Source organism: Anarhichas minor, unplaced genomic scaffold (assembly GCF_050575085.1).
Source record: "Anarhichas minor isolate MPS153535 unplaced genomic scaffold, ASM5057508v1 ptg000022l, whole genome shotgun sequence".
Lineage (NCBI taxonomy): Eukaryota > Metazoa > Chordata > Actinopteri > Perciformes > Anarhichadidae > Anarhichas > Anarhichas minor.
The window spans coordinates 319,944-464,122 of NW_027466468.1; the positions used below are offsets into that span (position 1 = coordinate 319,944).

Consider the following 144,179-nt stretch of genomic DNA (forward strand, 5'->3'; position numbering starts at 1 on the left):
ATCGACATGCGACTAGCAGAGCCGGGGATCAAACCACCGATCCTGCTCTCTACTAAGCCACAGTCGCCACATGTGACCTCCTGCTCCACTGGTCTTGGTCCCTCTATGATGAAGGACAGAGGACAGAGCAGGAGACTGCGTTCATCTTGAAGAAAAAAACAAAAAACTCAAGCATCCCCCCCCCCCCCTCAAGATGAATACCGCATTAAAGAGATGTTTGTTGTTTTGATTTGGTGAATGAAGTTGATATTCACTAAATGTAGGGTAAACCTTACCTTACCTTCACCTATATAACACCAACCCTATTTCTACGCCTGCAGATGTTGGAGATGGCTTTGCCCACAGACGAGAAGAACTTGCAAATGGTACTGCGCTTTTTGGGTGTTGTCATCAGGTGATCTTTGACAGAGGAGGCAATGCAATTCCCAAATTCTGGTTCCTCTAAATTCATGGTCAACAGCACCATTTCTACACTGCCCCACTTCTCACACAGGTCCTGGAAAATGGCTTTGTCAAGTTCTTTAAACGTTTTTGAGGTCGGATCAAAATCGACACCCTGGACTTCGATCCACGTTCTTTCAAACAGACGCATAATGATGGGCTCGAAGGCTGCAGTGGTCCAGTTCATTTTGGCTTTCCTGGCTATCCGCGAGACCAGCATCTCTATGAATATCTGAACTGACATTTTCTTTATTTTTTCCTGTTCTGTTGCACCTGGCGCAGGTTTGGCAGGTGCTTCCTCACATACTGAGCCAGGAATTGCTGAAAGTACGTCTTCCTCGATGCTGTCGACCGGCAACTGAGTTGATGAAAGAGACTCAGGGTCCATTCTCTCACATACTGAGCCAGGAATTGCTGAAAGAACGTCTTCCTCGATGCTGTCCACCGGCAACTGAGTTGATGAAAGAGACTCAGGGTCCATTCTCTCACATACTGAGCCAGGAATTGCTGAAAGTACGTCTTCCTCGATTCTGTCGACCGGCAACTGAGTTGATGAAAGAGACTCAGGGTCCATTCTCTCACATACTGAGCCAGGAATTGCTGAAAGTACGTCTTCCTCGATGCTGTCGACCGGCAACTGAGTTGATGAAAGAGACTCAGGGTCCATTCTCTCACATACTGAGCCAGGAATTGCTGAAAGAACGTCTTCCTCGATGCTGTCCACCGGCAACTGAGTTGATGAAAGAGACTCAGGGTCCATTCTCTCACATACTGAGCCAGGAATTGCTGAAAGTACGTCTTCCTCGATTCTGTCGACCGGCAACTGAGTTGATGAAAGAGACTCAGGGTCCATTCTCTCACATACTGAGCCAGGAATTGCTGAAAGTACGTCTTCCTCGATGCTGTCGACCGGCAACTGAGTTGATGAAAGAGACTCAGGGTCCATTCTCTCACATACTGACCCAGGAATTGCTGAAAGAACGTCTTCCTCGATGCTGTCGACCGGCAACTGAGTTGATGAAAGAGACTCAGGGTCCATTCTCTCACATACTGAGCCAGGAATTGCTGAAAGAACGTCTTCCTCGATGCTGTCGACCGGCAACTGAGTTGATGAAAGAGACTCAGGGTCCATTCTCTCACATACTGAGCCAGGAATTGCTGAAAGAACGTCTTCCTCGATGCTGTCGACTGGCAACTGAGTTGATGAAAGAGACTCAGGGTCCATTCGCTCACATACTGAGCCAGGAATTGCTGAAAGTACGTCTTCCTCGATTCTGTCGACCGGCAACTGAGTTGATGAAAGAGACTCAGGGTCCATTCTCTCACATACTGAGCCAGGAATTGCTGAAAGTACGTCTTCCTCGATGCTGTCGACCGGCAACTGAGTTGATGAAAGAGACTCAGGGTCCATTCTCTCACATACTGAGCCAGGAATTGCTGAAAGAACGTCTTCCTCGATGCTGTCGACCGGCAACTGAGTTGATGAAAGAGACTCTGCAGTGGTCCAGTTCATTTTGGCTTTCCTGGCTATCCGCGAGACCAGCATCTCTATGAATATCTGAACTGACATTTTCTTTATTTTTTCCTGTTCTGTTGCACCTGGCGCAGGTTTGGCAGGTGCTTCCTCACATACTGAGCCAGGAATTGCTGAAAGTACGTCTTCCTCGATGCTGTCGACCGGCAACTGAGTTGATGAAAGAGACTCAGGGTCCATTCTCTCACATACTGAGCCAGGAATTGCTGAAAGAACGTCTTCCTCGATGCTGTCCACCGGCAACTGAGTTGATGAAAGAGACTCAGGGTCCATTCTCTCACATACTGAGCCAGGAATTGCTGAAAGTACGTCTTCCTCGATTCTGTCGACCGGCAACTGAGTTGATGAAAGAGACTCAGGGTCCATTCTCTCACATACTGAGCCAGGAATTGCTGAAAGTACGTCTTCCTCGATGCTGTCGACCGGCAACTGAGTTGATGAAAGAGACTCAGGGTCCATTCTCTCACATACTGAGCCAGGAATTGCTGAAAGAACGTCTTCCTCGATGCTGTCCACCGGCAACTGAGTTGATGAAAGAGACTCAGGGTCCATTCTCTCACATACTGAGCCAGGAATTGCTGAAAGTACGTCTTCCTCGATTCTGTCGACCGGCAACTGAGTTGATGAAAGAGACTCAGGGTCCATTCTCTCACATACTGAGCCAGGAATTGCTGAAAGTACGTCTTCCTCGATGCTGTCGACCGGCAACTGAGTTGATGAAAGAGACTCAGGGTCCATTCTCTCACATACTGACCCAGGAATTGCTGAAAGAACGTCTTCCTCGATGCTGTCGACCGGCAACTGAGTTGATGAAAGAGACTCAGGGTCCATTCTCTCACATACTGAGCCAGGAATTGCTGAAAGAACGTCTTCCTCGATGCTGTCGACCGGCAACTGAGTTGATGAAAGAGACTCAGGGTCCATTCTCTCACATACTGAGCCAGGAATTGCTGAAAGAACGTCTTCCTCGATGCTGTCGACTGGCAACTGAGTTGATGAAAGAGACTCAGGGTCCATTCGCTCACATACTGAGCCAGGAATTGCTGAAAGTACGTCTTCCTCGATTCTGTCGACCGGCAACTGAGTTGATGAAAGAGACTCAGGGTCCATTCTCTCACATACTGAGCCAGGAATTGCTGAAAGTACGTCTTCCTCGATGCTGTCGACCGGCAACTGAGTTGATGAAAGAGACTCAGGGTCCATTCTCTCACATACTGAGCCAGGAATTGCTGAAAGAACGTCTTCCTCGATGCTGTCGACCGGCAACTGAGTTGATGAAAGAGACTCTGCAGTGGTCCAGTTCATTTTGGCTTTCCTGGCTATCCGCGAGACCAGCATCTCTATGAATATCTGAACTGACATTTTCTTTATTTTTTCCTGTTCTGTTGCACCTGGCGCAGGTTTGGCAGGTGCTTCCTCACATACTGAGCCAGGAATTGCTGAAAGTACGTCTTCCTCGATGCTGTCGACCGGCAACTGAGTTGATGAAAGAGACTCAGGGTCCATTCTCTCACATACTGAGCCAGGAATTGCTGAAAGAACGTCTTCCTCGATGCTGTCCACCGGCAACTGAGTTGATGAAAGAGACTCAGGGTCCATTCTCTCACATACTGAGCCAGGAATTGCTGAAAGTACGTCTTCCTCGATTCTGTCGACCGGCAACTGAGTTGATGAAAGAGACTCAGGGTCCATTCTCTCACATACTGAGCCAGGAATTGCTGAAAGTACGTCTTCCTCGATGCTGTCGACCGGCAACTGAGTTGATGAAAGAGACTCAGGGTCCATTCTCTCACATACTGAGCCAGGAATTGCTGAAAGAACGTCTTCCTCGATGCTGTCCACCGGCAACTGAGTTGATGAAAGAGACTCAGGGTCCATTCTCTCACATACTGAGCCAGGAATTGCTGAAAGTACGTCTTCCTCGATTCTGTCGACCGGCAACTGAGTTGATGAAAGAGACTCAGGGTCCATTCTCTCACATACTGAGCCAGGAATTGCTGAAAGTACGTCTTCCTCGATGCTGTCGACCGGCAACTGAGTTGATGAAAGAGACTCAGGGTCCATTCTCTCACATACTGACCCAGGAATTGCTGAAAGAACGTCTTCCTCGATGCTGTCGACCGGCAACTGAGTTGATGAAAGAGACTCAGGGTCCATTCTCTCACATACTGAGCCAGGAATTGCTGAAAGAACGTCTTCCTCGATGCTGTCGACCGGCAACTGAGTTGATGAAAGAGACTCAGGGTCCATTCTCTCACATACTGAGCCAGGAATTGCTGAAAGAACGTCTTCCTCGATGCTGTCGACTGGCAACTGAGTTGATGAAAGAGACTCAGGGTCCATTCGCTCACATACTGAGCCAGGAATTGCTGAAAGTACGTCTTCCTCGATTCTGTCGACCGGCAACTGAGTTGATGAAAGAGACTCAGGGTCCATTCTCTCACATACTGAGCCAGGAATTGCTGAAAGTACGTCTTCCTCGATGCTGTCGACCGGCAACTGAGTTGATGAAAGAGACTCAGGGTCCATTCTCTCACATACTGAGCCAGGAATTGCTGAAAGAACGTCTTCCTCGATGCTGTCGACCGGCAACTGAGTTGATGAAAGAGACTCTGCAGTGGTCCAGTTCATTTTGGCTTTCCTGGCTATCCGCGAGACCAGCATCTCTATGAATATCTGAACTGACATTTTCTTTATTTTTTCCTGTTCTGTTGCACCTGGCGCAGGTTTGGCAGGTGCTTCCTCACATACTGAGCCAGGAATTGCTGAAAGTACGTCTTCCTCGATGGCGGGCTTCTTTTTAATCAGAGCACGCAGTACGTTAGCTCCAATGACGGTGTTTTTTTCTGGACCTGTCACAACCAGCATCGGCACCTTGAGTTCATGTGTCTCCAACGTGTCGATACTAAGTTTCGCTAGGATCCACCCACTGACATGCTTAAGCGGGACACCAGCTATAAATCGAATCAACCCTCGGCCGCTGTTTAGCTCGGCCAAAGGACGTACCTCATTCGGCATGTGCTGTTCTACCCATTCAGTGTGTACATATGACACTGACGATTCAGAATGGAGCACCGCCTCCGTGTATATTCCATTTAGTTCGCAGGAAACGGAATAATTGCAAGACTCGATGGTGTAACCGTGTGTAGCTATTTTGGTGAACGAGTGAGCGAGGTAACGTATCGCAGTCTGGCCAATTATAGGAATTTTCGTTTTGCTTCCCTCCACGATAAGGAAAGGTATTGCAGGATGCATGTGGGGAAATGCGCCTCCATCAAATCTGAACCACAGCGTGGTCTCCCCAATAACCGTCCTATTTATCACCGTGGGAGTTTCGTCTGTGGATAGTTTGACCTGTGATGTGTTTACATGTTTCTGCCACCATGCTTTGCTGATCACACATTCTTTATAGCCACAGTTCCACTCTGCTACTGCCTCAACACCATTCAAAACACATTTAAGCCGATAGGGGTCTGTTTCTATTGCGATGACGTCTGTAACATCTGTCACTGACGGTTCAGGACAAATGAACAGATCTTTAATGTTCCACATTAAAGTTATAAAGTTGTCTGTATTTATGTCCTCACTGGTCTTCTGTTTAGCTACAGTCATTGCTGTTGCGTTATTCTGGTCGGCCATCTTTGATGCTGGTTTTAAAAATCCTGAGGTGAAGATTTAAGATGTAATATATATGTTATTTAACCTGCAGTGTTACAGTTAATTTAATATTATCACAGACGTAAAACCGTGCAGTATGATCTAAACTCTGTAGTCACGTTGTATATGATTGCGCTTGCCTTCTCCTTGTTCAGACTGAACAGCACGTTAATTATCTCTGGGTTATATAGATGTTGTGTCCTGTGATCACAGGATCACAGGATCAGAGGCATGCACGTGACGTCATAAAGGTAGATAAAAGAACGCGGGGTCACGACCTTTGCTTGTGCCGCCGTTGCCAAGCAACGTTCTGTTTGGAGCCTTTGTGAAGTCACGTGACCGTCTTTTATGTTTTTTGAAAAACTAGTTGTTCGTTCTAGCCCACATTCGTTCCGTCCTACAGTCACAGAGCAGTACGTGAAATATTTTCCTCAGCAATTTTAAAATCAGCATCGAAGATGACCGACCAGAATAACACATCACCAATGTCCATGTATAGACCAGAAACATCACAGAGTTCAAGTGATAATTGCACACCGTCACCATCAGATCTAACGTTAGTAGAAAGTAAACTACCAGACTTTAAATATGCGCTGCGACAGTATGGATCGCCTGATCGCTATTATTTGTTCGTAAATGAACAGGAAAAGCGAGAGCAACTGAAGCTCATATCCCAATGGCATAATCTCGAAGAGCTTCAAATGTATGCTGATTTAAGGGGCAAATGTTCGACATTTGTGGATACGATATCAGACCGGCTGATAAAGTTGCATATGCCAGACGTTTGGCTCGATTACAACGGGGCATTGACATTTACGCTGGACATCTTTTCAGTAAAGATTTAGCCTCACCACCCATGGTATGGGAGATTGAAAAAATTAACGCTGTTCTTAAAGAAGTCAAGTTTTTTATAGTTTCTTACATTTTGCAATGGTCAGGCCATAAGCGTAAAGTGATAAACAAGGAATTATATCAGGAGGTTGCAGCTCTTGCAAAAACCGTTCTTTGGCTAGTTCTTAAAGACCAGAAGAGCTATGAGAAGGCATATCCAACAGGAAATGAATTCAAAGTTGGCGATTACGTTAGAATCATGTCATACATGGATACAAATTTTCAAGTGCAAAAGTATTGCATAAACCTTATCAGATGTACAATCACAGAGGAAGTTAAGGATTACCTCTCCTGTCACTTCACAAATGGGATGGGGCCTGAGATTACCCCAGAAATAATACGTCGCAAACAGCCTACATGTCAGTCATGCGGTAACAAGTACTCTCAGCTACTGAACCAAATATGGACTTACCTGAAAGAGGTGAACATTAAGATCGACACACACGAAATGGACCCTGAGTTATATATACCACCTCCGCCGTCGACCTTCATGTGCAATCGTAGAGTACTAGACCATTTAATCACCCACGATGGGAAAGTCAGCATCGAGGAGGACGCATCTTCAACAAGTCCTTGGTCAGTATATGAGTCTCTTTCACCAACTCGGTCGCCGGTCGACAGCATCGAGAAAGACGTACTTTCGCAAAATTAGCAAAGCTCACCTTCAGCTTCAGCTCACCAACAGTATAAATATGCGTCTGTTTCTCTATGGAACAGAACAGACAGTTTAACAACCTTTGGCTGATTACAAATAGAGTGCAACTGCACTTTTCCTTTCACGGAAGCCAAGATTTCACCTTTACTTATTGCCAAAAATTGTATAAATGCCTTCCTGGAAAAACATATGGACAGAACATTACAGAAACAGTAAGTGAAAAGTGTTAAAGGGCCACATGGTCAATTTCAAATTAAAAACTATCAAATTATAAACTGGCATAGAAACTCTCACGGTGTGTTACACTCTGCACTTCTCCCCACCACTGATGATGGCTTCAACTAAAACCTGAAGTCCTTCCCAATACCAACGAAATGCTTCCCCTTTTCCTTTCTCACCAATTTCTTTACCCAGAAACTGATTTTAGTGCAGATTAAGCGATTTCAGAGCCACCCAGGAGTCCTTGTGTAAAGAAGCACTAGAGGGCCTTTCTTTTCAGAAGACATTTTGACATGTCACAGTAGGAAAAGACGGGTCAGGGTCCTGCTGTTGTGCATGCTGGCTCACTTTCACACTGTCGTGGCTTACTGGGACACTTGATTAGAACAGAGCCATTGTGAATGTTATTAAGTCAAATGTCTGCTGTGGAAAAGGCCAGTTAAAAGTATTTTGTAATGATACACAGATTAATGCCACATGTATTTTTGATTTAAGTTCCCACATTTGTTGCAGTTTGTATCTCAAATTCAGTATATAATGTTTTTCAACAGTCAAGTGTATTTTAACAGTACAAGCAATGTGGGCACATGTAATGTAATCATACTGACTGTATCTTGCTCCTGTGCATAGTTCTGTAATACTATGATATATCATTCATGGTGAGCCACAGTTTTGTGCTGATTGAGGAGCTGGATAGTGTTATGGTGCATGCACTCATAACAATAAAATGGTAAAGATAACTATATTTTACTGCCCAGTATTGTGTGCATTTGAATGTTTTGCTTCTGTAAACATGTGTTGCACTATAAAACTGACATGATCCACATTGATGGTGTTGAAAAGGTTAACTTCAATGGAATATATGAAATATTTACTCACTTTATGGAATTAACGATGGGAAATACGCTGTTACCAACCCCGCATCCGACCTGTAGAAAAATATTTGATTGTATTTGTTATTATTATTTAAGTGCTGTTATCTCACATTTTAGTATAGCATTTTACAGCCTGTTATTGCCACAATTGTGTAATAGTCCACATGCAACAATCTATATTAAAACAATCAGAATTCAAATCAATACATGTGAACAGTTTTGAAAACCTCCAAGATCCTGAAGGATGCATGCTGGCCAGGGAAAGTAGCAGCTTGTATGGCAGCTTCATTCCTATCCGGTGCTGCTCCCTGACCGGACTCTGTCTGATGATTGGGGGCGTCTGCATTTCTGTGATGGTGTGTGAGTCCGTTGTGTTGCCGGTGTCGAGTCTCTGTGTCTGTACTGGATCCAGTCGGTTGCGGGAGTGACGCCTGCTGATCACCCAGACGCCCGTTTGTGGTTTGACTTTTTGCACCTGAAGGAAGCAGTTCTGGGAACTCTAAAAACAGCCACTTGCGATCTTTAAAGAACTTTTCCTGGTGCATCTTGTAAAACTTGTCCCAGTATTGGCAAGCCTCTGTGTCAAATTTACCTGTGTGGAGAAGATATTTTCCTAAAAGTTAACCCCATTCAAATGTAACCTGGAAACCTATTTTTGCAGGGAAACATTCTTGCCTTGTTCCTCTAAAGGAATGTTTATGCAGGAATTTTCTTTTGCCTTCTGTCGTGCGTTTTCTTTATCCTCTTCCATCCATTGCACGTGATCCCTAACAAATAAAGCAGTACAAATGCTGTTGTTGATACATCTGCTCAACTAGAGTAACTTATGAACAGCATCAAATAACAGAAAATATAAAACTGTAACATATAAATCCACTGTTGCGTTTTGCAGGTTGATCAGAAAGCTGTTAACTGTAACCCTAAATCTCAGTCCCGTGCTGTTCAAAGTAGGCACACCTATTCTGTAATCCTACTATCTCCATAAAAGGCATATACAGATAACTGCTGCAGTACATCACTGACCACATGTTGTGCTTAAAGATGTCATCAGTATTGGTCAGAATCCATGACCCAAGTGGAGCTGAAGGTCTTCCATCTGTCCTATGTAGTCTTGACGACAATCTGCTGAAAACTTCAGCCAATTTGGCGACAGAGAAACTCCGCAGTTTATGCATTTATTCTGTAAAAACACAAGAAGAGTAACATATTTTACAATGCTTTGACACTGCACCGACAGCTAATGAACACTCACTGGAGCTGCTGTTTAACGCAAACTAAATTATTGTTTTACTCTTCAGGAAAATATTTTGCTGCAAGTGAGGATCCCAAACTTTACACATGCAACAAATGGCAGGCAAAGTTTTAATAAAATGTTTGAATAATGAGGCACTATACATCTGGAATATTTCATGAAACAGTGCTGCCAAAGGAGTCTTTGGTTTGAATGTTTAATTCAATGAAAACATCAGAGATATTTAAGAGATGGTTGGAACAAGCCAATACAGCAAAATATATTTACAGTCAAAAAGTATGAAATAATATACTTTTCCGAGCTACTTAAGGGGAAACAAAACTAAATGTTGATGGGTGGTAATCATAGTCTATGGTGGTTATACATCGATGCTCAACGTAACAACGGTGGAGAGGAGGGCGCTAATGTTCCAAGATGGATGCCGTGTGCCTTAATTCCTTCACTAGAAGAAGACGCTTGAGGAAGACTACAACTATGGAGCGAGTGGAGAGATAGCACACGTTACCATTTACCTCATTGTGGGGCAGGACTTGAGCTCTGCCCCACAGAGGTCAACAGTGTGACAGCTAGAAGGCTTGAGCCTTTGTGAGTCTGAGGGACTTCTACTGTGATGGTAGTTAAGGGTTTTCTCCGGTTCCCCCAGTTTAGAGATGTATTAATTTTTTTTCTTCAAGATGAACGCAGTCTCCTGCTCTGTCCTCTGTCCTTCATCATAGAGGGACCAAGACCAGTGGAGCAGGAGGTCACATGCGGCGACTGTGGCTTAGTAGAGAGCAGGATCGGTGGTTTGATCCCCGGCTCCGCTAGTCGCATGTCGATGTGTCCTTGGGCAAGACACTTAACCCCAAAATTGCTCCCGTAGCTGTGCGTACGGTGTGTGAATGTTAGTTAGTCCTGATGGTGGGCATGGCCTCTACCATCAGCGTATGAATGGGTGTGAATGGGTGAATGATGACAAGTGTGAAAGCGCTTTGAGTGGTCGTGAAGACTAGAAAAGCGCTTTACAAGTACAGTCCATTTACCATTTACCTCGATGTGGGGCAGGACTTGAGCTCTGCCCCATAGAGGTCAACAGTGTGACAGCTAGAAGGCTTGAGCCTTTGTGAGTCTGAGGGACTTCTACTGTGATGGTAGTTAAGGGTTTTCTCCGGTTCCCCCAGTTTAGAAGTAGAAAGCACGATAGTACTCCCTGAAATGTAGTCAGTAATGGAAAGTAACAAAGTAGTTTTACTGTAGTACTGTATTTCTGCACTCTCAAAACAGATGGGTTTAAAAATATCACATCATGTGTTCATTTTTAACACACCTGCCTGTCTAGTTAAGGACAACACATTTTGTGTTGCTTTCAACACAGTCAGTGTGTTAGCACATTCAACACATGCTGTGTGTTACATATTTCAACATAAAGACGTGTTAAAAGAACACAAAGACGATATCAACAGGTTGTGGAAGCCCAAGTCAACATTATGATGTACGTGATCAGCTCAGCCAATCAAATATGGGTATTCTGATAAGTTTCCTGATTCGAGTGACATTTACACACACCGCGACACAAGAGGGAGAGACGAGGAAAGACATGGCAGAGCAGGACAATAGTCATGTAAGCTGTAAATGATAAAACATAGGATAATCTCCAAATGAGAAAGATTGCCAGAGAAATCAGTCTCTCACTCACTCACTCACTCTCTCTCTCTCTCTCTCTCTCTCTCTCTCTGTCTGTGTCTCTCTCTCATACAGTCATTCAGGTCTTAGAGATTTTAAGAGGACTCCCCCCCACACACACACACCCCATTTTAAAGTAAAGGCCCCACAAAATTAATTCTAACTTAAATGCTTGTGATGAAGCCTGTCATTTAATAACCTGTTTATGTTTATCTAACATTATGATTATGTCTCCTCCCCCCCCCCCCCGCCCACACCCCATTTCAAAATAAAAGCCCCAAAGAGTGAATTCTAACTGAAATGCTTATGATGAAGCCTGTCATTTAATAACCTGTTTGTGTTCATCTAACATTATGAGTCCATCTCCTCTCCCCTTCTCCCCCCCCCCCCACACCCCATTTCAAAATAAAAGCCCCACAGAGTGAATTCTAACTGAAATGCTTGTGATGAAGCCTGTCATTTAATAACCTGTTTGTGTTAATCTAACAATATGAGTCCATCTCCTCTCCCCCCCACACCCCATTTCAAAATAAAAGCCCCAAAGAGTGAAATATAACTGAAATGCTTGTGATGAAGCCTGTCATTTAATAACCTCTGTTTATGTGTCAAACATTATGATTATGTCTCCTCTCCCCCTCTCTCCCCCACCCAGCCCCACCCTTTCAAAATAAAAGCCTCATGGATTAACTCTATTTAAATATTAAGCTGAAAATCAGGCTTTTTTGTTGAAGTAATGAATGCTCTTACTAATACTGCGACAACTACTACTATTGCTGCTAATATTTCTAGTATTACTACTACTACTGCTGCTGCTACTACTACTACTACTTCTACTACAACTTTTGCTGTTGCTACGATTACTACTGCTATTACTGCTACCATCAATAGTATTACTACCACTACTGCTATTACTACCACTACTACTATTACTTATACTACAACTGCTATTCATGCGACTACCAGTACTAATACTACTACAGCTATTAGTACGACTGCTACTAGTACTACTACTACTGCTATTACTGCTACTTCAAATACTGTCATTACTATTACTACTACTACTACTTATACTACTACTGTTATATTAAATACTACGACCACTACTACAGCTATTACTACTACTACCGATACTACTACTTCTTCTAAATGCTAATACTTCAACTACTAATGATACTTCTACTACAACTACAACTTCTAGTACTACTAATACTACAAATATCACTACTGCTGACATTTTTTAAGCCACAGAAACCATTTGAATATCAAAATGTTCAGCTCTTTCAGGAGAGGGGTGATATGAATTTTCATATTTGTAATCTTTAAATTCTTTGAAATATTAAGCTATTTGCAATTTTCTTTTGAATGGGATCTCTATGGAGAAAATCTTCAAATCCTGTTAAACTTCTTCAACTTTCAAAGCCTTCTTCTTCCTCATACTTTCAGCTACAGACACCATAGTTAGACATTTCAACTAGAAGGGTTTTCAGCAGTGCAGTTTAAATGCTTTCGGCCTTCAACATTTTTCAGATGGGTAGTCTCCCATTTCTTAATTTTCAGCAATGTTTTTGAGATTCATTTCAGCTTTCAGCATTCCAACGCATTTTCAGCAGGAAATGCATTTTCTAGTTTCTATAGTGTTTGTGTTGGATGCAGTGCTTTATGCTCTATCCTATAGTTCATGGTTAATCTTACTTTTTTTTACTTTGGGTGATTACGTTTTGAGCTTTGTTCTGTCTGGCTCACCACTCTCTCAGATGTTTTACGGCTGTGAGAGACAGGGTTGTATCAGGTCGCTGCCAAAACTCCAAAGTCCTTCAATTACTGTCCTGCTTTACTCTCAACTAATTTGTTAATTGATTTATTTCATTGTTTTAGTTCACTTGCTTTCATTTATTGTTGGAGTGCAACCTCCTTTCTCTCTTTAAGTGCTTGGACAAAACATTGGGCAAAAAGTCATGCTCCTCTGTCAAACTTCAGAAGTGTTAAGAGACATTACACATTGAGATATTTCCAATTAGTCATAAAGGGCAATCAATGAGACCCTAAGCAAGAGCCTGCAACCGCATGGCTCCGTACTACGATGATGCAGCAACGACCAGAGATGTCAAATCGCCTGTGATAATGTATCCGGGAGGGCCGGGGTCCAATCCATCCTGACTCAAAAGCTCTCGATTGCATTTGTGACTGCAGTGCAGAGGCTTTGTGGGAGTTGAGCAGTGGGCGGGAGGGGGTAGCGGTGTGTATGTGTGTGTAGGGGGGGGGGGCTGGTTGTTGGCAGAATCGAGGGATGTCAGCCCAAGGCAGAGAAAATAACTCAACGTCGTCAGTCATATAATAATAACCCATTAGCTTTGAGCCTGACTGATTTCAACAGAGATACAGTAACTCGTCATGGAAATCGCCAGGCCTCAGTCGAGGTAATGGGCCTAAAACAGCATGGATTATCCATCACAGTAACTCAGGGCAAGGGGGACTTGTTTGTTGTCTATGTATCTGTGGAGAGGGAAACGTGTGGTTATTGCTTGGGAAAAATGTACGCGGTCATATCATCTTTACTACAAAAACTACAAAATATTGATATTGATTGAAAATACTGCTCCGCAATAATCACAGGGTTTCCATTACAGACAAGGACAGATGGGGAATCAAAGGGCCACAAACAGACACATCCTCTTGATTTCATGTTTTTATGTATCACTGGATGTAAGTCCAGGTGTCTTGCTCTCATCTGTGTGTCCTGAATGCAATTAGCCGGATTGAAAGTCCTCATGCATACAGCAGCACGATGGATTGCCTCTCGTCCTTCACTAAAAGGTTAATTTAGATGAGGTTTGAAGATCTTTTAACTATATAAAGCCTATACACTGTGCCGTCTCCTGCTGTTTTCTGGTTTGTTTATATGACCGGAACCACAAATGGGTCTGTAGATGTCAGGAAGTAAAGGCCTTACTGGGTGATGGTAATCGGCAACAGCAGATCCAACTTGTGTTAACTCTCTTGACCAAAGACAGACATCTAATATTCAAGAACTTGCAACTTAAATTTAGCAATTTATATATAATTAGCATCTAGATGAGTAAGCAACTCTTACTCTTCATTAAGCAAAAATTGCTTCAAATGTCTTGATTAACTTAACCCCATCACCTTCATGAATAAGTCAGTGTTATCTAACAGTTACTGTTAACACCATAGCTGGGTCAGAATAATCTGGGTAAGATTGTACAAAACATGGCCTATGACGAATTGAGGCACAAGGAAAAAAGGTTTTATTACAAGCAATAATCAGGTCCTACATAAATTCTTAGTAACGACCATAGTTTAAAACTAGTTATTTACTTATTGGGCTTGCTCCATTAAAACTTAAAAAATGTCAGGTTGCATCTGTAGCACTGTCCAACCAAAAGCAACCACTGCAACATTGCAACCAGTTATAAAACTTCTAAAGATCATCGCCAATCTCTTAATACACGTCTTTTGTAATATTTATATATGCATACATGGAAATGTATGCATATGAATGTATGTGCACCTTATCTCTACACATTTGTCTAATGACCTCCAAGGAACCTGTTGGATATTAAGCGTCGCCTGGTTTCACCTTTTTAGGTTTCATCAGGTAGAGGGGGAAAAAGCTGAGATAACATCTCACACACACAGAGCAAAGCCTCCACTGCTGCCAGCCATAACAATAACAACAAATCATTCACACAAAGACTCTCATCTCACACAAGATTTCACTGGTGAGGCCGATAGCTATACGGCTGTATGGTTTGGATATAACGGATGCGTGGTGCTGACGCCCAGAATAGCATCAAATCACACCCTAAGATATAACCATTTAGCTCGTCTGGGGAAAACTAAATAGAAGGATTTAGTTTACAATCCTGTCGAAAGGCCGATACAAAAACAATCCAAGGCTACCATCACACTCACACTCATTAATGCAAGATTAGCCTGAAGTTGTGCTCTGAACGCTTTCTCTGTTGTCTCCAGCGATCATGCTGACACATGGAAGTAATACGACTTTATTACTCTGAGTTTTCTAGGCCACAACTCTCACAAGCCTCAATAATTGACGACAGCCTTTTTATTTTTGACTTTATTTAATTAACAAAGCAGTACACTAATGCTTCAAATTTACCTGCTTTTTCAGTGTGCCATAATGTGCAATAAAGCATGATCGAATCAGTCGTGCGATACAATCATTTAATAATGAATATAATATAATAATTTTCAATGTGCAGCAAAACAAGCAGCACACAACTAAATTTACAGCACAAGTCTGTGTGGAACTGACAGTATGGGCATCTCCCCCCAATGTCCTCATCCCCAGATGTTGAAGCTGTATTGCCGTTTGAAACCACAGAGTGAGTGATTTTGATCTTTAACATTGGCTGGTGTTTTCATTGTTTCTACTGATGACCCACCAAACACACAGAGCGGGCATTAGTGCAACAGCAAACATTCATTCAGACGGGCCTGAACACTTAAATACACATTAAGCTAACAAAAGATTCCCATCACAGCTAGGTCATAAAAAAACAAGTCTGGAATGCATGTTGACATAAAATAGCCCCATCTAGTGGAAGAAATGTCCTTAAAATAAAATAAAATGCTGGCAGCTGGTGGGTGTTAATATGCTCTTGGTTTGTTTTGTCTAATTTTTAAACTCTTAATAATTAAACACAGCTGTGGTTATGATTTGGTTGTATACAATATTTGAAATATGGTACCATTTTATAGGGGCATGAGGAGTCCTATACTAAACAGTTGTATGTCTTTTGTGGCTCTGGAGGGAGCTTTCTAAAGTCTTAGAAAACAGAAAGCCTAAAATGCAAACTGGGGCATGGGGTTTGAAGGACATGGGTATTTACCAGAAAGCTGGGATTGAGTTGCATTGTGGGAAATGTAGGATTGTTGGTGCTTGACGCATACTTTTAAAACATCAAACTATCCCTTTAAAGAGGTTGTCCAGTGATTTTATTTTGGACTTCCACAAAGTTGTGAGGAAGAGACTCAGAAACTTGCTGTTTAACTCTACCTCCAGTCTTTCTGTAAAGCTAAGCCAACCGACTGCTGCCTAAAACGTTCTAATTTACATACTATGAAAGTAAAATCAATATTCTCCTCTAACTCTCTGCAGTAAGTGTTCCCTTAAAGTGAAAGTTAATTGGGGTTGTATACCCACAAATAGCAATGAATCACATCACAGAGAGAAGGAAATAAATAATAGAAGAAGATAGAAGTAGAGACTCAACAAATCCTATTTTTTTACTGTAGAACCAAAGTATTTGTTTCCATCAGAAGCATAGCAATTACAAAGACAATAAAAGTCAATGTTCTGTCCTATTACTGTAGAATAACCTTTTATCTATTTGTTTTGCATTGGTTGTTATCGTGCGTCTGACCTTTGAATAACAATTATACTGATCATTTAGAGGTTACATTCAATCTAATCATGTCCAAATGGATGGATGACTGTTGCGATGTGTGTGCTCTCCACTCTGACTTTCCTCTTGTCAGTACTGCGAGCATCAAGCTGCGCCGGTGGGATCTGAAAGTCTGGCTATGAGCACGAAACTGCAAAATTATTCCGTCGTGACCCGTCCTCACTTCCACATTTCTGCTCCTTTTGCGATCGCCGCTGGCAGAGCCCGGGGAACCTGCACCCGCTTTGTTTCTTCTAACACAGCTGAGAGTCTAATGGGACACGAACCAATACAAAGGATGTCAGTAGAGGAATAGGAAGGCAACGGATGGACAGTGAAAACGAGCATGGCTTCTGACCTGGAAGCAATCAATGTCCACAGAGAAATGCAACCAGCACTGCTGCAAGAAAAATCAGCCCGTACTATGTTACAAGAGGGCAGTAAAGAAAAAACGAATGAAGAGTGTCTGACATACAACGGTATAGCAGTTTGTTTTAGAGTATGACGAAATAATTTGCAATACATTGCCCTGCAAAGGAACTATCTGTGACATTGAAAACCAAATAATTTTGCATTTTTATGTTATTGATTAGTTCGACACAACAGTAAAGCCAATTAAAAAAAAAAAGATTTTGGATTTTCTATTCTAAACCCTTTCTCTCCAGCAGGCCTTTCCTGGGCAAAGTCCTCTAGCACACATGGAGTGTTGTGTTTTATATTGCTGTGCATTTACATCTACATTTCAGGAAGAAAAAGAGTGGGAGGTTGAAGTAGAACAAGCGGTGAAAGCCACTGAACTGACAAAGAAAAAACAGCACCTACAGAAAAACAACCTGCACTGATAAAAACGTACATTATTAAAACCATAATGTATCCAACGACGATGTGAAAACAGTGTGAGAGGGGTCTCTCGTAGTGATGAACCTACACAGAATTACCACCTGAATCTTCAGCTGGTGGTTTAGCCGCCCACAATTTTACTGTTTTGATTTCCTGTCACCGCTCTCATGACCTTTTGTTGCACGGACTTTGGGCAGTCAGCTTTCTCTGTGAAAGCAACAACTCGTGTGGGATGTACTTCTCTGTGTAACTGTGTGTCGTCACGCTGTCTAATTTGTTCAGTGCTGTTCTACCACTGCAAGGATGTTTTAATTGGGACCTGCAAAGGGACTGAGGATTACAATTAGCTTTAGGTTTGACATCATCCATGGTCCCTATACATAAAAAATGAATAAATAAGAATGATTAGCATTGTTTCAAGCTGCAGCAGGTGGCGCTAAAAAAAACAGTGTTTACTGCTCAGTACCAAAAGGTTAAAGGTGAGAATATCAATATTGTATTCACAACTTCTTTGTGCAAACCGATCAGTTATTGCAGGTTGAAGAATAAAGGTGTCACAATAACATCCTGTTTTAAATCATTACTTGCCAATCAAACACCACAGCAATGGGCCCCAAGATGGAGCCAGAGTTAAAACAATTTAAATCTGATACGGTGCTCGTTCAATGTCTTTGAGCTTTTTAGCAGGTCATGGTTTTTTAATGGAAGGGCCAAGTCACACAATGTTGCTGTTTATTAGGCATGTTCAGCATTAATAATAATAATAATAATTCATATTTTAAATTAGCTCCCCCTTTACCAGCTGTAACATTAAAATAATGCACACATTAATGTATAATTTATAATCCAGTTATATAATATATACATTATTCTGAAATGGTCTATTTTGCATCATGAGTATACTTGACTTTTGGCACTTTTTGTACATTTTGTACTTTTTTGAGTAAGATTTTGAATGCAGGACTTTTACCTTAAACAAAGTATTTTTAATATTGTTTTACCTAAGTAAACATTTTGAGTACTTCTTCCACCACTGACAGCAGGGCACATCAATTTATATACTTTGCATTTTGATAATCGATGAATCATTTCAAATATTTTTCAAGCAAAATGTCAGAAAGGATCTGCTCACAGCTTCTCAGCTGTGAGGATTTGCTTTGTTTAAAGTGTATCTTTGGATTTTGGGCTGTAGGTTGGACAGAATACTTCATCAAGCCGTCAACTTGAAATCTGAAAAACTGTGATGGTCATTTTTCACTTTCTTCTAACAGTTTCAGGTTGACCACGGGTGGCTGTGTGGATTATTGTGGCAGGTAATTGGTATATAGGGCACAGGTGCAACAGACAGCTAATGATGCATGGGTGACGGGGAGATCACACGTTTTTCACCGCAAGCAAGACACACCAGAGGGAGACCAGGAAGATAAGTTCTATCATATCATATATCATTATCTGTTATCTCTAATTAAATGGGAACCTAACCCAAAAGTGAAAGAGTGTGGAATCTCTTTGTTGAAGCGAGTAAATAGGATCTTCTCCCGCATCCAACCGAGTGGCTAGTTGCTGGAATCAGTCACTATAGGTTTAATTAAAAAAGAGGAATGGCAGGTTACTCAATAGTAAAACATGTATTTAACACCAGCACTTCTGATTGATCCCATCAGATAACTGCACATGGCCAGCATGAATTGCTCTTTGTGATTCTGGAGATACATATTATTGCTACAGTAGTTTAAATGTGTTATCAGTGGACCATGGAATAGAGGGTTTTCCATCACAGTTTACAATAAACCGATCGTTTGCACAACAGAAATGTCATCAAAAACTGGAACATATTTCAAAAAAATTGGACCTCGAAATGACACTTTGGTTGTCTGGGGATTCTGCTTACCCTGAGGGAGTTCAACATGGCTTTTGGTCAAAAAGATGACACATTCTGTTCATTTCAGAATCCCCAAAGATCTTATTTCATATTTGGTGTCTAACTTGACCATCTAGCAGTTGGGGAAAGCACATCACAATCTGCTTAAATACAATACACTTTTTACTAAACGCACACACGTAATCATAGTCATTTAATTGTATTATTTTTTAGAAAGCATATTTCTCCTTCATGATAAAATATAATGAACCTCAAATAAGGCAATCATACTGTCAAACGGGATAGTTGTGTGCTACATAGCAATTTTGGCAATCCAGTCGAATAATCACAGTAACATTGTCAACCGAGGGATAATGTGTCAGAACTAACCCAGTCTGATTTAGAAAATGGCATTGGCCTTTGCCCTCCAAATTGTACATCAGTGGTTTCAGAAACGAAAAGATTCCTTTTTTTCCCCATCAGCATTTCTCGGGAGGTGGTAGGCTATGCTGGGTGCTGACGCAAATGACACAGTCCAGCCACTTCTATAATTTGGGGGGGAGAAAAAGTCCTCCAGCAAAGAAATATGCTCCAGAGTGGATAAGCGCGGTCGGTGCGCAGAAGGCATCAGGTGCACACCAGGACGAGCTCCAAGACGCGCAGCGGCAACACCGATGCATGGCGTACAGAGAAGAAGAGAGGATCGTTTACATATATTACGAATGTGAGGTGAAAGAATAATTTGGGGGATTTAGCGAAACCTTGAGATAAAAGAAACAAGAAAGCTCATGGAGACGCACCGGACCACAAACCCTTGCTCTTAAAACTGGCATGAAGCAGCAGCAGCAGCGGGGCGAAGACCTCTCATAGGTAATTTTTTTGCAGCGTTTTAAGTTCATCTAAAGAGGGGGAAAAAATAAATCATGAACTTGTCGGAGTCTGTGTGGCTCTTGGAGGAGCCGTGGAACCTCAGCAGAGCGCACGAGGAGGACCAGCAACTTTTATTCGGGATCGGCACGGATAATTTCATCACGCTGCTGGTTTTCGGGCTCATCTTTTCGCTCGGGGTGCTGGGCAACTCCATGGTGATCACTGTGCTGGCCCGGAGCAAACCGGGGAAACCACGGAGCACCACCAACATATTCATCCTCAACCTGAGCATAGCAGACCTGTCTTACCTGCTCTTCTGCATCCCTTTCCAGTCCACCGTCTACATGTTGCCGACGTGGGTCTTGGGCGCCTTCATTTGCAAATTCATCCACTACTTCTTCACCGTGTCCATGCTGGTGAGCATCTTCACCCTGTCGGCCATGTCCGTGGACCGATACATCGCCATTGTGCACTCCAGAAAATCCTCCTCTATAAGGGTGGCGAGGCATGCCCTGATCGGGGTGGTGGTGATTTGGATACTCTCCCTGGCCATGGCTGCGCCAGTCATGTATTACCAGAACATTTTTCACAGCGGACAGAATCACACGTTCTGCTGGGAAGTGTGGCCCCCAACCCAGAAGAAAGTCTATGTGGTTTGCACGTTTGTGTTTGGTTATGTGCTGCCTCTGCTGCTGATTTCCTTCTGTTACGCAAAGGTAAGGAGAGCTTTTCGCACGGGCCATGGAATGACTGTGAACATTTTTGAGCAATCCAACACTTACCTCTATTTCCTTGCTTACAGGTTTTAAATCACTTGCACAAAAAACTGAGAAATATGTCCAAAAAGTCAGAGGCATCAAAGAAAAAGGTACGTATTGAGCTGTCCTTTGGAGGGGTGAGAGTTTGGCCATATGTTGGCAAACTTGTCCGACTGTAATCAGGAAAAAAAAACACACTAAATACACACTGGATAAGATAGATAAAAAAAATGGGATGATTTGTTACCTGTTGACTTACTACGAATATGTTGGATTTAAAATAATAAACAAAATACAATAAAATAAAATATGACTCTGAAATGTCAAAATTTTAAGTTCATCTGGAAAACAATTCAAGTCAAAAAAACATTTTTACAAATAAGTCACCACCTGAACACTTGAATTCAGAATTAAACAATGAGCTGCCATGATGATAACGTTTCCAATGAGGATGAATGATGAAAAGCACACATATGGCACACTCGAGCAAAGTGGGTCTAAAGGGCGATGTGCAATCAAACCACCCTCTAGCCTTCATTATACCCGCTGGATTCACGGCCATCTAGCTTCAGAGCCAGTTATCTGCTCTTGCCCGCTTGATTGTCTGTCTGTCTGTCTGTCTGTCTGTCTGTCTGTCTGTTGTCTTTCACAGCCGGTCAGTTCAGCAGCACCGTCCAATAATGGCCTTGTGCTATGAAACCAAGGAGTGCAGACTGCTGGCCTGCCGCTGGGAGGGGAGGAATTGATGAGAATGTGAATGTACTTTGATTAGCATCATCCCAAGATACATGCTTTATTGACTGAGGCTTAAAACAGGTATTTCACATACTCATCCCACTGTACAGAATACTGATGGAGAATACGCAGGGGAAATGTTACACTGACAGCTTTGTGACAAACAGTCAGCAAACATTAAAGAATACATCATTTAACCTGGTAGGATAGCAAGTGTAAAACTACAACTAATGTCAGAACGGACTGTTTACACACACACACACACACACACACACACACACACACACACACACACACACACACACACACACATATATATTAAATCTGAGTAAGGTATCAACAACTTCAATCTAAAGGGTTTCTGCCAGAAAAGCTGTTAGGCTCTGCGGCAAAGTGTGTATTTGTGTGTGTGGGTGGGTGGGGTGGGGGGGGGGGGGGGGGGGGGGCTAAGGACTGAGCGGCTTGTCACTAAAATGAGAAGAGCTGGATAACCATAATAAAGTTGGCTAACTTCGGAGCAAATCTATGGACAATGAATAATATGTGTGCATTAGGAGTCAAGTGGATCAGATCATTTTTTGTTCTTTTTTGTGTTCTATTAACCCATTTAATCACAATTTTCTTTCCCAGATATGAAAATATGTAAATCGTTCATCAATTGCAACCTTTTGAAATAATCAATTAATTATCTTTTTACATTTGCATAGAAATGTAGATGAAAAAAGTGTGTTTCATGGTCAGTCACAATTAGTGGTGGATATTGTGAGGACGTGTATAGACTGAATTTACATATTCCTCCTTAAGTCATCAGAATTCTTATATACCTCAGACCAGTGTCTTGAGCAAGACACTGAACCCCAGTTGCTCCAGATGGTCAGGCCACTTTGCATGGTGGCTTGTTGCCATCGGTGTTTGTCTGCCTGAATGTGATAAAGGGTTTTAAAGGGCTGTGCACAAAAGTGCTACATAAATGTAGTCCATTGAGTTTGTCTAACAAATTCTAAACAGACTCTCGCCTCTTAAACTCATAATATTGGATGATACATCTTGTTTGTTTAATCCATGAAAAGAAACTAGATGCCCTGTTACTGACGACCTGTCCAGTAGGGGCGTAATGATAATCGATTCAATGATCCAATACAAACGATGTAAAGTAAAAACATCAATACATATTGCCATCTTAAAGATACGCCTTTTATTAATAATTCCCAAATATTCATTCCTTAACATTCAAACAGCGCAAACATGAGACATGTTGCACTTTATAGTGAACAGCAGGATATCTATTTTTTATTATTTTTATCAAAAAGAATAGATCGTTTCTCTTATCAATTTTCTTATTTAATAGTAATAAAACTGGACATATGACATTTTCTCATATCGATCTGAAATGAATCAAATCAAAACCGTATCTTGGCAGACTTCGTGATACCAGCAAATATTGTATTGTCCAAATAATCAATAACATATCTTATTGTGATGAAACTTGTGATTTACGCCCCCAACTGTCCAGGGTGTGCCCCGCCTCTTCCCCAGTGTCCACTGGGATTGTCTCCAGCACACTTTGGATAAGTAGTTAGAGATAATGGATGGATAATAACCGAAAACATGAAACATAAAAAACAACACGTTGCGGTCTTACGGACGGTTATGTGAAGAACTATTTCTTGGCTGGGAGCAGTGATTTCCTGAAGTCTAATGAGGTTAGCATTATTAGTACGTTTTGCTAACTAATGTCACAAACGTCGTTCATTGTCCCAGACAATGAACATTGCTGGTGAAGAATTCGGGGAACCTCTAAAGTCATCTCTGAAACTAAACTAGGTCGTCTCAAAGGAAAATCGTGACTGTTCTGAATCAGAGTATAGTGTTAACAAATAGTTATGAGGTTACAGAGACCAAACTGCTCGTCTTTGACCGAGATGCTCATCGAGTGTTATCCTGTACTGTTACTGTGCTAATTGGATAAACTGTCACTCAACAACACACAATACATTCTCAGTGGCTTCAATGGTATTTTAAAGGAACATTAAAGGAACATTTAGAAAGTTGCAATTTATTTAGCAATATTGTTAGTTTGATAGTAGTCGTTTATGTCCCAAAAATGCAACTCAAACCCACATGAGAGTCCGACTAAACACCTCACGTATGGGGAGCCAATAGGAATGATCCCCAAAAGTGAAGTGCATCATTTAGTTTGGTGGCTTTTTTGAAATGTTCAGAGTTCTGAGTTAGTCCACTCAGGATGCGACAGGAATTCACGTCAACACAATGTTGTTTGTTAGGGAACAAAAACTAGCTCTTGTGTTATCTGTAAAAGAAAGACTTTGCTAAATTACCCAAACTGCAACCTTACTGATGTTAGGTAACAGTTGTTATAGCTAGAATTAAACTGTAAGCATAAACCTCTGTGGTGCCTTTCACCTTTTGTGGAATTTTGCTTATCCTTGCCCTGTTGTTATTTGTCTTTTCTTTAAATTGTATAACTGACTACAGTACATTTAGATTGTATGGACCCAGCAGTAGAGGGGACATGCTTCCCCCTATTTCTTAGAAGCAGGTGGCGAGACATTACACATTGCACCTTTAAGGACAAAAGCCTGTCTTGTGTCCTGATGTCCTGCTTTTACTTTCACCACTTGAATACATTACTGAACTGTGACACACAATACGATTGATCATTGTTAACTTAATATATCAATGTCAAAAATACATCTTGACAGCTTTTAATCAATGAATTGTTGCGCTGCAGGGACCGGCTATCTTTCAACAGAACAGGATCACAAGTGGAGACAGAGTGGGTGGAGAGGAGAGGCTAAAAGGCATGAATTTTATTGGTTCTGTCGTCCCGTGTTGATGCTGCTGTTTGTTTTAGACTAACTGATGGCTCTCAGGGGGTTGAGGTGAAGATATGAATGTGTTATGGAGGCAATATAAACAAAGCATGGTTATTAAGTTGCTGCTCTGTGGGAACCTCTCCCTGGATACTGTGTCTTTGCCTGTGTGTGTGTGTGTGTGTGTGTGTGTGTGTGTGTGTGTGTGTGTGTGCACATACGTGTGCTTGCATAACATGGTGGGGCTGATATCTCTGCACAATTTTGACCCTATCGCCTGTGAGAATTTGAATGATGATCATGAAGCATTTCATCAGCCTGCACACACCTTTGCACATGTGCGTTGTCGTTACTGTCGTACAGCTTATCAACGCAGAGCTTCGAGCTACAACTGCACCCACAGTTAATTGTCTTTATTGATTAAATGCTTTTGGCTACTTGGGGCTGCGCAACAAGCTGTAAACACAACATTGATATAGCACCGTTTAATGAAGTTATTAATGAGAACCTGTTAGCAAACAGTTGCCCATTTACACATCCAGCACACAGAGACACATTAGCATCCTGTTTATGGCCATGTGGTGAAATAAAGTCTAACATCCACTCTCTGTTTTACCCTCAATCAACTCATGGAGGAAATATCTGGCTCTACAGATCCTCTCCACTATGTTCACCGTCTAGCTAGTCCCTAATTTGACTTTGTCTGTCTGCTATGTGGTGATAGGCAGGCAGTGCACAGTGGGATTTATTAGCGTTTTCACTGAAAACAGCTGCCAAAGACTTAACAAAATTAACATAAGCCTGTATTTCCAAACATGAAGTGTTCCCACATTCACCAACTAAAGCAGAACACATTTTTGTGTAACATTCAGAGGGTCTACTTTTCTATTCTACACTTTTAACATTGTTTTGTGCTTTTTGGTGCAAAAAACCCTCTTCAACCCTTCAATACAAAGAAGTTCTGCTGAAAAGTAACTTTCTGAATGCAGTATGTGATTCTGATGTGTAAAATGACACACAAAGACATTTTACACTTCTATGTGACGTAGTAGTGCGGACATAAAAGATCACTTCTCGGAATATTTCACTTACTAGATATGTAATGTATTCAGTGAATTGTTGGAACAATCAGAGATAGAATTTGGTAACACTTTATTTGAAGGGGTGATAAGACTGGCATGACACCATCATGGACAATAAGGAGTCTTTATGAACGTGGTGTTGTCATTAAGCGTCATTCGGCCAATTATGTCAATTTTGATTGCAATGTTGCCATTGTTTGAGGCGTCTTTATTGTGTCGACTTGACATTAACCAAGACAACATAATCCGTCCCAAACATGCCATAGCAGGCCTAATTATCAGACTTAAAATAACTTATTTGGCTTTATGTGTTAGCATAACATTAAACTCTCAGTTCATGAGACCAATTGTGTCATGAACAACAGAGGAACCATCAAGACTAAAGATGCCTTTCACTGTTATAGGGTCAGTTTGACAACAGGGAGTATAGTAGTAAAGTGATGTATGGAGTGATGGATAGATTTACTTGCTGCTAAAGTAACCGCTAATTGCTGCTAATCGCAGTTGCCGTAAGCCATCAAAATGATCTCTGTCGGCCGTGTTCACTGGTAGCAACAAGTAAACTATCTGTCCATCACTCCATAAATCACACCCTCTGGATATTCTGGTATGAAAATATTGGTGGGGCCACACAATAATCGTAAAAGAAAATGTATTGATGCAATCCAAACATACCATAGTTATATCAACATTGAAACAACCAATAAACTGTGCGCAAGTGAGAGGGGGGGAGACACCAATATATCACCAACAGCAGTGATGACACAATTCCATCAGAATAATGCCATTTAAAATCACACAGTGAAGATTTGACAACATATTTTATCATACCAACATATAGGACCACCAAAGGACAATGTTAAAGATCTCTTATCATCAAATGGCCTACCCATGACCGAAACAACACCAACATGAGGACAACAGAAACGCAAAGCAAAACGCATGCAGTGAACGGCGCACTGCGACTACATTTCAGCCAATACAGCAGTCGATACATTAAACAAGACTTTTGACTCGCCGATGAAGTTCACTTCTTGAAGAGGAATGAGGTGCGGCGGTCCTTCATGTGTGCAAACGTCTCTGTGACCTTGCTATTAAAATCCAACAGTCCATGGATGAGTTAATTTTCAATAAATAGCATAGCCAGGGCATTCAACCATTGCGCTCCCATTTTATTCCGTGTAAATGTCTTTATTCCTTTCAGAGTGGAGACGTTTCTCTCTGATTCAGCGCTGGTCGTTGGTGTTGTGATGATGATTTGAAGAAGCGTCACAGCAGGTTTCAGACAAGGACTCCTGGAAGTTGTTTTCATGGAATGGACTTCAATGGAGAAAGTGCGGCGTCGCCTTTGCTCGGTTCACTTTGCTGGTGGAGGGTTTTCAGTTGTGCCTTATTTGTTACTGGCCGTAGTTTAACAGCGCATTCAAGTTCAACCTCTGGAAATCATTTTACAAACTTTGGGAAAAGTTTGCAATCAATTGGGTTTTGCTGCAATCAAATGGTCATTTTTAGTGAGCCTCTCCTCCACTTGACTTGACACGGTGTCGCAGGCCTTTTTTCATGATTGCACACGTGTTGGTTTTCCTCTTATTCCCTTCTGCTCCGCTTTCTCGCACAATCACATTGGCTCGTTCCCTGAGACACCCTACATTCTTCTTGAAGGTGCCCATCCCCTGGTTGATGCCAGCCTCATCAATTTCCTGTTTTTGCAGTATACATTGTATAGAATATCCACTTCTGCCATGAGCTCAGAAAAAAACTGCAATAGCTGTAGGAACAGTTGAATGGACAGACCATAGGCCTCGTTGTGACTTGCAGGACACATCCGTGGTCTCATCTGCCTGCACAGCAATGAAAAGTGCATCTGCCAGCAGTTAAGCAACCTCATCCATTGTACATGCAATCCAAGTGCCCTTTAAATAGGGTTGAGCATCGTAATGCTTTCTTAGCCTGGAGTCTCCCTCGCTCATAGTCTTAAATTTGCATCTAGAAATGCCAGGGTTTAATGAGCCCTCGTCACGTCCATGCAAGGCAATTTCGCACTTTCCACAAAGTTTTGTAAAGGTTATAATTCTGCCAAGAACATGCCTGTTTTCTTCAGTCTGACGGTTGTGTTGTTTAATGTCACGTCTGTACGCACCGTCAAGCTGAGAGGAAACGTTCGCTGTTCCCAGTAAGCCCAACTTAATGGCATTATCCACATGCGATGCACAACTCTTGTGTTTTACCAGCCTTCCTAAAAGAGGTTTCAAGTCTTTAAATCCACTTGCTGTCCAGACAGTTTCCTCTCCCAAAAGAAGACATAGAAAGTAGAACAGAGCTTTTTTTGATATGCTAGCAGTTAGCCAAGTTTTCCTTTTGAACCTTTTTTTTTAAATCTTGTCCTTCTTGAGATACGATCAAGTCATCGGGTCGATGTGGTCCGAAACGTTTTATTTCCAATTTTTGCTCTAGGGGTAATGTGCTAAATCGTACTGTAGTTAGATATTCCACATTAGTCATCACTACTGTTGTAACGTTAACGCACGCACAATATCAGTTCCTCTTTAGCTAGCAATACGTGTACACCCATTAAAATCAACCAATGGGATGCTTATAGGGTCCCTGGCCATCAACACGTGCACATTTAAACATTTACACATTTACACACTACAAATCAATATTTTTCTAGAGTAGAGATTTCATTCCGACTATGATGAAAAATTGAAGAAATCTATGAAGTAGAAAGTTTGCCATTATTGTGTCTGAAATGTAGAAAGGCCTATAACTTCTTCTGTACAACAGCGCCCTCTAGTGGGGCCGTACCCCAGGGGCCCCTAATGCAAAAGCGCCAATGAGTGTTACCCAGAATTCATATGGCATATGGAGCATCGGGCACTGTGTGAATGAATGTTGTTCTGTGCTACTCAAAGGGAAATGCAGTGGAACAATTGAAAAAAGTTAGATTCCGTTGGTCATGGTAGAGTCTGGCAGCTTCAAATACGGCAGCAACAATTCAGCATCTAAAGACTGTCAGTCAAATGTCAGTATGTATGAATGCATTTATTCATGTTCATGATTCTTTATGACTCTGTAGATTTCCCTGCTCAGTGTGTCACTTCACACTTAAATCAAACCAAAACCATGGGATTTCTGATAGTTACAACATGCTCAAATGGCTAGATTGGACACATTGTATCATGTTTTATTTGTCATTTCTAACTTTCCTTGAACAAAACTACAGAGGAAGCAGCATTTCTAGTTAGTTTGTGGCTCCTCTGAATTTATTTATTCAATTTTTTTTCCTTCTAAATGCAGTGGAGGGGCATGACAGCATGTAATTAGTGTTTTTATAATGACACTTCCCAGCTGTAGGCTTTAGCTTTACCAATAGTCTTGCCTGGAAAAAACAAACATCCACCACTTTTCTCTTAGACATTCCATAAAAGTGATTTGCCATCATTGTCACATGAAGTTTCCAAGTTTTATATATCTGGTTATCATCGTCAGTACACCCCGTTTAATTGTATCTAATTGTTGTGTCTTGTATAAGGATCGGTTCTATTGTCGGTGGTAACTGCAAGAGAGAACATGTCCTGCTGTTTAGAGCAGCGGAGCAGAATGATCTCAGTCTGTGCAGATCTCTCTGTCGTATTCTGCCAGTATACAGTCACTATTCACTTTAAACATTGTTTTCTCCTCATGGAGTTTTCTTTTAATTATTCAGTAAGAATATAATACATTTTATTACTTACAAGTTAGCGTTAAACCTATAAAGAGCCTATAAGCCGAACACGCCTTATGGATGAAAAGCTCCTTTAATATGTAGCTCTGGAGACGTACAAGACTGGAATGAGATGTTCTATAGTGTATGTATAGTATTTACTGTGCAAGTGATATGATATGAGGGTGATGTAAACATCTACAGGATTGCTGAGTGAAATGTCAACAGGATAATGTGATTTATGTGGCGCTAGTCAGTTTAATTCTGTCACGGGGTGTGGAGGTGGACCCGAACGCAGCACAGACCAGGGAGTATGGGTGTAAAGGTTTATTAACCAGGAAACCAAGGGGGAGAAACAACCAGAGCACAGCGGGAAAATCCAGGGAGGGCGAGGGTGGAATCCAGGCAGGAGGAGATAGGGCAGGGCAGGCAGACTGGGGAACCAGGAGGATGAACAAAACTGCGGGAACAGGGAGACAGGGTCAATGCAATGAAAAACACTTGGGGGGGAAAAAACTCTGACGCAGCCAAGAACGACTAACCACCACGTGAGCTGTAACAACGACCTAGCGAAGAGTGGATGAAGAACCGGGGTAGATCTACTGTTGAGTGATGAGTTGATGGAATGCAGCTGGTTTGACTGGGCAGGTGAGGTGAATTGTAATCAGGAAGCCGGGAGGAGACCAGGTCGGAGCCCTGCCCATACCACACACACACACCCACACACACACACACACACACACACAGGACAAGCAGGAGGCACGGCCTGGCCGTGACAAATACAGTTTCATAAGCTTTTTATAAGGCTCTGAATGAGAATTGGTTTAAGAAGGAAATACATCTAATATTCATCAATTAAAAGCTGCACTTATCGTTGATTACACAGGTTATATGTTTTCATATTAACAATGGATGAAATGACAATGTGCAGTGTGAAAGGGGTCGCTCATAATAACAAACCAATAGATTATTATCACCAAGTCAATCAGCTAAATTATGGATCTGTGCATCTTTTTACACATTGTTTTGGTTTTTCAATCCGCAATTTATTATCAACTTTGTTTCAAGCGCCAGCAGGCAGCTGTTTTCGGTGAAAAGCGTGGAATCCAATAGTTACCTCGCACCACATGGCAGATGAACAAGCTTAGTCACTAGCTGGTGAACATAGTGGATTATTTAGGAGCTTAATAAGAGACAGATATGTTTCTCAGGAGTTGGTAAACAGAGGAGAGAGAATGAAACACAACTCCACATAAACGCTAGTGTTGCTCTGTGCCTGCAGGATGTTTGAAATAGGCAACTTCTGCTTAATTAAACTTTTGCCATGATAACACAGATAATATGCCAAAACAAAACATTAATGTAGCTTTAAGGAAATATTTTGCGACTGGCATGTTGCCCAACCTTTTTAATGATAAAATTGACTTAGCACCATGCTAATACATTTGCATGCACTAGGCTTCATAATGAAACATACTCTACATACCAGTAACTCAGAGTAGTTGATGTGCTGAACGCAGGTGAACTTCAGTATTTATTTTTTTGTATTCATCTGCTGTTGAAAGTTAGTTTGAACCTCATAGTCTCACTTTGGCCAGGAAGTTCACTGTGTATTAAAAGATAGTAATCACGGAGTCATTCAGTGAAAGTAATAGAAAAATGATATCACCAACTACGCGTGAAATTTGTAGTCTGAAGATGATATACGGCAACATTTTGGTGTATAGCAGCACACGGTGGAATGAGAATAAAGACTCAAGCAGCCACAGAAGAAAAGCTAACTTTATTCCCTTATCCTGAATGTGATTTAACCCTGAGTACAGCATTGATATTCTCACTGATGTCCCTGCAGGCACTGACTAAATCCCTCTCCCACTCCTCTCTCTGTTCCCAATGTGTGGCTCCCAGACTGCTCAAACTGTCTTGGTGGTGGTGGTGGTGTTCTGCCTCTCTTGGCTCCCTCATCACGTCGTACACCTGTGGGTGGAGTTCGGGACCTTCCCGCTGAACCAGGCCTCCTTCGTGTTACGGGTGGCCGCCCACTGCCTGGCGTACAGCAACTCGTCTGTCAACCCGGTCATCTACGCCTTCCTGTCAGAGAACTTCAGGAAGGCTTACAAGCAGGTGTTCAAATGCCAGATCGGCGGCAGGGACTCCGCGCTCAACGACGTCAAGGAGATCCGCAGCAAGGCGGACACGCCGCCGTCGACTAACTGCACCAACGTCTGACTGACGAAGGTGTGGACTGTGACATGAAAATGAAGTGTGGCGACTGTCCCGCTGAAACGCAGTGTAAAGTCATGGGGACAGAGCCCTCAGACGTGAGTGGGGGTGTGTGTGTGTGTGTGTTTGTGGTTGTTTTCTTGTAGGTAAGTATGGTTGCTTGGATACTGCTGCAGCCATGCTGTTCCACATGAGCGCTGTTCATTACACCTGGACCCGAGGGGAGGAGACAAAGCCACTGAGGCTTCAGGGCGTGATTATTCACTCTGTGATCGGTCTCTGTTTCCTTCTTTCATGATAAAAAACCTGTTGAGTGTGAACCTCAGGAAAATGATCCTCTCTCTTAAACTCATTTTGATTGGAGACATATGTCACATCACCATATATTTACAAGCCGATACATAAAAAAAAAAGACGAGGTCATTGTACTTTCAGACTCGGAAAGTATTAAAAATCTCAGTTGGTAGACTTTTTTTCAAGACTATTATTGCGTCATATTGAGTGACAAGTGTTGTTTGAATGCATCTTCTCTGTCTGAAGAGCAGTGTTGGAAACTGTTTAGTAACATTTTACAGAATTGTGATTACTTTCTTTTTTAGGAACAAGCGAGGGATTCAAATTGTTAAATTCAGCAACGATGACACCAACTAGTCCCAGTAACGCTCTGTTACTTTGACGCTTCAAGGGTCCAACCTGTTTGCTTTCTGATGAGGAACTAGATGGTTGGATGTGCGTTCAGTGGAGAAACTGGTCTGGGACATGTTAGCTTGGATAGCTTGATGCGGGGGGGGGGGGGGGGGGATAGCTATAGCCTCTTTAGAAAGAGCAGAAATGCGGCTCCTGGTGACTCCAAAATTGTCGCAAATGTACATGTTGTAAATTCAGACAATTTAATGTTGTAAATTAAATTAAATTACACCGTTCAGAGTTGGAGGGCGTGTGAACGGAACTACAACGATGCACTCAGATCAGTCAGACCTCAGGTGGCTGTCTAAATGTATTCATTGCACAAAGCTCTCTCGTTGTTGACTATTTTAAAGATGACTGATTTGTCATAGATTTTGGGCAAATTAAGACCAAAAACAGAGCGTGAAACAGCGTGAAACTGCTCATCTCCCCTCACTTCAGCAGTTTGCCCTTTTGGAGAAATTCAACAGTTACAAGGACATTTTACTTGGGCATAGATGGGTGGCAAGGCAAGGGCTCGGTGCTTCTGCTAACTCATCGGTCAGGCTCTTCATAGTTTCCTTGGGCAAACAAAAAAGGGCCGACGATGTCCTCAGTGTTGTATATTATAGCCGGTTACCGTGGTCGCTATAGGATCTCTGTCCCCTTCTCAGAGACCACAACACATGAGCCATGTTTTCCATGTGAGTGGGTGGCACTGGTCAGCAGGTGTCGCTGATTGTTACCATAGAAACCTATTCTCCACCACGGGAAAAAGGCCCTGAAGGAGTTTTGACATCGTGGAAAAACAGCTTTTGCAAGTGCCTCCTCAATTATAGTACATTTTCAAATTTGCAGAATTCAGCCCAGATTACAAACACACACACACACACACACACACACACACACACGCATATGTATATATATGACAAAAGGTTGCCACTGTAGATAACAAAACAAAAAAAAACTACCATTGCCATTGAACCCAGGATGATTAAAGCCTGCATTTTAACTTTGCTTGTTAATATTATGAACACTCGAGCTGATATTCACGTATGCCTCACAGGGATACAGTTTTCATGTTGTGTTGTGCTGTGTGGGCTGTTGGTCATATACAACTTGATGCTTGTTTTGCACCCTTTCTGGTAGCCATCTTTCTAATCATAAAGTCAAGGACTGTTTCCGCCGAAGAAATGGAGTTGATGGCTTTGCTGACTATAGCGCTGACTGTGCAGATGGTGATGCTCATCCATGCCCACACATGGACTGAGGACATTATTTTAAGGGGGACATGTGCATGGAAATGAAGTCCAAGTGGTGCCAGGGACATGTCTGTTTTTTCGGCGAGATTAGGGTGGACACAGGTAATGTGAATTAATGGCATTTCTGTGGCAGACAATACACATGTGGAACACAAATAGAGTGTTGTTTCGTTCACGATACCCATGTAAAGAGCACAGGAACAAAAGCACATCTTTTCAGCAAAACACTTCAGATTCCATCCATCCATCCATCCATTATCCAAACCGCTTATCCTGTTGAGGGTCGCGGGGCGCTGGAGCCGATCCCAGCTAACATTGGGCGAAGGCAGGGTACACCCTGGACAGGTCGCCAGTTCATCGCAGGGCACTTCAGATTCATGCCAACATATTACAGTGTAATTATGTACTATATAAAAGGTATCAGTAGAATACGTCTTATGGATGGATTACCTAAAGAGCTGCCCTGGCCTTTATCGACAAAATATCACTCAAAGAGACACATCCTAACAAGAAGAGACTCAAAATGAGCACAGACTACTACAAAGAGACACAAACAACCACTAAGAGACACAGTATGACTACTATATATTAAAGTGTTACCTTTAAGTTTGCAAATACAACTTTCTAGACATCCTTTCAGGTTGTAGTGGTACTACTGTAGTGGTACTAATAAAGGTACTCTTTCTTTGTGGAGGTTTCTTAAGGGATTCACTTTTTTATTTTTCATTTATTCATTGACTTAGATGATACTGTTTGTACAGCTTTTCAGTGCTGTGTGTGTTTTACTGGGGTGGTCCTGGTGTGTCTTTTCAATCGTGTTAACTGTATAGATTCAGCTGTGCCGTTTAAACTAAATGATTTACCAGAGGAGGAAAAAAAAGAAGATTTGCTCGTCTGTTTTAATCTTTCTGTGCTTGAAAATGCAACATGTAAGAAACAGTTAAGCCTCTCTGAAATACTCTGTATCTGGATGGTATTTTGAATTATAGCCAGGCTTTTGATTGTGTCTTTATGCAGTGCTACTTATACCATACAACTCTATTAAACGTTGTGCATTTCCTTGAAGAATTCTTGCTCTTCCGATATTTGCTTTTTTTTCCAAATGAAAATCAAAAAAAAAAGGTGTTCTCACATCTCATTGTGGCCTTCACTAAAGGAAGCTTTTCTTCAGCCTCACTGACACAACACAACAACCGTCACCTCCCTCACTGCCACAACGGGAAAATAACTGATTCCCACCAGTTGGGTTCCCCTAAGAGTTGACAAGCTGATTACACACTTGTGGAGTACATTTCCTGGCATCAAATCAACCCAATGATCCCTAAGAGGGCTGAGAAAACAGCCTGTCTTCCCACGATGCCTTGTACTAATAAGGGGTCTTTAATAAGGGAGCTTTCAGGACAAAGAATATTACCAAAGAATGGATTTTGTACATGGGAAATAATCTCAGCCAAATCATATCAGAAACAGCTGATGGAGCAGTCTTATCTACTGAAATATAATTACACGAGGGACATTCACCACCACTAACGTTTTTTTTTTATACTATAGTGAGCATGTGACCCATCCCTGTATCAGGGAACAGTGGGCTGGCCATGACAGGCGCCCAGGGAGCCATTAGGGGGTCAGTGGACTCAAGGACACTTCGACACAGAACACAGAACACACGTCCCGGCCAAAGAACCTTCCGGTTACCAGACAACCCTCTTAGCCCAGTGAGCTAGTCGCCCCCTTTTAACATTTGACAAGAAATGCAGAGAATGAAACCACATGGAATTCAATTTTTTTACAACACCCTGTGTTAGTATGATCAATGTTATTCCCTATAATGATCAGTGTTATTCCCTATAAGTTTATGTAAGAGACTTTTGTAAACCTTTCATTCATTATAAGGGTATTTGTAAAGCAAGCTGCAAAATGAAGGATATTCCCATCAGCGTCGGCTGTACTTTGTGTTATGGCTAATTAGCTAATGTTAGCGCCACCTTAAGTGCTTTTGTTTTAATAATCTCAACAGCTGCCACCACATTTGGTACAGATATTTATACCCCCTCAGGGATAAATTGCCACAAATTTGTCCAATACTTTTTCAAAACAAATGACTTTCCATGACTCTCAGTGGTACTTTGTGTTTACTGCTAATTAGCAAATACATACATAGCTGCAAGCTACTGGTGACACACACCCGAATGTTTGACTGAGCTGTCTGCGATCGAGCTGCATTGTGGGTAATGTGGTCACCTGGACAGCCAGGTTTTGACAAGGAGCATCGATTTTGATACTTTTCTTTTTTAAACTGCATTGTGCAAGCTAAATCGGTGGAGTACAATTTTAGGTAGAGCCTCACAAAGCTACACACACACACAAACAAACAAACACACTTGCTTCCTCCAATAAAATAAGGTTCAGCTGTGAGCACTTTGAAAATTAATCTATCGAAATTGTTTCATGTAAACCTTTGATAGCGTTGCTCAGTTTTCTCAAATGTTCGCCAAGAAAACTTTGCCTGCATACATTAAACACTGAGGCAGCAAACACACTGTGGACGGTGCAGCTTTGAGAACAATGCTTTGTTCTGTTGGCACTGGGCAAATTCAATGTGATTTATGCAAAGCACAGCTCTGCTGGCCAATTCTAGGTGGTACTGTAGATGAGCACATTGTTTTTGTCTGTCCAATTCATTATTATTCAACATGGTTGTTTGGATAGCCAGGCTGGCTGACAGTCACTTGGATTTGGATTCTGACGAACAGAATGTGCAATGGAACAAAACAAAAAACCTCCTCACTTATCCAATTTAAGTTCCAGAATTTTGATTTGTGTCACAGTTCTTATCCATGTTCGTTTTTTAAGACTTTTTGGGAAGTTACTAAACAACCAAACTAATCATCCTTCAAGAAGAGAATATATATATATATACATATATATATATATATATATATATTATATAGATGGTGACACAAAATTCCATTCTCAAATTTAAATAAATAAAGAAAGTAAAGTTTCTTTAAAATTTCTTTAAATATTTATCATTTTCAAAATCCACATTGAACCGCTCTTCACATGGACATAATGAGATCCACTGCCAAATTATTCAGAGCAAACATGGCCAAATTGCCAAGTTACCATATAACAGGTTGGTGACAAACAGTGAAGCATTTAAATAGCTAATCTTTCAAACAGAGTCCGGCGCAGCGCTCACACCACATGAAACTCAGCGGGGCTACATTACATCACTTTCGGCAAAACTTCACGCATGACCCACCACTGATCTGAAGAAGAACTATGGATATTGTAGGTTAATGTGGCCTTGATGATTCAGATTTCACACTAGAACTGCATAGAGAGATAATGATTCATAACTGTCCTTTCATTAAAAACTAATGAACGGATTCTTCTTCCATTCAAGAATCGTGAAGAATACTCGTCCCACCTCATTTTGTCGGCCTTCTTTTTACATAATGCTTCATATTTCTTTCTCAAGAAGAAATTGCTCATCCTACAATTACATTTCGAGATGAGCACAAAAGCTAAGTGCCTGTTACATCACAACAGGATGAGAGACAAAAAGCACACTCTTTGCACGCTGAAGAAAAAAAACACTCACGTAGACGTAAAAATACCACTCACTCACTCACTCATTCATTCACTTGCTCACAAACACGGTGCTCACTCGACCCACCTATACGACTGTGCAGCCTCATTTCCTCAAAATGTGCTGTTATCTAATTGACATTGATGGAGCGAGAATGGGTTCGAGTTCAGCTTCACGGAGCAGCGGGGACGACTGAAGATAAAATATCCAAACAGAGATATTATATTATTTGAAAATATTCATTATAATTCATATAAACCGCAAATTCCCTAATACGTACATCACTAGTTTACTTCATTTTTAACTTTAACACTATTAGCTTCTACAGTGTGCATTGTTGTGCTTAAGCTGTTTGTGAAAAAATGCCAAGCAAGCACAAGCGTCATGCAAAATAGATTTATTCGCTTCCAAACTTTTTAGAAAATGATGTGCTTTGAGTTGTTTCTTCCCTTCCTGCGCCTCAGGTCCACATAATTCTGTGCCAATAGTAACAGTAAAATATGGTGCGTTCAGTTTGGGAAAAAAAGAAGCAGAAAACCGGTTTTACTGCCTCTGCAGAGAAGGTGAACGACGTGCTGTGAATGTTTGTGTTCTTGTAATTATGACTTTGTTTTTCTTAATTTAGTGAATTTCACTTAAAAACAAAAACATCAAGAAACTACAATCAAGAAGCAGAAGCATTAGTGTTGGCAGCTCTAGAAAAACTGTCAACCAATATATCATTTAAAAAAAACAACATATATTTGTGCTCTAGATAATGGGACAATATTACACTTACAGGATGATTAGCTTTCTCCCTTTGTTGCATTGCTTAAAAGGTACAGAGCAAGAAACCCAGAGTAGAAATAACAATTACCAAAGCTACATGTCTATTCCCAGAAAAGCATTAGGGAAACAGCATGGGCTTCACCGATGGGTGAGAATGGGCTTACTCACTAACACTCAAAACCAAAAATATGGGCACACGCGTCTTTGACAGCCTCAGAACTGCAGAAGACTCTTAAAGCTCAGAGTGTGTGCGCAGCGAGCGCCTAGTAATAATAAAGAAATGGTCCTGAAAGGATCTGAAAAGGCCCCCCCGATGATGAAGTTAATTCCCTCTCCTTCACTCCACTTCCGAGGCAACAGCTCCTCCCAGTTACCCTGAATGGAATAAGGCAGGACTGTTAAAATGCCCTGATAATACCTGAAACATAGTGACCACAGACCTCTCCACGACACCATCCATTAGAGTTATTTTATTTTCACACACAGTGATTGAGGATATTGACGGGTTAACTTTAAGGTGTGCTCACACCTAAATGCTGCAGATTTTATAGGCAGCATGATTGCTAAAATTACAGATTCGCTCTGGAGGATGCAAATGAAGGCCTCACACACCTCAATAACTAGTGGATGGCTTGCCTTGTAATTTGGAACATGTATTCATGGTCCTGAGAGGATGACTGCTCATGAGTTTGGTAACCATCACATCTGCGTAGTGAGAGCGCTCTGGCACTGCACTGTGTTTAAGTCACCGGCATGTTGGAGCTCAGCGCTCAATACAAAATCACTGTATCGACTGCGTGCATACGTAGACTTGAATCCTTTAAATGGCGAGCTGTAACGATTCAAATAGAAACTACCTGTTCCGCCAGCTGAGACGCTTCCTGTTTACACAGACTGTTGACACTTTCTGACACATACATTTCTAACTTTGACGCCTCCCAGTATCAGAAAACAAGAATGTGTGCCTGTGGACAGAGTCAACAATATAGGCTTCGCCAATTTTCTCTATCACCGTCTCACTTTTCTAAACACACAAACTTGTGCCACAAGAATAACTAGGAAGATGCCATGACCGCATAAACATTGTATACACAGCAGCTTCAACACTGTGAATCATCGCGCATCCGGGGTGATGATGTGTACTAAAGTTTTCTCTCCACCTCCACAATTGAGCCTGAGTGTTTACTGTGTGGGTTGTTTACTTGTGAAAGTATGCAGGTGTCAGCTGCTGACTTGCCATCACACAAAAGAATGAACCCCCCCCCTCTCTCTGTCACACCGTATGATTACCATCAGGTAAAAGCTTTTCATATGGCAGCAAGGAACGAGAGAAGATGGAAAATGTTGTATAAAAGCAATATTTTGGGCCCTGCTGTACTATTCTGCTGCTGTGTTGGTGAATTCATGACGATCAGTAATCCTGCTACATGTACTGTCAAACCATTCGAACTCTTATTCTTGATTCAGGATAAAGTACTACATGTATTAATACCATGATGGGATGATAATCTCATATAAAACTACCCACAACCCCAGAGACAGAGAACAAAACCGTTATGTTGGCCAGTTAAAGGTTTATAGGAAAATAAGCCTCAACATGAATTCACTTTTATCCTGTTGTTTTTTTCCAGCGCAGAGCAGCGATTCAAGTGTAACAGTTATTCCAGCATTATTACATTTGTTCAAGAGCATTCATAAAAAAACATATTTAGCATTATCGCTTATTATAAAAAAAATTAAGTCTCAGATTAAGTGAAAAACAACCTGATTGACATGACGGAACAGCAGGTTACAGAACATGACAAAATACGTTGAAAACAGTAAAAGATGAGTATTTGACACTGAAATATGTGTCAGTCAAGACAAGTTCTTATATACAGAATAATAACAGGTAAACACATGAAATGAGTTGTTATGCGAGTGCACATACAGCAGGACCCGTCAAGTAAGGTGGAAGGAGGTTAAGAGTCAGGACGTTTCATAGCAAGTGAAATGTTTGCTTTCGCCTCTTTTTTCCGTTCTGAGAGTCAGATTCAGCAGATTAATATTTCAAATGTATTAGTGCACATTTTACAGCAGATATGATCTACAATATTCAACCACGTCTTGAAGATTTTCCCTCATCAGCTGGAGCTCAACTAGAGCCTCTCAGTTATGGAACACGTTGCAAACACTTGATATGTTCATTGACATTATGCAACTGTTTCAGTGAATAAAGATTAACATATTTAGTTGCCTAGATACAACATAACAGTGACCATTTGATCAAAAAGTAATTACAAAAATCTCATGAAATTACATCATCTGTTTGAAGACTAATTCATACCAACAAATGCATCAGAATATTTTTGTTATAGTGCAAAACTAAATACCAATGGAAATGTTTTCAGAGTATGACGCACTTGGTTATTAACTTTTCACAACCTATAATGTTAACACCTAACGACCTATCATTGCATTTGAACCAACAGTGTCAGTCACTGGCGGCCCTCACTAGATCTAACAGACAGTCTCTTGGTAGAAGAATGTACCAACACACAATGTGTGAACAACTATTAGAGTTCATTTAAAGAAACATCAGCGCCTCTCATAGTGTCAGTGTACCGTCAAGTATTATAGCAACCCAGTAAAATGTATTTGTTCAAAGGGTCAGTTCAGCCATCCACATGTATTTTGCACTGGGTGTCAGTGGGAATGACCTATTATAATATGAATTATTATTATTGTTAGTGTTATTATTGTGTGCATTTGTGTGAACTGGCCTTTAAAAGTTATTTGCTTGGTTTAACAGTGCTGTTTTGTGATCAGGGCACCATACCGGCCACACTGTTCGTTGTCTCATGACGCTGACGTTGACTTGTGAGTGCAGCCTGAAGTATAGATGTGTCAGCGGTGGCGGATCACGCCCTAAAGCTCCAGCTCCTCTGGAAGGGCTGCTTGAGGTTGAAGAACATGAGGTGAGGTTTGAGTCGTGGGGCTTTCTCAGGCACTACGGCCGCTTTGCTTTCCTCAGTGGGAAACCGGTTGTGGTAGACTTCTGGGTACGACCTCTGGAACTGATAAGGGGAGGATATTACTGTACAGTACGTGCACACCAAAGACATACTCACCTAAACATACTAAAATACAAGTCTTAAACACAAACGGCTGAAAAGTAAATTTGACAGGATATTGCTCAAGAGCAGTCTGATTTTGACCATCAGGACTTGAAAGAGGCCCCTCCTCCAGGAGCTACACTTAACGACATTTGCAGTTTAAGCATTTAAAAATAGTAAAGCCACACCTGCTTAAGCCTTTTCCTCTTGTCCTTGGGCGGGAGTTCTTTGTCTGCGATCAGGCCTTCCAGCAGCGCCTGCAGAGGGGTCTGGGTTCCTATCACCTTGTGCTCCTCAGCCTCCACCCGGCGGATCTGTTTACAAAAAGCTGGAGAGGCGCTGAAGTCTGTATCTGAACCTGCGTATTTGATCTGATGGAAGACACAAAGGAATGTACAGAATTAGTAATACACTGGTGTGACACAAACTAGGATATTGTGAATATTTGCTCCCCTGCTTTTAAACTACATATGGAATGTATTTATTGACTGCATAATCATCAATAATTAATGTCAATGTGCCCACATTACAACTCAAAATGCAAAATATTTAGAAAAACTGGAGCCAATAACCCGACCTACTCACTAGCTAGTAAATAGAGCATATCTGTGACATCGACTGCAACTATTGCACATTTGTTAAGGATTCATGTTGATTGTTGATGATCTAGCCTCTCAGTCACTGTACTGTTATACAACACAGTGGGTAGCTATGTATGCCTACATGACACCCAGAACTGTCTGACGTAGATAATTAATATGACAAATGCAGGACACATAAGATATTAAGTGTGCAGGGGGGGGGTTAACATTTTAAAATCTCTTTTACAGCATTCAGCTAGAATGAAATGTTTTCAGTCTTCAGTGTGGGATGTGTAAGCTTATGCATCCACTGTTTGCTAAAAGATGAAATCAATCACCTGAAGGCCAAATAATGTAGAACACAGAATACAGTCTGTGTTCTACATTTTCTGATGTACCTGCCAAAAGAAAAACACATGCACATCAATATGAACCAACTGTGCACAGAGGACTAACATAAGAGGAGAAGGGCCCTCTCCTCTCACTACATGACAGCGATCAAGACGGCAGGAAAACCAAACAACAGGTTGACCTTGAAGCAGTGGGGACTACAAGTGAAACCCTTATAGACTACTAAGGCATCAGTTCTGATATTGTGTGGTGTTTCCCATAGCAACAGATATATGAGCACCAGGTTTCAGTGCAGCAGTGATAGCGTAGTGACTGGATGAGCAATACTGCTGCCATTTATTATATCGATGTTTAAACTAGATTTATGTAATTGGCTCCATGACTTCAGACTCAAATATTGTCACACACAGAGGTAAATGCTGCTGACCGGCTGACCCCACCTCAGTTTACTACAAAAGCAAACCGGTTATTTAGCCTGTCGGGACACTAAACTAACAACTAGTTGGTTTTAGCAGTAGCAGTAGTAGTTGATGGTAATTGCCTCAAGCTAGTGCAACAAGTGTTTTCCACTCGCATTAACATAGAGATGGATGTAATGTCCTGATCTTATGTGGCTTTTATAATTATCAAAACTAGTGTGGTATCAGTGACTGTACCACACTGCTTGGCAAGAGGATGGAATCAATCTGGCACATTGTCTTCATAAATGATTAGAGATGCACCGATTGGTCGGTTGTCAGCTGATGGTTTTACGTAGTGCATACAGCGGCACAGACAGTAACGTCACAGCCACACACACATGTTCTTCAGCGTGAGTGAAGAAGACATACAGCTCATGTTCGATGAAGTTGGACATACTGAGAATCTTTTTCAGTTGGATTTGATTTCTCCAGTAACGTGGAGCAATTTTATTGTGATATTTGCTTGTGTGACAATAGGTCCTGTAACTTGCTAGAGTTTTTGAAAAAATGTAAGCTATTTAATAGTCAATGTCTTATTATGGACATACAATTACATTTAAAATGTTCATTTAAAAAAAAAGGTTTGAGTAAGATGTTAATTATAGTTCTTAGAAAGAAAGGAAATTGGAATCGGCAGGTCAGACGGTGCATCTCTACAAATGATCCAAAGATATGTCTTTGTCGTTTCATGAATGAGCTGTAAGTAGAGAAAGGCTACTGACTTGAACTCTTTTGAGGTGGGACAGGTGCTCCTCGACCTGGCAACGCAGCTTGGAAGGAACTTGGAAGATGGTGTTGTGGTGCTCCATCATAAAGATCACCAGTTTGGTGGCAAGCAGCTCGTCCAAGTCCATCTCATCCACTGAGCCCAGGACGCAGTGTGAGAACATCTGCACCATCTGGACAGAGACGGATTACAAATCAACTCCCAGCGACACTCTGCTCCACATGGGCAGATTCAGACCGGGAGCAAGGATTCCGGACAGATCATATTCATATTATATTGTTTGTAGTCTTCCTTACATACAAAGACATGTAGGAAAAATCTGTTATGGTATTTGTACCAGCGTGCGGGTAGCAATGGCGTCATTGAGTGGAGGCAGGTGGGGATTCTGGCAGACACGGGCCATGAGGCGCATCAAAAGCTGGAGGCGTCTTCGGTTGGGCGGCGGCAGCAGGAGACAGCAGACTTGAAGAGCCTCAGTGGCTACTTGTTGCTCGTGCAGCAGACCTGCAGAGATACGAGGAGAGAAGAGTCCTGATACTGAGAGCAAACATACAGGCTGGGTACGAAATGAACACCGGCGACTGTTTATCTGTAGCAGCGTAGCAATATCGGTCTTTGATGCACACGGCGAAGCACTCACTGAGAATGTTGACAAAGACTTCATACAGATGGAAAGTCAGAAGTGGTTCTCTGAGTCTCTGAAAGTAATCTGCTACTGTTCTCAGAACATCCCTCTCAAAACCCGGGTACACTGGCTGTTTGCTTTCATTGCCATTAGGCCCTGAGAGAGAAGACAAGAAACATACTGTTATCCCCTGTTTATGCTGAAAACAGGCACATAAACACACAAAAATGGTGCTTTAGATTTGATGGTGTATGTGCGCACACTCACACACACATGCATTTACATAATGTATGAACAGTTCAACATGAAGTGAACCATCAAAAAGGACCATTAACGGACTGGAGGCTTCATCAGTCGTTGAAGAGATTTTACTTTTGTCCTTCAGGTACTTGGACCCGCTGCAGTCCCGGCTCCAAAGCAGATGGTGATTGTTTTTTTATATTTTTACAAGTTATTTTTAAAGTGAGCTTATAATGTATACTTACAATTGGCGAGGCATTTCATTGCTGATACCACCCAATATGGCATGTCCTCTGGAGATGAGAGAGAGATGGGTGAGTCATAATATAGAAGCTGCAGTTTGTCTAATTGTGACTCAAATGCATCTTACCGGCTTTGTTCTCCAGTACGACGATGCCCGCCTTATTCACGCTGAACACATTGTGAACAATGTGCTTGCCGTTGACATGCGTGGGGTTCAAAACTCCGTCCATTGACTGCAGACCCAGCACTCCCTGTAAACTAAAACAGAGTGGGCATCAAGTATCTGGAGCAGTGGTTCCCGAACTGGGTGCTGCGTCACCCTGGGGTGCCTCGAGTCTTTCAATAACGTGTCGTAGCACAACTACGTTTTATGTTACGGTTCCTGCCGTAGCTAACGATGTGACAACTCACGGCTGACAGTTAAGGAGTTTTTCCACATCTGTGTACATACTTTATATGCATGTTGTGCCATGATAGAACATGTTCTTTAAAGGGGTGCCGAAGCCTTAAATAAAACAACTTGGAACGACTACCAATAGACACAAACAACATGAACAGTGAAAGTGTTTAATCAGTTATGTAAAAGGGTTACATACTGTGCAACGGTCATTGATTTCCAGATGTGGTCCACTTGCTTTGGAGTGATCTCCTTCCTTCGTATGAGCTTGCACTCGTGCACATCCCCAATAGCTACACTGTGCCGCTTGTTCCACAGGTCTGAGGTCTGATCAAAAAAAGGAACAGAGACATGAATGAACATGTTCAATCCAATACAGACATACAGTACAATATACAATACATGTTTATGTAAGAAATCCTACCAGGGTTGAACTTCGTAAAATAAATGTTTCAATTGTTGTCATTGTGTCCGTGATGCATTGATCTTAACTCAATGGTGATGGTACGGTTCAGAATGTACTTTTTACGGTAATGTATTACACTATAATATGTGGTCTTTCTGCGGTCTTTGTTCATCCATACATGTAAATGTGGTGGACAAAATATTAGAAACACCCTCCGATATAATGCTGTCCAACACAACACAGTGCAACAAAGAAGCCACTACAGCAGCAGTCTGAACAAAAAGTAAAAGTGAAGGAGTGTGTTCTGCTGGGCTCTTGTCCTGTATTACATTAAACTGACCTTTGATTTGAACTTTTCAGTAACCGTAAGTGCAGAATGATGTAAATGACCCAGTAGTAAAATATCTTACCATTTGCTCTCTATTAAGTTGGCATCTGCTGACACACTTAAAGCACAGCATGAGTCTATGCGAGCAGCGGAGGAGCCAAAACACTTTTTTCTCTTTCTCACCATGACCGAAGACTTCAGGGGCGCGATGTTCTCCCGCTGAGGCAAGTCTTCGTAGTCGTCCCAGCGAATGAGTCGAGGAAGGTCACTGCTGTCCCTCAACAGAGGCCTCGTTGGAAAAGACTTCAGGGGGGACGAGGTCGGGAACCTGGAGAGAAAGTCAACGGCACTGGGCTCAGCCGAAGGAACAAGCTGTGAAGATGCAGCAACAATGCCAACGGTGTATCAACCAACATGAGTTACAGCACAGGATGACTAAGTAGTACCTGTACAGATGACCATTGTCCTCAAAGTCCTCTGTCCCGTGGCGTCCTTTGACGTCTTCAATGACGTGGGCCTTGAGGAACTTCCTGAGCAGCTGCAGAGTCTGGTAGCGCCTCACCTCAGGCCCAAAGTTGTAGTTGCGCCTCAGCAGCTCGTGCAGGTAATCGACAGCCTCGGACCCCGTGAAACTGCAATCAAAGCAGCGGAAGTGTGCCCAGTGCCTTCTCAGCGGCATGCCTCCGCGGAACAGTTTAATGGTTTCATTCCACTGCACAATAAGGAAACAGAAGTGACAAAGGGAGACAATCATGAGTGACAAATACTGCAGGACGTTTGTCACGGACAGCAAATCAAGTGAGTGTTCCTCGGCAATCTAATGTAATATATTTTAAGATATGGCACACAAATGTTTCACTGAAGCTACAACTCTGATTGAGCCCAGATAACAGCAGTTTATGCATTCAACAAGTTCCTATTTTCAGAGCTGTGGAAGCTGTTTGGAACATTTTTCTGATTACTGTAAAATAACGATGCATAAAGCAACCGTAGACAAAAGTATACATCCATATGGAATATAAAATACTGTGCATGTTCTTCATTTTATAGACTACATTTATATTACACCATCAAATCTGTGCACAAATACTCATAGAAAAATAACATTATGTCCTCCTTATAGTGCTTTGGATGGTGCAGGGGTTAGAGATTATCAGCTCTCCCAGATGGGAAAGAAAACAAAAGATAGAAGTAGAAAGTAATAGAGATAGAGAGAGGGAAGTTGTCTACACAAGGCCATTACAACCCAGGAGAGTAACAAACTGAAGCAAATGATGCCCACTGTGGCTATTCTGAATTTTAAATAGAGCTAAATGTGTGGTTGGGAAAATGTAAAAACGTAAGACAAGCAGCCAATAAGTCAGCCTCGAGCGTAATGGGAGAAGGTACAGGACTGCTCTTTCATTACAACAAGATGCAGAAAAGGTTCTGTCCTCGTAGACAGCTCTGCATGACGCTCCACCTCATAGGTCTTTTTTGGGGCAGCAGGTTATCGGTTTTTCAGTTTCTTCTCTGAGAAAAAAAAATGGCTTGTGTATTTACAATGTACTTGTAACCTTTCTTTGTATAGAAGACGCCTTAATAAACTGCATTTTTACACCAGATGGCCCAAACGCGACATACAACAGCTGAAAATGGATAGACAGAAGCCTAAAGAGACGCATACTGTAGCAAAATAAACCAGATCACGGAAAAGAGGAAAATTGTTTTTCAGGTGCACTGGCAAACTCTGTATCTCATCGTCCCTGCTTTATTTTATTAGACCTTCTTTTTCTTTTAACATTTTGACATGTCACGGTAAGAAAGGAACAGGTTCAAATAATAAAAATGAATGAAGGCTGAAATCCATTTGGCTGCTTTGGTTTCAGGGTCCTGCTATTGTGACAGTGGAACACTTTTCAGCATGAAGCCGCAGGTGTTAACGTTATTAGGACAGCACCTGTGCCTTTCTTCATGTGACAAAGTCAAAAAAAGCTGCTTTGAAAAAAGGCTTACAGGAAAGCTTTGAATAACATGGCTGGGTGAATTAACACAGTAGTCTTGTACAAATTGGCCTTTAAATGCAGTATATGATTTCGCTCATAGCCAGTGTGCTGGATAGAAACACCTGACATAACAGCACGGTGTGTGCGAGGCTGTTACATGAAGTGAAGAAAAGAAGCTCCTCACGCCAAGGACACGATGCAGTATGAACACTAACTATAGCATTCACGTTACTTTGAACAGTTAGGTAACGTTACATGTGCAGTTACTCAGAATGTAAACACCTTGTTGTATATCCATGTGAATGAGGTTATAATAGACGCGTAACGACACTGCTGCATGGTTTCGGTAAGAGTCACAACTACATTAACGTTACAACATGTCGGTGAAGGTTGAAGGTGTTTGTGTTGCTATGGTTTACCCACCTCGGGGCAGAGCACCATTTCTCCTCACAAGTTGCTTTTGTTGACTCGTCTCTTCTAACACACTTTTAGTGCCGTTTTGCAAGCCTTCCTTTTTTTTTTTTCGTGAGGACAAAATGCGTGAATTTAGTAAATCAACTGTTAAACTAGCTTAACTAACGTTAATTAACTAACCTAACTAACGTTAAATGTAGGACCGAGGAAGCTCTAACGTATGTTATCCTTGTTTGCGTGCTTACTGTTTGAATGCAATTTAAATTATCACGGCAATGAACGTACTCTAACATCAAACAAACTTGACACATTTCATTTAGCTAACGTTACATTGTAGCGTTAAAATGTAACGTTAAGCTTCTCGACGTCACATTTGTGTGTACGCCTCGCTAACGTTACCGACAGACTCACCAGCTTGGTCGCCCGGTACGGACCCGGTCCAATGACTTTACCGTCCATTCCGATAACGAAAACCCCACTTCACTCGTGTGAAAACATGAAGATATGTATATAGAACTTGTATAAGCTTCCCACAAGCTTCAGCTGCGGCTGAACAAGTTGTGCTACGAGAGTATCTCAACAGGGACGTTGCGGCCAACTTTGAATCTCGTGCGTCAGTGCGTCACATCATTTGAACGACGTGATTAGGCAGCGGGCTGGTCACGTGACCACGAGGAATGCAGCGTTTCTGAATGGAGATGAAGAGAGACAATACACCGCAATACACACATCAACGTTCAACTGCCTCTGCTACCTCTACTGCTACTAGTGATACTACTGTCAGGCTACAATAATAACACTTATAATAATAATAATAGAAAACTTTTAATTTTGAGAATAGGTTTAAAAAAAACGTTTACACAAGGATCATATAAACACACGCACACATATTTGAAAGTCACGTTTACAATAAAAATCAAAACAATGTAAACTTTTAGTTTTTATTTGAATGCACCATTTACCTGCCGAATTAAGAAACATTCTTTAATCAATACCTCAGGTAGCCTACTATTATACTATAAACATTTTGCTCAATTTGCTCTTTGTCAGTGAGCCAGATTTTTCACAGTCAACCCTTCTTCATTTTGAATTGAGAGTTGTAGGTTAGAATAATTGAAATGTAGCCATTTATAAAGTGCAACATGTTAGGATTTGAGTCACAATACGTCTCAATGTATGTTGACCTTGATAGAAAAGTCTAATTCGTTATAGGTGCCATTTACTGTGAGGGATCTAAGGTTGAGGCAGCCTTACTGCAGTGCTTGAAATGCAATTAAATCTAAAAATAAGTGACAAATAGTAAGTGCCAGGATCTTTTTTTCACAATTATACAGTTTTCTGGATAGACGGCAGGTATGAGAGGAAGGTCTTACGAGAATAGAAGACCAGGCAAGCGGAAATTGCAGATATGACCTTCTCCAAATCAGTGTAGGAATGGTGTGGTTTATAATTAAAACTTTTTTTTAAAGCTGCACAGAGGACGATTGCGCAACCCCTTTACCTTTGCTTTAATATGCCTTCCAAAATTCTTATTGGAATAAAACAAGAAATACCAAACAAACACAAGTTTAACAGGTTTTCAGATAACTCAGTGAACCTATTTAAATATGACCCTGCATGTACAAAGAAACTCAGGGAGGGGGGGCTATTCTGCATGGATATGGTTGAAGGAGAGCATGCATCGACGGGTGGAGATCAGTGCAATCAGTGCACAATAAACTGGATGACCATTGCCCATGCCCTTTTCGAAGGCCATCCAAACCACACTATTTCTGCAATTTGATTTTTTACGAGGCTATGACTCTACAGTGATGGAAAAAAAAAAAAAAAAAACGAATCCATCACAGCTGCAGATTTGCCATAAGGTGTTTGTCATCTTAAAACATTTGCTTTGACACCCAGAACACCTCAAGTGTTTCCATTAAGTGTGTCGATGCCTACAGGGACGAAAGAGTCACACTGCTTTCATGTTTAACAAGCAAAAAACAGGTGTTCCTTTTTTCTTCCATTCTTCTGCAACAATAGGGCAGAGACAGACAGACACCTGATCATAGGGTCAAGACAGTTGCTTTAACACTCGCTCCTCAGATTGACTGACAGAGAGCTGCATGCCACCTTGAAATGGCCTCAAAAAAGCCACAGCACTCGTTAAAATTCATGAGAAACACTCCAACGGCGATGTCTGACTCCTTAATAATTTGAACTACCGTAGTATAACTAAAATAGCTTGGAGAAAGATTCCGCAACGTGTCAATAATTCAACCCATGTAATTTAAATGGCATTACCTTTTTTTTTTATTGTAATATAAACTATCCTATTTATTCCCGTTAGATATTAAAGGCAAGCGTAGGCGTTGCTTGATTGCAGCCCAGTCAAGTTAAGGCTGAAATCTACATGAGTAAAGCACAATCAGAAGTCTGGGTACACTTGACAGCTAAAGGTCAACAAACAGTGTCAAGAGATATTTAAAACTGTGTCGGTAGCTGCCCTCTCCGGTTTAGTCATCAGGAGTAAATTTGGAGCTACATATGCCTGAGACCCAGGGTCCTGGTATAGCGACATCAGCATGCGTTATTTGGATGCCCGTCATCACTGATGAGCTTTCTGGAGGTGTCACAAGCCTGAATAAATGAACCTATAGGAGATTCCCCCGTTGACCTGAATGAACCACAACATATACACGTGCCAACAATGTTTGTTTGTTCTCTATAGTCTACAGTCTCCCACCCTAGAGTCCACTACCAGACGCACCAGAAGACCTGGTTACCTTAAATACTCTGCATTTGTCATTGAGACCAACATGTTGGGACAAAGGCATGTAACTAGGTGGAGGAGCTCAAACAACTTTCAAATTTTTTTCTGGTAGTTTCGTAATTCTAAACATTTTGGCAAAAGGAGCAACTGTTTGTATTGGGAAGCTGTAAGAATACAGCTGCAGGGTCCTCAAGCTGCTAGGTTGAAGGTTTGAGACTGAAATGTAATCAAACCAAGTTATTGGTTGTGACTTATGCATATGGGAAAAGTTGTAAAGCCTTTTGTGGCTGCCTTTGTGGCTGCCGGGGAAGCTGTGCCAAAGTCTGAAATCATTTACAAGACTGCTGAATGTCAGTGCTGTCTGAGATAGAGTTGCATTAAGTTATCTAGACTGCAGGTTTTGATGAATCTGGAATTAAAAAAAAAAAAATAAAATTATATATATATATATATATATATATATATATATATATGTAATTTGTATACCCCTTGTCAGTAGGACAACTGAAGTAAGCGGTTTGGAGCTCCACACGCTCCAGTAGAGAGACGCTGTAGCCACACCGAGCTGCTTACTGCTTAGTGACAGCGTACACACCTGACCCATCTGGAAGATGAATTTTGAGTTGTCTGCTCAAACCTGCTTAAGTGTTCCTAAATGTCAAGCTAAAAAGTCGAGTTGTTCCTCATGTCCCTGGTGAGTCAAGTGCATTGTCCAAATATTCATTAGGCTTACACGTACGGAGGAAGTAAGTAATATTCAGATGGTGAAAAGTACCAGTAGCATTCCACTCCACTAAGGGACGTTTCCTGCATTGAAAATGCTTCCGTGAAGTTATTAGTTTGTTGTTGCAGACCCTTAAGGCAACGCCATGTTTAACTACTCCAGAGTAATCATTTCTGCAGGGCTTTTGGTTACTTTAGCGATGTGATAATTTGGTTAAGTAGTGCTTTATTTCCCCTATGACAGAGTGGTAAAGCATAACATTTTGTTTCTTAAAAATGTGTGCAGTAACAGGTCTACCTCACTAGCCAGCTTTAATCTTTCACCCAAATCTAATACTCCTTGCAGCTTGTTAATTTACATATTGCTGTTTGACAACTTCCTGCGTCTAAATGCATGTTTTTAGAAGTTGGACAAGTATTTAACAGACAAATAATTTAAGAAAACAGCTTTATTAAATTAAAAAATTTCCATTTAAAAATTACACTTCCTTCAAATTAGGGCAGGATTTACTTTGCTTGGATCCTTGTGCTCCTGTGAAGAGAGGGCAAGACATTCAACATTTTTAACAAAGTGACAGCTCAGTAATAGAGGTTTTAAATGATAAAAAGCTCTCACTTTAACACACTGGCAAGTTTGTGAAGACTAGGAACTTTTATGTAGCGAGGAGAGGGGTGGTCAGCATGCACGCGTGAGACAGCTGGACTAGCAGGTGTGGTTTGAAGTGCTGCAGTGGGCTCGATGGAGAGACTCTGCATATCTACAGCACAGAAAGATGAGAAATGAGCCAAATCCAAAATGAGTGATTACTGTCATTTCCCGACAAGTGAACAAACTACTGTACCTGACATGGGCCGTGCAGTGTGGATGATGCTGCCGATACCAGCTGTGTCAGCCTCAAACCTAAACGTTGTGAAGAGGCGATGAAGACTAGCCAGAGGATATGTGCACTGTACCATCACCCTGTAAGAGAGAAAACAATTAAATACCCCTCTTCTTGTGCTGTACAGCATTTCTTTACAATTGAACACTGTATTGCGACACATACCTCTCAACAGCATCAGAGTGTACCCGACTGCTCCCGCTATAGAAAATCTCATTTTGATAAGTCACATTTCCCATGCTGAGCTAAAAAGAAAAAAGGCAAACGATACAAATTTAGATTTGTCATCCATTTGGTCCAATAGCAACATTGGTTTTAAATCTGTAGCAGCAGTACCTCGATGGTGGTTCCACAGGTGTTGATTGGAAAAGAGAACAGAGCCCTGGTGCCGTTCTTCTCTCTGGCGCCACAGAGTTTGTCGATCAGGTTGAATCTTGCAGGAAGTCCTCCGCTTGGGATGGCCAGAGACATGTCGGCCACCACAGTCAACCTCCCTAGAGTCGAACACACTAGAGAAAGAGGTGTTTGAGAATTTTATCAGCTATACAGAGACCCCCACCTGCTCTCAAAGTAAGTAACAGGATGTACTTACAAATGAGTTCATTAGTAGAGAACGGACAACTCTTGATAGTTGAGCTCTCGACCTCTGATGTCTCATGATCCCGCATGAGGATCTTGAAGGTGCCATAGAAGCCCTTCAAACTAACGCTCTATTTAAAAAAAAAAAAAAAAAAAAAAAAAAAAAAAAGCAGCTTAGTCATTCAGCGTCATGTTCAAGTCAACTAAAGGACACAAGAAGATGAGTTTAAGGAGTCTCAACTCACGTTGTACTTGTAGCCGTGAGAGAATAGCGGCACCATTAGCCGCAGACTCTGGCTATCGTTGCTCATGATGTAGCCGTGTTTGGCTGCCAGCTCTGGTGTCAGCAGGTCTGAGCCGATACTGATCTCCCAGAGGGAGTCATAAGGCCGGTGGTCCCGACTGAAGCTGATGCCAGACTTAGAACAGACGGTATCAAAGGCTGGAGGAGCTGTCAAAACACAAAACAAGGATTAATTTTCTTCATTCACAAGTAGGACTGGCAAAGTCTAAAAATAAAGGTTAGAGACTTACAGGCATCAATGAATGCCATGACTGATGTCAGGTGGTAAAAAGGCTCGTTTTCAGGCAGGATTGTCAGTGTGTAGTTGATGTTCAGCTCATAGTGAAGAACTGCATCGTCAGAGAACTAGGAAAAAAAAAAAAAAATGAAGTGATGTCTTGTGCTCACATGACAGTTGCAAGACTTTAAAGTCAGTCTTCTTTCAAAAGAACCTTTACCTGCAGCAGGACAACAGGGTCATCAAAAGGCACCTTCAGAATGTAACCAAGAGTGTTGTTGGGGTGAACAACTTTAGTGATATTGTAGCTTCTCTTGTTCATAAATGGCACTGTAAATTCATCTCCATTCAAATAAACGGCAACCAACTCCATGTCTTCAGGGACGTCTCCGAGGTAGACCGTGAATGAGAGTTCGTCAGCAACCGTTTGGTTTTCAGTGAAAACAGGGTGTGGCAGCAGGGGAGTGGACAGAGTCCTTTGGAATCGTACTCTGGTTTCTACGCGATCCTCATCCGCCAGGATTTGCTCCAAGTAGAGATGAAACACATAAATCTCAAAGAGATCGCCAAGCACGAAGCTCTGAAACAGACGCAGGGAGAATACTTAGAGAACAGGTAAAACATGACCAAAAATTCCAATGGTCCTGGTTTTAAGTTAGTTATATAGAGTTTAATGTTCTAGATTATATCTTTGTCCACTATGACGACATCTGACCATTACAACATCTACTCCTAAGTGTGTTCTGACCTTCCTGTATCCTCCTTCAGCAGTTAAGGGGACTCTTATCTGAACTGTGGAGTTAATGTTCCCCACAACAAAGTGTCTGTCCTCTGCAACTGGCTGCGCAACAAGTTCACCATTGAGACCAATGTTGAGTTGTGTTCCGTGAAGACTCTGGTACGGCACCTCAGGAGTTCGCCACACCATGTAGCCGCTGTTATCATAAGATCCTTCATCTGTGGACGTTACACTTTTATTATAGCTGTAATTATAGCTGTACTCTTCTATCAAGGGGAGAATAAGCCACAGCAGAAAATATTGTAATACTGACACATGGAGCAAGCAGTCACCAGGTCGACCATGAGGACAACCCAGCTTTGTCTGGAGAACAGAGTTGCATGGACCTCCTCTACTGGAACGCCAGCCACCTGGAGAGAGAGACTCATTAAAAACCAGCTTGAACTCAAAGTCACAAGACAGATTTATGCATCAGTGGTTTACCTCAGTGCTGAATGATTCAGGTTGCCCGTACGGAGTACGAAACACCAGCCTGCCATCGGTCAAGCCAAACGCGTAGCCCTTCTTGCGAGCATCAGAGAGGGCCATGGGCGGCAACTGCTCCTCATTTCTCTGAAACGTCACCTGCCAGTCTGAGGTGGTGGAGCTATGTGCCTGGGAAGGGATTTAAAGTCTTAAAAACAAACAAGGTGACACTTTACTGCACAGAATGAGACATTTAGTCTGCATTTTTAAACATACAGGTTTAAGAGCACTCCAGTCATCCTTTACTGTCCGAGCAGGACAGGCGACTTCACTCCTCACAGACACCTGGGAAGAAGTCATAATTAGTAAACATCCAAAACTATTAAATGAGGAAAATGTAGAGGAAAAAAGAAAACCAGTTTACCTCCATGTAGTTTTCCTCACAGGTAATTTCTCTGGGAGACCAGGGGAGAGAGGGAGAACAGGTCTTGTTCAGGGCATAGCTGTCCTCCCGTCCTTCACGCGTCACAATCAGGTTGAAGTTAAACAAGAAGACCTCATCATCCTGAAAGAGCAGAGTGGAAAACACCTCGTCTGTACAGTAATAGTAAGTTTATAAAAAAAAATAAAGAGAAGTTTCATATGCAAGTTGTACGCACCTTGTTGTCAGTGTGACAGCTGAAGTAAGAGGCTCGGAGCTCCACGTGGCCCAGTAGAGGGAGAAGTCTGACGCTGTAGCCACACTGAGCTGCATACCACCTAGTGATGTCGTACACACCCGTCCCATCTGGAAGACAAATATTACACGAGCAAGGCAGCTTAATATGTCCAAACCTGTTCTTATTAAGGTATAGAAAGGATGGATTTCTAACTAGAGACTATAAACTGATTTCATAGATGCATGTGGAGTAAGTTCAGATGCAACTCCTAAAATGCTTAATTCCCTCACAGCACATGTCAGACAGTGATGGCCCAGCATGATGAAGCTGTGCAGGACTTACCAACGGCCTCAAAGAGAGGTTCGTCCCCAGTGAAGGAGAGATCAACGGCTATCATGAAGTAACGATCACGACACTCCATATGAAGAGCTCCTGTGTGCACAAACAAAGTCACAGTCAACATATGGAGGTGCCATTAGTTATTGTGGATCAACGAGCCAAATATTTCAGTTACCTTCGGGGATGCCAGAACATTTTGCAGTGGACCACACAGACAGGAGCAAGGAAACACTGCAAGACAAAAGCACGTGTCTCCTGCATGCACAAATAAAGCTTAATAGACTATAGGTTGCCACAAAAAAATTCTTACCCAAGGCAGAACCCAAAAGCCATCGCAATGGATGTGTTGGCAGAGTTTAAAGCTAGCTGCTAGAAAACTACACCTGCCAACCAACACACGCTAAGGTGAACCAGTTGCTTTGTGTATATCCTGGCTGGGGTGACACTATGTCTCTGCTGTCTGCTGCAACAGCTTTTATAAGTGTCCTCACCCATTAAGGCTGAAAGGCAACTCCAACCTCATCACCTGCAACTGATTTAAAGTGAGCTTGATTGCTAACGAGATACACATGCGGCTGTAAAGACTGAAGGCCTTTGATTGGTTGGTGAATAAACCGACTTATAAAAGCTGGTGCAGGAGACAGCAGCCGCTTGATGCCAGTTTGGCCAGAATATACACCGAGCAAGTGGTTCACTAAAGCTTGTGTTGGTCTTTTTCAGGTCTTCTCATTTAACTTCAACCTTATTGCAACACATGAAGGAAAGGATAGCAATGCTCTGAATAAGACGTGTTCTCCCTCTCTCCCCTGGTCTCCCAGAGAAGTTACCTTTGAGGAAAACTACATGGAGGTAAGCTGGTTTACTTTTTTTTCTTCCTCTTTACATTTATTTTCATTTTACTCCTGGAATAGTTTCATTCATTTCATGTTTTTTTTCAGCAAGAAGTTGCATGCCCTGAAGAATCCAGCAGGGTCCGGCAATAATATTGACAGGTATATCTTCAATCCCAACTCTTTTGGCTATTTATTTCTCCCTCACCTACTTATGAATGCAGATGTATCCATCTTGTCTTGCAGGGTCACAATACTGTGTACATAACCTCTGGTTGGACTGTTTCTCCTCTTTTCAGTGTTTGTTTGAGTTTGACACAGATGGTGTTTGCAGTATTGTGCATTCTGCAAACTCCACTGAAGGTATATACCCTGATAAAAGGTACCCACTTTGATAAACCCAGGGACATCCCCCGTCTCTGCACATTCAAACCTGGTTGCTTTCTATACAATGACATGTCTCCTTCCTTTGCCTCACATCTCATCCTTGACATGTCAGTGAAAAGGCACGGCGATAACAAGGAAGAGGACAAGAGCACAGATACTGAAGGGTTCGCGAACAAGATGGGGGATCAAGGCAAAGGTGGATAGAGGACAAGAAGAAATTGTGTGCCTGAGCAAGAACAGGACGCTGACAATATTCATGACCAAGAACACACACATCATCACATCATCATTTATGCGAGACAGGATTACAACACATGATGCTAATCTGATTTCTGCACATCACCGGCTGTCAGATTATACTATTGGCACCATTGAATTTTGATGAATGTATGGATTGTTTTTCATCCGTCATATTTACGTCAAAGTCTTTATGTAGAATGGCTTCATACCCCTTGGAAAAAAATGTCAAAATAAAAACACATCTCTACAAAGTGACATGAATTAATTACAACTGTCAGCCTGAGTAGATACAGCTTTGCCGGTCTGTATTGATAGATTTGCACATGTGGACACTGCCGTTTTACTTCAGTTGGCAATGGTACAGTGCGGGCTATTTGTCATCTTACTTGTAAATAACTCAATCAGAAACATGTCAGAGAATGATCATACACTTAATTGAGCAGAAAAGGCTCTGTTCTTTTTGTTGCTCCCTATTTAATCCAGGGAAGGATGACAGATTAAGCAAGGAGGGCTTTAGATCCCACAAGAACTACACTGTTCCGCCAGGCACTAACTGAAGTGGCATGAATAATGCACAAGCGAAGAGATGGCCACACCAGGCATGAAAATAGGAGCTAGAACAAAAGCAGCTTGGTTTGGTGGAAGCAAAAATCTAATCAAGACAATTTCAGGTCAACACACACACACACACAAAACAATGTGTAGGTGCACTATAAGCACTCAATGTTAATGTCAGCCCCACCAAACTCATACCACTCAACCCTGTTTCTACCAGGATTCTCGCGTATTTTACCCCTTTCTACCGCTGTCCTGTTTGAATATTTTCCTGTATAATCTCCCGCATATTTTACCTTTCTAAAAAACAAACAAAAGGATGTTGGTAGGCATAACTGGCAGGCCTATTTCCTGTGTTTGCTACATTACCCTCTGGTAAAGCAGATGGCAGGATGTAGAACATTAGCTGTAACATAGGGAAGAGAGGTTTATAAAAAAGGAAGAGAAGACGAGGAACGGCAGCGTGAGGATTAAAGGATGGATGAGCGCGAGAGGGATGGAGGTTTGTGCAAGTGTCTCACCAAATGAGTGGAGGCTTACCCGAACTTAATGAGGAGCAAATCTGTTAAATTAATATTTTTCACATGGATTTTTTTTCATCAGGAGGAAAAAGCGATGTGAGCCAGCACGAGAAATGTGCAATGCATAAGCACTCCCAAGATGGTTGACAGTGGTATGGGGTAGTGGGACGGTCCGCCCCCCCGAAATTTGACTTATTTCATATTCCAATCACACACAGCAGCTGTTGTCAGTGAAAAAATCACCAATGTACCCCTAACTGCTAATCACTAAACAGCAGACAGACACATTTAGTGACTAGCCGCTGAACATAAAAGAGTATTTAGCAGCCAGAGAGCCAGTTATTTCCCTCGAGAGTTGGTCGAGCTAAAGGACTCATTCATCAAACATTCATCAGGTTGCCAAGGATATAAAGACAAGTAACTGCTCGTCTCTTCGGCTAGCTGTGTTGTCAGATTGCCTGCTAGTTCCTGAACTCGGTCTGCGACGGTGTTTCTTCAGAAACTGACATTTTTAAAAGTCTGTATCTGGTGCTCACATACCTTTAGCATGCACTGCTTCAAAAATGCACCCATTTACCCACAGATTTCATCTGTTGTAAAGCCACGTTTAAAGAAATCTTCAATGTACTCACAATCCATTTCTATGTCAAATGTAGGGTAACCTGCCAAAGAGCTGCTTCTATGACTGTTGTGTTTAAGTATCTTATCATTTTGACTTTCTATCTCATAATTTTGATCATGGGTATGTTTGTATTATCAAGTCTAACTTTTCATAATTTATTTATTTTTTGCTGGAGGATTCACGGGCCACATAAAATGACGTGGTGGGCCAATTCGGCCCACGGGCCTTGAGTTTGACACCTATGCCATACAGCATACCAGTGTTGTGTTCACAACTTGCTTCTGCTGCCCCCAAGTTGCCAAAAACATCAGCTATTGCAGGTTTAATACAGATTGTATGAATATTTAGCAGTGGGAAAGAAAAGACAACTATGTATCAGTGTGAAATACACGGCTGGCTCAGCGTTACCATTTACATGTCATTGTCTCTCTTCTAAAGCCTCCACTTTTCTGTGGGAGGACTCCTTGACTTGCCACCTTTTCCAGTGTGTGAGGCGCACTATTTTAGTTTTGACCTGAACGCGTACTTCTGCCATTTGTTATTTGGTGGGTTCTAAGAAAAGCCAGGCACTCTGGGAGAGTGATCATACCGAGCTTTCAGTTCATTTGTTTTCAAGTGCCTCTGGTTTCTTTGAGTACAGGGAGTGAAATAGAGCAAGTTCATGAGTCAATTTAACATTGCTCGTAAATAACTTTGCTGAAATCCTCACATTTACGGCTTAGCCAACATCTGCTTAAAGATTGATGTGATTACGATCTTTCTCATAATTCATCAACTGTGGTACCATGCCCAACACATCTCCCCCTTGTATATTATGCCATAGTGAAAACAAACGATCTCATTGACCTATTTAGCAAAGAGTAAATTACTGCAACTACAGGATGAGCTCTTATTTTTCCAACCATAGTGCTCATCGCCTCCAGCACTGTGCGGCGTGAGGTCATAGCAAAAACAGCAAAAATGCATCTGCACACGCTCAAAGGTCATGCTCCACAGATACATTCATTTTAACCACAGCATGATTAAAATGAATGCATCATTTATTGATGATTACTCTTTAACTAATCAGCAAGGGTGTACCCAACAAGGGAAAAAGGCTGATTACTGCTGTTATCAAAATATAATTTCTTACCGCCCACCTCTGCTTGAGAGCAGCACTCAAATACTGTCTCACTTTATTTCGCTCGTCAGGCATGAGACTTATGTACCTGTAATGTTTTCCTGTCAAAAGAGCAGGCTTTGCAAGATTGTATTTCAGATCCAAATTTACCATTTCAACTCAACACAGAAAGATTTGATTAACAAAACATTAACTATAAAGTGGGATTATGAGAAAAGAAAAATACTGTATCCCTCCCTCCATGGATTAAAATAGTTGATACCACTATACTATTATTGGCTGCTATGCTTATTAATACTGTGTCGTCAACTAGTGCACGACAGCTCTCATTATGACGCTAAATGTAATGGCAAACTAATTAAGCCAAAGTGTATTTTAGGCATGAGCCAATGTCTCAGTAAGTCAACAGTGTGTGCTTTTCACATTATGTATTTACATACAGTGCGAATCAGGGAAAAAAATGTATTTCATCTCCGTCGTAAGGCAACTATAAGTTTTTCTCTTTTGGTGGACCCCAGTGGCAACATCCGACAGCCAACAGACAGCAATGTATATGCTGATACTGCTGAAGATTGAGTCCAGTTTCCTCACAATAGTCGGGTCCGTAACTCCAAATATATCGAACCACAAGGGTGCATTGCACGCTAATATTTGGTGTATCAAGCGAAACAATTTATGCTTTTTATGCTCCCCAAATATTAAGCTGTAGTCTACATAACTGGCAATATATCAAATGAAGAAGTCTTTTACTTGGCTTATTGTGGCAATTGTGCCTATTGGTTTTACAGTAAATGCTAATAAAAAAATCAAGCAACTCATATGTGACAGTAGCAGAAATAAGTAATGACCTGGAGACTAAAAGTGATCTAACTAACAATCAAACTTCAGCAGGGAGTCTCGACAAACTGTGAAGGCAGCAGAAATAATATCCACAGACTAACAGGCACCGAGTCTGCAGCTACAGTGAGCCATAAGGAGAAACAGACGTATCAATCAGTCACCACCGATAAATTGAGAAATTTGTCAAGATGAAGCAGCAAAAATAACCATGATCCCAAACTCTTCAATATGTTGGAAAAGACTTACAAAAAAACAGTCCCATGAACTCACACACGTACCGTACTGGCAGCAATTTTCACAGCAATTTAAAAATGCCAATGGGCTATCAGCTGGAGATGTGGTTTAAAGTGTGTTGAAAGCCACAGTTCAGTTCCTCTCAGGACACTCCAACAGTATAAAAATGGAACAAAATGGGCTTTGATAGCATGAGTGGAGAGAGAGTGGGGAAGGAATCCCTCCTGCTCTGCCTCTGATTTAAGTGACAGCCCGGACTTTCACCACTTTAACATTAGCTCAATACTCATGCCTGGAAAAAGGGCTTACATTTTTGTGGAAAGGGCAGGGATGCTAATGATGTCAAACAAAATGTTATCAATAAAATTGTCAGTAGAATAGGGAAAGGATGTTGACTTCAGATGGTGACGTACCATATGTTGCAATAACTGCCTTTATCTCGACATTCTCATTACTTGAGGTATTTGAACACCACAGTGTGGGAGGAAAAATAATGTCTATGGCTGCAGGTGCGTTCCAGTCTATTGCAAAGTTAGTGGAATAAAAATTGTTCGCACACAGCGGCCATGTCAGTCTGCTCTGCAGTGATGTGAAAGACTAAATCTCCTCATCCAGTTATCGTTTCCAAACTCTGGCTGTTCGAACAGAACCGTTCACCTGCTGTGGTTACCGCTCAGCTAGCATTAGCATTAGCATTAAGACTACCTGTGCTCTGCAATAAACTTCAGTCATAAATGTTCATCGCCTGGGTTTAGTTTTGAGGTAGCAAACAGGAAGATTTAGATGCTTGACTGCAAAAATAAATCCTGGAGCTTACTTAGTCCCTGACACGAAAGATGGCTGGCTAAAAGTAACTTCAACATTTTGTAAATGTAGTGCTGCCTGTATGTTTGTATATTCTATCGTAGATGTTTTGTTTGTTCTCATTGGATTATAGATGAATTTAGTCCATTGTCACAAAAGCACACCCATGCACACACAGTACCGAGGCACCAGGCAAGCTGGTTGCAACATCCATAAATGTGTTTCTTCTGAGACTAATGACAGAGCGAGAATGTTGCCAAATGCCAGATGCCTCTGAATAATGGTGGTTAAAGAGGTCAACCGGCTAAATAAACTTATTAACAAGAGACAATTTGGAGGAAACTGTTTTGCTGATCAGCGGGGGTGGAAGTAACAAATGAAATGTACCCTCTTTTCTGTGAGTCCTTTTTGTGTCTTGTACTTCCATTATCATTTTTAAATATTAGTAATGTTACTTTAATTTGAGTACCGTATTTTCCGCACTATAAGGCGCACTTAAAAGCCTTTCATGTTCTCAAAAAACGACAGTGCGCCTTGTAATCCGGAGCGCCTTATATATGGATCAATTGGTTAATTGGTTGATCCATACTGGTTGTACACGGCGCTCTGTCAAAATGTTTCAGTACGACTGGTAAACTACAAAGCCGCACCGCGGTAAACACCGGTACTGTGCTTACTCCTAGTCCAACACCACTTGTGTGTATAAAGACCCCAAAATGGCACCTTTCAAGAGACACGCTTACGACGCTGTTCTATTCTATGCGCCTTATAATCCGGTGCGCCCTATATATAAAAACAGTTCTAAAATAGGCCATTCATTGAAGGTGCGCCTTATAATCCGGTGCGCTTTATAGTGCGGAAAATACGGTACTTTCTGTCTTAAGTATTGCACTTTGCTACAGTAGAAGTCCAGGGGTGCTGTCGTACCTGGGCTGGGGCTAGCAGGCTGTGCACAGTGCAAAAGAAATGCAATATAATACATAACTACATCATTATGGATTAAGGCTAGCCTTAGTGTATACTTCAGCATAGGTAAAGAAAAGGTTGTATCATCTAGCTTAATCACCAGTTTAATGCTCCACCCGGCCAACACGCTAAGGGGCCCAAAACAAACACACCCAACAGGTGCCTGCTGGGTCTGGCTAACATGCTAAATGCTAAAATGCTAAATCATCAGCGGCGACTTTCACTGAGGAACTTTAACCTTTGGTTTGGTGCGTTAGGCCTTTCTATTGTTTTTGACCGTTGATTCCTTTCACAGTTACTGCAGAGCTCAAAATGTTCATTTGAAAAAAAGGAGGGTCAAATGATCAATCATAGTGATGGCGATGCTACTTAACCAGGATTTTGTAATGAGCTACTGTATTACAGAGTGGGGAAATATCCAATTTGAGCATGAGGGGAATTTCATCAGCTTTATTTCTTCCTGTCCACATGGAACATCATGGAGACTAATTCCCCTTCGCCCTCAGGACTGGCTGATGGAAAGCTCATATCTGGAACTGTAGTAATGATGACTGAGGGGTCGGGCATACACCATTTGTGAATAAGCGTCAACAAGCATTATGTTTGACAAACATCAGATACACTGCGCTGGATGGCAGTGCTTTCTATCTTCCACAAAACACATTGCCATGAACAAGAAACAGGTCCCGCTAATTACATCCCGCTGTCCTGTTGGTGACAGAATCCGGGCAAGGCGTTGGATCACCTGTGCTGATTACGATTCCTCCTTTACTGAGCTACAACTAATCTCCATTAATGTCTAGTAATACCGTTCATAATCCATGGTTTTGGTTTTCTTCAGTCTTTGCAGATTCGTCCTGCCATAGCGGTTGGTGAGGTTGTTCCTCTGTTGGCCTCACCATGATGAAGAGATTTAGGAGAGTTCATAATCATTATCATGCAACAGCAGAGCCAGCTGTGGTTGTCCATCTTCAGAAAACACATAAAAAACATTTCTACAGAGCAGCTCAACATTTCTAATTCGGAAATAACTTTCACTTTTTTCTGGGGACACCAAAACCCTAAAGGTCCTTGGATAAGACAACTGTATCATATGAAGTTGCAGCACATGCATACACACACACACTATACGGTAATGATACAATGATGTGGACTTGCGATGCTGCAATAACAGGTTTATTAATATAGAAGAGTGAGTCACAGGCTACAGCATCTGTATGTGTCACTATCCAAAATGTAAATACAAATCAACATTCAATAATCTCTAATTAAATCACACTTTTGGGTATTAAAGCTTCACAGTGAAGCGTGTCCCCATTTTATCTTTAATAACTCAATGCGTTGTTGATTTGTGCATCAAAGTCATCCTGCGTTTCAATGCTGAAGTAGTGTCAGCTACTGAGTTATGAAGAGAAAGATGAAAATGTTATTTCATAAGAAAGTTTGAGCTATTCTGAATAAATGAGGACACGCAACACTGGGAGGAGAGAGGCAGCTGTGTAAGCCTCCTGCAAAACAGGATTTTAGTCATCTGCCATCTGACTTTTGGATGTACCAGCAGAATTAAAAAATGAATAGTCCACCTATTTACCACTGCTGTGAGAGGTACATTTTCACTTTTGAGTGTTCAGCCACACTTCATCCAAAACTATTCGATGGATTGCCATTACATTTTTTAAATACATTCATGGTCCCTTGAGTATGAACTGTAGTAACGGGTGGTCTTCTGGCACCATCGTCAGTGTGTTTAGTGCTAAAAACAAACAGCATGCCAACATGCTAAGCTAAGACGGTGAACATTATAAACATACTAAAATCTGTTTAGTTTAGTCTAGTTTTTCCATTAGTATTGTCATCGTCAACATGTTAGCATGCTGCTGTTAGCATTTAGCTCAACGCCCTGCATGTATGTGTTTTTTTTTTAGATTAAACTCTCTTGCTGGCTACTGTAGGCTACTTAAATGTTGGGCTCTTTACTCAATCCAGTTCAAATTCGAATACCTCTATGATGGCTCATTGAAATACTGTCTTCTTCAACTAAATTATAATCAGATGCAACAACCGCAGCTGAATATAATGAAGCATAAGGAAGGTTATTTAATCAATCGCAATACCCTGTGGACTTTTCTTGTGACGTTATGTATTAATGTGATCGTCACAGACATGCAGTCTCATTCACACAGACATCCAGTCTCTCTCACCAAATCCATTTTGTGTATCCTTAAAGCCCAATCAACTGCAGTTTCTCCTGATTTGCAAAGCTGATGTTTGGGGAAGTTAGATTCTTGACCTTTTACTTCCCTGCTGTTTGCTAGCAATTATTAATATGCATTTTGCCCTGTTCTATGCGTACATGTACACCCCCGTGTGTCCTTGTACACTTGTCTTATTGTCTTCTTCTATAGGGAACGAGAGACACAAACAAAATGCGGAGTCGCTCATCAAAACATTGCTTGCTCATGGTCAAAAACTCCACAGATGAACCCTGCTGGCCCCGATCAATCTGTCCATTATATCACAATCAGTAATATCAAACTATCTGCATGTTAAGTCAACAGAAAAGTCCAACCGTTATGTGACTATTTATGAGGCTGCGCCCATGTTGCATCTCCCCACACGTCTGCTCTATTAAAACCATTAAGTAGAATTAGGCCAATCTTAATTGAAATCCTGTCTTCTTTCTTGTGGATGCTTGTTGTCATGGAGGCAGAGCAGCCTGATAAGGGTTCAGAGTTGATTAGGTCTAATCAGGTTGACTGTCTCAGACTGTCGGTCTGCAGTGCTTTTCTCTGCCTCTCTACAGCATAAAAGTAACAGCTTTTATTCATCACTCCTCATTCCACAGAGTCAGACACAACACGGAGCTTAATAGGTACCGCAGATCAGCTCTATAGGGGCTTTTATCGGTCTATTGGAGTTAGATTTGGTTTTGAAGGTGCTAAATACGAGATTGAGAGCATTTCTTTCTTTCCGTCATTTTTATTTTCAGTTTATATTGGTTACGCGCTGTTACCCTCAACAAGAACAGTACGTAACATAACATACCTGCTAACTATACACACAAAGAAAAACAAGAAACACACAATAAATCAAAACAAACATAGATCATCATCTTCCATATTGACCCTGCAGTAACAATGAAATATGAATGAATATTGTGCACTTAGCTCTTCGGTGGTCCCTTGGAACATAAAGTTGCAAAACCTCTTTCTTTCATCCATTTTATTTTCAACCTATGCATGTTACACATGCCACACGAATATGCGTATGCATGCATATTCACCGTAGTCTGCTGGGGGAGCAGCATTGGAGCCGGAGACACCAACAGACTTAACAAACTGGTTAAGAAGGCCAGCTCCATCATTGGCTGCAAACTGGACACTCTGGAAGAGGTGGTGGAGAGGAGCACACTGAAGAAACTATTATCCATATTGGATAACCTGGACCACCCTCTCCACCACCTGCTGCAGGGACAGCGGAGCACTTTCTCCAACAGACTCATCCCCGCTGTCACAAGGACAGATACAGGAGAACAGTCCACTGCAATAAGACTTTATAATAAATCACCTCTGGCCAAATCATCCACAATACTATAACTCCGTTACACTGTTGTTTGTTTGTTGTTGGTTAAAAAATCTTTGCACTACTGTTTAGTTAGTTAATTTAATAATATTCTATTTCATTGTATATATTGTGCATTTTTTACATTTAATATTTTTTACTCTGTTATTTTTATTGTATATATTGTGCATTTTTATACTCAATATATATCTCTTTACTGTGTTACTTTGATTGCTTACCTGTACCATGAATGCTGCTGTAGCGAACAAATTTCCACTCACTTTAATAAAGTATCTATCTATCTGTCTGTCTATCTATACTACAAATGTTGCCCTCAAAAAGAAGTATACATAGCATAACTATATAGACAGTCAGACTCAAACATAGACAGAAAAAAAGGTAAATTTAAAGAAACATCATGGAAAAGATCATCGTAGATCATCATTCTCATATTGTCATAACAATGAAATATTGTGGACTTTTCCTTTCACTTGGATCCCACGGTTGCAAAACCTCTTAGTATGATTTTCGATAAAATCCATAACAGGGTTCCAAGCAGAGAAAAGCCCCTTCATGTCTCCATGGAGAACATGTGTGAGCCTTTCCAATGGGAGTAGTTGTAGAACATTAGAAAGCCAACTTGAAACAGATGGTTTTGAGCCGTCTAGCCAATGCTGTAAGATTGATAACTGTGCACAGTACCATAGAAGACTAAGGGTTCTCTTGTATCTGTTTAATACAGGTGAGGCAGCTTCTAGGCCTAGGATGCATTGTAGAGGACTGAGCTCAATAGGACACTGTAATATGGAGGGTATTTCCAATTTCAACCCAAAATATATGAATTTCCAGACAGAGCCACATTAAATGCACATATGTGCTTACATGCTGCTTACACCTCACATACGCCGGAGCAGTCGTCATATTTTCTCCTGCTATAGTTTGTAATTTATGTATTATCTTAAACTGACTTTCCTGGGATTTGTAATAACTACATATTCTTTTGCTATTTAACATGATTGCTCTGCATTGGTGATCAGTGATTGCAGTTCCAAGGTCCCGTTCCCATGTTTGCCTGCTGCTGTAAGTACTTATATATTACTGAAAGAGAAAAGTTTATGGTAAATGCAGCCTATTTTGTTCCCTCTTCAGCTGACAGACCTGGTGAATGATTGCCTTTATCTGCTCTGGTCCATGACCTTCCTTATATTGGGCTACAGAGTTTAAGAAACTACCAATTTGTAAAAATCGTAAAAAGTGCTTCTTGGGTAGCCCGTACTCTTTCTGAAGTTGGTTGAACGATTTCATGGTACCACCTTTTATAGAGATCATTTATCACCTTAATTCCATATGTGTTCCGGTCTTTAAAACCAGGGTCAACACAAGAAGGAGTAAAACAATCGGTGCATAAAAAGATCTGTTGATGGAAAATACCTTCTTTACCCTAATCCATGTGCTTAGAATGTTACTTACAGTAAAGTTGTCCCGAGTGCCTGGTGCTTGTTTAACATATTTAAGAAGGTACTTGATAATGAGAACGAGTTACATCCTTGCGATTCAAAGCCTAACCATATTGATTTAGGGTATTGTGCATTTCTATTGCCTATCAATGGCCAGACAGCTCACAGTCTAACAGCACTAACAGTCTAACCAACGGAGAAGCTTGGGTTACGACACATGTAGAGGGACAGCCATTTCATTCTCTGCTCAGGCTGCCTTTACTCCACTATATCTTTACATAGCTAATATTTGTTTGCTGCTATATTAATGCTCTGAATATCAATTTTAGCACCTTTAAGTCGATTGCAAATCATTAAATACTGCAAGATCTCGTCTTGAGCAATGGAGGATCAATACTACAGCTAGAGAAAGTTGTGATGTCGTTGAACATTTGATGAAATAAAGGTAGCCGAAATGTCTTTTTACTGTCTCATAATTAGTTGGACAAACCGCCATCGACTGCGAAGTGCTTCCTCTTGAGATCACTGGTAATTTAGGTAGTATCTCATTATATAGAGCAGTAACCATGTTTTCGATTCCATCATGAGTATGCGTTGGCCCTCTCACTGTGGGAAGCTGGAAGGACGATGCTCTGGAGATTTTATACACAGTGTTATGGTGACCTCTGCAGGTTAAACTCATATCTTTTTTTTTCTGTGGGTAAACGATGTCATGCCATGTGGGATGTTCTTGTTGAGCAAGATGTGACACGCATAATAACTGGCAAAATACACCACTGTTGGGTAAATCAGGAAGTGCACGTTTCCGTTGCAGTGAGCCCCTTGAAGCCCACACTTCAAGACTTGCATGTGACTCTCGAATTTGCAGGGAAGACAAGGAGGAGAGATATTCACATCTGATGTAACCTTTGTTTTATCTGCCAACAAGGAGCCGTGTAAAAGGGACTCATTTAACATAAAAATAAGTTTCATGCTGTGAACGTTTTTTTTTTTTTTTTTTAACTCTTTATGCTTAGAGTTCACTGCATGTGTGACACACAGGGACTCTTTGAACAGAGCCACGAGCATACCTGAATACTCGTTAATAGGCAATATATAATTAACCTCATACTAAAAAAAGAAGAAAGAGTATTACATAAAAAGCAGGTTTGTCTAATAATACACAAAATACAGCAAATGAGCTTTCAGACCTGGTCATCACTTCAGGGAGCAACAGTAATACTCACAGCTCCCCACTTGATGTCAGCATTGTGACTTGATGGAACATTGTATGCTCACAGGAGAGCATAAACTACAACACCAATGCCATCAGGACCACACTGAGGAATTTCATTCTTGATCCACTATTCTGTGTTGTTTGTGTGATGGTGAAAAGACACTATGTTAAAAACACAGTCGTTTATTCATGCCATTCATGCAGTAATTAATTGTTTTAACGTTTATTTATTTTATTTCATGTTTGATCATCTCCTTCCTGAATATTTTTTTGTACATGAGCTTGTTTGTTGGAAAAAAAACCCGTCTTAATGAATTGTGTAATTTCTATTCACTTTTACCTTGGGAGAGCAGGGGGGGGGGGGGGAGCACAAATAATTACTGTTTATTTTATCCCCAGTAAAAAGACTGCCAAAACTTTGTCAATCAGAGAATAATGCTAAACCGATAAATAAAGTTCCCGGACTGCTTTTAATCCTGGAGGAGTGCTCGTTTAGTTATTTCCTTTTGACTTGTTTTTGAAGAGTGGTTTTTGTCTCGCTGAGATTAAAATTCAATGAGGAAAAAACCCAATGGAGTGTAATAAGAAAAACAAAAATAGCCCTGCATTGCCAGCCAGGAGGTATAGAACGCCATTTGTGTTTCATTATTTATGGTGAACCCATACACTTTTGTTCTCCATGTTGCTTAGGAATTATGCACTGCCTGTAGTGGAGTTGCCACGCTTCACTGCTTACTAAATCGACAACTCCCCCGTAGCCGAGCACCGTTCTCAAGCCCATCGTGCCAGGGCCCGTTTTGATGACATCTTCACTGCTGTCACTCTCAGTGTGGACGGACCCCTCTGGGTAAAAGGGTGTCACGGACTGCTGCACACCCATATCTGCTCGTCCGTTGCCCAACGCGGAAGTATCCCCTATCAGAAGTCCCTGCAGTGTTGCTTTGCAGCAGCAGATTACACTTGATGACTTCATCTTAATCACATTCACTTTCATTTTCTTTTATCTGCTCAGCGCCATGCCACACTGGCTGCGAAACATTCCACAAGTGGCTGCACACGACCCTCTTGGAGCATATGCATTTACACACAGACAGACACACACACCTACACACACACACACACACACACACACAGGTCGACAAGCGCACATAAGTCTGCTATTGTTCAATTTGAAGGAAAACTTGCTGCCCTAATGCCACATGGTTAACACTACTTTTAAATGGGAAAGACTTCTTATCCAACTAATAACTAAAGCAATCACTCTCACCATAAAAACTAACAGAAAACATGTTGACACCTCAAGTGAATAATGCATCAATGCATCTATAAGAGATTATAGATGTCTTGTAAATGTTTATTCGTATGCATAATACATTGAAACTGGGTTCAGTATGTACTATAAGTTGGTGCTGAATCAGTTGCAGTGTCATAGAATTGCTTACAAATTTGTGAAATGTAAAATGTTTGCAATTCCCTTTTACTCTACTTTAAACTGATAGACGTGGTTCACTCACCTTTACAAAAACTCACCTTTTTCAATACACCCTCTGAGGTCAACAAATTTGAAGTTTTCCTTAAATTCAGGAGTAACTAGTATTCTGCTCTTTTTACCACGTGACTATAATGCATATATTATTGGACTAATACTACTGATTCACCAACATGTAAGCCATATTTTACTGTTGGATTAGGTGGAGCTAATTTGAATAATTTCCTATATAATATCCATCAGCAAACTGGAAATTCTCAGTTGCACCAACAGTGCAAAAATACATACTTGTTTGCGCTTTACCTGAAATGGTAATGAATGAGTAATCCGATGAGAAATGTACACTGTACAGGAGTTCAACAGTCCACAGTGGGAAACTAAGCGCTGAATGTACAGCAGCCTGAGCTGGGTCTCCTCACTCGTCTTTTGAGCACTTTTGACCTTGCTCTGTGACTCCAGACACACACTCAGAGAAACATGGTTTTCTCAGACGTGGCAGCGAGCCAAAATAAATAACCAGAGTGTCGGCAGAACCGCAAGAAATCCAAAACCCAGGGACCCGGCGCAGCGGCACTCACTCACAGGGCTATCAGCGAATGACTTGCTGAAATTTTAATTGTCCGAATGCATCATGTGGTTTGGAAACAAAATCAAATCAGGACGGATCATCCTTCCTCTTTGACACCCGTCCAAAGGAGAGTAGCGTTTTTGATCAGGGTTTCATTTATTTATTTTAGGTGGCTCTGATTTCAAGGTCGGGTTACACCAACTTGGGGGACAAACAGATGACATTGTATGGATAGGTAATTCAAGAGTCTGCATGCTTCGATCCTCGCAGATAAGCGGGAGATAAGAGACAGGTGTCTTGTGGAATAGAGGACATCCATCTAGAAATTCAATCGCCAAAGCTCAGTCAAAAATGGTTTCCATGAAATAAAGGGATTGATATCAATACCTTCCTACAATTAAGGAGATCAGAATTTCAAACACACGTGCTGACACATCTTCAATAAAGGATTGATATCTTTTATTCGACACTTTTTTATTCAACTTGACACCAACTTTGTTTAACATTTTATAGATACGAAGGTAATACGATTTGTTGGAACTGAGTGTGTGTGTGTGTGTGTGTGAGCGAGTGTTTTACTGTCCGCACTACGCGGCTGCAGATGCTTCCCCTCCTGTCCGGTCTCACCGTCGTATCACTTGTCTGATGTCGACACACCAGTCAGGTATTACAGCAGTAAATGTGATTAAAGAAATGCTAGAAGTAGACAGTAGACAGGACAGCTCTTGTAAGCTGTAACTCTGTGTGTGTCTATGTTACCGTGAGTGATCTGGCAGTGACAAGATTAGACGATGCACCTTGCAAAATGTTTAATTCACCAAACTTTGCTGAATACTGCAGGTTAATGTGAATAAAAGAAGAAGAAAAAAACTAAACCAGCATGTGGTTTTGACAATTCAAATTCTAACTTTTGCAAATGCACACCAGTCTCCTTCCCCCCCCCCCCCATCTTTCTCAAAAGTAAAAGCTTGCAGTCATCGAGGCTGTCCTCGAGTTGCTGAAGGTGCATTTTCAAAACACACTGGAAGTCTGTGTGAATGATGGGACGGCACGATGGTGAGCAAATATTGGAAAAAGGGTGATGAACATCTCTGACATTCAAGGTAAGGACATATGGTCAGGAAAAAAAAAAAAAATCAATGATATTCTACTCAGCAACCGTTGAGGGACAAATGGAGTGAGACCTTCTGCAGAGTCACTTGATCTTTTTTTTTTTTTAGAGCAGAAGCAGACCAAACTGATTTCTCTCCAGTAGTTTGACCGATAACAGCAAGACAATGTTCCATGACTTAAAGGAAGGTCAGAGAATAAAGAATAAGCTCAATGATTAAAATGCTACTCAACATTATGATAATTAAATGTATCTATCAATTTATAATACAACCTTTGTCCTGAGAATGACTCGTGTGACGGAATTTAATGTGCCAGCCTTTCAGGTTGTTATTAATCGTCCCGGCCATTAATAATTGGACAGTAAATATTCATTACAAGCCTCCATATCATGACATAAAGGCTATGTCTGGCCAATTAAAAATGCATAAGGAGTAATGGGGCTTTATGAATAACTTAGCAGACGTCTCTCAAATGCTGGGGCCTGGGAAAAGCAACAAAGACTTAAACAATATGACAGTTTTCTATACAACAAACTACGTATGATAGTGTAGACGCAATTCTATATCCGGATTCTTCAATAGAGCACAAGCAATGCGACATTAATTCGTCAAGGTCTTTACAGACAGAACAGCTTATCAAACAATATAATTAATACTTTACAGTCCTAATATATGCAGCGTGGAATGAGATACAACACACTGCATATACATTTTTTTTTATAAATGATGTAACTTTAATTGTATTTGCTATACAGCATTTATTTTATTGTTTAACTTATTTTTCATGCTTTCCGGTTGTTAATCCAGGTGTACTGTGGTTGCCCAGTAGATGTCAGGTTTGTATAAGAGAAGGTGTTAGAGACACCTACATGTACCTTACTGACACTTCCACACTCACTCTCATCCTTTTGTCACTTCATGCATACAGCACACTGTCCAAAATGTCGCCCAGTTGACATGGATTTTCACTCCACATATAAAAAACTAAGCTGTTGGTTCATAAAAGCACGACACAAAGATATAATAATGTGATACTTAGCCTTTCTTTTATGTCTATCTGCAAGTGAAGGTAGTGCTACACTCTCTTAATGGATACTACTGTAGGAAGATAGCCTCCTGAAAAACGAGTAATGGTTGTGAAGTGAACTAATGAATCAATATGTGCATATTACTAGATGTATTCTCAACTATGTTTACCTGAAATATCTGCCTGAGCGACAGTGAGCAACGTTTTGACATGAATTTCTCGTGAGCAACAGTAAATATAGAATGTAACTGGGTTATGTGTAAAAAGAAAACATCGTTGAATAGCGATGGCAAACGGCAAGAATACTTTTTCTTTTAAGACCTCTCAGCATCATCGGAGCGCTGCAGTCGAGGCAAGCTCAGCTTTGTAGCTTCCATTGGAAATGATATGTCGCCTGTTGCTTTGTCGTTCACAGTGTGAACGTAGCATTAGAGGTGCATGTGTGGCTCCAAAGTGGCTACGCTACTCTGCTACAGACCCATGTGAACGGATGGTCCTCCTTCTATTGGAAAGCTCCTTCTGTTCAACCTTTCTTTGTTACTTTTTCATACTCTTTAATGGACTTAAAAAGATATTTTTGGTGTTAAAAGATTCGTTAAGCTTCTCTTGAATAGCTTCTCTTGTATGTGAAAACCTACCTGGCAATAAAACAGATTCTGATTCTAAAGAGGTGATGAAGCCAAGCTTGTATATTCAGGTTTTAATTGGGATGAATTACTATTTATCCCTGGAATATGTGGCGCTTATCAAAGCCTTCTGACAAACATGTGTTTTTGACAGGGATCTGTTTATTTTCAGAACACTCAGCTGTCGTGCACACATGTCCCTTCACATTTATTTTGAAAAGGCATTGCTGTGGCACCTTGACTTGAGTGCTGAGCCTGATGACTGCCACTGGATCACAAGATAAAAACCACTCTGTGTTTTTCTGTCTTTTTTTTCTAATTTATAACGAGTTCACTCAGACCTGTCGACGCGCTCAGAGCAGACAGGTGTCCTCGATCCAAAGAGCTTACAATGACGATGCAATATTTATTGCTCTGTGGGAGAAAACATTTCAGTTAAGTTGTCAGGTGGTAGTAAGTAAGTATGTACAGGGTAGTGTTTAGTATTCCCTGTCACTTTAATCTCTGGTTTATTTTTGTAGAAATCACATCGCCTGCGCAAATAGAACGCTGTCATTTGTACCCAGGTTACTAGTATTTATTGTGTTTAAGGGGATATGAATAACCCGATTTCTCTGTGCTAATGTAAACATCATATCCAGAATATGATCACAACTAGGATAATCCTCATTAATGGGTTATTCATGTAAACACAATAAATCCTTATATGAGAAGTAGGGAATGATGATTATGATGTAGAATAATCTGACAGGGAAGTAAATCTCTTAAAAGGTGCTAAATTTGAGGGGCAAAATTTGTTTTTAGAATCCAGTCCCTCTCCCTCTGTGTGTGTGTGTGTTGTAATCCAAGTTTTTTCTGTACTTTGTTTACGTAGCCGGTCCGGCCGAGGGTGTATGTTAGCCCATGTGAGTCCCAGTGTGTGTGCCCCACTAGCTAATCTCAGCTGTTCTGCACTGCGCTCATTTGGCGGTCACCGCTGATAACGCCCAACCTACGTAGTCATCGCGCAAGCATAACGGCGAGCACGGCAACGCTGCTAACTCAGTTGTCTCCATGTTGAGAGCCATGTGGAGACAATTCCTCAATAATAGACACGCTCTGAATTTCTGAATTACGCACCTTTGAAGAGTTGCTATTTCCTAAGCTACCACAGTATAAATCACTTGGGGAGTAAAGCTATACTGTAGGAATAAAGTCCAAAATCTTACTATACTGATTTGTTGAGGCCTTTCTTAGGATGCACTGGCAATGAATAATACCCTAGCGGCGTCTGTGCGCAGCTCACCCTCGGTTTGAATGAAAGCCAAAGGCGGTCAGAACTAAATGTAAAGTATGGCCGTATGGAGTTCCCTAGCCTTCTGCCTATAGTGCAGACTAGGATATGCTCAAGCAGCCCAGACATAGATTAAGCATTATGACTTGGAGTTGACCCAGTTTGCACAAGGTTTTGTGAGGACGAGCAGAAAGCAGTGCTGAGAGCAGTCATGTGACAAGCGCTGGATGAGACTCTTCTCCAAACCGTGGAGTGTTCCTTTGGAACAGGTGGTGCATCTACTGAGCTGAACAGCGTGTTTTACGTGGCCGCTGAAAATAAACATTGACTGATCCAGAAACTTATTACCAGTGTCCGTCCGTTCGAAGACTGTTTTGTTGCAACGATGTCCAATTGAACATAACTTGTGTGTAATTGCTTTTTTTCCAGACCCCACCATTCTCTTCTGGTTCTGAGTTTTTTTTTCTATTGCCAGGTGCTACCAGGGCTCAGCAGAGATGTTATAGCTGCGCTGCACACCACGGACAGTCCTGGAACCCCGGAGCAAACCAGCGGACATATATATCACTTGACTGTGTGTCAGGACGATTACTGGATAAAGATCACAATATGACACTTTTCCTTTTCTGTGCTGGCTCAGTGAACAGAAGGAAAGCTCCTGCAGCTCAGCATGCCCCTGTCCAGGATATTGATCACAGATCTCAGACCTAAGACCTCTCAAGCCTGTTAAGGGGAAAAAAAAATCATTCTACGTTTTTCATTGTCAGAACATCACGCTAATTCTCCTTTTGGGAAGCACAGATTTCACAAATGATAATCTATTTCTACTGATTTCAGAAGAACGGCCCTTCATCTGTTTAGTGCCTCTCTTCTTCCAGTATGTTTTAACGATGCATCACCAGTTTAACAGCAGTTTCAATCAGGGATTTTGTCATTTTTATCAGTGCAAGTATAATGGCGGACTTTGTGTGCTGATCGCATGCCAAATCTTTGTGAGGAACTACAGCACATTTTCTTGAGGCCTTTTCAGGCCTTTTCTTCCTTCACTCAATGGACTAATTTTACATCTTGCTGTTTGATTCATAGATTTTATAGAAACATACACTCACTGTCACTCAAATGACACATATTTACGGCTGTTTCGCAGTAATTATGCACAGGAATGTATACAACTGATTTTGTGGGTTCTGATGAATGCTTGCTGTGGAACATTTGTGTTGAGAAGAATATTGTCGGACGGACCTCAATTTGAGCGGTTCTCCACCTGCGAAAATACATGTCTGACCAATGAAATCCTTTGTTCCAGCTGATGTGATAAATAATATTGCTGCATAATAATTAGCCATGTGCTTCTGTCTGTTGCATGGAGAATGTGTATTTTCGGAGCAATGAGCCTTGTTTTCGAGTAACAGACTGTCGGACTTATGGGCTGTTTTTCGGTCCCAGTGGACATTTTTCATACTATTGGTGTTCCGGAACAAATAAAGTACAATATATGGCCTGAGATCGCCCAGCAGTTTGGATACGATGAAGATGGTAATAAAGCGGATCTGACATTATGCAGAACGGTGTTAGACGCAACAGTTAACGTTCAAATTAAAATCAAATTAAATTTGGCGTCTGATTAGTTTACGTGTTGTGTGGTTAATGTTAGCCCCTTAGACATTCTCTGTCTGGAAAGGTTTTTGTTGTGTAGAGTGGACACGGGCGACGGGAACCGATCTGCATAGGTGTCATGCCGAAAATGTACATGCTGATATTCCATATTCCCACTTTGCACTGGTGAGAAACTGCTTTAAATTGTCAACAAATACGATGAAAAGACCAAAACTGTCTTTCAATACTTTCTGACTTTGCTACTCTCTCTCTCTCTCTCTCTCTCTCTCTCTCTCTCTCTCTCTCTCTCTCTCTCTCTCTCTCTCTCTGTGGCACTCAGTCCCAAACCCATTTGTTCCAACTCTGGATGTCAATATTTAAAAAAAGGTCACAAGTATATACTTCCATAATAATAAAAAGTTCCTTTAACAGATGGAAACTGTGGTTTTTAGCAAACATTACTCAAACAAGAGTAAATAGCGCATTTGTTTGGGACTTATTTTAGCAGCGGATTAATACATGTTTGGTGCCATAGTGAGTATTGACAAGGACTCAAAATAAGTGGGTTCACGTTGAGTGTTGTAGTTTTTGGACAACAATGGAGCTCTGTGGCACAGAGGACTAAGCTAATAGAATAACATTTGGTGGTTCCATAGGATTTGTGGACATTTAAAAAAAAAAGAAGAAGTAAATCCCTCGACATATTCATTCAGATGTGTTTTATCTTCTCTGCAAAGTTGTACACTGTTCTTTGCTTTTGGTGAAAATATGACCACTGTGTAGTGAGTATTCCCATGCACAGATTTACATGGAAGCTATACTTATGAGTTCACACCCTAACTAAATCAATCACATATATTATGATTCTGTTTTGGTGCTGTGGGAAACTCATATTGCACACCCGTCAGAGGTGTTTTATCTGTCTTTTTTCTCAATGTCCTTTTCCTTGGCTGTGCTAAAGGGAGAGCGGGCACTATGACCCTTAATCTTTTAGATTTTATTTTTCTCGAAAGGCCTGAAACAAATCAATAGTGCAAACAAAAGCATTTTTATATATGCAGTTATTAGGTCATAAGCTACAGTATGTCACACTTCATTTCAGCAACAGCTGAGACCTCCAGTGGGGCCGGCTCTCCCCCAGCTCTGTCCCCGCGGGGACATTATGGGAATCATAAATAATACGTGCTAATGAGATATGAATTGATTACGTGGGGAAAAGCTTGACGCTCTCAATCCATCACCCTAAATGATGTTTAACAATAGATTACCAGCCAATAATTCCTCCGATATGAGATTAAATAAAATAGCAGGGCAGTTTTCAGCAGACTGCCGCCGCCTCCCTCTCCTCCCATTTTCCAGCGGGTGGAAATAAATCTGCTCAATTACTGTACCATCAATCCGTTTTTCACCGCTAAGGACATTATTATTTCATTTAGAGCTTGTTCATGCATCATAGATTATTTCATTTTACTCAGTCAATACGGAGAAGTGCAGTATTTTATGTTATCCACTGGGGCTTATGGTGAAGTGGGGTTTTAATGGAGCATGGCTCAGGAAGAAGGGGCTTGCTGTATATGGGAGCAACGAGGTTTTCACCTGGGTGCAGATGTATATATATATATATTCATGTTCACGTATTCAGTTTTCTGGAAGATATACACATTTGCTCCATGCTATCCTCAGGCACCTGACAGACAATGAGAAAATGGTTCTCCCTCAAACCTGTGATCAATTGAAACTACATTAGCTGTGCCTGTAAGATGATTTGGAACATCACTTCCATCCCAAAGAACAATGAAAATTGGATAACACACATGCTCACTGGGCTCTAACTTAGCTGCAAATCATGTTAAGGTTTTCAGTGAAGCCAAAGTTGTGATTGGTTATTTCTCCTTTAACTGCATCAAGTTGTACCTCTGAGGGTTTACTTGTGATGATCTGTGTTAATGTGCGTTCTTATCGCTTTTCTATGGCTCAAAGACACACGGGCCTGGAAACAAACAAACAAACAAACAAACAAACGCAGAGAGCGAGACTAGTTGGAACGGAATTCCAAATAAAACATTTGGATCATTGGTTGTTGTCTTGACATGGGCTCCAAAATGCAGCATTTTCACTTAGTAGGTTGGCAGTTTGACTTATTTCTGACAGAGAAACCACATTTAGAATGCAGAGAGAGAGAGAGAGAGATATTTCAAAGACAGGCTTTAGGGAGAAGGGCATTAGCTAAACTTTATCTCAGGAGTGCAATGCTACAGACCGAGAGTGGTTCGCTGATCTGGTGACTTTTCTTCTCCTTGGTGACCTGTCTCTGTCACTGCTCCTGTCCCATCATGCAACAGACGATTGAACTGCTGTGTAACTCTGAAATTGGCTTTTAGAAGTTCTACATTATAAAGTGTATCCTAATGAGTTAAATCAAAAAACTTTGGTTCTTAACACAGATCTTAATCAATTCAGATGGCAATGACGCTATATTGGCTGGTCCGCCACTGAGGTCAGGTAAATGTTCTAATTTGCCTTCAAAACGTAGGACATTCCTATCAGCCTCAGCTGTCCTAGTTGTAGGAGGCCCTGGGTCCGCGTGCTGCCCACTATTCGATAACTGTGGAGGTTTGCGTGTGCATAATCCATGTAACGGGCCTACGTTTTGTTCAAATTAGAGATGCACCAATACCAATATCGGATATTGGCCCGATACTGTCTCAAATAGCTGGATCGGTTATCCGTGACAATTGGCAGATCTGGCGTCGGATGGCATTATTTTTATAAATAACAATTGAGTACATTTATATCTATGTATTTATTTGTTACATCTTGCTTTACAAAGTTAGGAAAGCAATGTTAAAGTCAAGCCTGATGTTGCCTTTTACCTAAAAGAATGATCACAGTCACTTCCACATTGGATTGGTACTCGGTATCGGGCGATCTCTAAAGCCAAAGGTGTTGGGACTGAAAAAGTCGGATCAGTTCATGCCTGGTTAAAATATGGTTCAGAATCAAGATATGGTGCACGCTTCAGTGGATACGTGTCTGACACATCAGTCTATAATCCATCCGTAATGATCCTTCAAAAATAATCCCCTTTCCTCACAGGTATCACAGTACAGTTTATCTCAAGCGTCAACTCTTACATCTTTTATCTGGAAGTCTTACCGATCATGCCTGAGTCCCTTTATACCATGGCTTTGTAGCATCCCTCCTCATCCCTTTCTATCCTGTCTTCCCAATGCCCATTCAATCCACTTCTCCCTCTGTCTCTTTGCTCCGTGCGTGGCCTCCTGTGGGTGAGGAGTTGAGTGGGCTTGTCTAGGGGCTGAAGTCGGGGCTGGATTGGGAAGAAGTGGCTGTCACAGTGTCTGATTAATGACCCATCGGTGGCGTGTCCAGCCACATTAGGTCTCCATGTATCTACCAGCGTCCACACGGGGCGAGGGGCTTTGTTCTGGGAGGAAATGGTGTCAGCTGCCCACAGCCGTTTGCTTATAAAAAGAAAAAGATTTCCTGTCATCAAAGGGCAGATTAAAGCCCACAATGGCGACATTGATTTTTTTTTTTTCTAAACCAAAAAAATTCACATTTTGGGAAAAGCCATTCCAGCACTAGAGAGAGATATGATCAGCTTATTTGGAAAGGATAATATGGGATCTTCTCCCAGAATGAACTTTGAAAGAAGTAAATTGTAAATATTGATTTCTGAAATGAAGTGTCAATCTCGGTTGGGCCAAGATTATTCCTATCATCTCGCCGAACCCCCAGCAAACGATGAATTCAAAACTGCTGACAAAGTGGAGTGTATAGGATTTCTGTTAGGAGCAGTCGGCAGCGCTTTACCGCTTGGCCGGCCTGAGCCCCTGCCGGTAATGGCTGTTCAATTTTATCAGATAACGGAGGAGATCTCATCAGAGGCGAAAAATGAAATGAACTGTGACTCCGAATCAGGATCCCTGCTCTTATCCCAGCAAAAATCATCCGCGCGGGGCCCAGGGCTTTCCATTATTTCAGGTCACTTCATTACGGCCCTGCACACAGGACCCAATTGCTACAAACAAAGCAGGCCCTTCCTGTCTCACCCAGGGGTCGAATGTGAGGGGCAGTTTGATAGGCTCTTGACGTGTCCAGGGTTATCCCATTACCACTTAAGAGGGTTGCTGAAAGGCAGCAAATCTCGCCCACTTGTTTGTTATCCTTTTTCACCCTTTTGTATCATGAAGGGTTTTATTGCTCACCTTATTTCTCATGGTGGAAAATAATTCATGTTTTCCAGTTGTGGTTCAAAATGGATTTTTTTTGTGTGGGGGTCATATGGATGATGAAGATAAGGATATTGAGGAGCGCAAATGTACCAATGCATCATGACATGTACAGCTTAAGTTATACTTATTTTGCTGATTATTGTTATGTTGAATATGAACAGAAAGGTACTTTTCTTCCCCTAACCCCTACAAACCCAACTTAATGACTTGAGGATAAGAAAATAAGCTCTGCGTGATTATCACTTGCTAAAATGTGTGTATGCATATACGTGTGTATTTCTCTTACTTGCAATAATGAATTAAATAAGCTGTTATCGCCAAGGAATTTGTAGCTTTGTGAGTAATTACAGTTTTTGTTCCAGCCTCCATGGGCCCGGCATTGATCTCCAGGAGGAGGGTGGTCGATACACATGGGGGGGCAGGGGCATTTGATAGCTACATGGGAGAAAAATGACGTCGGTCCAAAGCGGGGAGGTTTGTAATAGAGCGATAAGACGAGCTAAAGGTAGGGAAACAAAGACTGAGGGTTCTCTGCGTTCCTTGACTTCCTCGATAACAGTCTTCATTCTGAAAAGTGACTGTGTCTTCAACTATTTTGGGCTGCTGTTTTGGATTACGTTTGGCTTAAAATGGGCCCAGTAACAGAAATCAATGTCAAAAAATGGAGTCACCTATAATTGTAAATGAATAATTCAGTGATGTAATGACACATTCAAACATTTGCTTTGTAATGCAGTCATGCTTTCAGACAGTTGCTTAGGGTCTTCCTGTTTTCATCTTTTCAAAACAGCTTAGAGCAAGCGTTCAACTGATTGAAACTTATCTGATCTGCTTTGAGCTCTAGACCACTGGATCTATACATTGACCCATTCAGGCTTGAGTTACAACGTCCCACTGTTGGCTGCTTTTTTTTTTTTTTTACCTCACTGATACATAACATCTTGTCTCAGGGTCACTCTCCAGTCACAAAGGCTTCAAATGCAGTGCGTACAATACATGTAAATCTGTTGGAGCTCATCATGAGGGAGAAGCTGTGACCCTGTTTATGTTAAATCAATCATTAAAGGTTTGTTAAATAAAAGCCTGAATATATAAGAGGCAGTGGGCCAAGCTGAATGCTTAGTCCTTCAGGGAATTTGGAGGAAACAAAAGCGTTTGGAGCAGAGTGATTAACACAATTTGAGAAAATGAACAATGCAAATTTTCACTTGCCACTTCGGATTAAGCATTACGTGACCTGGTTCCATGCAGAGAGAGTTTGTGTGACACGTGTCACATTCAAACCTTTCTTAGGCAATATGATGGATCAGGGTTCATTCTTACTCAGTTTATTTTATTTTATTAAGTATTATTATTATTTATCTTTTGAGATATGAAGATTAATTGTTTTGTTAATCTGAATCTACTGGTTAATATGTTATGTTACTTTGTTCAATTCAAAAAGCAAATATGATTTTATGTCATTGTTGTACTGTGACATGGGGGACATTTGCATAGTTCTATTGATATACAAGTAATACTGTAATATCGATTTATTTGCTAAACTGTTTTAATAAAATATTGTATTTTTTCTCTTAGCTTTCTCGGTTATATTGGATAATTAGTTTTGTTCTGTTCACTGTTTGGTGCCAATTACTTGTACTTTCCATTTCATGCGATACTTTATGTTTCTACTCCAATATTCAGAGGGGATTCATGCATTTATTTTCACATCTTTAGTCGCTATACCCCGCAGATTAAAATGTTAAACTTATAAAGATATGATACATTGTTATAGACAGGGATGTGCCACTATTGGGCTGATACTGAAATAGCTGGATCGAGTATCAGTACCGAATTCTATGCTTATATACTACAGACATTATTCACTGACTTTATTAATTCCCGTTTAGGTTTTGACCAATTTATTTCTTTAGAGTTTAGGGTTTAGAGTTTAGTTGTAAAGATTTTTAACCATCTGCGATCTTAAAATGAGCTCCACCTCGACCAACCACAACTGAAAAAATATACTTACACAATATACAGCTGCCATTTTGCTGAATTGTAAGTCTTTTCAGTTTTAATAGTTTTAGTGCAGTTTGTCAAAACCTATTTTGCATAAATTACATTTTCAATGCAGGAATTTGACCTGTTGTAGAGTATGTTCATATTGCAGCATTGCTCCTGAATACTTCCTCCACTACTGAAAACATACTCATAGATGGGATCAATTAATTCGATTGGAATAGATTAATAGATAGATTCATTAAAATGTTGAGGTTACATAGAGTCCCCTGATGTTCTGAGGAAAATACTTAAGCTAGTTAACATAATCATCACTGATGTTTTACAATCATATCAAAAGTGATATGACAGAGAGATGTGACAGTAAAAAACTGTTCTACTTGTACTATTTGTATTTTGGTTATTGTTGTCTGCATCGCCCTTGCTAAGTTTTCAACTAATAGCTGCACATTTAAACACCCCAAACCCAAGAAAAGCAGAAGTTGTGATTTTTAACAAACTATCTCTATTACACTATGACATTATTTCAACTTATCTAGGTGTTAAAGTCATTGAGTCAGATCAGGTGGCGGTCTGCTCAAGTGAGGGTTCTAAAATTAGATAGGTCCATGTGGTCCACGGTTGTCCCACCTAAAGAACAATGTCCGGAGAGATTCCTCTGTTTGAGAGACATGTGCCATGGCAAAGTCCCTGAAGAGGTCAGCTTTCACTTCCTAAAATTGGCCTGCGTTGAAAATCCCCAGCTCTGCTATCTCCTTGGACGCTCCGGCGCGACCGTGCAGAGGACATTTACATCAAAAAGAAAATGGCCTTATTCCCTCTCTTATCTCATCCTCTCAGACTAACACAAAGTTGACATTAATAGAAAACAAAAAAAGTCTTGAAACAAAGTTGAAGCCTTTGGTTACGTTTCAGAGCACAGGGCAATTTAAGAGCCTGAAATGTGGAATTAGAGAGGATTTGATGCGTTTCAAATTGAACGGAGGGGGACACCGTCAGTGGCGTTTGCACCTTCAGGCGTTATTTAAGTAATGCCTTGTGGCACGTTTGAGGCAATCGGAGGCAAGGGCAAATAAATGAGGGATTTTTGTAGACGCCGCTGCGGTTTTATCTCTCTTCTTCAGTCTGAGTGCACGCTCCGCTGAGGAACAAAAACAAGCAGACTTACAAGTAGATTCAGATCATACAGAGTGTGTGTTTGAGCTATCTGGATATTCACTTTAAACATCTAAATCAAGCTGTTCTCTTGCGAACCCCATCCACTCCTTATCGAAACACAGGCAGTGGCAGATAACTTGATTTGCTTAAGGAATGGGGGAGATATTAACAGCACTTGACTACGGCAGTGGCCCCTTCTGTTGTTCGTATTAAACCCATCCAGCACTTCATTATACCTTCACTCTCTGGAGAGTCTCTGCGTACAGTCTGTCTTTATCTCCTCTTTTCTCCCGTGTTTCGCTCCCTCCTTCCCTCCCCCCCTCTCTCTTTCTCTACCTCATGATACAAGCATCCTGGTAGCAGACAAGAGCATCATCAACATGCGCGGTGTGCCGGTGTCATGCAGATAGCCTCTGTGTTGGTAATGGAGGGAACAGCGATCGATAGTGAGCTGGAGATGGCTGCAGCTGAGGAGGCTCTGTTTGGCTAGCCCTAATCCTGATGAGTAATGTTGCTGTCATAACAGCGGGGATAATTTAATGCTGACACTTAACTCCGTGATGAATGGCCTGTCGCTGACATGGGGGCCGAGTCAAGTGGCCCCCGTCACGAGTTTTGAAATATTAATTTAATTCCGGGTTCAGGGACTATGTGGCGGAACGGACATTAGGGGAAGTCTGGAATGATCAGCCAAACCCATCAAGGATGGAGAAGGACGCGGTACTTGTTTTCTTTGGATCCTGGACATTTCAGTAAATGTGATGAGAGCATCAAAAGCGCTCTAGTCAGGTTAGACTAGTTAGACTATTTTGTGGACGTTTTTGAGGTGCTCACAGGAAGGGAGAACGCAATTTAGTCAGATATATTACTTATTAAAAAAATCATTATTTTTTTCAAAAAGCTGCATAAAGGTCCATCCTGAGTTTGTGTTAAGTATCAAGATAACATCTATTCACCTGCCAACCTGGGGAGAGAAGTCACAAGTTGGCGAGTGCACATTTAGCCTGTCATCCAAGATTGCCGGTGTTCCTTATTCTAATCAGGTTAAGTGTAGGTTTACTCTCGGTCATCAGCCCAGGCAGTGGTACAACAAGTGACACGGGTCTAATCTGTGTACTACAGCTGATCTCTCTGCATGTTGTAGCAACAGCCTTCAAAGCTGGCTGCATGGGTATCACACACATGCACAATTTCTACATAAAATATCCACATCAAATTATAAAATACAGGAGCTTTAAGTGACATCAGGACCCTGTTTCCACTGTTACTGTTTAAAAGCTTTTTATATGGTTTTGATAAAGCAAAGTGTTTTTCCTCCAATAATCTTAATTACTGTATCACATAAATGAATTCAAATGATGAAGAAAAGTTTCCGATGAACAGCATTTACACCATTTAAGAGACACTTTGGGAAGCCTTATGACTTCCTTTAGGGAAAATAGTAAAAAAAGAAAATGAGTCAGGCAGCTGGAGATAATGATCGCTGGAGAGTTTTTTCTTTTCTCGTATAAATGCCTTTTTATGCTTTGGGAATGAATATCTCGGGGGAAGCTAAATGCCATATACTGACAAAGTACACTATTTGGTTGCAATAATAATGATTGAGTAAAGGATACCAGATTCAGTTTTCCCTCTGTCCCAATGTCATTACACATAAATGAGAGTTCTTGCAATGCTCCAAACATATTTTTTATTGTTTGCATATTTAGCACTTTTGTGCTGTATCTTTACAGTTGAGTGCTCTCATAATTTCGACAAAAGGAAATGTGATAATAAAAACATGAAATCATTTTGGTCCTGAATTCCTTATGTACTTTGCGTCATTTCCAAAAACCCAACAAAATGCCATGCCGCGAGATGATTTCAGATATCTGTGAGGATACCACATTCCATTTAATTTTTATTTTGTCTTCAGGGACATTTGGATCCTGTATGAGTTCTGTCAGTCATACTACAGCAGGATGACATCCCCTCATCCCTCCCCCGCACTAAACCATTTACAGTTGCTTCACGTTGAGATGGTTTCGATACTCGAACTGTTTGTGGGCCACACTGGGACCTTGTGTACAGAAACTTAAATTGATTTGATTCCTAACTCCCTTATCTATAAATGTTTAGGAACAGAGTAGTTTTTTTTATGATTTATTACTTCACAGCCATAAAGTCTCTTGTTGACACAAAAGCAAAGGACTCACTTACTTCTTATCCAGCGCAGCCTATCTCTGAGGCCACCGCGGCTCGGCCCAGAGCTGCACTTCCTTGCGTGTCTCAAAAAGGCATTTTGATTTTGTTGACAGAGGTTGTGGGAGGAAATAATGAAAAAGATAAAAACTCCAATTATGATTATTTCTTCTTTTTTTTTCATGGCAAAGCATTGCTTCTGTATGACAGATTGTATGATAAATGACACATTTGGAAGTCAGTTGTTGTTGTTGAAGATGTGATGATTTCCGGAGCAGCAAATAAGCTAACGTGACCTTTTTTTTTTCTCAGATGCAATTGTTTGGTCCCCTGTGTCTGTTTTCGATGCAGGAAATGATATGAAGTGATGGTGCAAAGAAGTACATCTCTAGATATTTTCTTTATCTTAATATTCTAAATGTTACATTATCTCACGTTCATCGTGCAGTCTGGTCTTTGAAGAGTTGACATTTTCCCATTGCAAGTTGATGCAAAAACGGTCTCCTGCTCTGCTCTGCTTCGGATTTGTGTACATTGTTTCTGCTGAGACCTTAAGACCAATGCAGCTAAACTGGAATGGACTAACGCAGCCATTTGACCTTGGGTGGCTTATTTGCTCCAGTGAGACAGCCTAAATATTTACCTGTCATTGTTGATGATACTCCAGGCTTCAATGCCCTTAATGGTTTTGATGGAGAAGCAGGGCTTTGCCGCACCGGGGTGATGGAATTGCAAAATTAAGAGCAGCGAATTGGGCAATATCTTTAGGACACTGTGGGCTTAATTCTGTCTTATAATACAACTGCCTTAATCTGTAAAAGACTGGAGCAAGATGGAAGAGTAGCGGGGAATTGCAATGGAAAACAATGTGTCAACTGCAGGAGTTTAACCTTGACAAGGTCTGTGCAGTGGGAGTGTAGTATGGGAAACTGCAAAAAGTGCAGGTACCAAGCACAACCCATGGTTACAATAAATACATTATAAAAAGCATACCAATGCAAACACATCTGCAGATGTTTAAAGAACTGACAGGATGGAGGGGTCCTGATCCAACCCTATCACTAGAAAGGAACGTCAATATTGGACGATTCTGCAGATTCTGCATGTTCTTTTACGTCCAGTGCCAAAATATTTAAAAATGTCCCTTTCTCCAATATCTGTATATAGTAACTGTGGTATGGTAAATATTAGATTAGGTTGTAGTTATAGCAAATAAACTATGATTAAGGCATGGTCAGGGTTAGGTCACTAAAACACTTGGTTGAAAGGTATACTCCTTTAGATTGTCATTCAGTTAAAGGTCGTCTCAGCAGAACTCAGAGCGTTTCTATTTCCTCCCCTCGGCTCTCAACATGGGTCGCAGCTAACTGTGCTAACAGCATCAACAGTGCAAACATCCGCAAACAGTGTGTGCCTGAGGGGGGAACAAGAAGGTGGGGCAGTAGGCTTAGTAGAGACAGGGTTATCAGCTGTAACTGTCATACTGTTACTTTCGTATGAGCACGGTGCAGAGCAGAGGCCATGAGCTAGCCAGTGGGCTAAAAGGCATGCACAGCTGGCCTGGTTGTGTTAACAAAGCAGAGAGAAGCTCGGATTATAACACACACAGAGGGAGAGCGACTTCATTCTCTGCTCAAGGTACATTACCCCGCTTTACCTTTACATAGCAAATAGCTGTTTGTTGCTATATTCCGCTGCTCCGAATATCGACTTTCAAAGTATTTCTCTTTCAGGTTCATACTGGATATCTACACGCAAGGTTCCCTGCTAATTAAAATAGGACTGGAATTTTATGATTTATAGGAAAGATCATGGTTACAGTGAATAACAAGGTAAAGGTTCACCCCAATTGCAGGTATTTGACAGGATATGACCTCTGGTCCCCAGCAAGAAAGTCACTGTCCACGCCCAAACACCACCCAGACCTCCACGCCCTTATTTCTAGCCTTGCTACATGAAGGGCACACTACTTCCTGCATTGGATGTAGATTGTGAAGTGGAAAATCTGAACTCCTTGGGTTACCGCCTTGCCTAATCTGTAGTGGAATGCCAGCAGGTGCCCAACAGCAGGCAGCCAACAGGGAAAAGCAATGGTCCTCAGGTCCTGCCTCCTCCTCCTCCTCCTCCTCTTCCTCATCCTCCACACTCAGCAGGCTCTGAAGTCTCCTGCTTTCAGTCTCATAGCCACGCACCAGAGGGATTGCTGATCCCCATTTCAGATTATGGCCCTCAATCTCTTATCGTTTACAGCTGTCCACCAGTAAACAACAAAACAAAACAAAACAAAAAATGATAGAAATAGATGAAAGAGGGGAGGAAAATAAAAGGGACAAAGTCCTTTACTCCCTTCAAGGTTTCACTCCCTCGATACCATTGTTGGCCTCCTTATGACGATAGCCATCAAAATCATAACTGTTTACACTGCTGTCACTTCCTTATCCTCACACCAGAAGTTTTCAATTTCCAGATTGATTTGTTTCAGGGGCGTTTATCTTTCCAACAAAGAAGAGGGGGGAGAAAGCTCTGGCTTTTTTCATTAAACTTTTGATTGCTCCTCAAGCTAAAGCTGCTTCCCTTCAGGAAGTCAGTGAGACAGAAAGGTGAGGACTAAACTGCCCTGCCACAGCTATTACTACATCATGTTATGTAGAATTGGCCACCACGGTCCTCATCCAGATGCACAGCACAACATGGACCATTCAGTGTACCATCTGGCTAATATAATAAGGTAAAGTAATGCATTTTTAACCCTCCCTAATTGGCTAAGTCATTTCATTATTATAAATATTAGGTATCTGTAATGGGGAACACTAATTCCTTTGACTAGACTAAAGATTCCCGCCTTCAAATAAGCATGCTAATCTAATTAGAAAGCAAGCAGAGCCGAACGACTACATTTTCTCATACTTAGCGTTGGAGGGCCGGGGCTTTGTGGAGCAGATGTGCTGTGAAATTAATTTCCTCTGGTGTAACCGGAGACGCTCTTCTCACCGTCTCTGTTATGAAATTTCCATTTCACAGATGATAACCTATTATCACTTTATTCAAGGGAAACATGTTAATGGCCAGGAGGAGGGTTGAATTATTCATACTTGCTCATTTCTATTCTGCGGCGCGGCCCTGCTCTTTTCATGCACTGAGAGAGGGCTAATGTAAACATGACCAGAATCCTTGTAAATTGGCTTGTAGAGGAGGCTGTTAGCATAGTGCCTGGGGACTGATGCTAGACGGGGATAACAGCTGATATCTGTAAAGTACAGGCTCTGCGTGCGCGTGTGTGTGTGTGTGTGTGTGCGCTTAAGTGCATGTGTGTGGGTAAGAACAAGAGTGTGTGTGAGTGTGTGTCTGCGTGACAGAGAGTGAGTGAATGAATGAGTGAGGGTGTAGAAATGTGTGTCAACAGTGTAACAGGGATGCTACCAGCTGGTAATGGAAGCTAATTGGACCAGGAAGCAGTTAGCCACACTGCTAAGTGCGTCACGTCTGCCGCGCGCGCACGCTGATCTGGATATTAACTTCCAACTTCAAACACTCATTTAGTGTTTAGTTACATTTTCCGTCATTACAGCTTCTGTTGATAAAAAAAAGAGAGGTTTAAAAAACACATTCCAGCTCAAAAAGGTCACCTCGGCGTAGGCCTACTTAAGATTTGTCGTACACAGTTTCATTGAGGGAGAAATGTATCCGACAGAAGGATCACAGGAAGGTATCTTATTTATTTTCCTTAGTTGGTGTTGGTAGGCTCAAAGTGCTTCAGGATGGCGGGACAGGAAGAAGCTCATTCACAAATAATGAGCCGTCCTGTCCCACTGACGTAGCCGCTGTTCATTCACTCAGTAGCTCTGACCCCCGTAGGACACGAGTGTTTCGTATGTTCGTGAAGCACACAGATAAGCCTCATGTGTATTCATTTTTTGCCTTGAATTCAAAAGGAAAAGCATGTGTGGTTACATTGTCTTGATGAATAGTTTGTCATTCAAAGTAATGTGTGAACTGAGAAGTTCTTTTTTCTTTCTTTTTTTTGGAGGAGCAGTGGTAATTTTCTAATGCAGACGTTACTGTACTAAAAAAATGTGTCTTTTCCGACATACAATTAGTGGTGCTCTAAATCGAGAGAAGACAATATTGCAGCACCGGGTTACTTTGCTTCTATATCTGGTAAGAAAATAATCTTGAATGGGGCGAAATATAAATACAAATACAGTATTTTCTCCTGTCATCTACACCTACATCCCACTTTAGCTATATTAAGATACAGAGCATATCGTTTGATGAAAGACAGAGAAAAGAACTCCTGTAAATAAGAAGTTTACAACTCAGTCACTCTGCTGTTTGTCAAAGACGGACTGATGGTGTCTGTCTGAGCCAAACAATTGGCAAAGCATTTAGTCTGCTTTTCAGCCCAGACGATTTTATGAGAGAAATTAAGGGTAGAAAGAGACATGAGCTGCATGTCTCCCGCAACGTGAATTCGAGGTCTGTTCTTACTTTTACTGCCAATAATGAGATTATTTTTGAGCTGAAATGCGGCCATCCTCTTTAGCCATGATAGGAATCGTTATGGATGTCTCCCATTCAAATACATCTTTCCCGTGGGAGTCTGCTTTGAGGACATTTACATTGCCCCCTCATTTACATAATGCCTGTGGCTTCATAAGTATCGATTATTAAATCTATGATGAACGGCGTGGCCACGCATGCAAACAAATGTACACCAGCTATTCTCACATGTCTGGTTACTGTATTTTGTAACTGGAGTTCTTAATTAGTTATGATGATCTTTTTAACGTGAGCAGTGTAACAATTAGAAAAAAGTTAATTTTAATGTAATTGCATAACAGGTGCATGTTAAATTAAATGTAGAAATCAGATATGATGAAGAAGTTAGAGATATTTGGGTTCACATTGCAGAATAATATGCACAAGACACAAAATAATATTCCCATATTCAATGATCACTAGGTGGCAGTATAGTATACTATAATTGCATATATGCATATTCCTCCGTGCAGGTCCACTCCAACACTTGTCCTTCAGTCACAGAGAGGTCTTTGCTGGGATGTGAGCCTGACAGGTTGACGATCATTGACTAAAATAATATTTTTCCCACTGTAATAACACAGATAAATATAGATGCAGCATTACCAAATAAGGGAATGCTTTTTGTCCCATGTTATTGCTCTAACCTGATTTAGAAATATATTCTAACTAATTTGAAAGTTTATTTTTTTGCACTGCAATGTATCTGCATATTTGTCACCATCCAGTTAAAGCCATGTACCTCCAAAGTTTTTGTTGAGCTTCTTTTTTATTAAGACTGAAGAATTAAGCTTTTCTCCATAAAATGAATTAACCCATTTAAAACCATGAGAACAAAGTTGTTTGGAGATACATGGTTTTCACAGGGCGGATACTGTGTACAGTATTACTGTTTCATACGACTGTAAGTGGCAATGACTTTGACAGCAACGTGCATGTGCTGTTTGTCGCGATTCATTTTAAACTTTAAAAAAAAGAGGAAGAAAATGAATAAATCCTTATTATGCATTCAATTAGAATAAATGAAATTCAAAGTAAGGGAGTCAAAAACTTGTCTAATAAAGTGACTCTGACCGCAATCCTCTTTGAGGACCTCTCTATTATACTGCTGCTTAACACAATCCATAGCAATCCAAATCCTTATCAATATCAATTTACTCATATCAATAAAGATCAGGCTCCCTTTGGATCAGTCCTCACTGGCATCTGCCTGACATTGCAGGCCGTCATCACGCCAAGACAACTCCCCCTCCTCATCACACACACACACACACACACACACACACACACACACACACACACACACACACACACACACACACACACACACACACACACATACGAACACAGCAGCCCTTGACTTTGGCGTCAATAAGGCTGACCGTCTTTGTGAGAGTATCGACAGTTATCAAAAAATGCCCTTGATGTAATTTCATGCCTGTCGACACTCACTGGCCATATGCTAAGGATTATGGGATGCCTGCGTGCCGCAGAAGTGTAAGGCGCCGCAGAGCTCGGGGGGGCCCCGGCCACGGTCACTTTATGGGAGCCTTTAATGGCCCTCACTGCCAATGTTAGAGCCACAATGGCCAAGTACAGCAGAGCGTCCACTGGGGGCTACCATCAACCTCAGCTACGGAGCAGCCAGGGAGTCCCGCCCCTCCCGCGCGTGACACTAACTTATCACATTAAAGCATCCGCAGTGTCACAGCATATGTCGTGTCTCTTTACTTGAGGCTTTAATGTCATGAGACGCTCATTTACATTTTCAGAGGTATTCACAAAAGCACAGTGAAACAGAGGGCAGCGAGCAGGCAGTGAGTGCTCTGTTGAGGACATTTTATGTTCGTTTAGTTTCTTTCTTTCAAAGTCTCGTGGAGGGATGGAGATGCATGTCTGATTATACAACAATTAGTGGAGTTTTCTGCTGCCACACACAGTTTGTAAAGGCCAGTAATTCAAGCAACGTGTAATATGTTTATGATACTAGTTAATTATGCTTTTTATGGAAATCTTGGCTTTCCCAATTCATCATCGCTGTAGTTCTGAAGGATGATTGACAAGTGATGGAGCCCAGATATTAAAAAAGAAATATTAACAAAAGTACAAGTGAAAAATGTGTGTTTCATCCAGTATAAAATTAATGATAAACATGATATAATTAAATCTTATATAATGTTATCGAAATAAAACCTTTTATTGTTAGGCTGCATTTTGTCACAGTTTATTTTTCTTCTCAGATAAATGATTCTCTCCTCTTATACCCTGTCATCTCTCTACTGTATGTCTGATGAAACCCACTGCGTTATTGGAACACTGCATTGTTACTAAGCTGAACACAGGGCCGTTTTTCCTAGTTTTTCCAAAAGTTGACATTTCGGAGATACGTGGTTTTCACAGATAAGCGATGTTGAACAACTCATATGACTCATGCTCCCCGATTAGTCAGTTTTGTTTCTAATTTTAAATGACTATGTTCAGTTTCAAGGTCTGCACAAGTATGCATTCAATTTCCTATTTGGCCCATGGGAGGTTTTATTTTCTCTTTAAATAACAGACACAATGTGACGCATGCTGCACCGAGGACTTTGAAAGTAACCACTCCAAAAGACACGATGCCTTTGGCAGCGTTACATGTATTTTACAACACAAACTAAACACTTTTGCAGTGATTTTTGTATGTTTGCATCCTTTTGTTACCTTGGATTTAATCAACTCCCCCCCCCCCCCCCCTTCTCTCTTTCTGCACTGCTTTGATTTTCTACTGCCACTGGTAGCTGAAGCGCCTTAGCTGTTTTGTAAGCATGTGCACATCCTGATCTCTCATAATATTAGTTAAAATCAATGTGCTGCTTTTTTAATTATTGCTCATGGTACAAAGCTGGGAAGGCTCATTTAAGGGGGGATCGATATGGGAGAGCGATTGGTAGACGGTGGAGCTGTACATCAGGCGGCTTGATGTGAAAATCATTGGGGCCTGTGCAGGCTGTGGCTTGCGCTGATCATCCTGGTTAGCCCCCCAGCTGGCTGCAGGGCCTGGGTAATGGGTGAACCCTCCGTGAACCAGCATCCTTAGCCTCCGCGACACCCCTCAGAGAAGCACACAGTCTCACACCGCCCCAGCTGCTACGCAGGCCAGGAATAACACATCATAAACTCTATTACAAATAGAAATCCAAAAAGTAAGGCAAGAAAATTCAAGTGCATTTCTTATTCCCCTCTCTCTTCATCTCCCCATTGATTATCTGTGCTTGGGATTATTCTCTTTTTATTTGGTCCTGTTTCCTCACTTGTGCTACTCTTTCCCCCCATCCCTAGATACACCAGGGCATTGTTCCTCCATGTGTACTTCTATTATCTCTGCTATCTGTCCCCTGACCGCGACCAGGCCTGACTGGAGGCTCACGCTACTCTGGTCTGTGGGCTTTAAGGAGGTTAATAACTTGGGCCTGCGGACATTATTTAAGGTTGGCCAGTGGAAATGTAACGCTCCCCTGTTTCTGTTGCTTTAGATCCACCTTTGACCCTGGAATCGTCCCTCCCTCCCCAGCCCCACATGACAAACACATCCTTATATCCACTACACACTTTCTCTCATGCTTTATTCACACTTACTCTCCTCCTTCCTCAGTTTTAGCGAAGGCCAGTTCAGATCTCCTTCATCATGCAGTTTGGCCCCTCTGGCGCTAAACTGATACAAATGACGTTAATCTCGGAAAGTGTGAACGGCAGCGTTTCACAGCCTCTGACTGTTATTTGTCACCATTTCTGTCTCCAAAATGGCTCCATTTTGCACAGAGATAAAAAAGAAAAAAGTTAAAAGCCCAAATAATTGTTTTCATCAGCAGGTCACTTCTCATTTATCATGCAGTTTGTATATCAGCGTCCAGCGGATGATTTATACTGGCTCTTCTGCAACCAATGGGATACCACTATGAGGGTATCAATCCCTATAAGCACTGATCCAATGTACAATCAGCATCTGGGAAAGCTGGATTGCACATTCAATGTTCCCAAACGGACAAAAAGGGGGAGAAAATAATCTCTCTTTTCCTCGTTTCCTCCCTCTATAGCCACAAGAAATAAGGTTACTGAAGAGCAGTGTAAAGTACAACTATTCAAAACCTTCATGTTTTAATAGAAATGGAAGATGAATGACACATATTCTTTGTCTAATGTGAAATTTCTCTTCCTGTAGTAAAAACAAAAATGGAATTCAGCCATTGTGAAAGAAACACATTAGAACGGCTTAAAATGCACTTTGACAGCAGCGAAAGGCACTTCTGCAACCACTTAAATCAAATGCCTGTATTTTGACAAGCTACCAGTACATAATATGTCCAATTAAAATGTAATACTGGTTAGACACAGTGACCCTTCCCTCTAGATCACATTCTGAAACACTAATGTAATGGCTGTTTCTCATTTGGCCTTTTTCAGATGATCGTTATACATCATCTGCAGCATGCACATGCTTACATACACACAGTGCCCGCACACTCATTCACTCACAGTGAAGGGAAATGGTTATTCGGGGCATCAATCAATCGCCCATGAGGGCAGTTCATTTGCTAATTAAAATCTTAAAAAAAAGGACAACGAAATTGACTAAGCCGTAAATTCTTAATCACAAGTTTTGACCAGCAGCTGACAATACAATCTACGGCGAGATATCAATCAGGCTCATGCAAACAGCTTTTATGAACCAGCCTTTTTTTTTTTGTTTTTTTGTCCGATCACCAAGGTTATTTATTTTGCCTTTAATTCCCTTCTTAGCACAATGTATTCAATCATTCAGATTGCCTTGTGACTCTCTGCGTGTCTTCCTCCCGTGATGACGAAGCACATCAGATGAATAAAAAAAAGTTCCGATCTGAGTGGATATCAATAAATTACATGCATGCTTAATTTTCCTTGCTTGTCAACGTTGATGCCTGACAGTTTCAAAGGGCCCGTGCGCTTTATTCTAATGAAAGAGGCGGAGGGCAACAACACTCTTTCATTTGGCTGAAAATGCTCTGTTCAGCCAGATTTAAGATGAAATGATGCCTTTGGTTATGGACTGTGATTAATGTCAAGGACATCAGAGTTCATCTAAATATAGATGATCTGCATCTGCCTACAGCGATGCTGAGTCTGCACCATGCCGAGATCACACACAGATAAATATCATCCGAGCGCCAACGATAACATGGAGGAAGTAACACAGACTTAAGAGTATCTGGCTTGATAGGGACTGAGAGGAGCCACTAGATTAACACTGCCTTACAACGGCAGAGAGCAGTAACTACAGAAACAGTGAAGATGAGAAAAATGGGCCTGGAGTTTGGCTCTTAGCCAAACTGTATATATAGTGACATATATAAGTTGTAGAACCTTGATATTACGTCTTTTTAGGCAGATTTAGAATTATCGTTGGACACTCAGGACATTTCTTCAATGCACACTATGTTTGGACACTCTAAAGGGAAGGAGAAACTTGTTTCCTCGTCAGCTTTCTCCTGCAGTTGTACTTTCGCGCTTGTTTAATAAATGAATCTTCAAACGAATCCATTTTAATATGAGACTTAATGGTCGCGTAACAAAGGCTGCAGAGACAACAGTTACTGCTACTCCGCTAAGCTGGGCTGTTAACATTGTATCTGAAGTTTTGTCTCCTTGATGATTACATTTATCAGATACCTAATGTTTGTGGTAAAACAAACACAATTTTTAAGATGTTGGAGCATCAACATTTACTTTTTCAGTCACAGGCAACAGTATAGGCTTTAGCTAATGCTATTTCGCCATCGAGCCAGCTAGCCGTGTGCAGCTACTGCAACCTAAAAAAAAATACACATTTCTATGGCGTGATAGTTTTAACATGGTAAAACAAGTCAAAAAGTCAGATTCTTAACTAAATTTGGGCCAAATATGTGCATTTCTCTGTCAGCAGGTTCACAGGATGAATGTATACAGACATGGCTGAAGACGTATTCAGATCGTTAACCTTAGAAAAAGAGGCACATTATGAAAATACTCCATTACAAGTACTTGGTATCAGTATCAAAAGTAATCGTATAGCTAATCAATACACAGAACGGCCCGTGTCATTGTGATATATATTATTGGATCACTTGGTACTTTAATATGGTGTTTGGTAATGTAGTTTTAGAGTTTTTCTATAACAATCCATGATATTTTATACACTGATCATATGTTTTATGTGTAACAACAATCTGAAAGTAACTCTGTGTAGTTGCTGAAATGGAGTGGGGTAGAAGTTTGAAGGAGAGAATGCAAAAGGTCAACTTAAACACAGTTATTTAGTAAATGTACTTTCCACCACTGCACAAAGATGTAAAAAATATATGTTTTAAACCTTGAACTACTTCAATATTTGACAAGTAAGAAACGACATGTCCGCCTGTCCCCGCCAGCTGAATTCTAACGTAATAATGTGATTTATAACATACACACGAGAATAAATGTCTTGACATGTGGCGCAAGCTTTAAAGAAGCGTAGGTCCCTTAGCAGTTATATTTTCAATGATGTATCCAAACAAACATTGCATGTTGCCACTCCATCATCCTGTAACTGCCCCCCCAGCAGATAACATGGTGAAAACCCCCAGATCCACAGCTGCTTTCATCGAGATTGAGTCAAGTTTCTCTTTGATGGGAGAATGTAAATGTGTCATTTATACCTGTCTTGTCTTTTATCATGATAAAGCAGTTCATACTCTGGGAAAAGGGGGAAAGAGAAACGCGAGCAGTAGCTTCATTCATCGCCTGTCCTGTTTCATTCACACGCTTGTGATTCTCTATCATGCTCCTCTCAGCAGCCGTCAAGAGGCCGGCTCGCATTGAAACAAATCTCTCATATTCTGCTTTTTGATTTTCATTCTTTCTCCCTGTCGTCTCTCCTATTAGCTTATTCATTCTTCACATGTGACTGCCAGCCTGTTAAGGTCATATTAAACCAAAGCAATCCACTTTAAATGGTTATCTACGACGCGCATTAAAAAGCTCTTTGCTGCCCTTTAAATATTGTGATTGGGTTATAGGGGGGTCGCTGTTTCGGAGCGCTGATCGCTCTCCCAGGAGCCCGCTTCAGAATATAAATTGAGTAATATTATAAAGGCGGGCACTCCAGAAGGACTGGGTAATGAATAGGATTCATGATCTGAGGAGGAACAGGAGGTCATGCAATGAAGTGAAATACTCTAATAACTCCAATCCAAACCCACTCAGATGATGATACATTAACTGAGAAACCCTTGTATTCCTGTTTTTTTTTCTTCTCTCTAGCGTCGGACTATATGAGCATTACATCTATTCCAAAGCACTTGCTTGAAAAAAAAAAAAAAAAAGAAGCTGATCCGGGTGGTAATGGTTATTTAAAGTTCTCCATTTGACTTTATGTCAAGGCCACCTACAACGGTGCTAGAGGGTCCGATCAAATCTCTGCAAATCTTGTAATCTTCTGGGAATAAATAAATAAAAAATAAATTAAAAAAAGCAGATTTGTATTGTATTAATCGCGCAATTGCATGATCTATTGCAAACGTCTCAAGAAATGTACCAAGCAGATCAGACAGCAGATTACTCCCACAGAAGTCCTAAATACAAGATATTAAGATTTTAATCCCCCTGTGATTATGATTTTTTTTTCCTTTTTTCTGCAAGGACTTACATTCGTCATCTTACATAGCAAGCTGCGTTTGTAATGATAGGTGGCCCATGGATAGTTTTGCATGTGATCCCTTCAGATCAAGACAAATCTGGTAGATGCTATCACTGGCCTTACGCCTCTCTGAATCTGACCTATCTCGCTGGTACCTGAGGATGACTGATTACATGTTATTTAACTGTTCCCAACTGGGATTACTATTACAGCTGTGCTCTGAAGGCACAACTTATCAAAAGGAACGATTGCGGCGACACTCAGTGGGCTCTGTGAGTGGCTTAAAATGTCATTTTTCTTACATATAACATCAATATTTTGATCCTCGACGATGGCCATAGTAAGCAGCGATATTCTGTTTTTTTTGTCATTTCGATCGAAGAGCCGCAGAGCCCACCCTCACAGATTGGCAAACATTTACTGTTATATCATGCTTTTAATAGAAGCCGGTGGGCTTTCTCTCTGTCAGTGGATCTTGATGGAGTGTATAGGAGTGCTGGAATGAGTCGGGCTTCTTGCAATCAGGGACAGGGAAAATGGTTAATTCCACTTGTGATGACACCGGCTCGGCAAGCACAACAGTTTTCAAGTGCTGACACTGACCAGTAATGACTGAACGAATGGAGAGAGAATAGAGAAGGTGTATGTGTGTGTGTGTGTGTGTGTGTGTGTGTGTATGTGAAGGGGGGAAGGACACAGGAAGGCTAAGAAAGCATAGAGGAGTCAGTAAAAGAGACACTAGTAAAGTATGAGAGAGAGAGAAAAAGAAGGAGTAAGAGAGACACAGCTGCTTCTGCACAATCGCTTTTCGGCATCTACAGTCCCGGGCCAAAATGCCATTAATACAAGTGTCAGAGGAGTGAGTGGAATCAAGGCACAGCGCGACGGCTTTGAGTGGCTTGAGAAGAAAACGCCCAGGATCCTTTGGGGACGGGCCTGTCCGAGGCGGCCGTCCATTCTTCTGGCCCCTTTTGTGGCGCGGCCTCTCTGTCCATCCTCTTCCTTTTAGTTTTGTGCGAAGATTAAATTGCACATGATCTCTAATGTCTCCGGCACTCCGCTCGTCGTAGGTCGACGACCTCCACGCGGCTCGGATAATAGATACATCCTCTGTTTCTCTTGCGGTGAAACGCTCGTCCGCCACAGTCCAGTAACCCGCCATTGTCACACAGTCTGAAGCAATTAAGTAAAATGGTGGATAAAGCCTCAGCGCGGCCTTTCAATATTTATTACATCCTCTTTGTGAAAAGAGCTATTTAGTCGCTGTATCTAAAATGATCACTAATGCAATTACAAGTGCATTTAGAATACACATTAAGGGTAATCGTCACCCCTTAGAGAGGACCCCAATGCTCCAACGAGAGGAGATAACAGTTGAAAGTCACAAAGGATGTTACATTTCTGTGAATAACAAAGAATACATCAACTATATCTGCCATTTAAAGGCAAAATGCATGTTAAGACCGGGTCAGATCACCATTTCCTCTTATCTTTAAAAGTGGCAAACTGTACAATGGACAATACATCTTTTCCTTTTCACATTTGAGCTAAAGCTCATTATTTCCGCTCATCACTTGTCCATCAAAACAGCAGGAGCAGTATCGGGACTGAATCGTTTTCATTAGACCTTGTGTTGGCGATCTTTGAATTTCTGTACGTGGCGTTTTCTTTTTCTTTGTCAGCTCAGACGTGCTGGCTGAGACTCTCCTGCTCTTTTTTTTTCTGCGTTTCAAACAAATCTCAAAAACACAAAACATAGTCTTGAAATATGTTGCGGGTTGGCAGGCAGGAAGTCAGGCTTGTGTGATGAGATAGTAAAGAGTTTGAAATGTTTAGAACCTAAGCCTCATGAAAGTGCAGCTCGAAATAGGAGCGGTGATTCAAACAGGAAAGTGCTTTGGTCACAACAGATGTAGTGAACTATACGGCCACAGAAGACTTAATTAAAACCCATACAGTAGATGTGTGCTGTGTTTGTGGAAAGAAATTAACAAGATACACTTTTCCATGAAGCTGGACAACACATAAAGAGTGTGTGGCCTTCTCCTCGCTCACTCAGTTGAGCGGATGCAGCTACTGTGAGTCCAAAGTGAGGAAAGCTTTCGACACAAAAACATGACACAACAGTGTGGTTGGAGGGTGAAATCACAGGGACGGGAGGAAGTGGGGTTTTGGAATGAAAGCTTGCGGGCATGTAAGCGCTGAATACTGTCATCAACCTCTCAACAGTTCAAAATAGTTGTCTCCGTACATTTACCTTCACAACTGCAAACTCTACAGGAATGAAAACGCCGACAAGCTGCGGAACTAAAATCACATTACACTTAGTGAACAAAAAGCTTTATTGCATAATATTACTATTTACTCTATTATTGGTATGTCATTACTAATCATTAATGTGTTCATTACTTTAATGTTGCAGCTGTTAAATGTGGAGCGAATTCTAATTTATTTATATATATTTTACATTTGACTTTACATACTGCTGGGTAGCTTGTCAATTTCCCCCTGGGGACCAAGAAAGCCTCATTGATATACTGATATCATTACTTATTGATTACATGATGGAAAGTCGTCTGAATCTGCGAAGTAACTAGTATCTAAAGCTGTCAGATAAATGTACTATATTTGCCTCTGAGATGTAGTGGAGTATCAAGTAGCAGGAAAAAGTACCTCACATTTGTAGGTACTGTACTTGTTCAGTCTTCTGTTCAGGACAAACAGGAAAGGATTCCGGACAACTGCTCAAAATTCGGAAGTGTCTGGCTTGACACACGACAGACTCTTGCATGCCGTGAACAATTATTGTTCAGCCTGTGCAAATACGTTTCCACACTGTAAGGTCCAAGCTGAACAATAACAAGGCACATTAATGTTGGGCAGTGACGCATTACTTAGTAACGTTACAGTTACTATTCCCACTAGTGAGTTTGATCTCTGTGTTTATCAGAGACCGGTCTGCTACATGTTAGCGTTGCACTGAGGCTGTAGCTGTATGAAGGCAGCTTTTACTAAAAGAGGAGAAAGGCAACAATGAGTAACAAATAAGTAACACCGTTGATGAGAACGCAAACGTATTTTGTGTACTTTTACACACATTTTGGGAGACATACATAGCGCACTGATATTACCAACAGCTCCCGTGAAAGCTTTCACGAAGTGGCCCTCGCCGTCATATAGGTTGGATAAAGTGTTTGACTGAAGTGTGGCAAAAAAAAAAACATCAATATCCTGGAGACTGTGACTTTGAGGCCAGCTAGCAGACTACACGATGGTTTCACAGAGGCAAGGTTACATTGCAGGCGCATATTCCATCATCCAGCACTGAAACAGTGACTCCTGAATGTCTGTAGCCCGGACTAAGTCTCTGAAACCTCCTCCCCTCTGTGAGAACCAGTCTGCTGACAGCTTGGAGCCAGTCCCTCTGTCCTCTCTCTCTCTCTCCCTCTCTGTCTCTCTCTCTTCCCCTCTCTCTTAATTGACTTCCCAGTTTGATAACACATGCCTGTCTGATTGGAGCCGGGCTGTCTCGGTGATGCTCAGAGGAACGTGCCTCTTCAATAGCGGATCAATTAGTCTTTTAAGATAACCTAGGACATAGGTCCTCTACCCTGGCTCCTATTTGAGAATGGGTCCATCGTTGTTGTCTTTGTACTTCAAAAAATACCCAGTTTGTCATACTTGACCCGTAAACTGTATCTGCATATAGATTGCTTATTAAAATATCATAATTATCAGTCTTAAATACAGATTTGCATGTACTGCGTATCTGTAAAGGAAGCATTATCAAGATGAAATCTGGTATTATCCAGGCTTAAGGATCTTGTTCTACCTTTTTAGTCGGTATATACTGTATGTCTCTCATCGTGCATGAATGCTTTGAGATACAGACAGATGGCAGGGCTCTTATTATTTAGTGTTTCATCTTGAGCCATGCCAGGTGGCTCAAATATTCATTTCATTTTGATAATTCCACAGATTACTCCAAGCAATCTTGAAGCTTCACCCGGTAAGATTTATATGTAAAAATACTTTCTTTATCGGCCTAAAGCGCGACGCGGGGTTAGGAACAGAAAATTCAGATGTCCCTGAAGATTCACTTAATTTGCACAAATTTATCTCTGTGCAAACTGTCAGCGTGATCAACGTCATTTGATACTTCTTGCACGCAAAACTGCCTTCTGCAGCAGATTATTATTTAAATGTGTATTTGGAGTCGAAGCAGAGCCGACAGACTGTTGATACAAAGTGCTGGGTCGCCGGGTGAAGGACGCCTGAGAGAGGCAAAGTGAGCTTCCGTCTTCCCGGTGTTAAGAGCAGAGGCCCATGTAATAACCAGGCCGTGTAACAGGTCAACTGACACCAACATCATTACATCAGCTCCACAGATCTAGTTTCCCACCTCTGACCATTGAGGTGTATCCAGCAATTGTGTCCTTTCGTAAGCAACTTTTATAGAGGCTTCACAGAAGCCTCCAAGCCCAGAGGTCAGGGGCCAATGTGCTGATGGATTATGGGGTTTCGCCGTGCCCGGTGCCGCTGACAGGCTTTATTGGTTGGGAGGATGTGCTTGTAGGCCTTTATATAATTATTGTATTAAGGCCAGTGTGCCCCTGCCTTGCTGGCACTTGCTCCCGAATCAATGTGCAGATAATTTCAGAAATGAATAGTTCGTATCGATCAGCTACCTCAGTGATGGCTTATCAGCCTCTTGGACAGGTCGCTGTAGATTATTGTGCCATTGTCATTTATGGCCTCTGTCATAGAATTTTTTTTTTTCTGAAGCAGGCCTGGCTCAAACAAAGACAATTCAATTTGCAATGGATTTTGTTCTGTGTTTTTTCTTTCTCCCCCACCTCTTTTCCTCTCTGTGGTACGCAATAAGCAATAAATCACAATCGTTTGTGTTTTTATCTCCTTCTTTCCTCTGTTGTTCGCCTGACACCCCGGCATCGGGCTGGTCTCTGAGGACCGGGGGAGGAAGGAGGAAGACGAGGGCGAGCGTCAGCACTTGAACTCTGGCTGAGGGATTGTGCGAGCTTTGGTTCAGACAAACCAATGACCTTCAGGCCTGGTGTTTGTAGAGGAAGGGAACTTACTGTGGTGTTTTTGTTATTTAGTGCTCTTTGTGTGGCCTTAATAAACAGCCAGCAGGCTGGACATGTTGACTTGAGCATCGTTTTATGAGCCCCCCTTAAGTCACTGTGCAATTTTTTTTTTTTACTTTGACTTAAAGACGTGGCTGAAATGGTGTCCAGAGCATGCAAACTAGTGTACCGCAGCTCCGCCGGAAGTATGTTTGTGTATTTATTCATCCAGTAGCCTCTTTGTTTGAGCAAGGCGAGCCCCCCGGTGTCATGTTTATACTTTCCCCTCTTGCCTTCTAAACTGTGAATGACAAGATGTATCCATCAGAGGGCTGGAGCTCGATTTCAATAGCAGCTCAGGGGGAATCATTCAGAGAAATGTAATTTACTCACTATTGGTCAGTTTGACCCCCGACCTCAATCACTTGACACGGTTGCCATAGAAACCATTGAAAAAGAACAAGAAGAGAGTCAGATAGCATCATTTCAGCTGCTCATCCAATACACACTGTCGAACAACAACAAAAAAAAAGCCTGGGTGGCAGAAAAAGGTAAAGAAAATGTGTAAGCAGCAGAAAGAGAAACAAATAAACCAGAACAAACTGGATTTACACCACATCCAAGATGCGGGGGTTCATTAGACTGAGCGGTCTTGAATATTACATAATTATATCAACACTGCTATTTGTCATAACTGTCAGACACAATCATTTTTCCACCCTACTGACAGATTAATTACACCCAATTATTTCAGAAGTGTTCTCATACTAATTAGTCATACAGTTACACAGCACTAATAGCTCAGGGATCAAAGAAAACAAATGACTATCATACATCATTTCAATTAACCAGCATGATGGATTAATTAACACTCTGTCATTTTAATGCCCTGGGTGGTCGGATATGATGAGGGATGATCAGAGGAGGATTTTCAGTTCAGTAATGGGGGTGAAGCCAAGAGCATCCATGTGTTTTGTAAACAGTTGCTGTTCAAAATATGAATGTCATAAAGATGCCCTCACTGGTGGAAATACAAGAAACAACAAGTATGTGGAGCTCCTATCCTTTTCCTTCATCCACCCCACAGTTAACGGTATTAATTAATGGTATTTGTTATTCACATTTTCATTCATTATTTTAACATTTTACAAAAAAAAAGATAAGAAATAACAAATAAACTTTGATACAATGCAATTTCATCACACTGGCCTTGAGAGCATCCTTACCTTAGGAATAACAGTGTGGTATGGTAACACCTCAGTACAAGACAGGAAATGGTGCAAACTGCATCAAAAGGCCAGGAGCTACTATTCCTTGCTCAAACATTACACCATTAGGTGGCGGAAGTATTAAAAGTAGGCTGTTTGCAACTTTAACTGCCAAATCACCAACGTGCCGTTTTTATCTTTGTCCATAAGCGACGGCGTCGCCTCGAAATGACGTTTACATAGAACTTATTTGCAGCAGTATGTGTTTTGAATGAAACCTAATGCCATCTGGGTCACGTTCTCTCCGTCGCGTAGTGAATACAGCATTATTAAAAAAAACGCTGTCACCATTTTCACAACAGCACAGTGTTTTCACTCTGGGACATCATCATACTGTATCTCATATATATATATACTGTATCTGCCCCCATGTGTGACAGACCATTTTCCTCATTAGCACCTTTTCAACCAAAACAGCGGAAGCAGAATGAGTTTGTCCATGACAGTTTAGGTCAGCGCTGACCAACTCTTTGAGGGAGACCCTCCATCAATCTCTGCAGCTCAACATTCATCATCAGAGGACAGGACACAGGCTTTTCACTCCTTGCTTATCAATGAGTCTGCCGGATGGATTCTTCTGAGCTCGGGTCTTTTTACCGAAACCAGCAAAAAGAATTACCAGATGCTGCACATTTTTGATGGACGTGTCTATACTCTCTCCAAACTTAACGGCCCATACAGAGGATTGAATTTAGGATCCATAGCTTTAAATCTCTCCTGGTGCAGCGGGAAAGCCACATCTGTCCTGCAGCTTCCTCTCACGCCTTGTTGACGCACGGCGATTAGACAATATATGTACATTGTTGACCTCGCTAATGAAAGTTTGACATTGATTTCTAAATAGGCCATCATGGTGTTGTACTGTAGAGCCTGATGTGGCTGCTCTCATCCAGTGTTTGAGGCTGCAGGCAACAGTTTCCCACTGCCTAATCCAACTCGATATGGCAGACACACTCACTCTTCATTTAAACAAACAAAAGCAGCACATAATGATCAGCCCTGCCATTATGGCCGATTGATCTGATCTGGTCCAGGGCGCTGTGGATTTATTTTCTTTTATGCCCATATAGATGTGTGTCACAGCCTCAATATGCATCACAAGCATGTGTGTGTGTGTGAGTGTGTCTGTCCCTATCCAAACAAATTGAGGCGGTTTGGGCCAGAGAGCCTGGAGCACTGCTCGTCCTTTAATTGCCATTTACATACTGGCGGAATCATTAATTTCTAATTCCCCTATTATTTGTCACCCCCCCCCCCCCCCAACCCCCCTCCCCTCTGTCTGATGCTTGTGTCAATGTCAGGGCCCGTCAGTGTCATCAGACTACAGGAAGTCCCATAGCCAGCTCTCCTCCAGCTCCCTCAGATAACTCATGTTTGTTGTCCTTTTTTTATGACGGCTCACTGCAAAGTCTGTTAAAATTTGTCAGTAAAAGTCCTGCACTCAAAAACATACTCAAGTACGTATCATCAGCAAAACGCAGTATCAAAAGTACTACCCATATATATGTTATATTAGGTATATATTGTACATCTCCACATATTAAGATGTAAACAGTACTTCAATATTGTAGCTGGTAGGAGTGGAGTTGATTTTAGGTACAAACAGTTTTATGGTTTAACCGTAATGCATCCGATTTCATTGGTTCTTCATATGATGAAATAGGATGTGATGCAAAGTGCCAAGCTGTCACAAACATGTAGTGCGGTAAAACGTAGGAAGTTGTCCTCCGAAGTGTATCGGGGCCTAAAAGTATAAAGTGGCAGAGAACAGAAAGACTCAAGTAAACTACAAGTACTTCAAAACTGTACTCGAGTAAATGTACTAAGCAACTCTCCACTACTGTTACTGTTGTCCAAAAAAAAGTACATTGAGATTAAATATATTGGTTTAATATTATTGGTTATAGATTTGTAATAATGTCCATTCAAACAACAGGCAGCACAGAATACAGAAAAAACGTCCAATCACATGAAATAGCAGTTGTAAATATACAAATATAAAATATGAAAACTTTTCAAGTCCTGCTGCTCTGTTGATTCCATCCTCTCAAGATTTACATGCATCGTCGGCCCTTCATTTCATTTCATTTCATTAACATCAGCACGTCCAATAGCAGTCCAATATATCTCAGAGTAAAGCCTATGTTGGACAAATTCTGCACCCCGAAAAAAGGTGGAAGGACATGTAGCACAGAAAACCCGTTCGGTATAAAGAATATGGACATGAAGAGATAAAGACACACTCGGCTACATTGCTCTGATGGTGAAAGAGAGGACCACTACAAGGCCTTCCGCTGTCACACCTGCTGGTTACAGGCACATATCTGTCATGAATGATGGAAAAACACACACAAGATATTACTGTCCAAAAAACACTTGAGAGCAACCTCTGCAGTAACTGGCCATATGTTGAAATCAGAGCACAGAACACTGGAGCATGAATATACCAAGACATGTACAAGGAACCCAGAGTGTAACATCTGTGTGAACTCCAATATCATGTTCAGGGGTTATAATTGCATCCTACCAATCAGGAGACGCTTGAAAAATGCATAAACATCAAAATGCTTTTTGTTTATGATTAAGTTGGGGCCACTGAAATGAGTCCCATCACTTAACTTCCAGTCAAAGGGGATTATTGAGCTTTATGACGCAGCCAGTGAACTATCAATAGTAGTGGATGGGGCTGTTGGGGGGTTTTCGCACACTGCTCTTTTGTTTGGCTTTAAATGAGCTGCATCAAATCAAATGACCAAAGAAGCCATTAACAATGGACACAATGGATGAGATCCATGATGCCAACATACACAATTTGAGCACAAAAAGCAGAGGACGCAACACTGGCTGATAGGGCCGCGTGTCCTTTGAACATTTTCAATACCAATTCCGATGCCTGTACCTTGAACTTTTTCCACTACTTTGTGTGAATGAAAACCTCATAGCCTAATGAGTAGACCAACTATGTTTCGATAAATGATAAACCCACCATATCCTTTTCCAAATATTTTCTATCAGTCACTTTACGAAATCCAAATTAAGCATTCCTCACATCGGCATAATTGTGATTCACCGCACAGCACTTATTTAGAAAGGAAATTCACACTTTCTTCATTAGATGGTTGCTAACAAGCAATGTAGCATTTAAAAGGCTATTAACTTAACAGAGAGTACTGTAGAGCTCACTCCATATAAAACGCTCCGGGGGTTACATTACATCACTTCCAGTTAACTTCACGGAGACCAATGACGGCATCGCGGCATCACCGATCTGTTTTAATCTAACATTCTCTGGTCTAGCTCAGCTAAAATCACTAAAACACCAAATCCGGACATGTCTTGTGTTTTCTACTTCTAAGGCAATAGCGCATTTACCACACAGCACCGGAATTTGGCACCGTTTTCCTCAAAGTTTTTCAATACCTGGTAGGACGGTTACGATTCTGATACCCAGCCCGACCCAGCCCGACTGCACTGAAATGAAAAAAATAAATGTGATTATCAAATGCAACTCAACGAAATGCAACGAAATGTTGAATTTTTGCGAATATGAATTCGGCCATTTGTACCCGAACCCAAAGCATCACTGTCAAGCTGAATCTCTGCAGGATTGTGACCTTCTTGTATAGATTTCACTAAGCCAGGTAAGTGCTTTGCATGTAGACATTCTCTATTGGACCTGTCGTTGGCATCAGAAGCCCAGTAGTTGCAATTACTCGCTGATCATCGCCACGAGCCAGATAATAATTAGAGGTTGACAAAATTCAGGGCCAGGTTGGAGAGCTATTGATTTCCCCATGTTCCCTCTTTGGAAGGATCAAGAAAATAAGACATGAAATTTACTGTCTTCATAAAAGTTTTAGTAAATCAGGCCATTTGAAAGGGCTATCGACAGTTTTTTCATTACCATACATAGTGTTCTCTAAAGCGTTTTTGATTATTAGCAATAAGAGAGCAGCTTTATCCTTTGTGTCTTTCATGCACCAATAAATAATGGCTCCTTTGGAATATTTGGAGGTAATTTTAATCACCCAGTAGCACATATAACCTCAGCGAGGTTATAACAGGATTACTTTCCAATTTAACGTTGACAAAGACTGCCTTAAGCTTTCAGCTGAGAAATGCACATATGAAGGCGTGCAGAGAGGTGTGGACAGAAAAACGATGCAAAGACACATTGCTGAGGGCAAGAAAAGGGGAGCGAACACGTGATTACGCTCTGTAATCATTTACTCCAATACGATTTTATATGATCTCTGTTTCAAGTATCAAAGGTGGATGCAAAAGTTCCCCCGAAGGAATGAACGGTGGGGTAGTATAGAGGGGGTGAATGAGATAATTAGAATTGACAGAGACATGAAGAGCAGGCTGACACGAAACGCTGGCGTTCTGTATGCACGCAGACAAAGTCAAAAGCCGTTGGATTTGAGTTGCTGTGCGAGAGAGAGAGACGTGCGGGCTGAAGCCCAGGGGGTCATTTCCCTTCCTCGATGGACAGACTATTAACTTTTTGATTGGCAGCAGGGCTGACGCTGCCTGCTCATCATTGAGCCCTGCCGATTCCTCTGCATCTGGAAACAGCACATAAATTCAAAGGCCCGAGTATGAAGAGTGCATCTCAGCATCCTCTGAAAAAGGGCTGCCTCACATGGCCATAAACACAAACAGCAGCATTTCACTGACGCTGATTTCCTCGCTGGCAAAAAAGTCGCAGAAATAAATGACTTGGAACACTGTGCAGTGGAGAAGACGCTGAGTGCTGACAGCCTCCCTCGAAGCCGTTTTGGTGCATGTTTCTTGTTTTATTTCTCGCCGTATCTGCTGTTGACAGGAGTGAAACAAAATATCACCCGGCCGGACATGATGATTTCAGCAATTTCTTGGGAAAAATGGCGACACCTGGCCTACAGTGGACTATTTAAGCGGTAGAACTTTCCAAACTTCAGCCCCCACTTTAATTACTTGTTAGTCTTTTTATAGGAGAAGAAAATATGGCTGTCAGGGTTTATGGGAGGGCAGGAAAAAAGGGCTGACCTGTTTTATCTGCCCTTGCACACACATCAGTGTAATGATGACAAAACGGGATGTTAACTAATGATTAGTAGAAATGGTTGCAGTTAATTAGTTGGTCCTTCGTTTATCGTTCCATTTGCACATTTTGGGGAGCAATCGTTATTAATTAGGGCCATCATGCCGAAAGGGGTGAGGTGGAACCCTACAGCCAAGTTAATCAGGCTGCAATGAAAGCTCCATTATCCTGCTCCGTCCCGTTGGCCTGTGATCTATTAGCATTATCTAAAAGCAGCAACGAGATCAGCGACAAGGCTGAAGAGAAAAAAAAAAAAATCAAAGGGACATAAACAGGGTGGGTTTGATCGGCCCAGTTCTCGGGTCACTGGTTATATGGGAGGATCTCACATGATATTGTGTGGCTTTCTGTGTCATTGCATAAATCCAAGCTGTTGGTATCGAGTGCACTGGAAGTGGTGTTTAGTATGTGTGGCGGTGGATTTGTCTGCACAGGCGGCGGAGTTGTCTTGATACAGCTCGGTTTGATCAGCTCGGAGGTTACAGTTTGTGGGTGAAGTTGAGGGTTAAGCAGCCACTTTGGTTAAAGGAAGTTCTTATTAGTCTGTATTCGGTTGTCAGCAGAATGGCAGAAGAACATGGAAACAGTTGCAAGAAAGAAAAGCAGAGCATAAAAAAGAGAACCTTCTTCTCAGGGATGTAATGTAGAAGGATAAGTGTAGCCCGGTCCTGCGTGAGCACACCTCGCTCAAGGTTCACAAGGAGCTACGTTTTGAGCGCCATAATCGCAACAACACAAGTGAATTCAGTTAACTGCTACTTTAGTTTGCCCATGAATCGCGAAACAAATGCAACATTTATATGGTTGTGAACATTTTTAAAAAATGTTCCAAAAAACAATTGTACTTTTGAGAAGCTTGGTATTATGTCATTATGCGTAATTGTCTTTATGTGGATCTTCTCCACAGTTTTCTAGTAACTTCCCAGTCAGACCATGGGGAAAGCTAGTCGAAGTCACTTTGTTTGAGTCCAAATCAGATCTGATGAGTCAGGGTGCAAACTTTAAGTATATTGTGTGTTTGAGTTGGTGCCAATCCAGGTGACTGGCATGATCCTACCACAAAGCAGATGTTCATCCAGCTGTTTCAGGGGCAAAGTAGATCAGAGTTCCTGGAAATCCAGCTGAGAGGCTCGCCGTCTACTGGAGTCGTTGGATCTTCTTCACTGGATCTCCTCCCTCAATAAAAGACCTGACCTGCATGTAAACAACAGGCTTATAGTCTCTGTTCTGCTTTCCTTCATATTTCATAAATGTTGTAAAGCATCATACTAAATCATAACAATATCAAGGTAAGCGCTGACTGAATGCAAATACTTACCGTATTCAGAATTATTTGTCATTCTCTCGTTCAAATTCCAAATGATATTGGAATGATTTTGTTCTAACAAAATACGTTTAGCATACATTGGCACAATATAAATTCCTGTTTTTTTGTCTTTTAGTAAAAATAATAAATATTACAGAAACTTACACTCTAAACATCAAATAGCTACATTTCCCTTTAGAAACAGTACAATTCTAAATAGGCTTTGCATGCAAATTACTTTGTTGCTAACACACAACAAACCTAGAAAAGTACAACTGAGAAGCAGACATTAGTTTACCGAGGCACGTTAAATGCAACTACTAAAGATGGAACCGCCTCTTCTGGCCGACTCGCGGCAAATGCTGGGAAACTGTTTCACTGTCATCAGTTTTGTTTGACTTCAATAACCATGTTGACTTAGTTCCTACTGTCTGTCAACCTTTGTGAAGCTCAAAGTTGTTACATGGAACAACTGCTTCCAGCTCAGCATGTCAACTCGAAGGGACTCTCTCTCAACATTACAGACTCATGCTCTGCAAAACCTCTGGTTAATTTTCGTAACAGCACTGCAAAACTAAGTTGTCACAGCTGCAGTGTCTAACAAGACAAAATAAAAGCATTAACTTAAAACTGAACTCAATAGCTTATTTGTTTATGACTTTATTCATTTCTATGTTAACCCGTTTGTTCAGCTGGGGTACATGAGGTTGGCAATGTTTAATATTTGCCTTATGCCAACCTACGAAAAGTAAAACAATGATCTGTTCCAACGCATAACTATTGCCAGTGTATGCAAAGCCCAACATAGCTTACTCTTCTGTGCCAAAGAACGCCATTGTTAAGAAACTATTGAAAACACTTCACTCCGATGAAAATGGGCACTGCAGTTTATATTGAGTAGATCCCACATACAGCCAAGAATGAACTCAGCAACTGTGTTAATCAGCGACTGTAATAGTCCCCACCAAATGTAAATATTGCTCCTGTTTGAAAACATTTTTATTAAAATTAAAATTACAGTGCCTGCCTGTTACAGAAAATAAATTTTAAAACTTTATATTTGTAACCTGTCTTTAAAGATTTACCTCTTCAGCGTAAACAAATGGTCTTGCAGCTGAGGGTCCAAAAGAGGTTTGGAAATTCAGAAAGTATCACACAGACTAATGCATTGTGGGTGTTGGTCTTTTCAAGAAAATGTTAGAATAATGCCAGTCTTTTCCTTTAAAGTAATTTCTTCTTCAATAATTGGTAAAAAAAAAAATATATATATATATGTGTATATATATATATATATATATATATATGTATATGTGTGTGTGTGTGTTTGAGAAAACAAGAAATATCCCAAAACAAGCATAATGCATGATATAATTTATCGGATTGTCCACAATATGTACTGTCATCTCTGCACTACTGCTACTACTACCACTACATTCCCCTTTCAAAGTAATTTCCTTAACCCTCTGATGCACAACCTGGGGTCAAAAATTCCCTTAGCGAATAAATTCGTTTTATATAGTTGACAGTTTTTTAACTTTGCAACTACTTATTTTAACATTATCTTGTTTTATTTCTGCATAAAAACATTTTTTTGTATCAAATAGTGCACAACATGGGTCAGAAATGACCCGTATGTACAGTATTCTAAAAGGAATTTGACCTTTGCTTTGTTTACATATTTAGATTAAGTATATATTCATGGCGCACCACTCCTCTCAAGATCACTGTTTTACGTTTTTACTAGACTGCCTGGTCACAACTGGAAGTTTTATTATACTTAATACCTCAGAATACATCATGTGCACATACATTATTCTGTATAGATGTATACGTGCTATTATTAAAAAGATGTTCGTATAGAATGCTTACGTGTAGGACTGCAACTAACATTTATTTTCTTTGTCGATTAATCTGTTAATTACTTTCTTGATTAATCGATTAATCGGAGCAAAGAAACCTGAAAATATTCAATATTTAAGAAGCTGAAATCAAAGACTTTTGACTATTTCTTCTTAAAAACTGATTAGGCGATTAATTTACGGTTGAAAACTAATCGATTCATCGCTTCATCATTGCAGCTGTAAAAATGTTTAAAAAATGATTGAAATGGCTTGATATTGTGTTCTAACTAATTAATTAATAACCTCTTGTAATATTTAGCTGTTTTATATTTTGTTTTAGCTAGTTGAGTAGTTGGTTGGTTGGTTAGTTGGTTGGTTTAAGGAAACATTCAGCTTTGTATCAAATAATAATAGAAATGAACACAGGTAATTTATAATTAAAAGGTGCGTCAAAAGATTCTGAATATCAGTAAAAGACACATTGACTCTCTTTTTTACTGACTCGCTATATATGTTGTTGCTGTAGGATTGCAGGAATATGAGTAAATGCAAATGTGCTCAACACCATGAGCTGATTATGCTTGAGACTTAATACCATGAAATACCGAGCACATTCATCACAAATAACCAGGGACTAGGCACCAAAGTGTAAAAGAGGAAATCAATGCATTTTCCCAGCTTATTTCATGCAAATGAGCTCTGAAGGAAACTGATATGGTTGAGGCAAGGTTACAGAGAGAAAGGGAGAAAGGCCAGTGTCCCAGAGAAATCAATGGAATAAACTTGAGAAATGATTTAGATAGAGCAGATATGAACATTGAAATAAACAAATAACCTTAAAGGAAATCAATCATATAATTTAAAGAGTAAACGGCTTAAACCGGGGTGATCTCCCTCAAGGTTTAGACAAATGGAGGATTTTTAATTTCATCATTGATATTATGCCAGACTTAGAGATTTTGCAGATGGTTGCAACCAGGAGGAGGGGAGAAAAAAATCAATTGAGTCTAGTACTGTGGTCTTAAGAGATGTTAGATATTTACAGCATGGAGGTATGGAGCCTTGTATAAATTTACATTTTAAGAGATAAAAGACCTCTGTATTTTATCTTGTTATTGATAATAGAAACTGTCGACTTTTATCCTGTCCCATCTCAGGGAAGCCTAGCTGTCGGGCAAATGTGTTTGTGTATGTGACCGAGACAGGGGAGGAGAGCGTGTTCGTGTGCATGAGAGGGAGAGGGAGAGAATACGAGAGACAGAGTAGTGGTCTGAGGCAATTTCAGGCCTTTATTTTCTTGATACACAAAAGGCAGGCTTTGTGTGCCGTTGTTGTTGTTGTTTTTTTTTTTTTTTTTCTTTTCCATCCTGCTTCCACGTCAAAGCAATCGAGGTGGCATAATTGCATCAGAGGTCCAGAAATATAGGGTTGCAATTTAGAAGGAGGATGAGAAGAGGAGGAAGAAGAGGAGAATGAGAAAGAGTGTGTGTCGGGGAGGGGAGGAAAGGCATCTCAGACAGGTTCATTTAAGGCTGGAACAGGGACAGAGAGGTTAAGACATTGTGACAAGAGACAAAGTAAATGTATATGTAAATGCAAGAGGTTGTTATCACTCCTAAAACACTATGCAGCTTTTTCACGCTTTGGAGACCTAAATTATATTTAGGCCACATGAAATCCAATAGTCCAACTGTGACCAGCCGCTATGTAAATGGTTCAGGTAATTCTTTAAAACACTGCAGTGGTGGCCGAACGGTGGGAGCAAATAACAACAAAGTGTTTACATCATTTGAATGATTTAGGACTACTTGCAGATATCACTTTAATGGACTCCAGTGTGCTGGCACAGACTTCCAGGTTACAGCTCTCCCTGCTCTTTCTCACTGCATTTCTGCACAATGTTGGAAACAGCCAAACGAAATGTGCCATTGGAGTTCTTTCTTTCAGATGTCATGCTTTGTATAATCTCCATGTCCACATGAATATTCTGATTATGTGATTTGCTAATGCACACCTCAAGTCCTGTGATAAAGTGTTTTGTATTGCATGCTTTTAGTTTTTAGTTTTAGTTTTTTTTTTACCATTAATCACATATATTCCTGTGTGGCAAATGGTTTTTCTAAAGAAAAAGATACTCAGTCAACTGTGTGATGTGAATGAGGTCATTCATAGTGATAATGATCACCCAACTCTGCTATTTCAGTCAGCTCTGCGGAGCATTTAAATGTCTCAGCTCATTGTTTTGGCCACAGCAAGCAGCTATTTCAGAGTGAAACCTGTAAAAACCCACTGTGAGCTATCTGCCCATCACCACACAGTAAACTGTCAGATATTTTCCTCAGAAGTTGGTGGAGACCAAAACCAGAGCAAAAAAGGGAATATTAGACTTACATCTGCCAGATGGCCAGTAGGTAAATGTTTGCTAACACATTCACTTAAAATGTGACAATATGTTCGTGTTCACAGCTTGTTTTCACTGACCCCAAGTGGCCAAATGCAGATTTGAAAAGTTGCATTATTACCTGAATGCCCTTATCTAATGTCTGTTCCGACCTATTTGCTCTTATCTGATCAAAGCACTCCTCACTAATTTAACTGTGAAACGAGACAGTGCTCTCTGCTACATGTTGGAGGGTTTAATACATGAGAAACAGATGGTTTAGCTTCCCTATGATCATACCTAAATCAGAGGTATCAGCAGCAGTACCTAAGAGGCAGGCTCATTTTGGTTTGCCATCAACACTACCCCCCCCCCCCCCCCCCCCCCTCCTATTGCCTGCTGTTAAAAGAGGTGTATCCAGCCACCCCTTGTCCACTTTAATTTTTAATTACCATCTTCCGCTCACCTTTGTTATAGTCATGACACACTCGCGTTAAGCCGTGTACAGCAGGCAGGCAGGCAGACTGGAGGGGGGGGGGAGGAGGGCGACGCTTGTTCTGCCGAACAGAGTGGCTGGATTCACTTCCCTAATTATGCAGGCAGACATGCTCTGGGGTGAACTCTGGTACCAACATGCTGCCTCTGACATGGGATCAGTGCCCCAGGGCTGCCGCCGAGGCCTGCTGGAGAATAGGAGGAGGGGGGGGGGGGGGGAGGGGGGGGGGGGGGGGGGGATTCAGAGAGACAGCTCAGGATGAGGAAGTAGATCTGCACAAGAATGAATAAGGACGGACAACTGAAACAGTGGAAATTAGCTCCGGTGGTTATGTTTCCTCACTGACCTGCTCTAAAGATAGAGAGAGAAAATGTCAAGTTGAGGGAAAATAGTTTAGTTGTATAAGGCTGACTGGTGAAATGCATTGCAGATAAAGTGTTTTTTAATTATTTCACACCAAAAACATGATTGCCAAAGAACCTATATTTGACCTAAAAATGTATTTACTGCTCTATTTCTGTCAGTAGATGATCTACACCGAATGAAGGGGGAAAATACAGTATTCGTATTATTACAGTATTTATAGGAATAAAATATATCTCTATTTTGCAAATAGTCTGTCCGTCTGACTGTTACTAATGTTTATACTGCTTATCGCAGGAGGTCAGTTAGGGTGTTCTCTATCATTGACAGAAGCCACTGCCTTATTTAATGTAGTTATGTGGAATAACAAAAAAATTGTCAGTTATTGACTGGACAAGAAGATTGCAATGTGAATTTACAGACCTGTTGGATCCGAACACCAACCAAGGAGAGCATCAAATACCCCAAAACTTGGATTAATTGTTATATCATGCTTGATGTGAAGGTGCCTTCAGAGACACAATGCGCAGGAGATGATATGTATAGTTGAGCAGTGATGGTCCCTACTCCCTCCAGTCTCTCACATGAATATAGAGAAGTGTAATCAAGCATGTAAATGAAGACATCTTACTAAGCATGTATTATTGATATGAATTGATCTTGTATTCCACAAACCCCTCTGTTGCTATGTGTGTGTGACAGCATTTGCATACCCACAGTGAAGTTAGGTATATGGAGAGAGAAAGAGTCAGGAGTGAGCTGCCACCAGGGCCAGCCAGTTTGACGGAGGCAGTAATTGATGGGTCAGCATGTTTCAGAGCGCCCGCTAAAGCTTCGTTAATTGTCATAAGAAGTTCAAATTGATTGGGGCCGCTGCATTAGTACGTACAGTGCAATTGATTCATGTTTTGTTCTGAAACGAATGCACATAATGGATGGGTTGGTGTGGCACTTTATTTATTGGATTCATTAATGCAAAGCCTCGGGACAAGAGTGATGCCAGTGGCCAGGGGCATGCGAGAGGGAGAGAGAGAGGGAGAGAGAGAGAGAGAGAGAGAGAGAGAGAGAGAGAGAGAGAGAGAGAGGGGAAGGTAAAGCAGCTAAAGTGGCATCAAACTGTGGCACACCCACATACTGTGTAATACAGTGAAACAGTAGTAGTAGCAGTAGTGTGCATGCAAATAGAGAGGAAGAATAAGCAGAGAGAGAGATTTGCACTGATCTCAATGCACCTGTATGGTGGCACCGGAGAGCATTTACTGCGTAGTACCACAATAATCCATGAGCTAAAAAACTAACAAACAAAAAACCTATTTGGTTTTTCCGTCATGGATGGATTGGACTACCAAGAAGCCAACATGGGTAGAGGCCAAATGGCCCATGGAGTTTTTTTTTTACAATGCCCAAGGAGTCAGGGGAGCCTGGGGCTCTGTATGAAGTCATTTGCATTTCTTGTTGAAAAGTGTAAAATCTTATTTAAGGTAGGGATGTCTCCATTACATATATTTCACATTCAATTTCTTGTACAACCTGACACTTATTTTTACTGTTCAATACAATACACGTTGCACATTGCAAACGAATGCTACACTGAGCATACTGAACATTACAATGATTTAAAGTATGTAAGTAAGTAAACTTTGTACAGTTTACTTTTGAGCGACAAAGGACATTTACGTGTCATGTTGCTGCAAACACGTAGCTTTTTGATCAAAGTTCTGTGTTATAGTTAAAGCAATAATCATCTGGAAAGAAACAAAGACAAAAGACCAGTGTTAACCCGTATCTGCATGTTTCAGTCTTAACATAATGTATTGCATTTTGCTCATAAACATTGCATATCAGATTGAAAGTGAAGCAACCTGCTGCACCTTGTTATAATATGAATGAAAGTGCAGTGGCAGATGACAGCAGGCTTCATAACATCTTGGTCTTTCAGTGAATTACGATGTCAGAGGGTGAGGTGGGTGCACCTTCGCCATGTCCCGGTGTCTCCTGGATATGTAGGAGCCCACATATTGACTGCAGTGATTGAGATGGAGTGCTTTAATATGCTAAACACCAGGGGCACATAACAGGAGATGCACACAGCATCTCTCTGCTCCCTGTGTTATACCCGCTGTGTGGCGTTTCCCAGATAGTTCTAACGCGTGCGGTTTGGTGAGGTGGGGGGGATCTTGTTCTGTGTTAAAGAAGGGCCACGTTTAACACAACGAGAGAAGTTACAAGCACCACCGACGTCTTTCTAATCACGTTAAGGAGAAGGAAGAAAACAAGAAATTTGCCCTTCAAATGGAAAAGTAGAGCCTCTTAACCAGGACACAATTGTATTTACAGACCTCGCATTGTACTGCCGGACCAAAGTGAACCAACAAAAAAGATAAATAGAGAGGAAGAGGGGGAGAGAAGGAGAATGAATGAGGACACACAATTGCACACACAAATGCTCAAAAACAAAACAGCACAAAAGAGCTTACGCCATTAACAAGATTACATCCCAAACCATAAAGGGATGTTGTAACGGCATAAACATAAGCTTGTGGACACGGCCGTGGCAGGATAATAGCTGGAGGGAAAGCAGCGGTTTAACCTTTATAAAACTGAGACCATGAGCTGGCTGCTTTGAAATCGCTGATTGCATTGCTGATGCTTCGGATCGTTTGAACCTCCTTTTCGTAATATAATTAGATGTGGATTTTTATATACTAGTGCATGATTTACAGAGATCACCTTGCATTCAATTCCATCTATACTCACAAGCTCAGCACATGACTTTTATGTTTCTGTTTCATTGGAAAATATGTCAGTATTTTTTAATGCGCCCGGGCAGCGGGCCAATGCGGTGGCACGTAAAGCCGCCCTGGTCCTCGGTGCCACACAAATAACCACGTAAAGCGCTGTACGATTACAGAGGGGATAAAAGAGAGACGGAGGGGGGGGGAAATAAGACAGTAGCTCAGTGACAGGGTGTAACACAATTAAAACAATAAAGTCTCACAAATGAACATGTCACTGTGGAACCTTATCAATTAGGCATCAAAGTGGGGGCCCCCCTCTGAAGGTGCATCCACCTATTCTTCCCGCCGCGCAACACCGTAATAACTCCCCCCTCGCCCGTCGACTGGGAACCTATTTGTATGCGCCTGTGTTTCCTCCTCGCACAGCGGCACGGTCGGACGCTCTATTAATCTTTCTATATGAACAGTTACTGGCGCTGATGAAATTGGGCCCAATGAGGCGAGCCTCCAGTGGCCCGGGATAGGCCCCATTCATCTTGATTTGATTCGCGCGCTGACACCGGAGCACTCCGATGACAGAGGTTAAGTCAGTGAGTGGCCGCTGCCTTCTTGTTTGCTCTTTCAACTCCCCACCTTTAACCAGCCCGCCGCCCCGCAGAAATAAGAGGTGGGAGAGGCAGGAGGTGTCTCATGTCCGTGTTGTGGGGGCACAAACCGGAACATCCGATAACTCCCACATGGCTGATTTCACCCCACCCCCCCCCCCCCCCACCTGTCACCAGCCAGCACATCTCAAACAAATATATACAGCAGCGGCACTTTTCCTTGATAGTGTGTGACTTCAACAGATCAGAGATAGACGGGGGAATAGAATCAGCTGCCCGACAAGCGGCACCGTCTCTCATCCAGCAATTTCACAGTGTCATTTTGGGATTATTTCATTACTTGCCATGATCCATGACTGAAACTCATTTTGGCCCTGAGTGCTCAGAGAAAATGTGAGACATGCGGTTTGTGAAGAAGTGAGAGGTGGTAGCACTGAGCATAAAAAAAAGAAACTCTTACTATTGAGCCATTTGAATAATTAAACCTCAACTCTTTAAAGTATTCATAGGAAAACTTTGGACCGTCACTGGATACTGTGTGAGAGCAGACTGTGTTTTTCTTGGACACAAACGTTTTGTGTCTTGTGGCATGGCTGTTTATTTCTGAACTGCAATACATGTTTAAGTAATTAGCATTGCAGCAGCAGCGGCCGGCTAGTGATACCAAATTGTCTGTCTCCATGCTTCATCAGCCACTGAGAAGCCTGTCCAGCCAGAGCTATGATGTCAGGCAGGAACAGGTACAAAGGCCTGTGGCGGCTTGTAGCACTTCGCCCTCCAGCACCTCTCGGTGTTGTGAGGTGCTTCTCAGGTTACAGAAGGATTCCAGGCAGAGGAAGTATCACCGCATTAGCTCCATTAGATTAATTAAGAATGTTTAATTTCTAAAATGGAGCATGAGACGGAGACATGACTCATAGCTTGCCATTTCCGTCCTATCTTTAAATAAAAAAAAATAAAAAAATAAATACAAAAAGGGAAACCTACTTAGTGGTTTGGCATGCACAGAGGCAACATGATACCACGCTCATTTTCAGGGCATGCTACATATTAGCACTTTATGAAAACTAGCTGCTCATGTGGAGGAGCATGAATGATGAGGTGGCTCTTTGAAATAGGAGCCTCCGTTGAGAGTGCACACACATTAATTCACTCACACACACACACACACACAAACACACACACACACACACACACACACACACACACACACACACACACACAGACAAACAGAAGATTACACATAATCTGGAATATCATGTGTGTTGAAACACAATGTGCCTATATTTCTATTCATCCTTTATTCAGGCATAATCACCTCAAAACGTTGTAGTGGATGTGTTCAGCTGCACGTTAAGAGGCTTTGTTTATGCTGCTGAATGCATCCTTCACAAAAGCCACAATGTTTAATTGTTCCTTGTCTATCATACTGCTTTTCACGTTTTGAATGGGAGTGATTCACACCAATGAGAGATTACCACCGTATGCTGCACTGTCTCCTTGTCAAATGCCTGAGACAATATGCGCATACATCCACCACTGGTATTGTTACCTCCCAGTCGGGGTGCACTGTAAATCGCTTAGACATGGAGAGCTTTACTGCCTTTATAGCCTCACTCCCCTAAGTCAGCGAGGGAGACCCTCATTGGCGAGTGCACATACACACAAATGTGCACACATCAGTTCATGGAAGCTTTTAATTCTGCTGTTCTAAACATCCAGTGTCAATTAGGACAGGAAAAACCCCACGCTGAAAATGCATTTATTTTTCCAGCAGCAGAGAAAAACAGGGCTCGTTTGGTGGGATAAGCAAAAAAAAAAGAGAGCAATGATTGCTATAGCACCAAATGTATCTTCAAATTAAATAACATGTATCCTACCTCTACAGAAACAGCTCTTGGTGATGCTTTTTGAGATTCCATTTTGTTGGATATATTGTACTTATTTCTAAGAATACCTCTTTCCATCCTACACAACTTTCCATGTAAGATAATAAAACTCTCACAACCACTTCAAAGTACAAACTACAGGCTGATAAATCAGAGGTAGCTGCAGTCTGAGAAGCATTTGAAGACAACCCCTCATTTGCATGACTCACCCAAGGGATGTGTGTTAAGTGGGGACTGGGGAGCTACAGTAAGGGAAGTGGTTTAGATCATGACGGCAATGAGCAGGACTATATTTTTCAACGTGATGTGTCTGTGAACTCTGGATTGAAGTTTGTCTCAACATTGCCCAGGATCTTTGGTATTATGTTCATATTGGACAATTCCACACCTCGCAATTTACAAAAGCCAACGTTTAGGGCCAATGCAGGATGTAGCGTCTCCTACAGCTGGTGTTTGGGTTGGTTCAACAGCTGCATGGCTTCAGATGGTGGATATCTGGATAGATGCTTGTGTGAGCCCTCTGAGCCGCTGCCGCAATCGGTTTGGGTTAGGATTAGGAAACTAAAAACTTGGTTAATGTTAGGAAAAGATTGTCGTCATGGCTGAAAGGAAACATTGTTGGCTGATGCAAACCACAGTCTACAGTGCTGTAGCAACGTCATGACATATCATTATCTGAATTAAAGGTCTTTGTAACTGAAACCTGACCTGGGACCTGAGTTGTACCATTGGGTCCAAATTGAATTCAGTTAAACCAAGTTGGGTGAGGTTATTTGTGTAATACTAATTTTTACATATTCATGCAGTTTCAGATTTGGTGCAACATTAAAGCAGACCTCTAATTTGCACAGCGAGCGGCCTCTTTTCAGGAAAATGTAAACAGGGTTCATTTAAAAGTATTTAAAAGACAGAACACTTGCCAATGATCTACTGCTCGGTTAAGGGCTGATCCAATTGCTTGCAAAGTAATTGAAGTTCTGAGGCCAGTGCATTGGTCAAGTGCAATAATGGGTGTTTTCCTTAAACCGAACCACTAATATCTAAAAGGCAAGTCTTTTTTGGAGTCGGAGCAGACAGAACACCTGGAGGAAATCCACAAAGAATTTTGGACCAATGCCGGTTAATAACACACCTATCCCAAGCAAAGTCTCTGAGTCTGACCAGAATACAATGAACGAAACAGAAATTGTGGACCGCCAATTTTCTGTTGCAAAGCTGTTTAATTACTTCAACTCCAATATTAACTACCCTTTTCATGCAACACACAAGCATGCAACACACAAGGGGCTGTTTGTTATGTCCAACTGTCACATAAATCAGTTTGTTGTAGACGAGCATAATGCTCACATAATTGGTCTATATAGCACATCATCTGCATTTCCGAGTACGTGCTCATTTTACAAGATGTTATGAGATGGTTTTTGTAGGGCTGCTAGCAGTGACACATTGTGCCTGTAAGGCAATTATTTGTCTGTTCATGTATGTGCGTTGTGATGTGACATCAGGGCCTGGACAGGCTTCGTTGAGAAAGTGTGCGTTGGGGGAAACCTGGCCCTCTGAGGTTTGGCTGTTCTGACTGCACTGGGCCAGATGGGGATAATGGAATGTCATTCTGTCAGCTCCTTGGCTGATTAGGGAGTGTTTGTTATTTATTGATTGTCTTTCATGGCGAATTATCTATGCACAGGTCAGTGCCAGCATTTTATTCCTGGAGCTCTGATGGCCGGCTATTCCCATCCTCACACAAAATCAATGGCTACAAATAAAATGGAATTTTAAAAATGGGAGGGAATTAGCAAACATCTCAGCGCGGCCGCTGTCATGCATATGTTAGCGGTGATCGCACGCAGGCTGACATGAGCCTCGCCTTTCCATGAAAGTGCACTCTCACCAAGTATTCAATTTTAACAGCAGTCATGTCTCATCCTCTTCCAGTCTTGTCTCCACCTTCTCACCCCTAATCACCATGCAAGGGTCTGCTATCTGCACATGTCACATCTTGATCATATTCATCATTAGTATAACAGTGGCAGCATCCTGACTGGTTGCATTGGGTAATATTGTCATCTCACAGACTCGCACACTGACATGTTTTTGGCTGTTGCATCTGATTTGGTGAGATCGTAAGATTTTCTTATATGGAAAACTAGACTATGAGTCTTCAGCCATGATATCGGCTCTGTGAGATTGTATTTAGGCCCAGTGATGCTTTGAGTTAAGTGATCATGTCAGCATGCTAACATGCTCGCAATGACAACTCTAACATACTGATGCCTTGCAGGTATAATGTTCACCATGTGTACCATCTAAATTTAGTGCAGGCTATCCCCCCACTCACCAGTGGGACTCCCCACTGTCCTCAGCCTCCTTATCTCTAACCAAATTGTGATTATGCCCGAACCGAACCTAACCAAACCAAATCATTGTCAGATTATTAACAGGATTCATTTTTGCAACAGAGATTCATAGTGTTTTTTGGGAGACACTGACAATTGACCCTTTGCATTGTTGGAGCTAACATGGAGCCCACACTGTCACTAACTGCACTCCCTGAAGAAATATTATCGAAGTGTAGGAAAAACTAAAAAGCGATTTCAGAGAGAAGCAGACAGAAGGATCTAGAATATGGTCTTGTAGAATATATCCAATACAATAAAGGAACAACACTGTTCCTGTTAAGCTTGGTAGGTCTTCACTCACTGTTACAATGTTGATGATGTGCTACCATACTCTAATAATGTTAGCTCCAGAAGGTTTTGCGTAGAAATGTAGTGTTTCAGAAATGCATATTTGCTTCCAAACTCTGCCGGTAACGAGTATCACTATTACCCAACGTTGAACCATCCACATCCACAAAACCAGCCTGAAAATGCTAAAATCTGAACAAGTCTATGGAGTTGTCAGTCCCTGGTTAGAGGATAATGCTATAGTTGCAAGTATTTTGTCATGAACCTCAATATTGGACAAATTTACATTATAATCTGATAATGGTCAAAGATGAAAGCCAGAAGGAATCGTCCTCTGGGCGCCATACATGTCTGTATAAGATGTCATGGCAATCCATCCAACAGTTGATGAGATATTTCAGCCTGGACCAAAGTGGTGGATCGACTCACCAACTGAAAGAACAACAATTCCATCCATAGAGCCAATCCGCTTGAATGCCTCTAAGTTCTTGTTGATTTCATATCAAACTGTCCACACTGTACATGAATAAATAATAGTTGTCAAATTGAACCCTAATGTTATACATTCTATAATTTTGATTTTTTTTTCTATTTTGTTTCTGTTATTTACACATTTTGAGGGACTCCTCTGAACCCCTTTAAGGGCCCTTCAGAGTTCCCATGCGGCCCCATTTTGAACATCAATGACATCGAGGATGACCTCATGTTATTGCACTGCATCTTCAATCCACTGTCCTAGTCTTCATTTATTTAGTTCATTCCTCATCGACAGACCACAGCCACTATTTACGGTGCTAGAGAGTCAACAACTGTCACGCCCGCCTCTCCTTACACACACCCACTCTCTTCCTCTTTCTGCCTTTCTGTTGTCGGTGATGTTTGTGTGCTTGAGATGGATGCAGCCCCCTTTATTAGATAGCATCAGTCTTTTGTGTGACGACCAGAATTGCACAGCGGTGGCTGTCTGCGCCGCTGCACTGGATTTCGCTTCAGCCCTCCGAGGCCGATCGCTCAGAGGCTTTTTGTTTAACCTGCCGGCCATGTGATGGGGCCCACTTGGCCTCGTCATCCCGAGCATAAAAGGCGTCGGTGTCGGGCCTTCTTCTCAGACCAAACGGCTATCCAAGCAGCATTGACTTTCTGTCAGCGCCTGCCCGCTTATTGTTTGTGAGTTTGATTAAAAAAGGAGAAAAAAAAGACGACGAAGAAGAAGAAGCAGGACGAAAAATGCAATTACTCAAGTTGGAGGAAACCGAATGCAGACCTCATAGAGATAATCACAGACTAATGTGACATTCCTCCATCACCACAGCAACCAGAGAAAAGCCTCTGAGCAGCAGAAAAAGTAGTATGGAAGAAAGAGAAACACTGCTGCGCTGTACACAGGCACAGATTCCACATCTTCTGTAAAGTGTTTTTGGATGCCCTTCGCTGTTGCAGAAGTGTAATGGCTTGTTGTGCACAAATGGATTTTTATGAAGCATCACAGCTACATCTGTCTCACTTTGCATCCATTAAACCAGCTGAAGCTACAGTATTGCGCCCTACATCTGGACGCTAAGAAGCGATTCCACTACATGACTGATAATCTCACAAAGATACAGTTCCTCCTTCACACTGGAGATGAAGCGAAATCCTAGTCTTTTTACAAGAATGAGCAATGTAGGAAAGACACACACAAACAATCCGTAGGAAAATGGAAAAAAAAACACTTACTTACGCAGACACACACTCACTTACACTCCAAGTTAGTGACTGCGGGTGGTATATCTGTGCGTGGTGCGTCTCTTAATTTCTGCCGAGTAAACAGCTTCCAGATGTAAGAGCTTCCTGCTGGCTCCGCCCAGTCCAGATGCCCAGTCTGCCAGCAGATCTGCCTCAAATTGGGCACATTTGAGCAATCATTTAGTTCCCATCTTCCTGAAGGGGGAACTTTTTATTAATAAAGCCTTTTCATCTCTGTATCTTTGATTAGGATGCATGGTGCTGCAGGGGGAGATGGGAGGGGATAATGGCTCAGTCATGTGAAAGCAGATTGGGGGATGACGGCTTTTCGGGGGAACTTGTGTCGGGGGGGAGGGAGGTGTTGTTGTTTTTTAACGTGTGTTACAGTACAGTGGAAGGAAACCGGTGATAGGAAAGAAAAAGGACATCCTCTGTTGTAAGTGGTTCCAGGTTAGCCGACCCCCATACTTACTCGAGCATGTTGCCCTCAGCCACAAACTCAAGAAACTCCTACGATGCTTTAAATCACCCATACACCACTGCCTCTTATCTAAGGCTGGAGGTTTCTAATTATATTTTTGGTGGTTTTGTAAATAAGGCCAGAGGATGAAATAGAGATGTCACAGTGTGTGTGTGTGTGTGTGTGTGTGTGTGTGTGTGTGTGTGTGTGTGTGTGTGTGTGTGTGTGTGTGTATGTGTGTGTGTTTCTGTAATCCAGCTCCTTGCCCATTACATGCTCATTAAGTCCAGTCAAGACCACGTCACTGATATTTAGTAGAATTTAGTGTATGTCATAAATTCATGCCATATCTTTTTAATTATTTTATTTTATTTACTCGCTAACATTATTATTAAAAGGCCAGTTCATCCAAACAATAAAACAAAAAAAGCATGTTTTCCCCCATTTACCTCAAGTGGAATGTATCCATCCAGATATTTTAGTTTGATTATTTTTTGAGTGTTTCTGGAGAGAGATTTATAAATGTAAATATGCAATGCTTTGAATATGCTTCCATTCACCTCAATTGTACCGCAGTAGAGGCCGAAATCTTGACGGATAACTCAAATCTCACAGTGGTGATTGAAATTTTCAGATTTTTACTCCAGTGTAAAAATACCCCATTACGGAGCGCCTTGGTATCCAAATGGTTACAGCGCATGCCATATGACTGCAAAGTCCTGGGTTCGGATCTGTTCTTGGGACCTTTGTTTCATGTCATACCCGCCTCTCTCTCCTCCATTTCCAATCTGCTTCCACACTGTCATCCGTCTAATAAAGGCAACAAAGGCCAAAAAATGAAAAACAAATCCAGACGTTACAAGAAACGTCCTCCAGTGAGGATGTTCAGTTAAAGTACAATCAACAGCAAAAGATGTTTAAAGTTTGAAAAGTAGACATACTCATTCTGTAGAATAGTTTATTTTAGAGAGATTGTTATTACTAATACATTACATGTAAACTCCAATGTATCTTTCTTTCCTTTACTGCTCTATGTTCCATAAACAGACAGGTAAACAAAGACAGAAAATGAGCAGATGGAGGTTTTTTAGCTGCTTGATGTTCGATGACAGTGAGTCCCGGCTCTGCCTGACTGCGGGTTAGCCCCAGATATGACCTCTTGGTGGCCCGATTCCCATTCCAGCATCGCTGTCCCCCTCCTCAGCCGCGACCGACCGTCACTTTCTATTTGGGCCGGCTGTGAAACGCTGACATGTCCAAAGACATATAGGATTCCATTATTTTCACTCATATGAGGGTGCCACACTTGATTCAAGCAGAGCTGTCACGGCAAAACAGGGGTCCCTCCCCCTGTACACACAGGTAAACACACACACACACACACACACACGCACACACTTCCCATCAACCTGCTCACCTTGAAACCCTGCGATTCGCACCAATGAAAACAAACTAATTCTGATGTGAGCGTATGATCCCTCTCCATTTAGCCAATGAAATGTTTTATGCAATTGCAAACTTACCTCCTTGGTCTCTATAAAGCAGCCGAGAGCAAGAGAGCTCATAACGCTGCCAGTGTAAATCAGACAGGTTTAATTTCAATTTCATTTCAAAGGGTTAGCCATCAATAATTAAAAGGATGTGTTTATGACTTACAAAGATCATAATTAATCTGCTCCGGGGAGAGAGGTTTTACACAGATTATATCCATCATGTTCTGTTTTGCTCCTTGCAGGCCACGGCGTGGCAGAGGGGAACATTGATTAAGATGTGCTTAGTGGATTATAAGATGCTGTTCCTCAGGCAAGTCATAAAGAATAAAAGCAATCTTTTACCTTTCCGCTAAAGCCCATACAGTTTTAAACAGGCTATGATTCATAAGCCTGTTCATAAGCAGGGCCCTGAACATGGATGTGGGAGATTAGTTTATGACTCGCCTCACATTTGGCTGCGCGTGATTAATTCAGCGGGGATAAGAGGAGTGGTTACAGTTTTTGTTTTCATGCTGAGATTACAGACATCTTTTGTTCTGCGTTGGCATTTATTTTTGGTTCTGTGCCAAATGTGGGTTTCAACTATACTCGTGGATTTGGGCAGGGTCGGTCACGTCCCTACCGACATCCGATCAGCTGTTATCTAAATTGCAGGTGCCAGATGTTGGCTAATTTGCAATCATTGCTCAGACATGTCATTTCATCTAATAACTTTATAACACATAGTTGGACATCAGGTCGTTATTTCATGCAGAATCAAAGAGTAGTCAAGTAGCAGCTGGTCTGTGATCAATCCAAACATACTCTGCGACGTGAGACGAAGGATTAATATTGCACTAAGGCCGTCCAACTAACACAGCCCATTTATATGGGTCACTTTATTATGGATATAATATTTGAGGTAACTTACCCAGACGTTTGTGAATGTCATGCGTTATATTATGATATAAATCTATTAGCAGCAGTGAAATGTCTGGCTGTAAGTTCAACAGCTGATTCAACAGACAGAGTAGCACATCGGTTCATTTATCATCTTATACCATTTATTCTGAGAATTCCTTTATTTTGTCTCAGATTCATATTAATACTATTATTATTATATTAATACTTACTTTTAGACAAGTTATTTGAACATTTAAATTGAAATAGATGCTTTGCAAAGCTATCTGTGTGAGTGTATATTAGCGAGCACATGTGCGTGCATATGGAAAAGAGAAGTAGTTATATATCACATGTACACAAGCCGTCCGACAAATATCCCTATTAAAGTTAAAAGGAAAGCTTCTTTCTTTCACACCATTAACCTTTCACTCATGCAGAGATGACATTTTCTTGAAGACTGTACATAAAACATGTTTTCTCGCAGGCTCTATATAAAAACGTTTTTCCTTAGTAGAAATGTCTTTTTAGTCATTGAAACTTTAATCAAGTATATCTGGTGCATCGTTCTTGAGCTAAACAGCAGCCAAACTTGGCAATCTTTAGAAATACATTGAACTTCATGGTGAGTTGACAAGGGAATAAGCACATCAGCAGTTACCAGTCAAACAGAAAATGGAGAGTGTCAAGCAGTACACCAAATCAAGACGGATCCTGCAGCGAAATGTGTTTAGGCATTGTACCGATTTCACTTTTCCCGTCTCGCTTCTTTTCCTGCTCCCTGGGCCAAGCGGGGAGGAATTAGCCATTATGATGGCTCCTAGCCCCGTCGCCTCGACTGATGGGCAGAGAAGTCTGGCCCCGTTTTCGTCACCTGTCTCGGCTTCTGGGATTTAACATGGCTGGGTGTCTGGCAGCAGACAAGGCGAGACGAGGAGGAGGAGGGGGGGGGCAAAAACAAACAAACACAAAGAGAAATACAACATGCTTGTGAACAAAAGAATTAGACGTGTGGGCATGGAGAGATTGCTTTCTGTGCCGGGGTCAGTTGATTTGAGAGGCAGCATTTTGCTTGGTATATATTATATAAAGGTATGTACAGGCTGCAACTATAGCCAGTGGAACTTTAGTATGCAGGGATTTCTGAGGCAGAATGAAAAAAGAAAGAGTAGGAGGAGGAGCTGGATTGATTTTCCTCCACTCCTTGGTATGAAAAGGTCACTTTGATCAATGTTGGATAATTGGAACTGTATTAGGATCATATCGGGTCATTTTACTGTTTAATGATGAAATATTAAATATTGGGTAGGTAAGATTGCAGTCATTAGCGGGCTCTTTCATTTATAGCCCATTAATTAATTTGAACCTGACCCCTAGTCCAATACTTTTGAGTGTGCAGACTTAAAAGCATTCTCTGCTGAAACCACAAGCTCTTAGCCAATTGTATCCACTTACCTATACACATACCTCACTTTGTTAATGGACATGGGAGAACAGTATTCACGCTTTGGTAAATAATATGACTCTACTAATAGTATACTTGGAAGCCACAAAGGAAACCGTGTTAATTATGTTGCATTTACCCTTTTTTAAATATTTGGTGCACCAATATGTTAAAGTTGAGACATGTGGACTTTTTGAATTTCCCCTGAAACAGAAAGCCTGCAGCCCTGAAGGAAGTCAGACTTTTTCCCCTTGCACGTCAAGGAGTCGTGGAGAGTTTTAATCAGATTGCTGACCGACACAGTTCATCAAATCATAAAATAGCCGGAGTTCAACTTGAAAGAAATCCTTTATCACTGTCAAACTTGACTCTATATTTCCCCCAGACTTTAATTCATTCATTTCCTTCCTTCTAAAGCTCTTCATTATTAACCATGATTGGACATAAAGACAATATGTGAGGAGTCTTGCCGCCGCGTAGATGAGTGCTCTTTCTGTAAATGACCAACAGTGGGCTGGTAAAACAGAGAGTGCATCGGGGCAACGGGAGGACAGTAGGACGACTAAAAGCACTTTAATGACATGGCTGGACTCGTGTTTCCTAATGATGCAGGCGAGATTAATTATGCTCTGCGTATGGGTCATAATTATACGAGCACGGATCCTTTCCACCGGCTGTGCTCGGGCACTCTCCGCCAGTGCCTTGAGTTTCAGTTACTCCATCATCACATTCACATATTCCTTTCATTGTGCGTGCTATTTATTTATTCTGGTTATATATTTATATCTTTATATTTGACATAAGGAAAGGGAGAGGGAATACTAGATCCTGCAGAGTCATCGCGAAACATCGCTCACTATGATGTTACGAGTTGGACGGAAGGGAAATAAACTCCTGATATCACCCTGCAAACGCTTTTCTCTCAGCTAAATGTTTTTGAAAGTATAATTAAGTGTATTGATTATTTACATCTCGATTCCCTATTTTAGACGAATGAAGCAACTTTTCAACTCTTGTCTTTTATCGAGTTGTCATGTATTTCTTGTGTGGCATTGATTTGCATGAGGAATATGTGGATTTAGTTCACAGATTTGTATACAAATCTATAAATGATACATTTTGTTATTCTGATCCACTGGAATGAAGCTTAATTAATTTGAGGGAAATTAGTGGGATGAAACCTAATGAACTGATGAATAGGTTAAATACGGATAAATATTTGGTTGCAAATACTCAAAAAAGTCCAAAAATAGTTATTTTCTTAAAGGTGAAATGTGTAATGTCTAGCCACATGCGCCAAACAGATAGGGGGCAGCATTTCGCCTCTACCTCTGGGTCCATACAATCTGAATTTACAGTCATCAGCAAAACCCAGCGCCGGGGGTCTCATCCTGCGGAACCGCCCTGATTCATCACCAGAGCAGCAAAGGTTCTGTTGCTAACATTACGGGTTAGATCCGGCGCTTCACAAGACTGCTGTGACTCCCGGTGCTGAGGTTTGTGCTGGCTGGGTGGATCGGCAAAACAAACACGGGACTTTCATCCAGGAGATCGCTGTTCGTGTCCCATGTGAAACTACAAGTACACACTCTCATTTGAGTCGCTAGTTACAGAACTCGTATGTCACATGAGTTGTTTGTCAGTTAAGTTAACGTCATCCACGCTGTTTGCCTAAACCTAACAAAATGGTTTTGTTGCTTTAACTTCCTGTGTAGATGGAGGTTTGTTTTGAAAAGACACTGTGCATGTAACAAGCTTATATTGACACCCCTTCCTTGATATGTACAAAACTGAAACTAGAGGGGTACGTGGGGATCATACTTTGAAACTTAGCAACACTTAGCAGCTTTAACTGTTAGCATGCTCATTTCAGCAGATATCTCTGCAACACAATACATAGACGCCTTTGTCAGAACGTCAACACTGCAACCTCTTCACGTTCAATTGATACTGTTAGTTCATTTCTTTACGTTTTGAACAAAATTCGGGCCATATCTTACACATTGCAGCTTTAAGACATTGACTGACGATGTCCTGGCCATGGTTGACTGGTTGGGTAGTGACTCTGCATTTGCTCCAACAATCTGTCACAGGAAATCAAGCAGTGGCTTTGAAAGCTTTCTCAAGATTTTGAAGCTCTCCACGAAAGTCAAAACTTGGTAAACAATCAATTGCACAAATGTACAGTTGATTGAACAACGATGGAACATTATGCATTTACTTGTTACTGTACGAAACTTGGCAGGAATAATAAGAGAGGAATAAAAGAGGAACTAAAATTCATGAATGGATAACCATACATTTTGTAATTTTGCCATTTCTTCCATTTCCTTTCGTTTCACTATTTTCCAATCTTTTTTTAAGCTAAAACAAGTTACATATTCATAAATGATATATTCCATGTGTACCCCTGCTCCGACAAAGTTTGTTAAAGAGACCTCCGGGGTTCAAACGTTAAAAAGAACCTCATTGGTAAATTGACTTTTGAGTTTAATTTACATTCTTCTTTGTTACTTCTTCATTTGCAAACTATTCATCTTTGTCATAAGTAGCTATTCAGAAATATCCAAGTTATTAAGTTTCATTGGGGTATAGTCTCACAGCCAACGTGAAAATACTGATAAGTCTTTCTCTAGTTGTCCTTTTGTAAAATACAAAAAATACAACATGAAAAAAAAGTGCACTGATTTGAAATACAGAAAGATTACGTGTCGAGTCATGAAAAGCAATTTACTCTGCAGTCTCTTAATATGCATTCAGGGAATAGTGTGTCTACTGTACATCAGACATGGGTAATATTGTAAAGTAAGGCTACAATATAACACTCAGGGGATTTTCTTGAAGGACAGACGAGTGATCTTTAGGCTTAGAGACCTGAGAGGCGGATGGAGGAACAGGAGGCAATTTTCTTTGAGGTAAGTAGAGTCAGTACTTGATTTAATAAATCTCTATGAGATGCTCCCGTTGAGCATCCTGTGAGAACAGAGCTGGGTGTGTGTGTGTGTGTGAGTGTGTGCGTTGGGGAGAGGGATGACAGGCTAACAGGGATGTCTTAATTCCTTGACATAAACATACACTCAGATTAATGAAGCCTTGGGAGATTGTGAAGAAGGGGGAAAGATTGCTTATCGATCCATATCAAAATTTTCATGCTAATCCCAGCCAGGAGACAGAGTGTCTGGTATCAGAGTTAATAATCTGATTTCTAGGCTGTCCAGGACAATTCCAGCCAACGTGAGGGCCTAATCACAGCGCCGTCTTCCCATCCGAGAGCAGCTGCCTTGGCCCTGCATCACGTCACCTCCCCCCCCTTCAGCCCCCATCACCCGCTTCCCCCCGGGCCTCTGGCCCCTGCCACTGGCTCGGACAGTGATGGAGCATATGATAGAAAGACGTTGACAAATTAAATTTTTTAAATTTCAGAGGAGATTTGCGGCAGAGAGATTGGTTGGTGACGATGTTGGCTCGCTAAGTGCTGCAGCGCTGACCTTCGTCTGTGAGCGTGCTCATGGGATTCCTCTGCTTGTTCCCTCCCAGTGATGTTTGACCTCCTGAGCAGTTGTTGGTGACAAATCCTAAGCTTAGAGCTACAAGGTTGTATCTGGGTGGCATGTGCTTTGGAGACTTGGCAGGCTGGCTAAACTGTTTTATTTTCAAACAACAACCAAAAGTTCCTAGAAAACTTGCAAACCTTCAATTCAAAAACCCTAAATGGACCCAATACATAACTCAATCATCACGTGGATGCACGTTGTATAAATACCTCTCATGCATCCTGCTTTATTTGCTACCTTCAACGTTTCCCATTGTGCGTCCTGGTAGTGGCCCCTGCTGCAACAAGGCACGTGAGAAGACGGGGTTGGGCACCCTGAGGAGAGCCAGCTGATGTGTCTTAGTTAGGCTAATATCCTCACCACACATTTTTCTCTATTAAATCTTAATCACAGACTTGTCGAGTGTCACTTGACATTTGCATTTTGCCAGGCGGAGCCGCGATGCACACAGCGCTCAGAGGTTCGACAGCTTCCTTCCACTGAGCGCTTTGTTCAATCACCAGCTCTCATCTTCAGCAGGGTCGGGGTAGCAGATTGGCCGTGATGAGACTGGGTTTATTCCTCGGTGGGATGCTGGGTTTTGTTTTCTACAGTAGAGAATGGCTAGTGCAACACTTTAAACAACAAAACCAACAAACATTTGTAAAAACACACCAGTTCAAGCTTTAACGTATCTAAACTTCACGATTGATTATATTATAAAAGTCCATACTCCTGGTAGCTGTGACGAATGTGAAGCACAACAGCAGAGAGAAATGACAAGGACATGAGAAGAGAAGCAGTCGACACTGCTTTAACTCCTCTCAATAATCAATCTCCTCATCTTGATGTTTACAAAAAGAGTCAATAAGTGGAAAGGGAGCTTTGTGATTGGCTTTGATTTCTACTTCCATTCCAAATTAGGCATCATTGTCTCCGTCTCTGTCTCTCTCTCATTCTCGATATGACATTGATGACGGCAGATGTGACGAAGGCCATCCTCATTGATTAAACACGCCAACACTCTTTCTGTGACAGAGTGTAACATACGATTCACCTGATTGTAAAGCCTCAATGATGGGTTGGTGGTACCAACTGGTAGCAGGTTTTACATTGAAGAACTGCAACACCCAGACATCCCTTCTAAATAACTTGATTGTGAGACCAAACGGCACCAAAAGGCGCACCTGCTCACTTTCTGATGTTTAGCAGAATTTCACAATTCTCGCCATTTGTGTCCAAACCCAACAATAAAACTTAATTAGTTTTTGTAGCTTCAATCAATTTGATCTTAATTAGTGAAGATAAGAGGCTCTTTATCTGCAGCCTCACTTTCTGACTGGTCAAATAGACATATTGTGAGACAAAAACTGTTGCTCTCATAAAGCTTTGAAATTTCAAATGTATTTGAGGATTAGTTTGACAATGTGCTTATTTGCTCTCTTGACGAGAATTAGACTAGAATATTGATACGCCTCTCATGTTTGTATGGTAAATATGAAACTGCAGGCAGCAGCCGCTTAGCTTAGCTTAGGAAACAGGGGGAAACAGGTAGCCTATTCCTGTCCAAGAGCAACATAATATCGGCACCTCTATAGCTCACTTATTAACTCGTTATAACACGTGTGTTCAATACGTACAAAAACTGAAGTGTAAAAACAGCTATTCTTGTTCAGGCTCAGTAGCTTCCTGAAGTATTGTCGTCGACGTACACCTTGTTTTTTGTGTGGATTAAACAAAGGAGATTTTATCATTTTAATTATTTCGCTTTAATGGAGTTGGTAGGAAGATTTTTGTTGCCTTTGGTTAGAACCAGGCTGTTGAACCAAGCTAGCTCTTTCCCCCCGTTTCCAGTCTTCATGCTATTCTAAGCTAAAAGGCTTCTGGTTCTGGCAACATATTTCCAGTGATGATCGTCTCATTTAACTCTCGGCAAGACTCTCTGTAAATAAGAGCATTTCTCAAAATGGTGAACTATTCCTTTGAATGCCTAATTAATAATGATTTACATAGCAGGGATTATCTACCATTCAACTGCAAATGTCAAAATGCCTGTTATAATTCACCGGACAGCTTCAATGACCCCAATTTGCCAGTGGATATGGTTTTATTAAAGGAATGTGTGTGTACATGGATGTGTGTCTGTGTAACTGTGAGTGTGTATAATGCGTGTGTCCGTGTAACTGTGTGAGTGTGTATAATGCGTGTGTCCGTGTAACTGTGTGAGTGTGTATAATGCGTGTGTCTGTGTAACTGTGTGAGTGTGTATAATGCGTGTGTCCGTGTAACTGTGAGTGTGTATAATGCGTGTGTCCGTGTAACTGTGTGAGTGTGTATAATGCGTGTGTCCGTGTAACTGTGTGAGTGTGTATAATGCGTGTGTCCGTGTAACTGTGTGAGTGTGTATAATGCGTGTGTCCGTGTAACTGTGTGAGTGTGTATAATGCGTGTGTCCGTGTAACTGTGTGAGTGTGTATAATGCGTGTGTCCGTGTAACTGTGTGAGTGTGTATAATGCGTGTGTCCGTGTAACTGTGTGAGTGTGTATAATGCGTGTGTCCGTGTAACTGTGTGAGTGTGTATAATGCGTGTGTCCGTGTAACTGTGTGAGTGTGTATAATGCGTGTGTCCGTGTAACTGTGTGAGTGTGTATAATGCGTGTGTCCGTGTAACTGTGTGAGTGTGTATAATGCGTGTGTCCGTGTAACTGTGTGAGTGTGTATAATGCGTGTGTCCGTGTAACTGTGTGAGTGTGTATAATGCGTGTGTCTGTGTAACTGTGTGAGCGTGTATAATGCGTGTGTCCGTGTAACTGTGTGAGTGTGTATAATGCGTGTGTCTGTGTAACTGTGTGAGTGTGTATAATGCGTGTGTCCGTGTAACTGTGTGAGTGTGTATAATGCGTGTGTCCGTGTAACTGTGTGAGTGTGTATAATGCGTGTGTCCGTGTAACTGTGTGAGTGTGTATAATGCGTGTGTCCGTGTAACTGTGTGAGTGTGTATAATGCGTGTGTCTGTGTAACTGTGTGAGCGTGTATAATGCGTGTGTCCGTGTAACTGTGTGAGTGTGTATAATGCGTGTGTCTGTGTAACTGTGTGAGTGTGTATAATGCGTGTGTCCGTGTAACTGTGTGAGTGTGTATAATGCGTGTGTCCGTGTAACTGTGAGTGTGTATAATGCGTGTGTCTGTGTAACTGTGTGAGTGTGTATAATGCGTGTGTCCGTGTAACTGTGTGAGTGTGTATAATGTGTGTGTCCGTGTAACTGTGTGAGTGTGTATAATGCGTGTGTCCGTGTAACTGTGAGTGTGTATAATGCGTGTGTCTGTGTAACTGTGTGAGTGTGTATAATGCGTATGTCCGTGTAACTGTGTGAGCGTGTATAATGTGTGTGTCTGTGTAACTGTGTGAGTGTGTATAATGTGTGTCGTGTGAGTAGCCTCCTGCAGTGCCTGCCAGTAAGGGCAATAATTTGACAGTAATATTGCCAATAAACAAACAAAACCCGGCCTCTCTCATAATCTGTATCTGTTTGGGAGAGCATAATGATGTGTTAGCGTGGCCCTGTTTTCCATTGTGCTGCAGCCTTGTCATGGTGGCTCTGGGGAAGATTTATCCTTATGAGAGGCTTAGGGAAGCCTGTTCAGATCTGCCAGGATTAGGCCCAGGCTAATACACTGGGTCAACAGCATGGTTCTCCTAATGAGACAGGTGTACAGTACTTACGACTGTCTCTCCACGTAGCGGAGGCTCAAACAAAAGCTGATATCATCCCTCTCGGCTTAGCCCGACTCATATGATATCCCTCAGTAGTAAATACAGTCGCTGTATCAAGCATCCAACAAGCTCAGGGGTGATCTTGGCTCCACAGCATGCTGGGGAATTGGGATGGCCATGACCATTTTTGACATTTTAGGAGGATTTAGAATGCTTTTGTTTTTTTTTGTCTCTTCAAAAGCCAGTTAAACACAACATAGCTGTAGGTAAACAAGAACTGGGAATACTGGGCTACGTTCCGTGGTACTACAATGCAGTGGTGGATAAGTATTTATTTCCTTTACTCATGTATGTAAATACAAATGGTAAATGGCCTTTCTAGTCTCTCCAGCACTCAAAGCGCTTTTACACTATACGCCATTCACCCATTCATGAACATGACATGAACTCACAGAGCCGGGGATCGAAACGCCGATCTTCTGATTGAAACCGCTCCAGCACTGAGCCACAGTCTCCCGCCAATACAAGTACTTCATCAAGTATGAGTGCTGCATTTAATACCTCACTTTAGCCAAAATACACATTTCTAGACAAGTGTACACAACATTGACATATCTTCACATTTTGTGTTAGCAAACAGTTGCTTATTTATACATCATGAAGCAATGTTAGTATTTAACATTGCTTCATGGCTGCTGGCCACCTGGTGAGTGTGAGTCTAATCTATTTGCTGTTTTTGGTCTCCACCAAGTCCCGAAATAAATATCTGGCTCTTTTACTCCATTATGCTTAGCAGCTAGTTGCTAACTTTATGTGTCTGCCGCTTGGTTCTGAGCAGGAAACGTACAGCTACCTACTGCAACTGAAAACAATACTGTGAGAGCGACGAGAGTGGATTAAAAAAAAGAGAAAAGTTGTACAAGGAGCTGAAAAAAAAATAACAGCAATGTATTGTAATTTATCAACTCATCAGATGTGTTATTTTATGTAAAAACCTAATCTGAAAACTTCATCTGTCAGATAAATGTAAAAAGTACAATATTTGATCATGAAATGGGATAAGTATAGAGTAGCACGATATGGAAATACTAATATAAATTGAAATGTGAATACACTTTGTTATTTTCCACCAATTACAAAAAAATTGTTTATTTGAAACTATAAATTCATCGTATATTTATTCATCATTTATTAATCATTTGATTATGAATTAATCACAAGTAAAAAATACAGACCATGAAATATAACTCGGTTCAACTTCCAGCAAGCTTATGGCACATTTAAGCCAATAACTACTTTGTGGTCTTCTCCATCGTGGATTCATTCAAATTAATCTCCAATCACATGATTCATTGTGTGTGTGGTTGCTTAGATACAAGTAAGGGCTCATCTCACCCCTTTCCTCCCCCTCGCAAATCCTCCGCCATGCTGTGATTTGTGTAGCAAAGATGAGACAATCAGTCAAAAACGTTGCGTTGACATTTACAACCTCACGGTATTTTGATCTTCACGAGTTGCACTTCCCACTTTTCTTCACCTAGCCCCCCTCGTGAACCATCACAAACCAGGAATCGAGCCTCTTCCACCCCCCCTCCCCCGTCCCCTCTACACCCCGCATCCCCCTCTACCCCTCCGCCTGCCCCTGCCTGTCAAAACATTTGTGAAATCCTATTTTCCTTTAATAAAGTATAGTTCTGTCCTGCAGATGTATGCTTGGATAACATGTCATACTCTGTCTTTGTTGAGAATGGCGCCCCGCTGATGTTCTTAGGCAGTGAGAAAATTGCCTTATTGAAACACGTTGCTTGGAGTGACTATAATGCCGCACTGAGGGCCGGCATTATGCACATGACATATTCAGGACCTTGGAGTGGAAAAACTATGAATATAAAGTAATCACTGAAGGCACCTACATGTTTCTCCACCATGATAGCTTTGCTTCCCCTTCAACCTTTGTCAAATATGATGATTTCATGATTTTAGACAAAGCATTCTGGTCCGAGCAGGCTGTTCCCTCAATGAATTCTTTATTGCATCTTTGCCAGGCTCTCTTTCGCTTACATACACAAACACGCACACACACACACACACACACACACACACACACACACACACACACACACACACACACACACACACACACTCATACACACTCTTGGTGGCATCAACAGTGTGTGGAAATAAAGAAAATTATAAAGATTATTACACACACCGCCTCATGAATCAATATAATCCTAATTATTAGAAACACCCACTTTCGAAAAATTGATCTTGTGTTGTTCACGGGCCTGAAAATAATGCTGCTACATTGCAGTCAGTACAAGCACTTTGAGTTTAATGGGCCAGGCTGTGTGTCTGTGTGTGTGTGTGTGCGTGTGTGTGTGTGTGTGTGTGTATGTTTGTTTATGTGTGAATGTGTGAGCGAGAGAGAGAGAGAGCGAGAGAGAGAATGTTCTGGGGAGCTGTGTAAACAGAAATACTAAGCTACCCCAAGAGTGCACTTTCTCTGTGAAGTTAAGAGCCGGGTACACATGTTTATTACAATTTCAAACAAAATGCAAATCCCATTAAACAAATGGGGTTGAGGCAAATTAGCCAGGAATTTAATATTCGCCGAGTCTATGATATAGGACATCTTGTTACGAGACAGTGGTCTGAAGTATCAGTCAGGAGACGAGCCTTTCATCCAGCCGGCTCTCTTGAGGATATTTGTAATTAGCATCATTTGCCTAATACTTCAGGTTAATTAGAATATTTAATTGAATAGCTCTAATCTTCGGAGATGACTATATTATAATCAAATTAGCACCACCACTAGGCTGGCTATTGAACATGGCAGACTGCCTGGCTCCTGGTCTCTTATCTGCCCCATCTCCATAGAGCATTCTCACATACTTAATGGTCCATTTGAACTATGCTATCAACATTTGATTATTCCTGAACAACAAAGGCAGCCACACAACCAGTAGGCATAAAAAGAAGAGATGATAAAGAAAAGCGCTATGGCTCCCATATGGCAGGTTTGGGGGGGGAGAGCGCTCGCTCTGTGTGAGGCAGCCGAGCCAGGCAGCGGGGCCTGCGAGGCCATCAGGGAGAGGAGTCGACTCAACTCTTACTCTCCTCCATCCGCCCCTCATCTACCCAGCCAAGTGTTTGCCAAGATAAGCAGATGAGGAGACATATGCTCGAGAGGCTTCTGGAGAACTATTGAGAGAGTTTAAGTAGTCAAACCAGATGAAAGGCGGTCTGCAACCCTGTGGTATTTATGCCTCTGCATACAGTAGCAGTGTCTCTCCCAAATATACCTTTAACTGTGCAGAAGTAACGTCAGTGACCTTAAAATGTGCGATAGGATTCTTCCTTTTTTTGGAATGCACCCACACACATACTGTTTAAGACGCTATTATTATTATTATTATTATTATTATTATTATTATTATGAATAATGCACTCAAACTCTGTTATCAAATGAAATCAGTCAGCCTGGCTCTATTGTACTGAAACGGTCTTGTGCTCATACACAATGATCTGTTTCGCTGAGAGAAAAACAAACTAATGAAAAGCTAAATATTACAGTGCGTTCAATTGCAACAAACAGATGGCAGCTAAATTAAAAGAAATCACATATACATTATCTTCGCTTTATGGCTTCGCTCTAATCGAGGCGATTATAACTCCTACCTTTCTGCTCTATAATGAAGTGAATTAATTCATTTAGGGTGGAACGTGTTGAAATTGTACTTGCCAGTATTTTGTGTTTAGCGTCTCAAGTGATAATTTTTGACAGTGCCATATGCTTCACTGGCAATATTTCTTCTTGGTTGAGTTTTATTACATAATTTTATTTGTCCCTGCGCTGATTTCTTTATATATCTGCAAATGAACTCTTGTTGCAAATAGGTAGCCATATGCCACGAGGATGCAGAATAGAGGGTAAAAAATATTCCTTAGGCTTTCCGCTAATTTGTTTTCGCAGCTCTGTCTCGCTGTATTGCGGCTGATTGTGCACTGTGGCTATATTAAAATGATAATGAATAAATGTATCATTAATTCAACCCCGCCTTCCGTGGAGCCATTCAACATTGCCACTAGGAGGAATGAAAATATAATTGTCTCCTCGGCCCTTCATGTTCCGGGAGTGAAAAGACAAGAAAGCAATGCAGCAGGTCATTACGGCCCCTTACATATGGGAGGAATTTAAAACAAGACATCGTTGCTACTTTGTAATCAGGAGCTCATCTTTTGAATAACTTCTCTAAGCGTACTACTTGCATTTGTGTGACAATGCTTTTGTGCCTTTTCATAGTTGCTCCTCTTGCTCCTACTGGACTCAGCTTTAGATCTTAATATGTTTCTTCTTTTTCTTTGTTAAGTACTTTCCACTTGTTTTTTGGAAATGTTTCATATACTGTCGCACTATTGTTGCAATTATTAATATTATTATTTTTAATATTATTATTAATATTTTTATAAAATGTTTGTTCTGAGGGACTGGTGTCTTTTTGTTCCCGTCTGCCTCTGCTCCACTGGACGATGGCAATAAAGGAATACCCTTGCATTGACTCTCAACCCTTATTGTTGAATATGGGACAAAGACTAATTATATGCGTCTGTGGGTGTCACGTAGTGGTGCTGACATCACCCCCTGTTGTGGCGGAGGACAGCCTGATGCATCTTCGGGAGCAGCGGCTATAGCTCTTGTAAAGCATGCAGGCCCAACGTTTCTCGCTACAGTTTTCCGAGCTGGACCCCCCGGGCTTTAAATTGCCACATAACGGATGCAGAGTCGAGAGGTAAACGTTGTCTAAGCAGCACTCATGCATTTCGATCCATATTGTTGTCATTTGGGGAAACAATGGCGCCATGATTGGCATACCTCTTCAGCCTTGGAGAGGACAGTGTATGATTGGCGCCTATGCTCGTCAATGGAAGCAGGCAATTAAATGATTTACAAATGCTCCATTAAGGTGTCCGTAATAGGCAGCTTTGAGCACTAAAATTGTATTTTTGCCTCTATTCCTCTAAAGCAATCAATTCTTATTAGGAATTTGGAAACAGGCAGCAAGGCCTCTGGTGATTGGGGGTGCCTTTTAAGTTGTTTCCTGAGACACTCGCGGTGTTGTTGACATAGTAAAGCTCCTCATGCACAGTCGGACACATTTTCACAGCATTTTATCCTCCCCTCCAGTCGGAAATGAACGAAACACGCACGCACATATGCCGAGTGTACTTCCTCGACTATACTAGATAATTAGAATGTTCAACATGTTTGTCCAAGGCTTTCGGGGTTGCGATCATTCCACACAAAAATCCCTCGTTCCCATAAACATTTCAATTTTAGAATATATTTGGGTGATTAAAGATGATTAAAGTCGACCCAATTATATGAAATACTTAATTATGTCAAACTAACAACAGTTACAGTTTTATTTGGGAAGTGCGGTACGGTTTAGTTGAGATGCTCGGATCAAAAGCAGTTCAAAGCGAGCAAAGTCTTGATGCCACATGCTTTGATATTAAACACTACACGGTACAGAAGTCTGGAAGATCTGAATAGGTTCCTTGACACTCAATTACAAACAGAATAGAATTCAAACCTTCATAATAATTCTTCTGCAACAAATGCAAGTGCACATGCTTCACTGTGAGTATAAATAACCTGAGACTTCTTCTAAAAATGCATCTACAACGCCTGAAATTCAACAGGGAGAGGCAGTGAGAAAGAAACCTCTGCGATCTATATTAGGATTGTTTAAAAAAGCCTGCACCGGCCTACTCTGTGATGTCCGAACCAGTCAGACCCCAGTGTACGGTCAGAGGCGGTTTGATGCTGGGTTTGATGGAGTATGTCAGTCCAATCAGCCCAGCTTCCAGAGTCTGATTGGGTCTGCCAGCCAGAGAGGCAGCCTTGATATTAGCTCTACAGCCAGCTGACAGCCAGCATAGAGAGCAGCTCATACGACACACAACAACAGAGCCGGCACACTGAAGGGGGCCACACTCTGTCTGGGCGAGTGTAAAAGATACTAGACGAAATGTGAAGAGGAGAAAGTGGTTTTCAAGCTCTGAATGTAGCGAGAGCAACACTTAACTCTCTTCACCCCTCTCTTTTGTATTTTGTTATATGTTCCATAATAAGATTTATATTTTAAAACCACAGCAAAACACACGAAGCAAAATGTTGTCTTACACAAATAGCATAAATCATAAAAAAAATAATTTTCAAAATCAATCTTTTAAAAAATATATATTTTTTTGTGGCTTTTCTTATAACCTTACTAAAACCCAACATGTATGAAACAATATTGAAATGACCGTACAACACTATTATTTCTCACTTGTCAAGTATTGACACTTTGTCAATGGTCCTTTTTTTCCAGTGATGCTGTAGGTACCTTGGTAATGCCGGTGTTTTGGACATACCAGAGGCGGTGTGTCAGTTTCTGCTCCTTACAGTGTCTTTCCAGAAAGAAACTACTCTGTTCACAGGAAACGTACAGTTTCCGCTCATTAGATGCATACAGTCCCTTTACAAAATAAACTTCCAAAGTAGGTTAACTTAATTTTCAGCTTTATATACGCAACAAAACTGCGTAGTTAGGTCCAGGCAGCAAAAACACTTGGTTAGGCTCAATGAAAAATTGTGGTTTGGGTTCAAATAAGTATGTTTGTTATGTAAAATAATTAGATACACTTGTTACACAATTAGCAAAGTCTGGAAGTCAAGTAAGAGAACTACAGTACAATAAGTCAACGTTGACTTGGTTTCACACGGGACACTAAGAGAGGCCTCGTGGATGAAAGTGTTTGTTTGCTCTCTGAACTTTGAACTTGCTCTGAAATTAAGTAGACTCCAAATAGACTTTTGGGGATTTGTGCAGGTAGTGCACAAAACAGTAAAAAAAAAACACACTGTCAACACCAATCACAGATGTAGAGCATATGGAAACCCATTGTCCTTAATTATGTTTTAAAGTCCCAAACCGAAATAATGCTATTTTCCTTATAA

The 144,179-nt window shown here is 41.4% G+C and overlaps 4 protein-coding genes across 4 annotated transcripts; 1 reads left to right on the plus strand and 3 right to left on the minus strand.

The window, feature by feature from the left end:
- Window positions 1-7,198: 7,198 nt before the first annotated feature.
- On the minus strand, window positions 7,199-9,447 carry LOC142955084 (tRNA N(3)-cytidine methyltransferase METTL8, mitochondrial-like). The gene is made up of 5 exons (XM_076096442.1): window positions 9,296-9,447; window positions 8,948-9,039; window positions 8,500-8,864; window positions 8,277-8,326; window positions 7,199-7,229 (listed from the first exon to the last, which is right to left on the minus strand). Exons 1-5 carry the CDS (start codon window positions 9,445-9,447, stop codon window positions 7,199-7,201), a joined length of 690 nt encoding a protein of 229 aa, XP_075952557.1.
- Window positions 9,448-20,239: 10,792 nt separating this feature from the next.
- On the plus strand, window positions 20,240-31,527 carry LOC142955076 (galanin receptor type 1-like). Its single transcript, XM_076096429.1, has 3 exons — window positions 20,240-20,902; window positions 20,989-21,054; window positions 31,207-31,527. Exons 1-3 carry the CDS (start codon window positions 20,240-20,242, stop codon window positions 31,525-31,527), a joined length of 1,050 nt encoding a protein of 349 aa, XP_075952544.1.
- A 7,848-nt stretch (window positions 31,528-39,375) lies between these two features.
- On the minus strand, window positions 39,376-48,485 carry LOC142955075 (DEP domain-containing protein 1B-like). The gene is made up of 11 exons (XM_076096428.1): window positions 48,077-48,485; window positions 45,713-45,978; window positions 45,450-45,594; window positions 44,732-44,859; window positions 44,263-44,393; window positions 44,138-44,185; window positions 43,668-43,808; window positions 43,365-43,531; window positions 43,023-43,199; window positions 41,096-41,278; window positions 39,376-40,868 (listed from the first exon to the last, which is right to left on the minus strand). The coding sequence occupies exons 1-11, from the start codon at window positions 48,122-48,124 to the stop codon at window positions 40,713-40,715; spliced, it is 1,590 nt and encodes a 529-aa protein (XP_075952543.1). The 5' UTR covers window positions 48,125-48,485; the 3' UTR covers window positions 39,376-40,712.
- Window positions 48,486-48,496: 11 nt separating this feature from the next.
- Window positions 48,497-69,559, minus strand: LOC142955086 (uncharacterized). Its single transcript, XM_076096443.1, has 15 exons — window positions 69,416-69,559; window positions 57,708-57,744; window positions 55,330-55,419; window positions 54,988-55,115; window positions 54,753-54,893; window positions 54,347-54,523; window positions 54,177-54,273; window positions 53,873-54,081; window positions 53,345-53,704; window positions 53,138-53,252; window positions 52,849-53,054; window positions 52,617-52,734; window positions 52,361-52,533; window positions 52,190-52,269; window positions 48,497-52,104 (listed from the first exon to the last, which is right to left on the minus strand). The coding sequence occupies exons 1-15, from the start codon at window positions 69,557-69,559 to the stop codon at window positions 51,954-51,956; spliced, it is 2,226 nt and encodes a 741-aa protein (XP_075952558.1). The 3' UTR covers window positions 48,497-51,953.
- Between the last annotated feature and the right edge of the window lie 74,620 nt (window positions 69,560-144,179).

What these genes read in the sequence shown, in the direction of transcription:
- LOC142955075 (XM_076096428.1), bottom strand. Translation starts at nt 48,124, where the DNA reads ATGGACGGTAAAGTCATTGGACCGGGTCCGTACCGGGCGACCAAGCTG. An exon ending in CGTACCGGGCGACCAAGCTG is followed by an intron (nt 45,979 to 48,076) that starts GTGAGTCTGTCG and finishes CTTATTGTGCAG; the next exon opens with TGGAATGAAACCATTAAACT. An exon ending in CCCTGAAGTCTTCGGTCATG is followed by an intron (nt 44,860 to 45,449) that starts GTGAGAAAGAGA and finishes TTTTTTGATCAG; the next exon opens with ACCTCAGACCTGTGGAACAA.
- LOC142955086 (XM_076096443.1), bottom strand. Translation starts at nt 69,559, where the DNA reads ATGGGTGTGCAGCAGTCCGTGACACCCTTTTACCCAGAGGGGTCCGTC. An exon ending in GCCATCTGCTTTACCAGAGG is followed by an intron (nt 55,420 to 57,707) that starts GTAATGTAGCAA and finishes TTGTGCACACAG; the next exon opens with GAGCTCTTCATATGGAGTGT. An exon ending in CTGAAGGAGGATACAGGAAG is followed by an intron (nt 53,705 to 53,872) that starts GTCAGAACACAC and finishes CGTCTGTTTCAG; the next exon opens with AGCTTCGTGCTTGGCGATCT.
- LOC142955084 (XM_076096442.1), bottom strand. Translation starts at nt 9,447, where the DNA reads ATGCATAAACTGCGGAGTTTCTCTGTCGCCAAATTGGCTGAAGTTTTC. An exon ending in ATCTTTAAGCACAACATGTG is followed by an intron (nt 9,040 to 9,295) that starts GTCAGTGATGTA and finishes TTTATTTGTTAG; the next exon opens with GGATCACGTGCAATGGATGG. An exon ending in CATCCTTCAGGATCTTGGAG is followed by an intron (nt 8,327 to 8,499) that starts GTTTTCAAAACT and finishes ATTTTTCTACAG; the next exon opens with GTCGGATGCGGGGTTGGTAA.
- LOC142955076 (XM_076096429.1), top strand. Translation starts at nt 20,240, where the DNA reads ATGAACTTGTCGGAGTCTGTGTGGCTCTTGGAGGAGCCGTGGAACCTC. An exon ending in TTTCCTTCTGTTACGCAAAG is followed by an intron (nt 20,903 to 20,988) that starts GTAAGGAGAGCT and finishes CCTTGCTTACAG; the next exon opens with GTTTTAAATCACTTGCACAA. An exon ending in CAGAGGCATCAAAGAAAAAG is followed by an intron (nt 21,055 to 31,206) that starts GTACGTATTGAG and finishes TGTGGCTCCCAG; the next exon opens with ACTGCTCAAACTGTCTTGGT.